The sequence below is a fragment of the Musa acuminata genome, chromosome BXJ3-3, assembly GCF_036884655.1.
Source record: "Musa acuminata AAA Group cultivar baxijiao chromosome BXJ3-3, Cavendish_Baxijiao_AAA, whole genome shotgun sequence".
NCBI lineage: Eukaryota > Viridiplantae > Streptophyta > Magnoliopsida > Zingiberales > Musaceae > Musa > Musa acuminata.
In genome coordinates this window covers 32,619,719-32,761,001 of record NC_088351.1, presented here as the reverse complement: position 1 = coordinate 32,761,001, position 141,283 = coordinate 32,619,719, and the positions used below count along the sequence as shown (strand labels likewise).

General features: G+C 36.3%; 16 protein-coding genes, 3 long non-coding RNA genes and 1 other non-coding gene across 62 annotated transcripts in view; 7 read left to right on the top strand and 13 right to left on the bottom strand.

The window, feature by feature from the left end:
• LOC135632335 (GCN5-related N-acetyltransferase 10, chloroplastic-like) overlaps window positions 1–2,930 on the top strand; it is a 4,618-nt gene extending 1,688 nt beyond the window's left edge. Inside the window, exons 3-4 of the mRNA XM_065140813.1 lie at window positions 932–1,108; window positions 2,401–2,930. Coding sequence (XP_064996885.1) covers window positions 932–1,108; window positions 2,401–2,635 — 412 coding nt within the window. The 3' untranslated portion in view covers window positions 2,636–2,930. The remainder of the gene's footprint in view (window positions 1–931; window positions 1,109–2,400) is intronic.
• A 1,044-nt stretch (window positions 2,931–3,974) lies between these two features.
• Window positions 3,975–13,967, top strand: LOC108952409 (uncharacterized). Of its 31 annotated transcripts, none has more exons than XR_010494811.1 (10): window positions 3,975–4,260; window positions 4,592–4,693; window positions 6,083–6,210; window positions 7,142–7,247; window positions 9,642–10,428; window positions 11,624–11,740; window positions 11,850–12,595; window positions 12,670–12,835; window positions 12,938–13,547; window positions 13,639–13,967. It is a non-coding gene; the product is annotated as an uncharacterized LOC108952409 (long non-coding RNA). The 31 variants fall into 31 exon arrangements; XR_010494810.1 differs by having other exon boundaries at window positions 6,080–6,210; XR_010494818.1 differs by having other exon boundaries at window positions 3,976–4,260; window positions 6,080–6,210; window positions 9,992–10,428.
• Window positions 11,794–17,165, bottom strand: LOC103979156 (PHD finger protein At1g33420). Its single transcript, XM_009395209.3, has 5 exons — window positions 16,506–17,165; window positions 16,070–16,196; window positions 13,673–13,891; window positions 12,913–13,521; window positions 11,794–12,818 (listed from the first exon to the last, which is right to left on the bottom strand). Exons 1-5 carry the CDS (start codon window positions 16,867–16,869, stop codon window positions 11,984–11,986), a joined length of 2,154 nt encoding a protein of 717 aa, XP_009393484.2. The 5' UTR covers window positions 16,870–17,165; the 3' UTR covers window positions 11,794–11,983.
• A 16,240-nt stretch (window positions 17,166–33,405) lies between these two features.
• On the bottom strand, window positions 33,406–38,636 carry LOC135632800 (uncharacterized). Its single transcript, XM_065141584.1, has 6 exons — window positions 38,117–38,636; window positions 37,888–38,020; window positions 37,168–37,303; window positions 36,640–36,676; window positions 34,874–35,150; window positions 33,406–34,612 (listed from the first exon to the last, which is right to left on the bottom strand). Exons 1-6 carry the CDS (start codon window positions 38,294–38,296, stop codon window positions 34,500–34,502), a joined length of 876 nt encoding a protein of 291 aa, XP_064997656.1. The 5' UTR covers window positions 38,297–38,636; the 3' UTR covers window positions 33,406–34,499.
• Window positions 38,637–53,515: 14,879 nt separating this feature from the next.
• LOC135634176 (SUN domain-containing protein 4-like) lies at window positions 53,516–58,558 on the top strand. Of its 3 annotated transcripts, none has more exons than XM_065144455.1 (5): window positions 53,516–53,860; window positions 54,580–54,768; window positions 55,465–56,726; window positions 56,821–56,906; window positions 58,235–58,558. In XM_065144455.1, the coding sequence occupies exons 2-5, from the start codon at window positions 54,603–54,605 to the stop codon at window positions 58,461–58,463; spliced, it is 1,743 nt and encodes a 580-aa protein (XP_065000527.1). In that variant the 5' UTR covers window positions 53,516–53,860; window positions 54,580–54,602; the 3' UTR covers window positions 58,464–58,558. The 3 variants fall into 3 exon arrangements, with proteins under 3 accessions (XP_065000527.1, XP_065000525.1, XP_065000526.1); XM_065144453.1 differs by having other exon boundaries at window positions 55,459–56,726; XM_065144454.1 differs by lacking the exon at window positions 53,516–53,860 and adding an exon at window positions 53,980–54,437 and having other exon boundaries at window positions 55,459–56,726.
• Window positions 58,559–62,746: 4,188 nt separating this feature from the next.
• On the top strand, window positions 62,747–64,193 carry LOC135633410 (F-box protein At3g26010-like). Of its 3 annotated transcripts, none has more exons than XM_065142834.1 (2): window positions 62,747–62,885; window positions 63,082–64,193. In XM_065142834.1, the coding sequence occupies exon 2, from the start codon at window positions 63,095–63,097 to the stop codon at window positions 64,127–64,129; it is 1,035 nt and encodes a 344-aa protein (XP_064998906.1). In that variant the 5' UTR covers window positions 62,747–62,885; window positions 63,082–63,094; the 3' UTR covers window positions 64,130–64,193. The 3 variants fall into 3 exon arrangements, with proteins under 3 accessions (XP_064998906.1, XP_064998905.1, XP_064998904.1); XM_065142833.1 differs by having other exon boundaries at window positions 62,761–62,958; window positions 63,085–64,193; XM_065142832.1 differs by having other exon boundaries at window positions 62,761–62,958.
• Window positions 64,194–64,308: 115 nt separating this feature from the next.
• On the top strand, window positions 64,309–65,798 carry LOC135633409 (putative F-box/kelch-repeat protein At1g15680). The gene has a single exon (XM_065142831.1). It carries the CDS (start codon window positions 64,447–64,449, stop codon window positions 65,644–65,646), a length of 1,200 nt encoding a protein of 399 aa, XP_064998903.1. The 5' UTR covers window positions 64,309–64,446; the 3' UTR covers window positions 65,647–65,798.
• A 302-nt stretch (window positions 65,799–66,100) lies between these two features.
• On the bottom strand, window positions 66,101–75,123 carry LOC135633408 (chloride channel protein CLC-c-like). Of its 3 annotated transcripts, none has more exons than XM_065142828.1 (8): window positions 73,755–75,123; window positions 73,420–73,658; window positions 72,398–72,598; window positions 70,647–70,824; window positions 69,518–69,780; window positions 68,815–69,084; window positions 67,521–68,652; window positions 66,101–66,483 (listed from the first exon to the last, which is right to left on the bottom strand). In XM_065142828.1, the coding sequence occupies exons 2-8, from the start codon at window positions 73,626–73,628 to the stop codon at window positions 66,394–66,396; spliced, it is 2,343 nt and encodes a 780-aa protein (XP_064998900.1). In that variant the 5' UTR covers window positions 73,629–73,658; window positions 73,755–75,123; the 3' UTR covers window positions 66,101–66,393. The 3 variants fall into 3 exon arrangements, with proteins under 3 accessions (XP_064998900.1, XP_064998901.1, XP_064998902.1); XM_065142829.1 differs by having other exon boundaries at window positions 74,809–75,123; XM_065142830.1 differs by having other exon boundaries at window positions 74,885–75,123.
• Window positions 75,124–76,381: 1,258 nt separating this feature from the next.
• Window positions 76,382–77,902, bottom strand: LOC135632541 (exopolygalacturonase-like). The gene is made up of 5 exons (XM_065141153.1): window positions 77,834–77,902; window positions 77,521–77,640; window positions 77,335–77,420; window positions 76,715–77,219; window positions 76,382–76,618 (listed from the first exon to the last, which is right to left on the bottom strand). The coding sequence occupies exons 1-5, from the start codon at window positions 77,900–77,902 to the stop codon at window positions 76,382–76,384; spliced, it is 1,017 nt and encodes a 338-aa protein (XP_064997225.1).
• A 5,422-nt stretch (window positions 77,903–83,324) lies between these two features.
• On the bottom strand, window positions 83,325–84,845 carry LOC135632540 (exopolygalacturonase-like). Its single transcript, XM_065141152.1, has 5 exons — window positions 84,777–84,845; window positions 84,464–84,583; window positions 84,278–84,363; window positions 83,658–84,162; window positions 83,325–83,561 (listed from the first exon to the last, which is right to left on the bottom strand). Exons 1-5 carry the CDS (start codon window positions 84,843–84,845, stop codon window positions 83,325–83,327), a joined length of 1,017 nt encoding a protein of 338 aa, XP_064997224.1.
• A 5,422-nt stretch (window positions 84,846–90,267) lies between these two features.
• LOC135632539 (exopolygalacturonase-like) lies at window positions 90,268–93,331 on the bottom strand. Its single transcript, XM_065141151.1, has 5 exons — window positions 93,161–93,331; window positions 91,407–91,526; window positions 91,221–91,306; window positions 90,601–91,105; window positions 90,268–90,504 (listed from the first exon to the last, which is right to left on the bottom strand). The coding sequence occupies exons 1-5, from the start codon at window positions 93,329–93,331 to the stop codon at window positions 90,268–90,270; spliced, it is 1,119 nt and encodes a 372-aa protein (XP_064997223.1).
• A 4,690-nt stretch (window positions 93,332–98,021) lies between these two features.
• Window positions 98,022–98,933, bottom strand: LOC135633038 (uncharacterized). Its single transcript, XM_065142088.1, has one exon. It carries the CDS (start codon window positions 98,918–98,920, stop codon window positions 98,228–98,230), a length of 693 nt encoding a protein of 230 aa, XP_064998160.1. The 5' UTR covers window positions 98,921–98,933; the 3' UTR covers window positions 98,022–98,227.
• A 1,045-nt stretch (window positions 98,934–99,978) lies between these two features.
• LOC135633732 (uncharacterized protein At5g08430-like) lies at window positions 99,979–114,226 on the bottom strand. 4 transcript variants are annotated; one of them, XR_010495106.1, is made up of 11 exons: window positions 113,775–114,223; window positions 110,425–110,504; window positions 109,746–109,936; window positions 108,572–109,454; window positions 108,161–108,282; window positions 107,867–107,926; window positions 106,514–106,564; window positions 106,162–106,232; window positions 105,885–106,024; window positions 100,373–100,997; window positions 99,979–100,282 (listed from the first exon to the last, which is right to left on the bottom strand). XR_010495106.1 is itself a non-coding variant. In XM_065143586.1 (11 exons), exons 2-11 carry the CDS (start codon window positions 113,867–113,869, stop codon window positions 100,687–100,689), a joined length of 2,004 nt encoding a protein of 667 aa, XP_064999658.1. In that variant the 5' UTR covers window positions 113,870–114,026; window positions 114,101–114,219; the 3' UTR covers window positions 100,352–100,686. The 4 variants fall into 4 exon arrangements, 3 of the variants coding, with proteins under 3 accessions (XP_064999658.1, XP_064999657.1, XP_064999659.1); XM_065143586.1 differs by lacking the exon at window positions 99,979–100,282 and having other exon boundaries at window positions 100,352–100,997; window positions 113,775–114,026; window positions 114,101–114,219; XM_065143585.1 differs by lacking the exon at window positions 99,979–100,282 and having other exon boundaries at window positions 100,352–100,997.
• A 301-nt stretch (window positions 114,227–114,527) lies between these two features.
• On the bottom strand, window positions 114,528–114,609 carry TRNAS-AGA (transfer RNA serine (anticodon AGA)). The gene has a single exon. It is a non-coding gene; the product is annotated as a tRNA-Ser (tRNA).
• Window positions 114,610–116,762: 2,153 nt separating this feature from the next.
• Window positions 116,763–117,322, bottom strand: LOC135634119 (ethylene-responsive transcription factor ERF019-like). The gene has a single exon (XM_065144346.1). It carries the CDS (start codon window positions 117,303–117,305, stop codon window positions 116,847–116,849), a length of 459 nt encoding a protein of 152 aa, XP_065000418.1. The 5' UTR covers window positions 117,306–117,322; the 3' UTR covers window positions 116,763–116,846.
• Window positions 117,323–121,709: 4,387 nt separating this feature from the next.
• On the bottom strand, window positions 121,710–123,472 carry LOC135634118 (putative ribosome biogenesis protein C8F11.04). The gene has a single exon (XM_065144345.1). The coding sequence runs from the start codon at window positions 123,398–123,400 to the stop codon at window positions 122,021–122,023; it is 1,380 nt and encodes a 459-aa protein (XP_065000417.1). The 5' UTR covers window positions 123,401–123,472; the 3' UTR covers window positions 121,710–122,020.
• Window positions 123,473–123,937: 465 nt separating this feature from the next.
• Window positions 123,938–129,182, top strand: LOC135633317 (uncharacterized). Of its 4 annotated transcripts, none has more exons than XR_010494961.1 (7): window positions 123,938–124,391; window positions 125,064–125,149; window positions 125,937–126,083; window positions 127,286–127,404; window positions 128,043–128,146; window positions 128,409–128,551; window positions 128,684–129,182. It is a non-coding gene; the product is annotated as an uncharacterized LOC135633317 (long non-coding RNA). The 4 variants fall into 4 exon arrangements; XR_010494959.1 differs by adding an exon at window positions 127,100–127,196 and having other exon boundaries at window positions 123,938–125,149; XR_010494960.1 differs by adding an exon at window positions 127,097–127,196 and having other exon boundaries at window positions 123,938–125,149.
• A 1,177-nt stretch (window positions 129,183–130,359) lies between these two features.
• LOC135633277 (glycine-rich cell wall structural protein 1-like) lies at window positions 130,360–132,618 on the bottom strand. The gene is made up of 3 exons (XM_065142576.1): window positions 132,397–132,618; window positions 131,395–131,569; window positions 130,360–130,693 (listed from the first exon to the last, which is right to left on the bottom strand). The coding sequence occupies exons 1-3, from the start codon at window positions 132,545–132,547 to the stop codon at window positions 130,603–130,605; spliced, it is 417 nt and encodes a 138-aa protein (XP_064998648.1). The 5' UTR covers window positions 132,548–132,618; the 3' UTR covers window positions 130,360–130,602.
• A 608-nt stretch (window positions 132,619–133,226) lies between these two features.
• On the top strand, window positions 133,227–134,764 carry LOC135633662 (fructokinase-2-like). The gene is made up of 5 exons (XM_065143407.1): window positions 133,227–133,471; window positions 133,585–133,995; window positions 134,060–134,194; window positions 134,315–134,431; window positions 134,521–134,764. Exons 1-5 carry the CDS (start codon window positions 133,283–133,285, stop codon window positions 134,650–134,652), a joined length of 984 nt encoding a protein of 327 aa, XP_064999479.1. The 5' UTR covers window positions 133,227–133,282; the 3' UTR covers window positions 134,653–134,764.
• Window positions 134,765–135,127: 363 nt separating this feature from the next.
• LOC135633663 (uncharacterized) lies at window positions 135,128–139,375 on the bottom strand. Its single transcript, XR_010495088.1, has 4 exons — window positions 136,757–139,375; window positions 136,535–136,651; window positions 135,401–135,562; window positions 135,128–135,318 (listed from the first exon to the last, which is right to left on the bottom strand). It is a non-coding gene; the product is annotated as an uncharacterized LOC135633663 (long non-coding RNA).
• Between the last annotated feature and the right edge of the window lie 1,908 nt (window positions 139,376–141,283).

Genomic DNA, 141,283 nt, shown 5'->3' with positions numbered 1-141,283 from the left:
TTCCTTTCATTTCAGGTTACAAGAAGCTGGAAAGGCATAGATGAAAGCTTAAATGCAAAAGTTATCTTCAAATAATGAAAATAATTGGATACTAAATCAAATTTGTCGCAGAATGGTGTTAACCTACTGCACATTCGATCATTATGCATCTGTATTTCATTAGTCCTTGGTTCCAAGGTTATTAGAATAACCTGTGCACGTATTAGTCGATTCTTATGCATATTGAAAAAACTATATTAGAATGTCATGTCATAGACAATAGTTGGAATCTGGCAAATAGCTACAGAAGACACTCTTTAAGATATGCTATTTTAATGAGCTATGGCTTGATCTATTGCTATTTTTGACTCTAGATAGCATTGATCTTAACACACACAGTTTACAGGAAAAGTTATTTTCTTGTTATTAATTTATTACTGCAGGGCAAACCGGATTGTACTAAAATAACAACCATGTGTTAGGTAAAGATAGAAAGCAAACATTGAGTATCATAAGTTTAGTTTCTTTGTGCTCAGTGAGACATCTTATTGAGGATACATTATCGCTCGTCATATGGAAAAAAGAATCAGCTCCTTATTCTTAGTTTTGAAAAGTGTAGGACATCCAATTAATGCATTTGCAGTTTAACATTTAACTAATTCTATGATTATCTTGTCCGAGCAGATATATTATTTTCTCTTTTTATCCAGTTTGTTATGCTGTAGCATTATTTTAATTAAGTAGCTATAGGCTTCTCTAGTCTCATTATTTTGGCTCCTAGTATTCAAATTGACATAATGTTCATTTTCATCTGGATTCATTCTTAAGGAATTAAATTCAGAAGCATTTTACTAAAACATCCAAGTATGTAATGTGCAATGGCAATGGAAAATGCCTCAGTTTATCGATCATGAAGTATTATAAAGATTTTAATTTTTCTTGAACTGTGCAGGTATGCTTGTTTGGTCGCAGAGTCTGCTAGTGCACATAATTCACTTTGGGAACCACTGAAGGAGATTGTGGGGGTTGTTGATGTCACAGTTCAGAGAGATGAAGATGTTCTTTGCCATATCCAAGGTGAACAAGAGTATCTCTATATTTCAGGAATAGCAGTTCTAACGAAGTTTAGGTAAATGAAAATCTCATTGTCTTCTAAGTTTATTATTGCTCAATTGAATTTTTCTTTTTATGATAGCTTGACATGTATCCTGGTGTTTGAAGGTAGTAGCTGAAATGTTACTTTGCCTGCCTGATATGATGCTACAATTTTGTCATTCTAAAACATAACGGCATTTAGAATAACATGCATAGTAATATAAGCTACATGAGAAACTGAACCGACATATTAATTTTAAAAACAAACATAATTTAGCATTCATTTAAAATCTTTAATATTTCTTATATTAGGTACATATAAAATCTTTAGATCCATCGATTTAATTGAACATTAATATTACTGGAAGTCTCATGGTCCTACCTTCTTTTCATGTTGCAGCAGGTTGAATACTGTATCTACAATGTTCAGTATTATTGGACCAAAAACTAACTGTGAGATATGCTAACATGCTGCATCATGATGCTCCAAAGAATGATTCATTCATAACAAAGGATATATTTGTGGGAGTTATTTAGCATCACACTAATTGCCATTAGTAGTTTGACATGTACATTTATGACAGTTTTTTATGAATATATCACTATAAAATGCTCATAGCTCATCTTTTCTTTTATTCTGTTTCTTCCTATCTTCCCTTTCTAAGAAGTTCATGGCTTCTGACATTCACTTTAAAGAGCATTGTGAAAGCACAATATTTTTCGGTTTATGACTAGTTGTTGTATCCTTTTGGCATTGTAATTAAAAGAGCAAATATCTCAGCCTGAGTATTATGATGATTACAACATCAATATCTGTTTCCAGATACAAACTTCATTTTATTTCCTTGTAGTGCCATACAAGAAATTTGATGTCTGGCAATAAATTTAGGTGTCGAAAGCAAGAACATCTTGTTGCCTGCAAAACTGTAGCATAAAAGATGCTGCAGGGACTAAAAGCTTTTAGTCAAGGGATTTTTTATGAACTTTCGAGCCTGTACACTGGAAGGACTTTGACATTACAGTATGGAAGATTATTTCTATCCTATGTAGTTCTCAATGAGTTGGCAAATTGAGAGTCGATCCATGCTAAGATGAATAGAAATACAAATGACAAGTAGAATTTTCCCATTTTGGATGATCTTACATTCTTTTACCCCTACCCTCACAGTTTTTAATCTAAAACATGCAAGCCAATGGCACTTTTACTCTTTAATGTAATCCATTTGGTACCTTTTAAAACAACATGTAACCCCAAGTTCTCTTGTCATTTTGATTTATTTGTTTCAATACAATGACATGTGTGGTTAATCTCAATCAACATCGCAGGAGGCAAAAAATAGCAACTGTACTGCTGAAAGCCTGCGATGTGCTATCGGCTTTGTGGGGGTTCAGCTACTTGGCATTGAGAGCTCATGAAGATGATTTTGGAGCTCAAAGGTTGTACTCGAATGCAGGCTACAAAGTGGTGTCAAGAGATCCAATCTGGATTACCTGGATTGGAAAGAAGCAGCGTGTTCTTATGGTCAAGCCATCACCCTTTTACAAGACTGACTTCATATGAATACATAATGTCAAGAATTTGCACCTCTGATATTTTCCAAGATTACAGTGGTATAAAAAGCAAATCCTCAAAGCAGTGTCAACTTGTGATGCCCTCTTAAATCTTGAACCAGTTGTTGTCAGCAAGTACAAGCCATTTTATTACAATGTTCTGAACATGTAGATGTTTGAGATCATTCTTGTCTGTAAGTTAGAGACTGTAGCAACAGATTCAAACTCAAAACAGCACAATGCCAGTTTAAGATCAAGCTTGTGCTCTTTCAAGATATAATCTCAAAGAAATTTTGAGGAGTGAATTATCTTACTAAAATAAGATGATATTGAGAAACCATAAGCTGTTCCTTGTGTAAAAGGGTGATCAAATCTGTCTTGTTATTTATGTACAGGGAAAGCAAAAGGTATCTGTATCAAGCTATCTTATTCTTTTGCCAAACAGCACCTCAAGTTGATTGACTCAACCATTAGGTTTCAGCATACTGCTTCTATACTCATAAATGTGCAAACAACAGATGTATAAGTATATATATATATATATATATATATATATATATATATATATTCTCGTAAACATGTTATTGTTGAGACTAAGTTATTCTGCCGGTTGAGTGTAAAAAGGAGAATACTCAGAACAATTTAAATATTTTATTTTTTATATTAAGTTAATGGGAAGAACATATGTGGAGGATCTTAACATTTGAAGATATATATATATATATATATATATATATATATATATACATATGTATACATACATACTATATTAAAGTTTACAAAAATAGATATTCTATTTCCAAACTTTTTAAGATAAGTAAAACCCTAATAAATAAAATATATAAGATTGCATTTTATATTGCAACATGGGAGCATTTCAAACAGCATAATAGGAAAATTAGGTACCATATGAATTGGTATTTTTTATATTTACATTACATATATGTATGTATATGTATACATAAAAACATGATTAGTCGACTATCATAAAAATAATAAGGTTGAAATTCTATTTAATATTAATATCTATAAAAACTTGAACTTTATCCCTCTTAAATTAATATTTTTTTACTTTAGAAACAAGAAATCAAACAATAGATGATAAGTGGTACTTTAAATATTTAAAATTTAGTATATTCTCAAACTTAATGGCCATCATGTTAATAATGATTAACCTGAATTTATGGAACCAACATTAACAACAACAACAACAATATATATATATATATATATATATATATATATATATATATATATATATATATATATATATATATATATATATATATATAAGCAAAAGATAAAAAAACGTAAAAGGAGTCCGTCTATACTCTCAATCGCACCCGCGCGGTGGTTAAAAGGTAAGCGACCCAAGTCGCATCCGTTTCCTCCTCGCCTTCTTCCCCTCTTCTTCTTCCTCTTCTTCTTCTTCATCCTCCCCATTCTATTGTCTATCTTTCTATTGAAGAGCGCACACGAAATCGACCGCCATAGCGAAACCATCTCCGCCGCAGCCGATCCCCCAAGAATTGGATTCCAAGGGATCCCTCGGCGCCCTCTCTGTGGCAATTCTCACAGTTCTCTCGATCCCGTGCATCATCCCGCATCCGCCGATCCCTTTCCCGCCACCATCAGGTCTTTCCTGAGCAGCTCTCGGGTTGTTCTTTCGTCATGAATCTTGATTCGTTGCTCAAGTTTAAGTTGCATGGTTTGGTGATCGGTTGGTTTGGCTATGGATTGGAAGCTGCACCGTTGGTTTTTCTTGCTCTTGACTTGTCTTCTAGGGTTTTCTCCTCCGTTTATTCCTTCTTCTTCTTCTTCTTCTTCTTCTTCTTGATGGATTGTTTGTGAGTTTGGGGAATTCTACGGAATCGATCATCGATTCGTTCGAAATTTTGTCCCTCGTGTGAGTACAATTTTGGGATAAACTTTGATGTTGAGCTATTGATTCGATTTCATTGTTTAGGTATCATTTGAATCTCATATGATGGGGGCAACTTCTGTCGTAACAAGAATTTTTCTTGATGCGATTCTAGAATCTAGGTTATTAATCAGCATATCTTTTCTTGTGAGTACCTGAACTCATAATTGTTCTTTCAATAGTCACTTTTTCTTTTTGATTCAAAGATTTGTCTTAGAATAATTACTTATCTTAACTGCTCACTTAATGATGATTCCGGGTAGAGAAGTTGCGAAACTTTGATGCTTAGACTTCCTTCAGGACCTAATATATGATAGTTTGGTAATTTTTCATGATATGTGGCAAACTACGACCCTATTGGCATGTTTGAAGTTGCAATCATACTATTCATTTTGTTTTTCTTGTTTGAAGAACTTCTTTGACCCTATTGGCTTGGACAAACATACATTCTGCTTGAAGCTTAGACACTAACCAGCAATGACCATTGTTAAAAGTAATCTTTATTTCTTACTCATGCCACTGGAACTTTCCTTTCCTTGGCCTTTAATTTGTGGTTTCTAACATCTTGACCAACTTGCGGCTTAGGTGTTCTTACTTGTTAGAACCATTTGAAAATTGATGATAAAAAGACCTGCATAATTATGATGATGTTAAAATGGTTGTGATTCGTAAATTTAAGCATTATCAATGTATGTGAAGTATCTGCGGTTCAATTTTTGATCAAGCACTTGCACCCAAGTTTTTTCACTTCTGTGGTAAGTGATTCATTTCTCCTTTTCTTAGAAATGTTGTGTTCTGATTTTCTTGTTTCAATTGGCTGCATGTAAGTTAGTTTGTCTTCCACGAAGAGTATGATCTCTTCTTCTTTTTTTCTCCTTTTTCAAGGCAAAAAGAGGCATATGTCTATTAAACTAATCAAGTTATTTTCTCGATTTCCTTTCTTTCTCATTTATTCTAAGTGTCCACATAATAGGACTAGCGGAGGCACAGTTTATTTGATTTTTCACATTGGAATTGCATTACTTCTCCTGTGTGACCCTAGTATTTATACCTTTTTATAGGCATCATAGTGTTCAAGCTTCCTTTTTTTTCTTGCAATTTGTTATTAATCTTATCTCACATAATTATACTGAGGTATGCTGAAGGCGAAACAGGAAATTTCTAGACAGGGCACAATCTCAAAATTCACCTTTCAAAAGCATATTTAGCATCGACTTACACTCCTTGGTAGGGGCTAGAGTGATTTGTTGCAGGTTGGGATAAATTGATAGTCACTCAACCTAAAGCTTATTTGTAAAACTGAAATAAGTATACCAAGCTTGACGATTGGATCTGCAGCATCGAAAAGACTGAACTGGTTGATATGTTAATATTTTGTTTCTTGCTTAAAAAGCGAGGAGTCAGGAGATTGAGCAAACATACTGTTGCCTTCATAAGATGTAACTTAGAAACACAAAGCATTAGACTGAGATAAGCTTACCGGTAACACCTTCTTTTTCTTTCTTTCTTTCTTTCTTTTTCTTCTTTTTCAAGAAGGAGAAGATGCGTATATGGTGAGGAAAATCCACTTATATCAGGACAAGGCAACAGGGTATTATGAATCAGTGATGAAATCAATGCCTCCTGCTGCCAATTTGTTGAAGGAAGATTTGAGTGTAGAAGAGGTGTTGAATATCTTTTCCTTTTCTTCTCCTTACTTTAATGATATTCTCATTTTATTACACCTTTTGTACCTTGTTTTTCCTTTACCAACTGCCGAAATGAGTTGCTTCACTTGGTGAGCTATGTAAAACTAGTACCCTCAGAGTCAAAGCTATGTGAGCTCCTAATTTCAATCATGACTGCATTCTATTTAAAGTGTACCAGACTAAATATGTGTGATCATAATCTAATCATTTCTAAGTGAGCGATCTTTCAGGTGATCTTGCACCATCTTCAGCCCAAAGCTGATTATTACGAACATATTCTGGTGGCTGTTGAGCCCTTTTGGAATTTCTATCCATGATTAGCAGTTGCATTATCACTCAACAGTTTTCTGGTAGAATTATTAATCTGCTTTCTGTGAATTTCTTCCTGTTTAAACTTGATCTGTAATTTTAGTTTAAGAAATTATTAAGTTGGACTTATTTCATCTCAGACTGGTGAGAGATATTACTCTGTGGTTGTAAGGAACTAAAGAAGAACATAAGTGGTCGGTCCTGTAGCAAATCATACTTGTAATAGTAGAGCATCTAAAATTAAAGCATGTAGGCTATTGTAGCTTTTAAATACCACTCCCTTATTTGTCACTGCAAGGGTCATGTGAATTTATGTATTTGGAGCCATTATTCTTTTCTTGAACTGTTAAGTTGATAGCTTTTATGCTCTTCCTTTGCGAATACAATTGAATGTTCTTTTTCATTTAGCTCCTACTTATTCAAGATAACTATTTAGCCAGTCCATTATCTAGCTATTGCTTCTCATATGTTCTTCTTATAGGATGTTGTTTTACTTGTGAACTTTAGGTGCTTTCATGTATTCTTCATTTCCTTTTGAATTAAGTCATTTCTCTTTGTCTACAAGTGTTTTCTGATAATATAGAATTTTCTGTTGCAGTTCCATTCTGTCCTCTACATGACATCTTTTTTATGGAATGGAGGCCACAATTGAGTATCACTTGTAGCCTCGTCATGCAGATGGAGGGATAACAAGTCCAACTGAGGTATCTTTTGTGGTTTGAATTGCTATTCTGGAGATTTTTATGACTTGTACTTTGTTATCATATACTATTTTGATATTGATATGAGCTGTTTAGTTAGATTTTTCCTTTTAACATGATATAATTAGCACATTGCATGTGAAAGTATAGAGACACAGCAGCTTTCACTGGCATCAATTAATTCATATGATGTAGCATTCTGATGGTCTATCAGTTGGATGCTAAATTTATTAACTTGTATTATTCCTTTGATATTTTTGAGAATTAATCATGGATAAATTACATCAAAAACTATCTAGGTAGTTTCAGCAAGGCTACAGTTCGATTATATATATATTAACTTTATTGGAAATATATGATAAACTATCCAAAACCTTCACTTTCATGTCCGTAAGAATCTTTCATGAATTTTGGAATCAAAATAATGAGAAGAGAGCAACAACTTTGTATCTCAAAACAATGGTTCATTTTGGGCCTTGATCTGTGGAAATGTTTGGACTTTGATCAAAGATTGGGTATGTTGAGACTGATGAATCTTTGGAGTTCCCAACACGACCCATCAGAAGTTGCGGGTGGGAAGTAAAACTATAATGCAATCTCCAGAGTTAACACCTTCGTTAATAGATGGTGGAATTAAGGTAATACTACTGACGTGTTGATGCTAGAACAATGTCAAATTCTGCTGTAGAACCATTCAAGGACTTGAATGCTAAAACATATCAAAGATCTTGGAGGATAGTTCATGAAGGAAATTGTTATGATACTTGAGTATTATCCTAAGATTAATTCTGATTGTAGGAATTTGGGAAAAATTAGATAGGCAAATGCCTCTATGGTTATGTTCTTGGTGAGAGTCCATTTGTTCAGGAAATATTAAATTTATGAACGCCAGATGGAGTCTAATTGGTGAAGTCAATTTCTGTATATTAGATTCAATGGTGAAAGTTCATGATAAGAAACTATTTGGCAAACTCTTAATAATGCTGGTGACATGTTTAAATAAGAGATTTATAATCGACGGATGGCAGTTAGGTGTTGTAATTGCAAGGAATGGATCATATAGAGATCAATTATTTTTAGAAATCAGGCAGTGAAAATTGGGTGGAGGTTAAATTTACTGTGAACAAGGGTTGATGATGTATATTATGAGATAAAATTGGTTAATTTATTTAAGAACATTGGATTGATGCCATCTAATCTTTTCAGAAGGTTGTTTCTTCTGTAGAGAATATTGGAATGTTGTCAAATAAGGAGACTGTTCTGCATATTAAAAGTGTCTAAGAAGAAATCTAAATGAAGACAACAATCATGTTAAAATGGTTGAGAATGATGGTTTATTTGATTATATGATTATGATATAGCATAAAGTAGGGACATCTACTTGGAATGATATTTAGAGGTGTAGCAAATAATTTGCTGGCTGTTCAGACTGGCAGTGGACTGAAGAATTGTACTAAAAGTAAGGGACTGATCCAGTTTAGACAAAAGGGATGATTTGTATATTTAGATTTCCAGTAGTTCTATCATCTTCAGAATAGTTAATTGAATTAGGGAAGCTCTTCTACTCAGTCAGGGATTGTTATTTACATGGAACTCAATCAGTCTGCCTATGCTATAGTATTTATACAAAAAAAGTAGGGAAGAGGCAAAAATAAGGGTAGCGGTCAGGTCTGTCTTGGTAGAAAAAAAGAATGTTCATTCAATGCTGGAATGTCAGTGTTCTAAATGATCCCATAAAACAGAGAAGTTGAAAATTGGGGTAAGAACAATTATTTGAAGGTTTAAGAGAACATACTGCTTATTTTAATGTTCTATGGACATATTGTAAGAGAACATACTGCTTATTGTAAGAGAACTACCTCAGATTCTTTAACATTGAACTAAAATTGAGAATCTTTTGCAGCTTATTAATGACATGGAAGATTTCGATTAAGGGTTGCAAGATGTCTTCTGTTGTTCAAAAGTTAAAGCTGCTAAAGAAAAAATATTCTGAAGTACCGATTTTTTGCCAGAATTATTGATTAAAATATAAAGGTTCTCTTTTTACAAAAGAAGCTGCAAAGTAACTAAACTGATAAGAAATTACAGAGCTGAAAAAACCATCTGCTTAATATGACTCTCTAATTAGAATAATGCAAAAGCACAGGGTTGATTAGTTTCAGTCTTTAGATAACAGCCTAATTCTCTTTTACAATTTTAATCAATGCCCAAAGGACCATAACAACTTCAAGTAGATAACAGGATTAGTGATACAGATAAAAGCTGAAGGTCATGTAAGTAGAAGGTCGGTCGATCCAAATAAATTGGAAGTTTTGTCCTGTACTGAGGATGAACAAGCTTTTATTTATTGAAAGTAGAATATCTAATGAAGAACTTAACACAACCATTTTCTCATAGAAAGGGATCAAGCCTGCTGAACCAGATGGATGTATCAAAATTTTATCAGCATTGCTCGAATTCAATTGGTACTGAGGTGAGTGCAGCAATGAAAGAATTCTGCATCAGTGGGAAATATGCTGAAAGCAATTAATGATTCGTCTCTTTCATTAGTTTCTATAGTTAAAGCTCCAAACGTTTTGCAGGATTCTCACCTATTGCCTGTTGCATTGAAATATGTAAATGCATATCTAGGGTATATTCAAATAGAATACAGATGGCGATTAAGAATTTGGTTCAGTTTGCACTATAAGGAATTGAAAATTTGCTAATATTCAATAGACTCAAGAATTGCTTCAAAATTATCACAGGGCTCAAATTCCTTCAAAAGCAACTATCAAGTTAGATTTGCTGGTAGCATACAACTCACTGCTAAGAAGGTATTTGACTTCTTTTCAAAATTCAAATAATTGAAGAACTCTAGGTTTGCAGATGACCTCTTACTCTTTTGTGATGAGAATTTAACTCACTCAGGATTTTGCTATTCAAATCAGAAGCTTTGTGGGTTTGTTGGATTGTCAGAATATAGTTAAAGGATCAATTTATATAGAGTGTTAAAACTATTTTATGCCGGTCTACATGTGTCTTGCTAGTGTTGCTTTGTCAGGGTAAACAGTTGGAGTCATATGGTCTAATTATAAATAAATATTGCCTCTGTTTTGCGTATGTATGTTTCTCTTGCAACAGATGGCTAATCTGACAAACATTCAAGAATGCTGGAATAGGGGTTTGACTGTTCTACAATAAGGTAACTTGTACTGCTGATTGGTTGTTTTGTTGTATGTTCTATTACTTGAAGCTTGATTTTTTTTTTTTTTTTTGGGTAAGTCTTGAAGCTTGATCGATCCTTGGCGTAATAGCAATGTTTGTATCAATGACTTGGATGGTCAAGGCAGTGATTTAAAAAGGCGCTCGGGCGCTCGCCTAGGCGCTCGGGCGAGGTGAGGCGAGGCCCGAGCGCCTCGCTTCACTTCCAAGTGGCGCGCTTCAAAGAGGCGAGCGCTCAACCTAGGCGCTGGGTGCTTCGGGCGATCGCCTAGGTTAAACCAGGTGACCAAACCAGGATTTTAGGTCTGGTTCGGTCTCCGATGCTTTAGTTGGTTCAATCGAACCAACTAAAACCGATATCAGTTGTCGCTACCCAACCCTAACCCTGTTCGTTGCCGCTCCCGCTCCCGCTACTCGCTGTTGTCGCTGCTCGCTACCGCTGCCACTCCCGCTGTCGCTGCTCGTCGCTCCTGCTGTCGCTGTCGTCGCTTGCTGCTCCCGCTACTTGCCGCTGCCGCTGTCGCTTCCTCTTTTCTCAGTCAACACCTCCTTACACTCCTTTTCCTTCTTCTTCTTTTGTATACCGTTAACAGTATACAGTATACTATTAACGGTATACTATATACTATATTATTAACAGTATACTAATAATAGTATTTATATTTATTAGATTAATAATATATTTTTTTTGATTTTATATCTTAGATTTTTTTTAATTTAATAATATATTTTATTTAAAATTTTAAATAATTATATTTATTAATTATATTTTATATTTTTATATTTTAACGTCTCGTTTCATTCGGGCAAGCGCCTAGCGCTTATTAAATCACTAGGTCAAGGTTAGTGTGACTTTTGTGGATACAAAGTACAGCTAAGCTGTATACAAACAACTTTATCTGTTCTTGTATTGATGGGAGTCGTATTCAATTTACCCGATCTGATTTGGCTCTATATTCACTTTGGCTGCCAATCAAGTCACATATTTCACACACCAGAAAATGTTGTCACTGGCCTTGTAGCCCTGTTCTACTTGTTGGAACAGAGTTCTTGTCCATCGGAACTGTCCATTAAACTCTTGAGTGTCCAAGACCTATGTTTATGGTGGTTAAATTTGCATGCACTCTTTGCAACATATAAACATGTTATTGATATCCTTTGAATTGCATGTGCAGGTCCTAGCATTGGAAACAAAAATGAGCTGATAAGTCACATTCGCAGATGACAGCTCCTGCATGTTCTGAAGACAACAAGAAGAATGTAGTAACACGAAGACATGAACACATTGAGGAGTATGATGTGAACAGTTCCAACCATTCCGAGATATAGACAGTACTTGTTGGTATGCACAAATCACACCTCAAGCTTCATTAAGGTTCCATTTCCACTGGTTCTATGCAGGTGAAACAGGAGCGGAAAAGGAAGAAGTTCGACAGCAGATTAAAGATTATTAAACAGGCCAGAACTGATTCCTCATCAGCTCTCAGATCTATACACACATACCTCAGATTATACAAAACACGAATCTACCCCCATTACCCCACTGTTGTCAGCCTACCTACACTCGTCAAGGACGGGCCTATTTCATCCTTGCATCTCCCGTTGGGTCTGTCATTTTTTGGCCGCCCAACTCCTCTACCTCTGTACTTACGAATGCCCACACATTTTTTACAGACAAATTTTGCAGGCACCTCCTCAAAATCATCAACCCCTGCACACCTCGTGTGCTGCCACACTCCACAGGCGTCGCAGGCCATCATCCTCTCTCCATCATCGTCTTTGGCACCGCAGACACAGTCGACGATCCAGTTATCGACTCCCCGTTCCTTCCTGAACAGTCCCAGACTTTGGTCGATCCCAAGGAACCTTCCTCTCAACCGAGCTACCCCGTAGGAGCCGAACAAGGACTTGACGGGAGTCACGTCACTGGCTTCTTCATGGTCGAGTAGCTGCTCAGCTTGAAACCTCTGGAATACCAAGTAGGTCTCTTGGAATGTTTTCGTCACCTGCAGCTTGAGATCGGCGATGGTGGCACCTGCTGATAGAATCAGGAGTTCCGGTGGGGGAGCCGTGTAGTCCTCTGGATGGTCGACCAACTTGACGTGGCACCAAAGAGCCGTCGCAGATGATGGATTTGGAGGTGACAGGTACGATACAGACTCATCGTAATGTCTGATAAATTGCTTACAGTCGAGAAGCTTAACTGCAGAGCTGAGGGCAGATTCCCTCAAGGCACTTGGCTTGTAGGGTTGCATGGAGGCCGGGTTGAGCAGGGCATCGTAAAGGAATTTAAGGTCATGGATGAGATGGTCAGCGGATGGTCTCGGCAAACACTGGGCGGAAGATTGCTGGTTATCAGCTGCTTCAAGACTGAAATTTAAAATATGGTAAGACAGACGATCTCCGGCAAAAAGAAAAAAAATGTTGCATAAAAAACGAAATGCTAAATATTTACTTCACTAACCGGTACTCTATGGCCTTTGTCTCAGCGTTGTAGCGGGCAGTGACTACCATTCCATCGCCCACGGTCTTACCGACCACTCCCCTGAGGCAGCAGTCGAGCAGCTCCCGCGGCTCGATGGCGTAGCATGCGGCCCCTCGAAGAGCGCGCCAGGTCACCCACCGGGACCCACCAACAGCTCGTAGAACCTTGACAATGAGCTCTTCCGCCGGTTGTAAGCCATCCCTTGTCAATGCACACAGCACTCCAGCCACTGGTTTCTTCCCTGCAGGACTTTCAGGCTTAGCCCGCTCCGGGGCTTCGTGGAGTTGATGCAACACACAGCGGAAAAGGTCTCTGACAGTCACCGGTTGCTGATCCGAGAGCGACCTGTACAAGTCGATCGTGTTCTGGAGGGGAGTCCGAGGGTAGCCGCCGCGGGAGAAAAAGATGGAGAGCGGCACCTTGGACAGGGTGTCCACGGCCTTGTGGTAGGACTCGGCGGTGAGGGCAAAGCTACCAGCTCCAAACTTGTACCCCCAATTCCCGTACCAGGGATGGCCTGCAATGACGGCGTGGAGGAGGCGGTAGTCCATTCCGTGTTTCTTGGATATGTCCATGACGCTGACCTTCCTGTCATAAACAGAAACATCCACCTGGTAAGGCCACATGCGGGTAAAACAGTGTGCTTTTAAGTATGTTCAGCAAGCAATTAACTCTCGGGCATTCGAATGTAATGACAACTCGCAGGTCCAACAACCATGCCTGAAACAACTCGACGAACCTGACGCGGAGCATCTGACACAGCCGGTCCCAAAAGCTCATAATATCACATCCTGTCAAGTATTTAGAACCACCCTCTCTGCCGTTTACTCGTAGAAGATGGCCGAATCCGTTGGCATGCACAATTCCATGCAGCAAATTAGTAGAATCCTCCAACTGCAGGTATGCCCGATCCTCAAAAGTGTCATCGGTCGTCATCTCACAATTGCATGAGTAACACCTGCAAAACAAAAGCGTCCCGATCATGTTAGTCATAGGTACATAATAAAAGCTTTGCATTTTTCAGTACATAGAAAGTCTACCAGTAGCATAGTATTCATCAGAGGAAAGATGCCAGATATAATTCTCATGAAACGTAGCCACAATAAATACCAGAGCCAATCCAAACTGGAATGTACTTGCTTCCTAAATCCAGAATTAATCATATTTCTCAAGCTGTAACATTACTATCCTTACAAATATTAACTCTATTTACAAAGCAAAATTTTCATCAAATCAACCTATATGAATAGATTGTTACTTGATGGCTAACATGCCTAGCCACTAACATGCTTTAACAAATGTATTAGTCAGTCAATTTTAATCCTTTTACTTGGAGGAATTGTAGCTCTAGATAATGAAAAAACAAAAGGACCACAGCGCTCAAAGAAATGACTTGCTGGAAAGCAAGTGAGATACTCTCTTGCTGCCACATAAAAAAAGTTATCAAGGAACACAATAGGAATTGCTTCGCTGCAACTTCACCTGATAGGAAAACAACCAAAATGTTTATGCATTACTTATCAACTAAAAATATAAACATAAGTGACATTTGTATATTGAATCATTTGCATATGAAATGCGCCCATAAGAGATGGTGATTGCATCACCCTCACAAGATCCAGATGGCCATTGCCTCAAAGGAATCTTCTAAATCTTAAAGCCAATAATTTTGACAGATAAGCCTTATACACCAAAGAGGACCTTTTGGCTTAAGATAGAAAGGGTTAATCAGGAAGCTTTTTGCAACAATTCATATAAACAGAAAGTCTCGTATATTCACGAGATTCAACCTTTACAACACTAAAGACCACTCCCAAGGAAAATAATGTTTCTCAATCTTCTGAGAAGAATATTTATAATGGTGAGCTCATCTTATATGAATGACATGATATAGGAGACTGGATATGCTAAGCTTCTTTAAAGAACTCTAGATATACACATTAGAGATTAAATACCATATTCTTGACCTTCTTAAAATTCACAATTATCTGACACCACTACCAAAGAAATAGGTTCTTTTTAAGTATTATACTGAATGTGCACTGACAGGTAAGACTGTACAAAGAAACTAATCTTCCAAAGAAACCCACTATAACAATAGAAAAAAGAATCGGTCTTTGTATAGAAATGCAAGAAACTTGTTATGCAAGACAGAAGGAATATCAATCCAAATATGTCATGATGCTGTGTGCAGTAAAACCGTCTTCATGAAGAACATAGAAACAAAGGTAAAAGTCTGATGTTAACACTCACTGAAGTCAGATGTTAACTGAAAGAGTGCAAAATTGGACCACCTCCAAATTCAATGAATGAAAAATGTACCCTTCATAGGTCATGCAATGACTACTACAAGGATGTCATTACAATCGTAAACCAGACAAAGGAATTCATGCAAATTAATGTGTTTTTTTTTCAAATGTATAGAACTAATGCTGTAGTTTTATTGAACATAAGTAGACTGACTTGGCTTATATTATGTCATACATATCCAAAAGTTGCACAGAAAAGGAATAATAAGTGTTCTAAACAAGATTGAAAATCCTTACTAAACAACAATCACAAGAACTGGTAATTTGCTAATCATCCAAGCTCCTCTCACTTGTCCGACAGTTTTACCCATACCAAGTATGTGTGCAATCTATAGCTAGATCATATGACATGTTGAAGATCAAATGTCAAATTAATACCCTGAAAAGTAAAAGGTGATTAAACATATTGAAATAAGGCATCCAATACAGAGACCAAAGATGAAATCATATATCCCAAGTTGTCCTATTCAAAAAGGTACACGTCCTTGTGTTCAATTTGTTTCAACTGATTCATTGGTTGTTCCTTTCAATGTTTCTGCTTTCATGACCAGAAGAGTGGTCACAAGCTATTGCAATCAACAAAAAATCATTTAAACATCTTGTGTACCAATCATTTAAGCCACTGATGATGAAGCACATAGTCATGAAACTGAACCAACATTGGTTTATCCTAATCAGATAAAAAGATGCAATACTATTTGCTTTAACTCAAAACTTGCCAACATAAATAGTTCCTGTCAACTCAAATACAGTCCCACCAGTTATATTTATATAATCATCTGTAGACAAATATTCAAGTAGCAAGCAAACCAAAGAGCAGTTCCCACCTTAAATTAGACAATGACAGCAAGGTCCCACATCTGGTGCAGGTGACACCAGACGTCGACATTGAATTCTTATCATTTCGGATTATGAAATGGTAGCGCTTCCCACAAACCGGGTGATCGCTCCACCCTGCCGATTCACCAATTAAGCTCAGCAGTAGTAATAATAATAATAATAATTATTATTATTATTATTATATATATATATATATATATATATCAGACAGTTGTGACAATCACGAACCAAACGTGACAGCTGTCAGTCCAAACCAGATGGCCAGATCTGATCCGGTCAACCGAAAAATAATAACAGAAAAATATCCATAATTTAAAATATAATTAAAAATAGAAAATATATGGCATATAATATATAAAAATAGAAAACTTAGAGGAGAAGCAATCGAAGGAAAAATGAAATGAAAAATAGGTGAATACTCACCGACGACTCGGCATTGGTCGCAGTATATCGACTTCGATCGCGGCACGTCCTCCTCCACCACGTCGAGCGCCACCTCCGCCGCCTGGCCGTCGCAGTACCCGGCGCAGCCGCCGCCGACCCGGAACGCCACCCGCCACGTCAGCAGACGCGGCCCATCACCGCCCGCGGCCGAGGGGTGGGGGAGGATCGCAGGCGGTGGCGGCGGAGGCGCCGCGGGCCGGCCGTGCCGCGCGAGGAACGCCCGGATGTTCGCTCGGAACGGCCCGTCCAGCCCCGCGCCGTCGTCGGGGAACGTGAGGAAGTCGCAGAGGTCGGCGGTGACCCGCCGCTTCGCCCGCTTTAGCGGCCGCTCGTTCACTACCATGGGGCCGCCGGATCGCGTCGGGACCGTGGCCGTGGCCGGATCTCGTTGGTACGCCGGTTAGGGTCCGGATCGGGCTTGAGGAAGAAGCTAGAGAGAGAAAGAGAAGGGGGAAGCGAGAGGAGCGGATCGATCGGGTAGGGTTTGGGACGCAGGCTTCTAATAGGGGATGGGGAGGAAGAGGAGAGGACGGAGAAGGGGAGCGGGTAACCAGGGTTAAGGGGTCGGGTTAAGATTGGGGTTTCCAAAAAGAGGGCGGGAGAATTGGGGAAAGGAAGGATCGCGCCCTAATTTTGGGGGTCATTTTTCTCTTCCCTTTTAAATAAATAAATAATATTTAGAACGGGGAATAATTCAAGGCGGTGCGGGGACCCGCTCTCGGTTCCGGTGACCTCCGTTAAAGAAAGATAGCTCCCTAAATTTCCTCAATACCCTTGCTTTTGTTATCGGATCGGGTCCGTACGAAGATGGTCCGATATGATAAATCATGGGTCCAACCCATATTGGAGTTGTGAATGTGAGTTAGTATGCTTTATGATGTATGATTAATACAATAAATGTTCCTAAAATCATTTAGTTTGTAGATAAATAGGTGATAGAAATTTAAGTAAATAAATAATAAAAATAAATGTAATCAACTTCTCACAGTCTAAATCCATGTGAGAAATAGGATCCAAGATGAGGTTGCTAAGAGCTCAAATGGATCCAAATAATGTATTTGTAAATGCAGCGCATTCATCAATTTCAAATTTCCTCATATTAAGAAAATGTTTGGTAATTATGTCTCTGTATTTAGGTGTAAATATTTGGTACTATCCTTGTAATAACTCATAAGATAAAGGGAATAATTTTTACAAACCAGATTTATCAAATATTCAGTTGATTTTCTTTATATATTCTCTTTTTTCTTTTTAATTCCCTTAAAGTGAGTAAATACTTCGATTATCGGATCGGGTTATCGGAGTTCAAATCTAGAACCCTTTAATGTCCTACTGTAGTGTAGGGTGCCGGCACAATCGAAAGGCAGGGAAGCCCAAGAAGCAGAGCAGCCGTCTAACTACGAAACTACCCTCTTCAAAACACGAAATTACAACCCATGCCAAGCGTCGTAAATAATACTTTAAAGTGTGAGATTTTAGAATACTTTGAACACTCATGTATTCTTTAAAATCAACACTAATAATACTTTAAAATCAATAAAGATTTATATTATAATATTTTTAATAGACTTATCGTGTCAAAAAAAAAATAAACTTATTCAAAAATATCAATAATCAATAATATTTTATACATGAAGGATTAGAAAAACCTAAAAACAAAATTTTCTCCCCCTTTAAAGTATTAGTGTTGGATATTGGGTCGTGCATCTCAGACTTAAATGCGATGACATATTACATGAGGCTGCTGCCACTATGAGGTCGCATCAGTGTCCTTTACAGATCGGCAATTGTGTGTTCTCATGATTTGAACCTTCGAATCATTATTGGCAAAGCACCATCAAATGAATAGTTGTTGTGGGAAGACCAAAGATAACAATCTTAATGAATGATCAACTGCACAAATAATATTGTATTCACATCTCATCAAACAAATAGATTAGAATTAAAAGTTCCTTTGATCGTCCGAGATGAGAGATAGACGAAGTCACTATCCAAATAATGATTAAATATTAAATAAGATATTCTTTATCGTAGTATTTAAAAGTAGAAAACAAATAATGATTGATGGGAATGTCTTCGGTGAATGAAAAATTAGAAAGTAAATAATGATTGATGAAGTGTGTACCAAATTTGGTTTTTGAAATTAGGAAAATAATTAAAGTGTATTTATTGCATCGACAACTTTGTCATAGTAGAGAGTATATTTTGATCGATATGATGTGGGAAAAAGATGAGTGATGCAAAACGACTGAAAGGTTAATTCCAAACATATTATTTTTACCATAAAATTGAAATATAAATATAAATATGGTATAATAAGATATTTGATTAGACAAGATGAACACACTAGAATAGGGTGAAAGAGAATAGTAACTTTCCAAGAAGAGAAATTTTTTTATTGTATAATGTTATTTACTTTTAGATTTATGGTATTCACAATCCAAACTTTGATATAAATACAATAAGTTAATGACTTTAGAGGAGTGACTTCTACGTGAACACAATGATGAATTACTATTTTTCTTATATGGTTCCACAAGATAGGTATTCCATCATGAACATAGCCAAATACGAAGTACTTATAAAAAAAAAAATTGATCTAAAATAAAATGAAAATCGATGACTATATACTTCATTTATAAGCGAAAGATAAGATTAACAAAAAAAAATATTAGTATCACCAATATTATGGTAATATATAGTTGGAGAATATGATTGAGAAATCTAAAATTTACAAAGTAAAATTTTCACCCAATTAATCTCAACAGTTATAGAGGCAACAATATGTTATTCAACCTCTAGTGATAGTTTTATATTTATTTGAACTCCAATGGATTGAGTTATCTCTAATAAAAAATACGTAAGTTAGGATGTTCGATCATAATGATTCTGTAGAGTCAGAAGACCATATATGAAAGTACCTTTCAAGTTATAGAGATTCCACTTGATTATACTCTAATTACTTCATGATGATTGATATATGAACTAAGATAGTTTGTTAACTATAAATAAAAAAGTATTTGATCGATTGATCCCAAGGGATATAAATACATTCATAATTGTAACTCTAAGCATGAGAATTGATTTTTCAAGGAAGAAAACATCTAAAATGTGCATACATATGGTAATAGACATTCAACTTCTTATATATATTTTAGACCTTACAATGGACTATTAACATGGAACTTTAGTGTTAGGCCCAAGACGATGGTTTCATGTGATTCTACATCTCAATTATTTTTTCAAGTCATTATTACCTATTATAAGTTGGTATGAAAAAATAGATTCTTTGTTTACATGAATCCATTATCTGATGAGAGAGCACAAGAATTTAGAACATCATAACACCTCCCTTACAGATTTCCCAATAATGATCTTAATCATTTTTAGTTCCACACTAAACATCTTAGCTTAATCAGAGTATCTCCAAATTTAGATCTTCATCCTGAATCTTCTTGTTGAAAATTCTTAGCACACAAGGCTTTGACATTTTGGGCTTTAGTAGACAGTCTTATGTTGCCTTGATGTTGAAGCAAAAGTCCCTTTTTACAGTTGTTTACAACTAGAAAAGATGATGAAGAATGAAATTACAGGTTAAGTGCCAAGTTTGAAGACCATCAATGCTCAATGGAGATGAAGATTGAGACCATCATTGCTGCCTAAGCTCTCACCAATTCGGTTTGATACACCTCAGCAAAAGAAAGACATAATAATAATTGTAAGTGTCTACAAATGAACTCTATGTTTGAGATGAGTAAGGTATTTATTACTTGCAAATTGGAATAGACTTGCATCAGATTTAACTTGTATGATGCTTTTAATGCTTCACGCAACAAAGAAGGCATAGGTTTTTTTGCTTAAGCTCTGGTGGTGGTGCTTATATTTGGTAGGTTGCAAAGCCACTGCAATCAAGACATTAGCAATCAAGGAAAACATTATATTATATGGGAAGGAGTCTCCAAACTGAAATAGGAAGGCCACATCTATGACTTATTATAATTTTGTTTGAGAAAAGTTTAAATGTTTGTTGAACTTTTATAATGTAAATATTCACTGCTTGGCTTTAGATGACAAATTTTTTTGGGGATCATGTTTAAAGGATTTAATCTATTTTGTGCTTTGAGGAGGAGGATGATTATCTCAACTGTACTAAGGTTTCAACACAAAGCTTTCTTTCTAAAAGAAGACAAAGTAGCAAAACTAAAGATTAACCATCTAATCCACCTCTCATGTTTCTTTGTTTCTTAGAATTCAAGTGATTACAGTACTCTTTTTTTTTTTTTTGTGCTTTTCGACTAATCCAATTAACTAAATGATCCAACTTTATTTCCTTCCTATTAGACACAATGAGGACTTCTATTTGATAATTATATAAAAAAGAAAAAAATAAGGTTTTATATGGATATTCCTAATGAGATTAGACCCCAAGCTCCTTTTAAACTGTTCTTTTACTTTTTCTTGTGGTGGCTGCCCAAAGATGCTTGGAATCAAATCCACCACATGTTGGCCCTTCAAAGGTGATTTGTGGGACAGTCAATTATTGAGGATTTGAGCTAAAAGAGTCTGACAATTGATTATTACAGCTGATGCCTCTTCATAGTGGTGTGTTCTTAGCTTCAGTAAGATTTGAGGACAGGTTGATAAGAGCAGAATCTAGATATGCATTGCTCCGAACTGATTTGACAAAAAGGTAATCAAATAATATGTCACATCGATTCGATTAAAGCATTATTTGGACTCCTTTCGTACGAGGATGATACTTCGACAGCATGACCCAACGTGATAGGACAATCTATTTGATTAAAATGATAATTGATGGTATCTAATATTATTAACATGAGCTATTAATTACTTCATAATCATAATGACTTACGTGATCGTTTCTGATATTAATCTTTTCTTTGGCTCGATGATCACACTTGTATATTACGAAAGGCTAAAGGTTCATCTATGAAATTGATCGAGAAACTTTAGTTTCTATAAATTTTTAAATCGTCATAATAATCTTATGTTAATTTAAGCGTCAAAGAGATTGTTATCGGATTCATCCCTCACATAATTTTATAGGATTATCTACTAAATCTCTTATCTTTCAAACCTCTTAATGTGCTAGACAATCCTAATTAATTTGACTTAACAAATAGTTGACAAAGTCCTTAAGGTGTCGTTCGAGTTGTTGTTACTAAGCCAACCTCCCATGAAGGCACTTAAGGTGAGGAAGCTTAGGTAGACTGCAACTACTGATCGAAGAACTCGATGAGATCCACAACAGTGAACATCTACGAGATATCTAACATGAGGAATTATAGTGCGATAAAAAAGACAGACGGACATTTGGTTGTCTCTTAAGAAAATATGCAAGAACGCTTATATTGCTTGATGAATGAAGTTCTACATGCTGTATATTTATACATATTTAGAATTGTTGAATCTCGTATTTTGATGATGAAACTACTTGATATATGTTTATGATTTAATCTGCGTTTTGAGTGACGCAGGATGCTTCGATCAAGATGAGACAATTAAAGCAGGAAAATCATGTTGTGCCGAAGGAACATGTCAGAAGATTGGACGTCGGGCCGGTGGATCGGTCGGCGTATCGACAGAAGGCTTCGGGCCGTGGACTCGGGCATCGGGCCAAGAAGAGCGGGTATTGTGCCAAGGATATCGGAGTTGCGGAGTCAACTGGCCGATTGGGCAATAGGCTGCACGAGAGGACGATGCGCCGAAGAATCGGACGAAGCGTCGAGGGACCAATGACATGTCGGACAACTTGGTTAATTGCTTAGGATTAATTGTCTCGATTGAAGTTTTGTTTTGTTGTGCAGGATTAACTATGATAACAATGAAGACATAAAGCGAAACAAAGTGTCGGAGTCAAGCGCGAAGGATTTGTTGCGAGTTCGAGAGTTCGACGGAAGTCCGAAGGTTCGTCGGGAATGCTACCGGAACTAGCCGAGAATGAGTTGGGAGCTTGCCGAAGGCTTTTTCGGAAGCTCGCCGGAAGGTTCGTTGGAAGTTCGCGGAGCTCGCCGAGAAAGATCGGAGCTTGCCGACGAAGCTCGTTGAAACTCGCTAAGATCAAATCGTGAAGTCTAGGAGCTTGCCGGGAGTCCGCAGAATGGTTTCCGAGAATTCATCGGAAGACCGCCGGAAGTTTGCCGGAAGCTCGCTAGAAGAAGTCTTGACTTGTGGACTTTGTAATAGCTTAGAAAATGTCTTTAAATTCATAGTTAGCACGTTAATTAGGGTTAGGATTAGGTGTTAATCCTATAACCCAAGTAGGAGCCAATTAGGCCCAAGTTCGGACTGGTTTGGACCAAGTTTGGAGCCAAACCAAGTGAGCTGGAATAGTGAAAGAGGTGCCACCGCCAGGGTTGGAGGTAGCACCGCCCAGGCTATGTCTTCCAGCGAAGACTGGGCGGTGCAACCGCCCCAGCCAAGAGGTGCAACCGCCCAGGATATGTCTCCCAACGAGACTGGGCGGTGCAACCGCCCCAGCCAAGAGGTGCAACCGCCCAGGGCTCAGTCTCCAAGCGAGACTGGGCGGTGCAACCTCCTCTGTCAAGAGGTAGCACCGCCAGAGCTCAAGTTTCGAGCTCTGCCAAGAGGTGCAACCACCGAGCTCGGTCTTCGAGCTCTGGCAGAGAGGTGCAACCTCTTTGGACAGGAGATGCATCGCTTGAGCTCGGTCTTCGAGCTCTGGCAGAGAGGTGCAACCACCTCTGGCAGAGAGGTGCATCAGCCTGAGCTCAGTTTCGAGCTCTGCCAGGTGATGCAACCACCGAGCTCAAGTTTCGAGCTCTGCCAGGCGGTGCAACCACCGAGCTCAGTCTTCGAGCTCTGGCAGAGTGGTGCAATCGCCTGAGCTCAGTCTTCGAGCTCTGCCAGGCGGTGCCACCTCTCCAGTCAAGAGGTGCAACCGCCTGATCCCAGAATTCTGGGATTTGATCGATTTGATCGTTTTGAGCTCCAAATTTGAATTGGGTTGGGGCATATAAATACCCCACCCATTCAACACTGAAAAGTAACAGATCCACACCGAATTCTTGATCTTTTCAGTGATTCTAAGAGCTCAAATTTGTGTAAAGTCCTAAAGTTCTCCTCCTTCTGTTCTTCAAGTATTGAGTTGTAAAGAGAGAAGAGAAAGGATCTGTAAAGGTTGTCTCCTGAGCCTGTCAAAAGGAGAGAAACTGTAAAAGGGCAGTTAGCCTTCGCCCATTGAAGGAAGGCAGCTAGTTGACGTCGGTGACCTCGTCGGAGGAGGAAGCCAAAAGTGGAGTAGGTCAAGACTTACCGAACCACTCTAAATCTCTGGTTTGCTTTTACCTTGAGCACTTTATCATTACTGCAAACCTCCTACATTGCTACTGCCCTCTGCGCCTTTACGAACGAGTTTCTAAGCTATGATCTTTCAGAATCTGCATTCAAACGTAAATCGTGTTTTCGTACGATCTTCACACTGTAGTTTACGCTTACATTCGGATTCCATTTATAACTGCAAATTGCTTTCTACGTAAAACGCTTTTCAAGGTTCAAAACTGCTTTTAGACGCAAAACTACATTTAGACGTAAAATTACGTTTAGACGTAAAACTGCGTTTAGACGCAAAACTGCGTTTAGACGTAAAACTGCGTTTAGACGCAAAACTGCGTTTAGACGCAAAACTGCGTTTAGACGTAAAACTGCGTTTAGACGTAAAACTGTGTTTTGACGTAAAACTACGTTTGGACGTAAAACTGAGTTTAGACGCAAACTGCGCTTAGACGCAAACTGCGCTTAGACGCAAACTGTGTTTAGACGCAAACTGCGCTTAGACGCAAAACTGCGCTTAGACGTAAACTGCACTGTGATTCTGCTTTTATATCGAAATCATTTTTTATCGGACGAACGCAGCTTTAGCTTTTAAATTGCTGTAAGATTTCCGCTGCACTAATTCACCCCCCCCCCCCCTCTTAGTGCTCTCGATCCTAACAATTGGTATCAGAGCGGGGTATTTCTCATTTCGGATTTACACCTGAGAGAAATGGCTCTTCAAGAGGGCTTTTCGATCTTTCGTCCACCGTTGTTTAACGGATTGGACTACACTTATTGGAAAACTCGAATGAGAGTTTTCTTGATTTCTACAAATTTAGACTTATGGAGTATCATTGAAAACGATTTTCAACTTCCCTCCAAACCGATGAACGAATGGTCGGATTTGGAGAAGAAGAATTTTTCTTTAAACGCAAAGGCTATGAATGCCTTATTTTGCGCATTGGACAAAAATGAGTTCAATCGGATTTCTACGTGTGAAACGGCTTTTGACATTTGGCGAATTCTTGAAATCACGCACGAGGGAACTAGTAGAGTCAAACACTCGAAAGTTCACTTTTTATTGCATGATTTTGAGTTTTTTCAAATGCAACCAAGCGAGACTATAGGCGACATGTACACCCGTTTCACGGATGTCGTCAATAGTTTAAGAGCTCATGGAAAATGTTTTTCGGATTTTGAACTCGTAAACAAGATTTTGCGTTCTCTTTCTAAAAAGTGGGATTCAAAAGTAACTGCAATACAAGAAGCTAAAAATCTAAACAACTTACCACTTGAAGAACTAATTGGTTCATTGATGACATATGAAATGGTGCACAATGCACATGATGAACATGTTGAACACAATCACCTTCCAAAGAACAGGAAGGATTTGGAACTCTGGACAAATGAATGCCACTTGAGCGATGACTCAAGTGATGAGGACAATGATGAACAAACCAACCTTCCAAAGAACAGGAAGGATTTGGGACATAGAACATTTGAAGACCACTCGAGCGTAAGCTCAAGTGATGGTGAACTTAAACTACAAATGAAACGAAAATTAAAAAGCAAAAAGAATGGAACTACTTGCTTTAAACGCAAGAAGAAGAACAAAAATTGGGATGAATCGAGCTCATCTGAAGACGAGAAAGTCAACAAAAGCGAGGCGACAAAATACGCCTTACCACCCTACGACGTTGAGGTAATTAAAATGCCTTTGGTTTATTTTGAAATTACTTGATGCTTTCATGATATATTTTCTTTTTTAGTTTAGAATTAATTTTCTTGAAAATTACATGTTTAAAAATAAAAATACAAAAATTATGATCATGCTGATAATTTCGAAAATAATATTGCATATTTTATGATAAACAAACAAAATGATTTTGATCATGGTTAAGAAGTAATAATGTGTATCATGTTTGATTAACATTGTTGAATGAAATCACGTTTGATTTAAAGTAATGCATAAAGATGTAATATGAAATGGTTATTAACAATTTTATGCATGTGATTTTAAGTTATCCATGATCATGAGCTTGTTTGATCTTCTTGACTTAATTTTAAGATCTATAGCAAAAATCATGTCTGAATATATGAAAGTGTTAATTTCATTTTTGGATTCACTTAACAATTGGTATCCTAACAATCAGATTCTCTCGTACACTTATGAAAAATATTTTTCTAAAATGGATTTGATGAAATGATTCCTGCTTATAAATTCCATCTTGAAATATGAATGATAGTGTTTTTGCTTACAAAGATTTGTTTCACGTTCATATCTCCTATGATTCATGTGCAGAAAAAGAATTTATAAATCATAATACAATGAGATTTCTTATGCAAAAATAAAGTGCTTTTGTGATTCTTTGCTAAAGAGAATAATTATTAAAATCATGATCTTGGTAATTATAACATGGAGCTCTTTATAAATCAAGATCGTTCATTATGCTCCCTACATTTATCAAAAAAGGAGTTCTTCAAATGAAATGCAATTCAATGAAGTGTCATATTGATATCTTGAAACTTGGAATATTTTAAAATGTGATCTTGATAAGAATGTTTCAAGTTGCTCTTTGTACTATATCTTTTCGAATGAATCATGAGCCTTGATATCATATATTTCATAATACAAGATTTCTTTGCCTTATGTCTTGAACTTTAATGCTTATCTTAATTTGGCATATAAAGACTAAGGCATGCTTAGGTGAAAAAGAATCTCTTAAAAAATGCTTTTCCCATCTGATCGAGATTAATGATTTCATGATATTTTGTGAATCTCGAAATTAATTTTAATGACTAGATTATGAATTTCAAATTAATAATTTGATTTGAATAAGTTTTATCTAAATCATAATCTTGATCTTGCAAAATTGAAGTCACAAATAATATCTTGTGGTATTCATGAATTGATACTCACAATATGAAAGCATTGATATTCATGACTTGAATTGGATTGAAACATTGTATGCTTAATTTAATCATTCTCCTATGTTTCAAAAATTCCTTAAATGCCTTATGTGATGATTGAAAACTAATCTGCTTTATGATGAATTACGAATCATGACTTGATCTATGATATAAATGCCTTGAAATGATTGAAATATTTAACACTTTTATGCTCTACCCCCTACTTTCTTCTTGTTTTCAATGATAAAATGGGGAGAAGTTTTGATCATGCATGGTAGGATATAATTTGACAAAATTGATACCATCATGATATGAAACATTAATGTAATTATGAATGGTGATATGATATCATGCATGTAATACTTCAACTTATGATAATGATGCATGCAATGATAAAATATTCATGATGAAAAATTGTCTTGACATTCATAACTTGATTATCCATCATTTGTCATGATTTTGAAATCGTTCTAAAAGGAAAAGAGAACTACAAAACTGTATTCTTTCTTTCATTTTTACAATGACAAAGGGGGAGATAGCTAGCTTGTACTAGTCAAGAAGATGCAAAAACTTGATTGCGAGCTTGCCTATTTTAAGAAGCAAAGATTGCTAACTTGCTTATTTCAAGAAGAAAAATTGTCTTCTTGAACATCACTATCTTGAATATCTCAAGAAGCAAAACTTGCAATTTGCACATTGCAATAGGAAGCAAGAATCATGAGCTTACACAAGAAATTTATCTTGCATTTGCTTTCGAAATTTTTGCTAGCTTATATATTGTGAAACTTGTATATCATAAAAATTGCTAGCTTGTTGGTCTAAAGAGAAGCAAAAAGTTGCTATCTCAAAAGAAGAAAATGTGCTATCTTGTCTATCTCAAGAGGCAAAAATGCTAACTTGCGCATCTAGCAAAATGAGCAAAATTTTCAAGAAGCAAGAGTTGCCTTCTTGAACATCTCTAATTTGCTAGCTTGCATAATATAGAACTTGCTATCTTGAACATTACCAAAAGTGCTATCTTATATGCTATAAAACTTGCATATCTAAAACTTGATAGCATGAATGTTCTAAGCATGATGTAACACTTGCTAAATCTTCTAGCTCCAAGATTGCATGATGATAAAACTTGATATTATGATTTTCATGCAAAGAGTTGAACCAATATCACACACAAACACTTGATTGTGATACTTCTCCTTTTTGTTGATGACAAAGGGGGAGAAGTATGTTGATGAAAGTATGTTGATGACATGACATGTGATGCATAAGTTTATGCATATGTTCATGTTGACGTATTGCAAGTATTCATGATGAATATTGCAATGACTTGAATTCAGTTTGAATTCAAGGTTCTATCAATATGGCATATTGATAGGGGGAGTTTGTTTAAACTCCGGGAGTTAAGTTTAACTCCGTCATCAAGTGGTTGTCATCATCAAAAAGGGGGAGATTGTTGAATCTCGTATTTTGATGATGAAACTACTTGATATATGTTTATGATTTAATCTGCGTTTTGAGTGACGCAGGATGCTTCGATCAGGATGAGACAATTAAAGCAGGAAAATCATGTTGTGCCGAAGGAACATGTCAGAAGATTGGACGTCGGGCCGGTGGATCGGTCGGCGTATCGACAGAAGGCTTCGGGCCGTGGACTCGGGCATCGGGCCAAGAAGAGCGGGTATTGTGCCAAGGATATCGGAGTTGCGGAGTCAACTGGCCGATTGGGCAATAGGCTGCACGAGAGGACGATGCGCCGAAGAATCGGACGAAGCGTCGAGGGACCAATGACATGTCGGACAACTTGGTTAATTGCTTAGGATTAATTGTCTCGATTGAAGTTTTGTTTTGTTGTGCAGGATTAACTATGATAACAATGAAGACATAAAGCGAAACAAAGTGTCGGAGTCAAGCGCGAAGGATTTGTTGCGAGTTCGAGAGTTCGACGGAAGTCCGAAGGTTCGTCGGGAATGCTACCGGAACTAGCCGAGAATGAGTTGGGAGCTTGCCGAAGGCTTTTTCGGAAGCTCGCCGGAAGGTTCGTTGGAAGTTCGCGGAGCTCGCCGAGAAAGATCGGAGCTTGCCGACGAAGCTCGTTGAAACTCGCTAAGATCAAATCGTGAAGTCTAGGAGCTTGCCGGGAGTCCGCAGAATGGTTTCCGAGAATTCATCGGAAGACCGCCGGAAGTTTGCCGGAAGCTCGCCAGAAGAAGTCTTGACTTGCGGACTTTGTAATAGCTTAGAAAATGTCTTTAAATTCATAGTTAGCACGTTAATTAGGGTTAGGATTAGGTGTTAATCCTATAACCCAAGTAGAAGCCAATTAGGCCCAAGTTCGGACTGGTTTGGACTAAGTTTGGAGCCAAACCAAGTGAGCTGGAATAGTGAAAGAGGTGCCACCGCCAGGGTTGGAGGTAGCACCGCCCAGGCTATGTCTTCCAGCGAAGACTGGGCGGTGCAACCGCCCCAGCCAAGAGGTGCAACCGCCCAGGATATGTCTCCCAGCGAGACTGGGCGGTGCAACCGCCCCAGCCAAGAGGTGCAACCGCCCAGGGCTCAGTCTCCAAGCGAGACTGGGCGGTGCAACCTCCTCTGTCAAGAGGTAGCACCGCCAGAGCTCAAGTTTCGAGCTTTGCCAAGAGGTGCAACCACCGAGCTCGGTCTTCGAGCTCTGGCAGAGAGGTGCAACCTCTTTGGACAGGAGATGCATCGCCTGAGCTCGGTCTTCGAGCTCTGGCAGAGAGGTGCAACCACCTCTGGCAGAGAGGTGCAACCACCTCTGGCAGAGAGGTGCATCAGCCTGAGCTCAGTTTCGAGCTCTGCCAGGTGATGCAACCACCGAGCTCAAGTTTCGAGCTCTGCCAGGCGGTGCAACCACCGAGCTCAGTCTTCGAGCTCTGGCAGAGTGGTGCAATCGCCTAAGCTCAGTCTTCGAGCTCTGCCAGGCGGTGCCACCTCTCCAGTCAAGAGGTGCAACCGCCTGATCCCAGAATTCTGGGATTTGATCGATTTGATCGTTTTGAGCTCCAAATTTGAATTGGGTTGGGGCCTATAAATACCCCACCCATTCAGCACTGAAAAGTAACAGATCCACACCAAATTCTTGATCTTTTCAGTGATTCTAAGAGCTCAAATTTGTGTAAAGTCCTAAAGTTCTCCTCCTTCTGTTCTTCAAGTCTTGAGTTGTAAAGAGAGGAGAGAAAGGATCTGTAAAGGTTGTCTCCTGAGCCTGTCAAAAGGAGAGAAACTGTAAAAGGGCAGTTAGCCTTCGCCCATTGAAGGAAGGCAGCTAGTTGACGTCGGTGACCTCGTCGGAGGAGGAAGCCAAAAGTGGAGTAGGTCAAGACTTACCGAACCACTCTAAATCTCTGGTTTGCTTTTACCTTGAGCACTTTATCATTACTGCAAACATCCTACATTGCTACTGCCCTCTGCGCCTTTACGAACGAGTTTCTAAGCTATGATCTTTCAGAATCTGCATTCAAACGTAAATCGTGTTTTCGTACGATCTTCACACTGCAGTTTACGCTTACATTCGGATTCCATTTATAACTGCAAATTGCTTTCTACGTAAAACGCTTTTCAAGGTTCAAAACTGCTTTTAGACGCAAAACTACATTTAGACGTAAAATTACGTTTAGACGTAAAACTGCGTTTAGACGTAAAATTGCGTTTAGACGTAAAACTGCGTTTAGACGCAAAACTGCGTTTAGACGTAAAACTGCGTTTAGACGTAAAATTGTGTTTTGACGTAAAACTACGTTTGGACGTAAAACTGAGTTTAGACGCAAACTGCGCTTAGACGCAAACTGCGCTTAGACGCAAACTGTGTTTAGACGCAAACTGCGCTTAGACGCAAAACTGCGCTTAGACGCAAACTGCACTGTGATTCTGCTTTTATATCGAAATCATTTTTTATCGGACGAACGCAGCTTTAGCTTTTAAATTGCTGTAAGATTTCCGCTGCACTAATTCACCCCCCCCCCCCCCCCCCCCCCCTCTTAGTGCTCTCGATCCTAACAAGAATAACTTAATTGTCCTCCTTATGAATCAAGATGATTGAGCTTGAATCATGGGATGATTAATATGATCGAGATACAAAATGTAAGTGTATCAAGATTATATCCTATTAATTTTTTAATGCATGACCTACGGTGGATGAGGGGATTTTTGAACTTGAGTGATACTTATGGATTTTGTATGCTTGAATGGAGAGGTTATGGTGGTGCGAAGATAAAGAATATGGTGTGATTTAAAAATATGTCATGGTACGCACCAGGCCTGATGTAAATGTTATCCACAGTAAAGACTTGGTTATCTAGACACTTCTTCATGACTTAGGGGAAACATCCTATATCTTGGGAATTCAGATCTATAGAGATAGATCCAAGAGGATGCCTAGCTTGTCCTAGTCCAGGTACATAGAAATCATTGTCAAAAATTTTGGCATAAAAAATTATAAGAGATGTCTCGTACCGATGAGACATAGGATATCGCTTTCTAGGAGTATGTCTCTAAAGACTCCTAAAGAAAGGACGAACATGGATAGGATACCCTATGCCTCGGCGATAGAGTCTATCATATATGTCATGCTATGTACCAGACATTATATAGAGCATGCTTTGAGTGTCATAAGCATGTATCAAGCGGATCTAGGCTTAGAGTACTGTAAAGCAGTCAAGTGTATCCTTAAGTACTTAAGAATGACTAAGGATCTTTTACTAGTATATGGAGGTAGTAGCCCTAGGGTTGAAGGCTACATGGACTCAAGTTTCAGTCCGATATCGATGATAGCAAGTCGAATTCAGGATACATGTACACTTTGAATGAAGGAGCAGTGTGTTGGAAGAGTTCTAAGCAAGATACTACTATTGACTCGACCATAAAGGTAGAGTAAATTACTATAGTAGAGGCAGCAAAGGAGTGAGTCCGGATGAAGAAGTTCATCATAGATTTGGGAGCCGTGCTAAGCAACAAGGAGTCGATTCCCTTATATTACGACAACTACGGGGGATTGCTCAAATAAGGGAACTCAGGTCTCATAAGAAAGTGTTCTGAGGAGGTTCTAACTTATTAGAGAGATCATGACCCGAGGAGATGTAGTAGTGGAAAAAGTTCCATCCGAAGATAACATTGCAGATCTGCTGACAAAGCCGTTGTCTCATATTGTCTTTGAGCGTCACAGGAGTCTGATGGGGATCAGACACATAAGTGATTGACTTTAGCTCAAGTGAAAGATTATTAATCATATGTGTCTGGCAAACCAATCACGTGAGTGATGGCACGTGTGACTTGACGCGCAATTTTTTTGCTTATTATATTTTGACATTTATCACTTTATATTACTTGTATATATATATATATATATATATATATATATATATATATATATATATATGTATATATATATATATATATGTATATATATATATATATGTATATATATATATATATGTATATATATATATGTATATGTATATATATATATGTATATGTATATATATATATGTATATGTATATATATATATATGTATATGTATATATATATATATGTATATGTATATATATATATATGTATATGTATATGTATATATGTATATGTATTTATATGTATATATATATATATATATATATATGTATATGTATGTATATATACATATATATATATATGTATATATACATACATATACATATATATATATATATATATATGTATATATATATATATGTATATATATATATATATGTATATATATATATATATGTATATATATAATATATATGTATATATACATATATACAATAAATACGAGCATATCATATATATACGAGCAGTATGATCATCGAGGCAGAACATTCGATATGGAGAGGAGAACGACGAGCAGTATAATCGTTGAGCTATCCACTGTACAGAATAAATTAAAGACCTATAACTAGAGCAAATAAGGAGAGGATGGTAATAGTCCATTTTCAGTTGTAGATCAAAGTAGCAAGGAAAAGTAAATGTTAGCAACTAAATGTTCTTTCGAAGTAAGCAAAGAACCAGGAATATAACGATGGCCAAAAAGCTCACACCATCCACACCTTCAACTTCCACCGAGAGTTGGAAAGTCTTCAGGGAGACATCCATCTTCTGCAAGCAAACAATTCATTCATCTCCAGTGTCCACTCTTGTGCTGAGACCAATAGAAGCAGCAGCTGATGGTTGGCCATCATGGCCTTTACTACAACATGATTCTGCATCACGCAACTTTGCCATGGCATGGGATGTGGACTGTAATTGGCTGCTATTCTGATGTGGTGTCATCTCGCTCAAAGGCCATGATGCCTTTATGTTGCATGATCAGTGTGTGAATATAAAGAGGCACTTTTGGTAGGCATGCTGTCAAACTAACTGTAGTTTGTGCTCAGTTCAGTTTTCCAGTAAGAGTGAAGCTTTAGATAACACATGTCAATGATTGCATGAGTGGGTCCTTTGTCACTTCATTTCTGGAGAAATAGTTCCTCCCTGTTCTGCAAGTTCTTGCAGTGAGTTCCACCAGTCTTCGTTGATACCCTACACAACAAACAATAACATGTAGAACATGCCTTTAATCACCCATATATGTGAGCTACTGTTGTCATTTTGAGGTCCACCAGCTGCTTTAAATACGAGCAATAGGATGAACCTTAGATCCATGGAATAGTGAGGAGGTTCCCAACCTAACTTCACTGGTATAACATTCCCAAAGAAAAGTACAGGAAAATGAAGAGTTTATATTTAAACTACATTCAAACTTCAGCAATTCTTGTCAAATATGACAGTCCCTGTTTTTACAAAAAGTACATATTAAACCATCAAAGTCTTCCTGGATATCAAAACATGAGAGAGAGAGAGAGAGAGAGAGAGGTGGACCTAACCATGGTGGTGTTGGAGGAGTGACAAGAGGAGTCAGAACCCAAGGGACCAAAAATATCCACCCTTGGGACCATAGGGTGGTAGAGAACTCCAAAGCCTGTGGAGTTCATCTGAACTCATGGACAGGAGGGTAGGGCTAAGTGCCAAAAACAAACATTAGCACTCCTTCAACCTGTCCTACATGAGGCCAAGGCATCAAAGCCATGCCTCATCGAAGTATACAGACTACTGACAGGATAGGAAGGTTAGTGAGATCATCTTGTCCCTGCCTGGATAAGCTGAGTGGTAGATTTCACCATGTGATCTCACATTACAGGATTGTTAGGTAAAGATGGTAGAGAGAAGCAGGTTTTCTTGGGTTGGAGAGGATTCATAAAGGCTAAGACCTGAAGACAAACTAGGGTTTTGCCAGATGCTCAACTTATGTGGAAGATGCTGATGTCAGGTAAATGTTTGACCAAGCTGTTGATTTCGTTTGCTCCACGAGCTAAGTCTAAACTCCAAGGAAAAGCTTCTTTGTACCAGAGCCTCCTTGCTCTCCATTTCCTTCTTTTTAGCTCAAGCCCTCCTTGGACTTTGGGTTAGCAGGGCCCATGCACTTGAGCCATTGAATGCAGTGTTGGCTAATGGAGTCAGTGCTCCCCACCTCTGGGAGCAGACACTGTGAGCCCATCATCCGAGGGCAAAATGCGAGATGAGAGTCCTCCGAATCCCACATTACTAGATGGACCGGAAGCACTCTGGATCTTACTGTTCGGTTCAGCCCGCATGGGACTGAACTTGAATAGATGACTGTGTGCATGACAGAAAGTGATGAGAAAGGATGACGAGTAGGGAAGGACCGACAGAATTGAGATAGAATGGAACCATGGTTAAGCCAAGGGTTGCTCGGGCACGGTCGAGGCGGAGAAGGGGGCGGGAATGAGCCGGTGAGCATAGGTGGCCGGAGATGACAGCGCCGGAGCTGTGAGAGCCATACTCATGCCTGTTTTAAGGGAAAACACACTGTTACCAAAAACAATAAAAAGGCAAAGTTAGCTTCAACATCAAAGTTGTGTGAGACATCTACTGTCAGCATCACTTTACATGACGAGTTCAACATGGATCTACTTTTTGAGGCTCTATAAGAAAGAAAAAGAAATTATCTTGTATTCAGCTATAGATAAATGTATTTTACTTAATATAATCCATAAAATCATTATCATTATTCTGTTTATGCAACAGTAGGTTGATGTAGTAGTAGTACCTGCGTGTGCAGGAGGAGTTGGTGCGATGGACAATGGCCCTCCAAAATGCTGCACGAGCCCTGCCAAACCCGTTGTCGAGGCCACTGCTGAGTAGTGGAGCACCGGTGGATAGGGAACGCTGTAGCCATGTCCGCTCGCCATTGCGGTGGCCGTCCCTCCGCTGCCTTGCCCGAACTGGAAGTAGGGGTAGAAGGCAGTGTTTCCGGTCATTATTCCGGCTGCTGCTCCATAAACTGGATACTGTGCGGTAGCACCTCCATAGACACTGTAATAACCCTGGCCAAGACAAAGGTAAAACTAACATCACTAATATATGTACAAGTCCCTGAAGAAAATGGTTATCAGATGATGAAGTTTCTCAGTCTACCTTATCAATTTGCTCAAGACAATAACTATGAGGCACTTAAACAAAATGATGAACATGAAAGATCTAAAGACAGTGTATCTCATCAGGTCCAGTTAAACATCACAAGCATTGAGATCTACAGATGCCTACTCACACAATAATTCAAGTGAAACATGCAGAAGTGTTTTTAACTCTTGGGTCCACATCTTCTTCCTGTGGTGCTGCAGGTTTTATTTGGAGTGGCAGATGCTGCAGACTTACAGATTGTTTAGGGATAAAAGGGGACCAGACCATGTGCTTCTGCCACTTAAGTGGATGATAAAAGAACAAGAACATGGATGTTAAAATGTTTCTTATGACAGACTCGGGACCATTTCATGTGCAGCAGTACCAGATGACCTAATTTTTTTGAGAGCAGAAAAGCTCCAGTGCAGGTGATCTGTTGTTTTAGCAGATAATTTGGCTTGGACAGTGGGTCCTTCAATTAATGGCTGGTTGGGTTACATCAAGCCTCTCTCCATTAATTCATGCAGGGACATGCATGCATGGCTCCATAATGTCTTGATGAAGATTAGACTTCCTGATTGTTAATATCTCCTAGGATGCATCATTGATTGGGCTATGCCAACCATTATCTGATGGTCACCATCATTTTGCCTCAGAATCTCCATTTGATCCTGTTCAGAAGAAGGCTTCTGCCATCTTCTAGTCCTCAGTGATTGTTTGCATTAGATTTTTCCTGCTTATAATTCTCCTTTTATTTCTTGAATAGGATAAATTTGTCTAGTCTAGGATGTGTTTTGAAGTTCTCCTTCATAGCAATGCTTCTTATAAAAATCCCCAAACTAGGATATTTTAGTTATATGATTCAAAATTGACTATTCTAATAGTGCAATTAATCAACACTTCTTGAATATTCACTATAGTAATTACTCTACTTACAAAATTATCTTATTCTGATTTTAAACTAGAGTATTACCATAAGTTCATAGAAAAAATGGTGATTCATAAACTAAAAGTTCCTCCTAGCTACATCCAAAATGGCATAGTTTTTGAAGCCCTAAGTTCTATACTAGTTATTGACCTTGGTGTGGTCATAGGCAGAAATACATCATTAGTTTCAGTTAGTTTGCTTATATTCCAGATTACTGAAAATGATAATTCTATGATAAAATACAGTAGAATTTTTATGATTTCATACTAAAGTAAATGTCTTACATTTTATGTGATATTGTGCCTTTTACTGGTACATATGTTCAATGGACAATCACATTTCAAGTAAACAAAACAAACTGTATATATTTAGCTTCGTGAAGATTCATAAATGCTTGCATATAGCATAGTGCTCGACTTTAATTGTAACAAAATGAAGACAAAGCATTGTAATCACTAGTAGAGAAGAGGAGGTGTAGAACAAACCGCTGGGTAGCTGTAGTCCGAGGAGAATGGAGAGTACCTGAAATGGTTGGAAAGAAAGAAACAAAAGGAGAGAAAGAAGATTAGAAGCATCTCCAAAACGCAAAAGAAGGTTTGACGATTTTGCATGGACTGTGCATTATGTTTGCTGCATTTCCTTGGATGGCTAAGGGAGAGTATGCATGCAGAAGCTGCTCTTTCCTGCATGCTTTCTGGTAATTCATGCATGGTCTCCGTCACACAAGCACATGCCAGAGAGAGAAAGAGAACTGGCTGAAAGAAAGCACTCAAAGCCCATGATGGACAACTGTGCACATTCATATGACAGCTTTAGCTTTTAATGTGCAAATATCAAAGATCAACTAGAGAGAGAGAGAGAGAGAGAGAGAGAGAGAATGTAGAGTATTGCACCATGCATCACCAGCCATATCCCATGTGAGTTGCTGCAGCATTCAAAGGGAAGCTGTGCCTGTGTGTGTGTGCAATGCATGTGCCTCTTTGCTGATATGATGTAATGAGGTTAAAGCTTACCCATAGAGGAGGCCATATGGGACACCATGTTGGATGGCATAATGAGGGAAGGAGGCAGGAGAAGGAAAAGCTGCACCCATCCCACCTTGGTATCCTGTATGAAAGGATTTCACCACCCTAAAGCTCCTGTTTCCTCCTGAGAGAGAGAGAGAGAGAGAGACAGAGTACAATACAAACAAATGAATGCCAACAAAATTTAAGGAATCTGATCTGAGAATCTTAGAGTTATCCTTGTAAGGTTTGGGGTACTGAAGACCAGTCAAAGAATACAATCCACACTCGATTCTGCAGAAACAAATACTCCTACACTACTGTAACACACACACATATATATATATATATATTTATACATATATATATGTATATATGTATACATATATATATACATATATACATATATACATATATATATGAACTAATTCCTAGGATAATTGACATCTCAGGTTTGTACTTGCTTCACCAAGGCACTTGAAACATCATTATTCTAGAAAAATATCTAGATCAAATCAAGGAAGAACATGTCTTCTGTATCGTTAATCCTCCATGAGTTTTTAGATAGTATTCTGCACTTACGGCGCAATATAATCAATATTGACTAGCGAAAGAATCTGTTCAATTAGATGATCAATTAGCTCAAAGTGGTAGCAGAAGAAACTGTAGTTTAAGAGATGGAAGAACTGATCAAGGAGTAACACAAGATTATAGTCGTGATAACCCTACCATAGGGGGGTGTTGTAGGCCGAGATCTCTGAGCACCCAGTGAAGCAAGATTGCAATTAGCCCTCCGCCCATCGATCACCGGCGAGGGATCGACGCAGGCTCTCGTCGCTGCCGCCGGCTCACGGAACGTCACCTGGAACCAAGGGGAGAGAATGGGATCAAACAATACAAGTAGATCAACAACACATGAAATCATGCATAGACATGCAACCACAAGGAGAAGACTCACGAATCCATAGCCTTTGGATCTTCCAGTGTTCTTGTCGGTGATCACCACAGCCTCCAGGATCTCCCCAAACTGCTCAAAGTGCTGCCTCACTGTGTCGCTCTGGGTCTCCCACGCCAACCCCCCAACAAAGATCTTTGTGTAAGTGGTGTCTCCAAATTGCCCAGCCAAGCTTGGACTCATCGTGATTAATTCCCGGAGCAGCTCTCCTCTTCCCTTTTCCTCCTCTTTAACCCCTCCAAGATCTTTCTGACAGAAGTTGCAGCACAGGATCTTCTGAACCTAAACAAACAAGCCCAGGTATGTAGATATCTATCTAGTTCAGATCTCCCAGATGGCACAGGTGAATTGGCCAAGGTTTGGGATGAAAGGAGGAGGACAGCAGAAGAGAGAGAGAGAGAGAGAGAGAGAGAGAGAAAAGGAAGAAAAGCTAGAGGCAGAGAAAGGGAGACCTAATGGGGCATAGGAGCAAAAAAATAGCATTACATGTACTCTTCTTGCTCATAAATCTAGATGAGTATTGCCACCATTGCACTGCTTCCAACCATATCGATGCAATATGCTACGAACAATACAAGCTTGAAACAACTAACTTGACCGATATGGCCCTGACGTTGCCGTGAACCACGAGAATACCTTGGGCTGTGACGTTAGCTTGTCCTTGTCGTGACGGCCGCCAAAACGGAACGGCGAGATCGCAACGGGCACGGGGGCGGTTTGGTTGGACAAAAGTGCTCATCCAAATCTACTACAAATAAAAAACTGGGAAATCAATGGAACCCAATCTATGTGCTTCTCAAAAGATGTAATATATACATATATAATGATGCTTCATGAATCAAAACTAAGTTGATTAGGTACAATCCAACTCAATTAGAAAGGGCATTTGAAGCTAATAATCCCTAGTAGAGACTAGCTAGTATGATTAGTTGGGACTAAAGATTGATGTGTTTGCATCTTGAGCAGCTTCTGCAGTCAGAACCTTCGTCTTCAACCTGGAGGTGGAAAAAGCGAGACATGGGGGAGAGATTTAATGATGAATGTTCCCACAAGCAAGCAATATGGATGGCATGGCCATGACAAGAGTGGACACTCAAACGAGCTTCTCTTTTGCTTTTACTCGATCGAACTCATTTGTTAACCATTCATGCTTTGTTTCTGTACTGTATTATTTTATTTAGATGGTAAGGAATTGAATCAGCTTAAAGTAAAATGTTCTTCAAAAAATATTTAAGCTAGAGAATCTACTGCCAAACCCTAATCACTTCTATCCAATTTGATAAACAATACTACAAGGTATTTTTCAGTATTTATGCCAAATCATTAGCATACGGTGGGATCAGTTCCAAGTACTAATACATTCTTGTTTTAGTGAACCCAAACTATATAAAATGATTGGATGGTAAAATATGTGAAGCTTATTTAGCAGTATTCTTCTTTATTTATATGAATACAATGAGGTGGTTAGTTCTCTGAAATGAGTGACAGCTCCAAGCATCTGAAAAAGCATTTCTTTGTAAGGAAGAAAAAGACTTATCTGTTGCCTTATTATACTTGGATGACAACACAATCATCAACATCAGCAGAGCATTATCCACCCATGCATGATCGACCAGCCTCTCCTACGCCCTAAGTAGTATCACAACAATAATACTCACCACCAATTTGTTCTATCAAAAGCAATCAGTCCTCGATAAGTTGTCCAACATTTCATTTATCAAAAGATCTTTTCTAACTTAAATAGGTAGAATAAGCATGGATTAAAAAAGAGAGGTTATTTACTAGTCTAAATTAACAACAAAAGAACTGTTCGAATTCGTATAATATTTTGTATTTAATTTAAAATAAAATAAAAAAAATAAATAAATAATTAGAAGAAAATAAACATTGTTTGTGAGGTCGAGTAAGAGTTTTCTTGGGGTTTGATTACCTGGTGGGAGCTGGGATGCCTGCAACATGAGCTTCTTTTGACCAGAGAGAAGAAAGTGAGGGCACTAGCGGCTGCAGGGGAGGAGTCGTGGGCTCAGACTTACCAATCGCACGCTGGGGTCCATCAGCTCTTCTTCTTCTTCCTCACAGAAAAAAGGACGCACCAGAGCCCTCTTCACAACTACTAAAGGGGACACAAGATAGCATTATAATGACCTACTTTTTTCTGTTAATGTCAGATTCAGGGTATAACAATCCTGAACAATGATGTTGCAAAATACTAATCCCAAGCAGAAACTGACAGTATAATTTAGGTACGTACCTGATTGGTCTAAGGATTAAAGCATCTTCCAAGTAAGAGGCATTTTAAGCATAAGCAAAACTTGTAGCATTCCCCAAAGGGTTTGCTGGCTAAAATTGTCAGAATAGCCAACCTCCAAGTTGTTCTTGGACTAAAATGCAGTCATGTAGGCAGGACTCTGTGACAAGCAATCCACGATTGCACACAGTTTTCCTCTACAGCTCAGCCACACAATTATGTTGTTGAGGCATCCAAGATACATACTGGGATCTGCTGGAAAAGTAAGCACCAAGGTAGTAGAAACACAGACGGATATATAGTTTGTGGCTACGTATTATATCTTACTTCTAACCACAACACCAAAGCCAGAGCAAAGAGTCTCCATTTATATCATCATTGTGACCAGTGGACGTTTCATTGTAGGATGTATCCACCTATGGAACGTACTGCAAAGTCTCCTTGTTGCGTGATGACGGGGTTACATGTACAGCTTGCTCAGTCAAATCAGAATTTGTAGCATGAATAAAATACTTCATCATGAATGCTCTAAATTTCAAGACAATATTTAAATACCACTTAATTTCTGTGCCAAAACTCACAGGTATTTCTCTTAGACAAATAAGTGACAAAGTTTCCCTTGTAGAAGCTGTGGAAATATATTTGCCATAACAAGTCCAAGTTATGTAACTCAAAAAGATATTTTCATTGTTCATAAGTTCAATATGGTCCAAAAATTTGTGTTATAGCAGCAGAAGAACAACCATATGTATCCTACCTGATGGAAAAAAAAAAAAGTTGCTATTTTTTTGTTTACAAATTGTTAGATATCCATCAAGAACAAAAGGAAACTGATTTTAAAAATTTGAACTCTAATTTGAACACTAGTAAAAAATGAAACAACTTATATTTCTTCAGGCATTGTCAAGAATTCTCCAATCAGGAGTTGACAAGAATGGGAGGTAATCTTCTCAAGATAGAGACTACATCACTTGGATATATTATACATGTCACTCCTTTAGTTGTAAGAGAGTTGTGAGCCTTGCCACCACAGGAAGCTCCACAGGACAAGGGAATCCAGGATAGGGTCATGAAATTAAGTGGAAACAATCATGTTCCACTAGGTATTAATTAGTCAATAAATGAAAGATATAATTCTCCCTTTTCTCCAAATATGCATCCCTGTTGAAAGGAGTTTCTGAGTATAATTTCTCCCTATCTCTTCTTCACTTAACCCGAGATTTTTGTCACCATCATCTATTGTCTTAAAGGCTCAAAATTAGACAAACTATTTCCAACACAACATCATAATTCAGCCCACCTTTCCAGCTGGTGTCTTTTGCAAAAAAATTTTAAGATTTTTTGTCCAGCACTTTATCAACCATTATAGTTGTATCAGTGTCCACATAAAGAATAGTTACCAGCTTAGCAATTGACTAATTTATGCATGAAACAAAAAAAATCTAACAAAATACATATGTAGTGTAGGCACATATTTATTGTCATAATACACTCTGAATGCACTTCACCTTTTCTCTAGATTCTGTCCTTCAATATACCCTGAGTCTTTGCTTCAACTGAGCTTTTTCACTGTGGACTTACTGATCATATAACTCATGTTATTCACTCCAAAGCAAACAAATTGGGTGAAAAAAATACCCTCTCCTATAGTGAAATGGATTCTGGAGTTGTTGAAGTACAACAATGGATATGGGGAACCAAGTCATAGATTGCAGCAATGAAGAAATTTTTCCTCCAAGTTCACTGTGAGTTCCCCAAAGAAAAAAGTTCAAAGGAAACATGTATGACTAGAAAATAAGAAATATGCATGATTGAGCACAAAGATGATGAAAGCCAGATTATGAAGTTTTTCTTTTATCATATTTCCAGAGACAACATTCAGTAGTTTAGCGCCATACATATATCAGCAGCTGTCAAAAGAAACAGTTTAACTGAGTATTAGAAGTTGACGGTTCCCAAAAAGTTAGCCAAGCAGAAGAATGACATTAAAGAAATAAGAAACAGGAGGTGTCTTTTCAATGACCTACAAAAGATTTACCAAAATTATGGTGCCATCTCCTTCATCTGTATTCACAGTAGATAATGTTTATGTTCTCTCACAAATGGTTTTCATTACCAATAATGAGAAAAGTTGTGGGGTTGAAAGATAATGAGATGGTATATAAATTCATACATTTTTGACATCAGGACTGCAGACTCACAAATTAGCACATCCAGCTTTGAACTTGATGGTCAAATCAAAACACCACAAATCAAAATGTGGAGGTTTTAATTGCTAGAGTACATGGGTGAACAATCCCTGACCTAATCCCCCAACCTGACATGAAATTAAGGAGTCCACATTGGTGTGGACCACAAATGGTTGATATGATTAACCCAATTAGCGACTGAGTTGTCTAAGTTAACAAATTGATTCAACATCCTGAATAGGTATGATAGTAATCAAGTTTAATATGTTATTTTTTTGGATCATATGACTGATCCTTCAAAATGGATATTCTTCAATTTGAAGAGGATAGGCATCCTAAGGAATGCCAAGAGAAAATAACTATTGAACTAGAATTAAATTAACTGAATAATGAGATATCAAGTCCAAGCATTAACTTAAAGCTTAAAATATATCATATATGATTCACTGATGCTTTAAACCCTCAAAATAACTAGCAACTAAAATTAGTCTAAAAATCTTTATTAATAACATGAAGAATATGTTGTGCATAAAAAAATCCCTTAAATATCTCTAATATTGTTTTTTGTTAATTGGAGGTCAACAACATAAAAGTCCTACCATAAATAGCCCTGGTGAAAAGGAGTCCACAGATGCATCTGTATAGAAAATATTGATTGTCCATTTAGGTTATTTGTATGGTCTTTACAGACAATGGGTTTAGGTTCAGAACGAGAACCATTAACCCTCATTTTGGTAAAGTTAAAAACTCCTGAGTTCTTTCCGATCTCATCTGTGTCTCTGCTGGAAATAGAACAGAGAAACCATATTTCTCAATTGATTATATCTCCCTAATCAGGATATCAACAATTTAAATTATCTAAAAACTTCAAACATGCATCTCAAAGGCTCTAAAATTGCTCCCAGATCACATCTTCTAAAGTCAATTGGACCATTTAGGTTGATGCAGGCCAAGTTCTTATCAAGTTTGACATGATTTGTACCATGCTTGTTTTCAAGTCTTCCTATGAAACTTAATCTTCATTACTAGGGTCATTGGATTTTATATGTTAAATTAAGATGACATAAGCATGTCAAATTATGTTGAACTAATCCAAGTCGGCCTATTTTTTAATAATTTGCATGGTACATTTATATTAAATACATCTATTTCTGTCTGAATTTGTACACAATCATTTGAGGTTCTAATTTTTCATAGGGATATATAATTTGGTATGTGCATCTTAATCACAAGAGCTTAAGCCGTTCGAAAAGGACCCAATCTATACTCCAACTCTATAATCGTTTTTGCCAAAATTATGATTTTACGGTTTTACCCTCGGGTTTAATCACAAGAGCTTAAGCTGTCAACCTATTTGTGGTTTTACCCTCGGATTTAATTTATGTCAAAATTATTCACATATTTCTGATTTATAACATTTCAAATATTTACGGTTTTATCAAAATTGAGAAATTTAGTTTATATTCTCAATTATAAATTGATAAATATGATTTATTATAATTATGATTAATTTTAATCATAATTATATTTTTGATTATTTGATTAGATTTAATTTTTGATTTAAAATAATATAAATTATGTTTACTTTATAGTTTTCTCATATGAATTATTGATTATACATATGGTAAATAAAATTAAAATCCAATTATTATTTTTAAAATTTTATTTACTTATTCACATGTATATATATGAAATTATGAAATAATATATACCTTTCACATGCATGATTTATATAAATTATTGATTATACATGTGGTAAATAAAATTAAAATCTAATTATTGTTTTTGAAATTTTATTTACTTATTCACATATATATATATGAAATTATGAAATAATGTATACCTTTCACATGCATGATTTATATAAATTATTGATTTTATATGTGATAAATAAAATTAAAATCTAATTATTGTTTTTGGACTTTTATTTATTTATTCATATGTATATATATATATATATAATTGTGAAATAATATTTACCTTTCACATGAAGGCATGATTTATATGTTATCATGATTATCATATGAGTTTTCTTACTGATTAATATTCAATAATTATTATTGTTATTTATTATTAAATTACTTAGTATTAATGTTCAATAATTATTATTGTTATTTATTATTAAATTACTTAGCATTAATGTTCAATAATTATTATTATTATTTATTATTGAATTGCTTAGCATTAATATTCAATAATTATTATTGTTATTTATTATTGAATTACTTAGTATTAATGTTCAATAATTATTATTGTCATTTATTATTGAATTGCTTAGCATTAATGTTTAATAATTATTATTGTTATTTATTATTAAACTACTTAGTAAAAATTAAAAAAATTGATTAATATTATTTATAATTCATCTCCCTAAGTTTTATCTAACTAGTAGTTGCCAAAGTGACATGGAATGATAGACTTTTGTGATATGAATTACAATAAATTTTTTATCATTTATAGGATATTTTTTTTATTTTATATTATTGCATTAGTCTTGTAGCCACCAAAGTGACCCGGACTAATGAATTATAAAATAATATTAATAAATTAGTCCTAAATAATATTAAGGAAATAATATTCATAATGACACATATAATTAGGAGATTTAGATAATCTCAAAAGAGAATCTAATTTAAATAATTATATGATAGGGTATGATGATATTGTTTTTTTGGATATCCTTGCAGTTTAGGGTTGTATACCCAAAGGTAACAATACTATTCCACAAGGATGGTATCAGTCCTCCATAAATATTCTTGAGTGAACACTAGATATGTGAATATTTTACCCAAAGGTGTAATATAGATGATATCAATAGTTCATCAATTTTCTATAAACTCAAAGCATTAATGTTATTCTATATTTTTTTTACAGTGGTACTTTCGCATATACATTCTTATGCATCTAGTGTCATTGTACTATCTGGATCAAATTATTCAGAATGGTTAGAGCATGTGTAATTCACACTGGGTGTATTAGATCTTGATTTAGAATTACTTATTGAAAAACCTACAGACTTGACTGATGAAGGTACTGTAGAACAAGTAAATGAAATGAAGGCTTGGGAAAGATCTGATAGACTTAGTTTAATGTTCATAAGAATGACAATTGCAAATAACATAAAGACTTCATTACCGACTGCAACTAGCGCAAAAGAATATTTAAAGATTATTGAAGACAGATTTAAATCTGCTGATAAGTCATTGGCTGACACATTAATGAAAGAACTGACTACAGCTCAGTATGATGCTACTCGAGGAATTCAGGATCATATCCTCAATATGACTGACAAAGCTACAAAACTTAAAACATTAGGCATGAATATTGATGAATATTTCCTCGTGCAATTTATTCTCAATTCTCTTCCTTCTCAGTTTGGCCAATTCAAGATTCACTACAACACAAATAAGGATAAGTGAGACTTGAATGAGTTGACTAGCATGTGTGTTCAGGAAGAATTGAGATTAAGGTAGGAAAGTTCACATAATGTCATGACTACTACTCAAGGAGCTGGTAATAAAAAAAGAAAGTTGAAGCATTATCAATCAAAGAAACTTGCTGGGTCTGAAAATGTTAAACGAATTAATGAAAAGAAAACATCTATTGTAAAGTGCTTCTTTTGTGACAAGAAAGGACACGTGAAGAATGATTGCATTAAACGAAAGACTTGGTTCGAAAAGAAAGGTATTAACTTGACATTTGTATGTTTCGAATCAAACATTACAAAAGTTCCTTCTAACACTTGGTGGATTGATTCTAGTGCTTCAACTCATGTTATAAATAACATGCATAGATTTCTTTTAATTCGGAAACCAAAAGAACATGAAAGATTCATCATTATGGGAAATCATCTTAAAGAGAAAGTGATATCAATGGGAACTTATCGTCTATGCTTAGAGACAGGTCACTTCATCCGGCACACCCGCCTGCGATCTAACCACTGCGGCAATAGGAGTCGCCTGTTCGAGCCCACACGCCACCTCGGGTCCCATCGGCCCCACTAGGGGATCGAGTGACGGCAAATCCGAGAAGCCACCCAGAACCCGAGGCATTATCTTCAGATTCAACGGACTCCTTGCAAGCCCAACTATGCTCTGTTAATCAGCGGCTCGACGAAGTACATAAGTTAGGATATTGTCTTTTGGTAGTGGCAAACTCATATGTTTTATGATTCAATAAAAGTTGGTTCTGGAATTTTCTGTAATGGTTTATACGGAATTAATTTGGATCTTGAGTTTGCAAAGACATTAATGACCCTACAATCAAGTGTTGGATTGAAACGTAGTTTCAATATGAAAGATCTTCTATATTGTGGCATAAATAATTAGGGTATATCTCCAAGGAAAGAATTAAAATATTAGTGAAGGATAATATTTTGGAACATTTAGACTTCACTGATTTTGATGTTTGTATAGATTGTATTAAGGGAAAGTAAACTAAACATATAAAGAAAAATGGCACAAGAAGTAAAGAACTCCTTGAGATTATTCATACTGATATTTGCAGACCACTCTATATTCCTTATTTTAGTGGAGAAAAATATTTCATCACATTTATAGATGATCTGTCCAAATATGGCTATGTTTATCTAATAAATGAAAAGTCTCAAGTCATTAATACTCTTGAAGTATACATAAATGAGGTTGAGAGACAATTAGATAGAAAAGTTAAAATTGTTAGATCTGATAGAGGTGGTGAATTTTATGGCAGATATGATGAATTTGGTTAGAATATTGGCCCTTTTGTTGGATTTCTAGAACAACGGGGTATTTGTGCTCAATATGCATTACCAGGTGTGCCACAGCAAAATAGTATTGCTGAAAGACGAAATCGTACTTTGATGGATATGGTTAGGAGCATGATGAATTATTCTTTTGTACTTGAGTCGATGTGGGGTGAAGTTCTTAGGACAACTATGTACATCTTGAACAGGATTCCTAGTAAGTCAATTTCATCGACTCCATTTAAGTTATGGACTGGTAAGAAGCCTAGTCTAAGACATTTACATATTTGAGGGTGTCCTGCAGAGATAAGAGTATTTAATCCACATGAAAAGAAATTAGATCCAAGAACTATTTCAGGATATTTTATTGATTATCTAGGAAAATCCAAGAGATATAGATTTTATTGTCCTAATCATAGTATGAGAATAGTAGAATCTGGTAATACAAAATTCCTAGAAAATGACAAAATCAGTGGGAGTAAAAAATCTCGAAGGATTAATTTTGATATCGAGGAGATTCAGGTTAATTCTCCCATATCATCTCCTATTTAAGAGATTGTTGGTCCTCAAATCAATGAGAGTATTGATGAGGGTGAACAACAAAATAATATCGAAAAACTCTCACATGATGTTGATGTCGCCGCTGATGATCTTGTAAAACAATCACAATTGGTAGATTTGAGAAGATCTCAAAGGAAAAGAAAACATACAATTTCTGATGATTATGTAGTATATCTACAAGAATCGGATTATGATATAGGAATAAAAAGAGACATCTTATCGTTTTCACAAGCCATAGAAAGTAACGATTCTGAAAAATGGTATGATGCAATGAAAGAAGAGTTAAAATCAATGGTCCAGAATGGTGTCTGGGATCTCATTGAATTGTCCAATGATTGTGAAAGAGTCAATTGTAAATGGGTTTTTAAGACAAAACACAACTCAACGGGCAATATCGAACGATATAAAGCTAGACTTATGGTCAAATGTTTTTCTCAGAAGGAAGGCATCGACTATAATGAGACTTTTTCTCCAATTTCAAGAAAGGACTCATTAAGAATTCTCATGATATTGGTAGCTCATTATGATCTTGAGTTGCATCAGATAGATGTGAAAATAGTATTTCTGAATAGGGATCTGGATGAGAAAATATATATGGAACAACATGAAGGATTCATTGAAAAGGGAAAAGAAAATTGAGCTTGTAAACTTAAGAAATCCATTTATGGCCTTAAACATGCTTCCAGACAATGGTATATAAAATTTCATAATACCATTACTTCCTTCGGATTTAAGGAAAATACTATTGATCAGTGTATATATCTGAAGGTAAGTGGGAGCAAGTTTATTATATTGGTCTTATATGTGGATGATATTTTACTTACTAGTAGTGATCTTGGTTTATTGCACGAAACCAAGATATTTCTCAACAAGAACTTTAAGATAGTTGATATGAATGAGGTAACCTATGTTATTAGCATTGAGATATTCAGAGATATATCTCAATGATTATTAGGATTGTCTCAGAAAGGATATATTGATCGTATCTTGGAAAGATTTAACATGCAGCTTTGCTCAACCTATTATCTTGGAAATATTATTCATTTCAAATGAAGAATATTCCTTATGAGTGCATAGTTGGAAGTCTATTATATGCTCAAACCTGTACAAGACCAGATATCAGTTTTGCAGTTGCAATGCTGGAAAGATACCAAAGCAACCCAAGAATGGAATATTGGAAATCTGCAAAGTAAGTAATGAGATATCTACAAGGGACGAAAGATTATATGCTCACATACAGGAGATCAGATCAGCTTGAAGTGATAGGATATTTAGATGCTGATTTTGCAAATTGCCTCGACAGTAGGAAGTCCACTTCAGGATTTGTATTTATGTTAGTTGGTGGGGCAATTTTTTGGAAAAGTGCAAAGCAATCGCTTATTGCATCATCAGCAATGGAAGCTGAATTTGTGGCATGCTTTGAGGCCGCAAAATTTCATCTCGGGACTTGGTGTGGTCGACTCAATTGCTAGGCCGCTGAAGATATTTTGTGATAACACTACAACAGTTTTCTTCTTTAAGAATGACAAGTATTCTAGTGGTTCCAAGAACATTGAGATAAATTACTTGGTGGTTAGAGAAAGAGTCCAGAAACAACAAGTGTCAATTGAGAACTTAAGCATCACTATGATGATTGCTGATCCATCGATAAAAGCCTTATAGTATAAAATATTAAAAGAACATGTTCTTAGAATGAGGCTTATAAGCAAGTCGTAAAGGATATGGTGATGCGTATTTATGTGGATGCTATTATTGACATTATTCTTTCTTAATTAAAGTTATCTGTTTCTACTATCATATTTACATTTATGTTTATGAGTTGAATGTAATAACGAGATTGTCTTGACAAGATAAATTACAGGGGTCATTATGGACTATATTAGGAAAGACTAAAAATGTTGTGGTACATAGAATGGAGTATTACATTGATGAAATACAACCGCTATGACTCGCATTGATAGTTGGACTTAATATAGTATTATTGTATTTATTGGACTTATTGACTTATTTTAAAACATGGCCATATATAAAATGCTTTTCAAATTTTCTTGGAATCCAATTAGGTAAAAAAAAAATTTAAACAAATTTTGTTTTGTTTTGTTTATTTTGATTTTGAACATCTCCCTAAAATCCATCAATCTCAGTGGGTCCTGTGAAAGGATAGGAATCTTAATGGGTCCTGTGAAAGGATAGGAAGAAAGGAGAAAGGATCTACTCCTTGCACTTCTTGTAGACGCCTACAGTAATCTTGAATAAAAAACGGTGCTTACCGGATCAAACGAGATCTCTGAGGAGATGACATTAAAAGATATGCATCGTAATAATTAGATCTATACACTTGATTTCAATCCTAGCATATAAGTTATTTTCGCATTTCAGATATAGCATAATTATAGACTTATGCTTACACCAATAGCATGGGACAAAATATATTAGATGTTTAATTGGAATCAGGTTAGAGTTATTGATGAACAGTAAGGTCACGAGCTTAACTTTCTCATATTATTTTTATTAGCATAAAATCTATAATATGTTGTACGTGTCTCAGTAAAAATATTACATGACCATTACTACTTCACGATCATTAGAGATCATATTTATAACAAATCTAATATTTCTAGCAAGTAGACAATAAAATAGAATATATAGGAATACAGATTGATGAAATATGAATAATTCAAGTATCATAAATAAAAATAATAGTTCTTGTATATTTGATCTCAAGAATCTAGGTGATACTAATTGTTAATATAAAATCTATAATATGTTATATAAAATATAAAAATAAATCTTTTATACTAGAATTGAAATAAAATATAATTAGATCTGATTTTACTATGTGTATATCTGAAAAAGAGATGTATGTGTGATATGCATCAGTTATCCTGTCCCTAAATAAGTTATTATGAGAGTTATCATAACCTAATTAGTTATATTATATATCTTATCTAATTATAAACGATCATAAAATCTAACAATTTTTTGTTAGATCATAAAATCTCATGGATCTTTAAATTCTAAACACTGATTATATAACAATTGGATTAGTTTAATTTAATATTTGGTAGTCTTGTTACTGAAATATAATTATCTATGATTATATAAGAATTGGATTCGTTTTAAATATTTCATATTGTTGATATTATTCCTCATTAATCTTCGATCATGTGGTACTTGCATCATATCATGTGTCTATTGTGGATGGTGGGCATAAGTGCTGGCCACCGAAGACTAGTTCGAGTGTCTTGAGGAGTGTGGCGAGGGGGAAGAATCGATTTTGGTGAGTTGGTCGTTGGACCGGTGGGTGGTCATCTGAGAAGTGGTTTATACTGAGGAAGCGTGCATTACAATAGGTGGTAACTTTAGGCCCCCAAATGCAGTAGTAGAAAAATATGGGCTGCCTAATTAATTGGGTCAAATTTAGGCCCCTAATGTAGTGTTAAAAAAAATATAAGTTATAACTTACATTTTTTATAATTTTCATTTGACAATTTATGGGCAAATTTTTCATTGATATAATTTTTTGGTTGTCTATTGCTCGTGATATTTAAATTTTTAATTATTATTTTTTGATACTTATGTGATTATTAAAATACATGATCACGTGATTAAATTTATGAAATAATATTTATCTTCACATGAAAATATGATTTATAATTTTAATGAGTTTCGTTATGTTGATTAATGTTTTTGTTTAATAATAATAATAATAATAATTATTATTATTATTATTATTATTATTATCATCATTTTAGGCTTATAAGGTATGAATCACAATAAATGATTTGTCATTCATATGATATTTAAAAGTATTATATAATATTGTATTGATCTTGTAATTATAAAAGTGATTTGGATTAATAAATTTATAAAATTATATTAAAAAATAGCATTCATGATATAAATATTTAGGAGATTTAGATAATCTAAAAATATAAATTTTGTGATGGGTAGAATAATATTATTTTATATATCTTTGTATATATATAAAATATCAACACTAATTAAAAGTATAATGGATACTATTTATCCTAGATAATTTCTTATATTTTTTTTTGCATTTGAGCGAACATTAGATATATCAATATTTCACTTAAAAATAAATAAATAATATCAATTATTTATAAAGATCATAAAAATTCAAAGTATTAATATATTTTTATTTTATGATTTCATTGTTTACTCCCTTCTTCCATTCTCATGTATCTTTGTACTCAAATTATTATGTGAAAATTACACTAGTGTGTAAGATCTTGACCTTAAAAGCCTATATATTTAATTTATAAAAGTATTATGAAATAAATAAATGAAAAAATCTAACAAGCTTAGTCTTATATTTATAAGAATAGTAATTATTAATAATATTATGATTTTATTACCATTTATAACTAATGTATTAGAATATTTAAAATAACTAATGGACTAGAATATTTAAAGACTATTAAAAATTATTTTAAATTTATTGACAATTAACATACTAGAATATTTACTGTTTATAATTGACACACTGAAAAAATTAATATTTTTATTTATGTAATAAAAATTATTTATTTATGATAAGAAAGACAAAGAGTGTTATGGTATATAAATAATATTAATGACATATAATCATTATGACTTGATAGTTAGATTTAATATAGTATTTATTATATTTATTGATTTTATTATTTAAAAATTTATGTATTTATATAAAATATATTTAAAAATTTTCAGAAATTAAATTTGATAAGATTATTTTCAAAATAAAATTAGCTTTTTATTATGATTTTGAGCAACCTTTTTGTTTTATATCTTAACTAGTTACTAAGTAAGTGGAAGCATATGATATATGACCTAATAATTTAGGGTAAATATATATTAGAAGTTTAGTTGGATTTTTTTTTATACAAATGGTAAGTAATAATTTATCAAAATCATTATTAGTTGAACTAATCAATACCTTCCTAATTATATTTACTAACTAATATAAAGGAAGAATATCTTATTTTATTGGATTCTCTCGTTTTATTTTTTTCATAAATTCTCCTCTTGCCTATATAATGATAGAATATTTTTAGTAGTCCTATAAAAAATAAAAAAAGTGAGTGTATATTCTTATCTACATAGGCTTCATTCAAGATGTATCAAATTCAATAATCCTATTAATCAATAGATCTATAATGATTTAAAATTAAATCCTACAAAATTATATTTCACATAATAGTATACTTTTATAATGTCATCACATCATACTATTGTTTTATGTTGAGAAAAATTATTGAATGAAATTGGAACCTTCCACCTGACTGAAGTGAGCCTTTATAGGATAAAATTTTGTTTGAGATAAATTAATCATCTCTGATTCTGATCAAACCACACCGTGTCAAATCGTGATCGTCGGATTGGGTCGCCATCACCTTCCGTCATCACATTGGACTCGAACCAGATCGACTCACTCAGATCCAATCTGGTCGCCGTGTCAACGCCTCTTCAAAAGAGAAGCTGTAATCTTAAACCTAATTAAACCCAATAAAGTAACCGTACGTGGGCGGTGGTATCCGTCACCACACCAATCGAATTCCCCCCTTGCTTACGTTGCTTCGCGGTGAGCAAAGCGGCGCTTGGGGTGAGCTGGAATGGGGACAATTGGACGCCAGCGAGGACATCACAGCCGTTAAAAGCGAGGAAGGAAACAATAGTTTAGAGGATCGAGAAGACTGAGGAGGTGAGGAACGTTTCCGCTTCGTACTCCTCGGGCTTATGGGAATCCCTTCCTCTGCTTCCCCAACTCACGGCTTCGGATTCCACCTCGTCCGGCGGAGGACGACGCCGTGAGTCTTGGGGTTACCTCCTCTTCCGATTCGATCGATCCCGGGGGATGAGTTGTGGTAGATCTAGGATCTCCTCATTTCAAATGCGTCGTTTCTGATGCCTTCCTTTTCTGGCTTGTTTGGTTTCGGTTGCTAATCGAGGGTGCATCAACACCTCCGGATCTCGGATCTCGGGTTTTCTGATCGAAATCGGAGGAGCGGCAGTTGCATGCTCTGGTAAAACGATGATCGCTGTTCTTTCTTTGACGTGGCTGGTGTTTTTGTTCTCGGATTTGGATCATGTTTGAGGGCCGTAAAGTGGGCGTCTACATGTTTTTTTTTTCTCATGCAATCTGCTGTTCCCTACACTCTCGGATTGATGAGGAATCCTGGATTAGTTTGTATGGTGGGTGGGCGACATGGTTACTTGGAAGAAGCAGGTGAAAGGGGTGGACAAAAACGCTCTTTTTATTTTGCCTTGTGCGAGTTAACCCAAAGAACCTAGAGGACTCTATTTGGATACTTGGTGAGGGGAGGGAAAAGAAATGTAAGGAAACAAGTACTGTGATACTCGAGTCTCTCCACTTTGGGCGAGAACAAAAGAAGGGGCTCTGAGAGAAATCCAATACGTCTATTTCTTTCTGTTTCTCCCCTTAATTCTGAATTGCCAGAGCTTTCAGTTTCTTATTCCTTCGTGTCATGTTGTCCTGCATGCTTCTACTACTTAGATCTGATAACTTCTGTGTCGGTGTATGAGAAGTGTATTATGCGCCACAACAACAAAGAAAATATACCCATCTATGCATCTGAGCATGTAGGATTTAGATGGGATCATTCGTTACTAGTAACAAATTTGTATTTGTTCTATTGATTCTTTTTGTTTATTTAGTCTTGGAACCAGGGGATTTCTCATTCTCTTTTTGACTTACTTAATCCTGTGCTTTCTGGATTTGCAGATGTACGTTGGATTAATGAGCAAATGCAGAGATCACGAAGAGCTCTTCTACATAGAAGAGCTGCATCAGAGAAGAACCTTTACTACAGGAAAAAGCGCTTTTACAAGGTCTCTGCATCTCTGGTTTTTGTCTTATGGCTTGTCGTCTTCCTCCTCAATTTGTTAATTAGCAAGGGCAATGGTTTTAGAGGTAAATTTCTTTCGTTCTTTCCTGCTTTGATGATACTATCAAGACTGTCGAGAAGCTTGGTTGATCTATTTGCTTGCTTTGTTGCTTTCGTGGATCCTTATTCTGATGTTGTTATTCAGAATTTTCCTCACTTGTATTCTTTTCTCTCTTTCTTGCCCATTTCTTTTCTTTGTTTGTTAATAAAAAAATTTCTCTGATATCTGGATGTCTGTTGATTATTCTACTGATATTTAACACTGTTGCAATGATCTATTGGACCCAAAGGAAATGCTTGTAATGATTGTATTTTGGTAAATTGCGTTTACAAAATTCTGCCATTCTTCTTGTCTTGATGGTTCACCACTGCATTGTGGTTTCTTACCTTGTTCAGATTTTCCTGATTTGATAACTTATGTGGATTTAATTCATTATTCTTATAATTTCTTCACTGATTAGAACTGACCACTATTGCTTATCTGTTTCATTAGTTTCTATTCTGTATTCATTAAAATTAAATTTTCTTGCAATGGATAACTATGATCTTTCAAAAGTCCATAGAAACAAGCTGATAGCATGAAGATTTTGATAACTGTCAATGTCAATGCACATTTATAATAAACATAACAAAATTGCAAAAAAATCATTGACTTTTAAAAGTGAGCAGAGATTAATACTGATAACGATTCCCTATATGTCTCCTTATTATATTAGATGCAGATGAACAGGATGCTGCACTTAGTGAGTTCAGCTTGCATGAAGTTCCATCTTATCCTGATAAGGTAATGATGGATTCTCAAGATCCTTTGCAGTCGTCAGCTACCAGTTCAACTGACAATCAGCAAAAGACCATAGTTTTGAAAGGTGTAGATGTTAGGAGCGATGAAGAGGTTTTGGTCAGTGAAAGCAGCAAGTTGGACACATCTCCAGATCAGAGAGATGATGTCTCTTATATGGGCAATAACTTGGAAAAAGAGACTCCTCCAAGAAGTGATAGATTGTCTCGTATTACACCTCCTGGTCTTGATGAATTCAAAAGCAAGGCCATCTCTTCAAAAGAAAAGGTTGTCTCCAGGGAAACAGGAACTGTCATTCACCGAGTAGAGCCTAATGGTAAAGAGTACAATTATGCTTCCGCTAATAAAGGGGCAAAGGTGCTAGCTTATAACAAGGAAGCTAAGGGTGCTTCCAACATCTTAGATAAGGATAAGGACAAGTATTTACGTAATCCATGCTCAGCTGAGGAGAAATATGTTGTTTTAGAGCTCTCAGAAGAAACATTGGTGGACACGATTGAGATTGCAAATTTTGAACACTACTCCTCCAACTTTAAGTATTTTGATCTGTTTAGCAGTTTAGTTTATCCAACAGACAGTTGGGTTAAATTAGGGAATTTTACTGCTGCAAATGTCAAACATGCACAGCGTTTTTCCCTATCAGAGCCAAAGTGGGCAAGGTACTTGAAGATTAATTTGCTTAGCCATTATGGTTCTGAATTCTTCTGTACTCTTAGCGTGGTGGAAGTTTATGGAGTTGATGCAGTTGAGAGGATGCTAGAGGATTTGATTTCAGTTGAAAACAGTCGGTTAGAACCTGAAGAACAGATTGCTGAACAGTTGAATGAGCACAATGATAAAGAAGACACATTTGAGGAAATTCTTACAGATCTCGATAACCAATCACCTCATGATAATTTGAAATCAAAACGAGATGCTCCTAAGAATACTCTGACTAATCCGTTACTAGATACAAAGCCAACCCAAGTTGGAAGGATGCCTGGAGACACTGTTCTTAAGGTTCTAATGCAGAAGGTTCAAACTCTTGATTTGAACTTTTCTGTGTTGGAACGTTATCTGGAGGAACTGAATAGCAGATATGGACACATCTTCAAGGACTTTGATGATGATATCACCAACAAAGATCTGCTCTTGGAACAGATCAGATTTGAGATTAAGAATCTTCAGAACAGCAAAGAAGTTTTTGTATGTCGTACTCTGAAATTTTGTGCTTTTGTTGTGATTTGTTTCCAACACATATCTGTTTTCTTAAGCTTATATTTGAATTCCTTGACTTCAGGCCAATGACATTGGAGAGCTTCTTTTATGGAAATCAGTTGTTTCCTCACAGCTGGAACAGCTAATCAGAGAGAATGCAAGACTCAGGTATGAAACAAAGTTGTTTTATTTGATGTTTGTTGTCTAATCTCTTGTGATTGGTGTCCTCTTTGCATTTGGCTCTTCCAAATACTAAGCTTTCCGACACTGCATCAGACAAAAAGGTCACAGATCTTGTTTTGCACAAGAGAGATGAATATGATTACATGTCGACACTAGAGCTTCATGATAGAACATATCACTTCTTGAATGCAGAATACAAATGTTTGTCAGCATATTACGACCATTCGTGGCACATTCAGTTGCTTCCCTGATATGTCAGAGAATTTTCTTAAGGATCCTTTTTCCTGTTATGTATGATTATTGAGCCATAATTAAAATAATTTCCACTGATGCATCTTCATGGTTAATCAATTGATGAGGAAGTGTTTTTATCTTGTTTTTTTCTAAATTGTGTGTGATTAACCCTGTCAAGCTGTTCGCATGCACTTCTTTTTTAAGAAGGTTTGGAGGTAGCTCATTGAAGACCTAGTTTGCTAGTTATGAAATCATCCTCTCTAATTTTTACCAGTTTAATTATGGCCAGGGCATATATACAAGACAATCAAATATGCCCCATGCTTCATCGGTCAGGGAATATATACTAATTTTGGCAAATAGTACCTACGTTGTAATTTTGGAAATTGTTATAGGTTGGTTGCATTTTAGTCAACTGACTCATTTATAATGTTCTTGTTGTTGGCTAAGAAGATAAACAACCTTTTTGTTTAATGTTCTTGAGCAAAATTTTATCAGATTCTAAAGCTTGTTCATTGGTCATTGCATTTCATTGGTTCAGCATTCTACTTAATATTTTGTCTTCATGAAGAATAAAATGGTAATCCCTGCTTATTAGTTAGATCATCATCCTGGTATGTAGCTTGATCTTTACTATATACATTCTACTTGATATTATGCTACTCAAACTGTATTACTGTTAGATAATTGGCTTTAGGATGCTGAGATACTTCAAGATCTCTTTGATTCTTTGGTTCTCTGATGATTCTCAGATTCTAATCATCAAGATGCTCATCATATTCTTGCCTATCTTTTCTGCTTTGCCAATTTTTATGAAAAATGATTAATTTTCATGCACCTATGCAAAATCATAATCTTCAGTTAATCTATAATATATCAGAAATCCTTATAATTTTCTTTCCTCATCTCATCTAAAGGTTTAGCTTTATTATTTCTCACATCTTCCGAGAATGTGCTTCCTTGTGCTTTTCAGTTTATCAGTGTATTTCATTTAAATATTTAATTTGCAACATATTAAGAAAAGAGTGAGCGGTTGACATTTGAGTCACTCAATTCTTCTGTTTTGATGTTGTATACAGATCAGAGATCAAAGGGATACAGGAGCATCAAATTGACATGGAGAACAAGGCTCTAGCAGTGATATTTGTAAGTTTTGTATTGGGATGTGTAGCAGCTTCCAAGTTGCTTATAAATATGCTTTTGATCATCTGTAGATTTCAAACAGCTCAAAAGTTATGTCAGACAAGCTCTGGTTGGTTTTTGTTGCTGCTGAGCAGTAGCATTATAGCATCTATTATGGTTTTGTAGTGTAGTTACATGTATTATGTTTCTGTAGTTGAGGCAAAAAACTTCTGCAATGCGATTTTGATTCAGAGTTTCAGCTGGAAACATATTTTGGTTCAGATTGCTATCGTGGCACTGACAAACTGACATGCCTACGTGTTTCTGCAAATGAAAAATGAATGAATCTGTTCAAGAGACAAAAGTTAGCTGGAAAATCTGATAGGGCTCATGATTGTACAATCAGTGTTGGCGTTCAGATTAAAAGATATTAAAGGAAAGGATATGAAGGTCTCGAAACTAAATAAATATCTTGATTTTATAAGAAAAAAGGGAGAAATAGCAGGACTAAATAGATAAAAAATGAAAGCTTCTGTTATCATAATTCATTAACTGACATGCTTCAAACCCTATCAGATCTCACCACTAGACAACCTATGACAGCCTGCAGACCCAATAAAGAAGCAACAATGAGTACCATAGATAGATCAAAACTCAAAATTGACTAAGTTATTGTGATGACTTTAACAATTTATGATGCACTTATTATTTTAAATGGTTTCACAGTCTGCACAAGTTTACATAATGTACATCTTTATTATGGCCAACTAATAGCATGGTAGTCATGCAATTCTTGAAAGTTAAAGTTGGCATGTGTTAAGCATGTGACTAGGCCTCTGATGGTAGTTCATTTTTCCTTGGACTCATCGGTTTTTTTGCTTCTGTATGTTGTGATGTTGCTTGCAAATGACATGGAAACGGATGAGCCAATGCTGAAGTATAAGATAATTCTTACAATCAGAAAGCGAAAGTTGAACTGTGTGTGTCAAGCTTAACCTAATCCTCTAATGGATTGTTTCTGTATATTGTGATGTTTTGCTGGCAAGTGACATGGAAATAGATGAACCACTGCTTTAATATATGGAAGTCTTGCAATCTGGAAAGCTAAAGTTGGATCAAGTTAAGCACCAAGCATAGCCTCTAGTGGTTGTTTCTCTTCGTCTTGAACACACATTGGTTTGTTTCTGTATGGTGTGGTGTTTTGCTTGCAAATGAGATGGAAATATACGAGTCACTGACTGATGAAGTATATCAAAGTCTTGCAATCTGGAAAGCTAATGTTAGATTGACCATAAGCCAAAGTCTATAATGAGAGTTCATCCTTGCTTTGAACATATTGATTTTGCTTATTATGTTCTTATGTTTTACTCGCAAATGACATGGAAATAGATGAGCCACTGCTTTAGCACATGGAAGTCTTGCAATCTGGAACAAACTAAAGATGGATCGTGTTAAGCATGTAGCAATGTTTCCAAGTGCAAGGAAATCTTGCAATTGGGAGAGCTCAAGTTGTGTATTATGTGTGTGTGTGTGTGTGTTAAAACACTTGTCAAAGCCTCTAACGGGAGTTCATGTTTGCCTTCAACATATAGTTTGCTTATTGTATGTTGTGATGTTTTACTTACAAATAGATGAGTCACTGCTCCTAATATATACTAGTCTTGCAACCTGGAAAGCTAAAGTTGGATTGTGTTAGGCATAAAGCAAAGCCTCTCTAATGGCATGTTGTGATGCTTTTGCGTGTAAATGATACAAAAGTTCATGTTTGCCTTCAACATATAGTTTGCTTATTGTATGTTGTGATGTTTTACTTCTGAAGCATATCAATCTTGGATTGTGTTAAGCAGTTCATCTTTGCTTGAACTCATTAATTTGTTTCTCTCTATTGTGATATATTTCACTCATAAAATACAAAGAAATGATGTTTGGGGGCATGAGGAGGTCCACAAGATGTGTAGTATTGGTATCAGAGAAATACTAGTGGTCCTGTTTGTAGGTTCATTTGGTCTGTTCTGAAAAGAAATGTGCTGTTTTCCACCTAAAGGTAACAACAACACTCTTCATGCCAAGGATTGACAATTTAGTCTAAGCATTCTTTATTATAGATATGTAGAATATTTTATTCATAGATATGAAGCATTTCAATAGTTACTAGCCATGTTGTTGGCACTCATTTCCTTACAGATGTGGAAATCCATTGTTTGCCAAATATGGAGTCTTATTCTCAATGTTCTCAATGTTCCGTTCTGTGCTATTAGATCTTTGTTGCTGATACCGAAAACGCATCTAAGACAAAAGACCCCGATGTTTAAAAATAAGAATTTAAATCTTGCTGTTGTTTCAAAGTGGATCTTTGATATTTCTTCTTAATAAATCATATTGAGAAATATTAATCATAATATAATAATGTAATTGCTAGTGCGTCGACATTCATGTGCCCTCTAATATCGCAGTCTCTGACGCTATCTCTACCATGTTGGTGGTGTGAGGAATAGCTTTCTTGGAATGCAGATATCGTTAGTTGGTACCAGCAATTCACGTGGTGGTGTGAGGAATAGCTTTCTTGGAATGCAGGCATACCTAATGATAACGTTAGTTGGTAACAGCAATTCATGTGGTGGGCACACGGATCCCACCTTCATGACTTCCGAGTCACACCTTAGTTCCCACCTGAAGTCACGAGTTCCTGGAGGACATCCTCTGTTAACCTTTCACAAAGCAAAAAAAAAGAGAGTAATTATCCGACAACGATTAAGTCGTTAGTGTTGGGATATTAAATTAAAATTAAACTTTATAATTAAATGAGAGAGTATTAAATTAAGTCGTTATAATTTTATAATTAAATAAAATCGATAATATAATGTATTTAATATTTTTAAAGAGAGAAGAGATACGGGTGGGTTTGAGGATCCAAAGATCAAAGCCTATATATTTCTTCTCCTCTAGTAATAATGCGTTCGTTGTTGAGGACTTAGGACTTAGCACTTGAAAAAAGGGGGACCTAACCAGGGCTACTAAATTTCTCTTCTTGTGCTCTCTAAATTTACCATTTTGGATGCGTTTTTCACCTAAGAGAGCATTCATTATAACTTGTGTTTGTAGGATCCAATCATAAGTGCATCTACTCATTGGAAGAGACCTTTGGTTCAATTGGAAGGATGATAGATACATGATAAAGAAATATTTGATGGATCAAAATCTGATTTGAGTTGCTAATGGTTCAAATTTTGATGGTAGGGATCGTTTAATTAGTAAAGACTTTGACAGATAGAATATATCATAAAATTTTGAACTAAAATTATATCTTCATCATTTACTCTTTGTAAAAAAAATAAATAATAATGATAATAATAATAGAGTTCTCTCGATCGGATCCAATCGAGTTCTCTCACGTTTCTCTCTGCTGTATCTATCGTCTTTAAAAATAGAATTGTTCTTTTTTGCTTAAAAAAGGATGAATTATATATATATATATAAACATTCGAGTTCTGGTCCGATCGCAAAACCTACTTCACATGCAAATTACGTTCACGTTTCTCTCTCTCTCTCTCTTATTTCAAGGAATAAAATGTATCTATCTATCTATCTATCTATCTATCTATCTATCATCTTTAGAAAAAGAGTTGTTTTTTTTGCCGAAAAAAGAAGAATTAGGTTCATTTCACAGTGACGCAAGCAACATAAAAACCTCCTTTGTCGAATCCGAGACGCAAAATAATGCCACCGCGCCACGCCAAGTGGTTGACAAGTGCTCGTCGAGTGCAAGCAAAGATTTCCTGTTGCTGCATTAGAAAATGATGTCAAGTGCTGTGGAATTTTATGTTCCTTTTTTTTTCTTGACTGTATCGATTAGAATAATGTTAGATGGGTGGATTACATCACTGCTGAGATTCCACATTATTGCTAACATCTGCTGCGTGATTCAATTCAACTTATTATTATTATTATTATTATTATTATTATTATTATTATTATTGCATGTTGACATGATATTTATTTTTAGAGGTCAAATCATGTAAATTTTGTGTGTATTATTCGTGGGTTTATAATCTATTGGCCATTGATTATTTTATTACATTCTATGGATCGAAACGTATCTCCAAACCATAGTCACGAATAGTTCCTTAACTATTCTCTCGCCACCGCGCCAACAAAGCTCATCTCGGTTAGATCAATAGAAACCATAGCATCAATCACGTAAACTTGAAACACGCATCAAACGACGGACGCCACGTCAAAAGTATTTTAACGAATCATTGTTGTCATCCAATGCCAACTCGGTAGGTTAATCTCACACAAGCCACTCAACTCAATCAAGCCTAGTCGGCAACATAGCGTGCAATTCAAATCCGACACCCCTCTCTACCGAGAGGCTATTATTGATACACGCCGTGACAAGAAGGTCCGAAGTAGCTTTCCCTTAATTCTCGCCACGGCAATTTTCGTCTCAGAAAGCTATAAATAGCTATGAATACCTTCCTCCCACCCACAACAAACAACTCATTGCCTTCTCTCCTCCTCCCTTTTTATCATTCCTTCAAACCCATTTCTTTTGAGAGTCGACATTGGGTTTCTTTAGGAGGAGGCTTATGAGATTGAATCCGAAAGGTATAGCCTCCTCTCCGATGTATAAGTTAGATGGAGATCGAGAGCAGAGTGGAGGAGCCATAGGACTCTTCAGGTTTTTTCTTCTTTTTTCTTTTTGTATCTAATAAGATTTTTCTTTAATTCTTTTTTAAACTATTATTGATCTGATTCGTAAGACTTCAATATTTGAGTCTCCATTTGATGATGCCAATTACAGCAGTGAAGCCACCATGAGCGACGACGTGTGCTTTGAGATCCTCGCCAGGCTCCCCGTCGAGGCCCTGTTCCGATTTAGCTGCGTCTCCAGGGAATGGCACCGCCTTATCTCCGACGACTACCTCCGGTGGCGGCTTCCCCTTCTCGCCTCCGCTGTCTTCTACCGCTGCGGCGACGGCGAGAGCGAGAAGCCCCGGTTCGCGTGCACGTCCCGCGGCAGCCTCCGTGAATGCAGCCTCGAGTTCTTCCCCTTCCATCGGAGCTCCGCCATCGTCGACTGCTGCCACGGCCTGCTGCTCTCCTACTCGAGCTTCCACTCCATGTTCTACGTCGTCAGCCCCATCACCATGAGATGGGTTGAGCTGCCGCGGCCCCCCAAGAGAGCGCAACTCTCGGTGCTCGCCTTCGACCCCCGGCACTCCTCGGAGTACAAGGTGGTCGCCTTCACCGGCTGGCTCCCGCGGGGCGCCGAGCTCATGGTCTTCGCGTCGGAAACCGGGAGGTGGGCCGAGCGCAGCGTGCAGTGGGGGCTCGACCCCGACGCCATGACCACCACGTTGCGGTACTTCGCGGGGACCCTCTATATCCTGGCCCACCCGAACTACGCCGTGGCGGTCGACCTCGGCGACGACAGCGTGTGCCGTCTGATCGAGCTGCCGGAGGCCATGAAGCATGGGGCGCGTCTCGACATGTCCGCCGGCGGTCTGCAATACGCCTGCAACGACGGCGGTCGGCTCAGGGTGTGGATGCACAACGAGTCGAGCGGTGGTGGGTGGGTGCTGAAGCACAGCGTCAACGTTAATGGAGCAGTAGTGGCGCTGCATCCGGAGAGGGAGGTGGCGTACCTGAGGGCGGACTGGAAGCTCGTATCGTATGATCTGAGGAAGAACAAGGTCGAGGAGGTGTTGGAGATGGAGGAGGAGAGGGAGACGGCATGCTATGTGGTAAACATGTGGTTATTTCCTTTCTCGCGGCACATGTCGGATTGCTTGGCCACAAGGACGGTGGTGGAGACATATCCAAGTGATGCGAAGGAATACAGTGTGTGAATGTGACAAAGTGCAGTTGTTCATCATTATCTTTAGAGGAAAATCCATGACCATACGTTTTCCATCCTTTATATATATATATATATATATAACGTTAAAAGAACATCAACGTTATATTATCATTAAAAAAATCAAATGATTATTTTATAAATATATTATATAGTAGTACCGACGGGGCCGCGATCGTCGCCGTGACAACACGTATCAGCACAGGTGATTCGTGTGTGCCACCTCCCCCGCCGTGTGTTGCCCACCTGTGCCCGTACATTCCCCTTGCTTCCGTTCGATTCGAGAGTTCACTAAGAGTGAACGCCTCAATGTGGGTCTTGGTTTGCGTACAAGCCGAAGCCACACTGTTCCCTCTCCACCCACGCCACTCAGCTTCTTCCCCAAACCAGCACTCCGCGTCTTCTGTTCCTTTCATGCCCTATATATGCTCTTCACCTTCCTCTCTTTCTCTCTCTCTCTCTCTCTCTTTCTCTGTGAAGCCACCCACCATGAGCGACGATGTGTACATGGAGATCCTCGCCAGGCTCCCTTTGAAGCCCTTGTTCAGGTTCAAGTGCGTCTCCAGAGCCTGGCGCCGCCTCATCTCCGACGACTACTTCCTGCGGCGGCTGCCGCTGCTCACCTCCGCCGTGTTCTACCACTGCAACGCCGACGCCAAGGAGGCGAGATTCGCGTGCACCTCCGGCGGTGGCGATCTCCAGGAGTGCGGCCTGGAGTTCTTCCCCTTCCACCGGGACTCCGACATCGTCGACTGCTGCAGCGGCCTTCTGCTCTCCTACTCCAGACTCCGCGCCACGTTCTACGTCGTCAGCCCCATCACCAAGCGGTGGGTGGCGCTGCCGCAGACACTTAAGAGCACCCATCTCGCCGTGCTGGCCTTCGATCCCTGCCACTCCTCGGAGTACAGGGTGATCTCCTTCACCGGCTGGATCGCGCAGGGTTCCGAGCTCGAGGTCTTCTCGTCGGCGACCGGGGACTGGGCACAGCACAGCCTGCACTGGGGGGTCGACTCCGACACCATGACGGCCACGCTACGGTACTTCGCTGGAATCCTCTACGTTGTTGCCTTCCCCAACTACATTGTGGCGATCGACCTCGACGGTATGAGGTGCCGTCGGATCGAGTTGCCGGAGCCCATCAAGCCCGAAGGGAGCATCGACAAGTCCGGCGGTTTTCTCCACTACACCTGCAGCGACGGCGGCCGGCTCAAGGTTTGGATGCTCGAGGACGCCGACGGTGGTGAATGGGTGCTGAAGCACAGCATCGAGGTTGCGACGATCTTGAGACAAGTTCCGGTGAACACGCGTCAGCAGCTGCAACTGTTGGCGCTCCACCCGGAGAGGGAGGTGGTGTACCTGCGGGCGCCGGGGAGGCTCGTGTCGTATGACCTGGAGAAGAAGGAAGCCGAGGTGGTTTGCGAGTTCAGGAAGGAGAAGGAGGGAGTTTACTTGGTGCAGATTTGGCTGTTCCCTTTCTCGGGGCACATGTCGCATTGCTTGGCTCATTGAAGGCAGTAGACATCCAGTAAAAGCTGAAAGAAGAGAATGCAGTAATGTGTCAGTTCATCTCTCACAGATACTTGTAATTTGCTTTGATGATTTCCATTAAAGCTATGCATTCGACAAATTATTTATGAAGAAGGCATGTCCATACTTTTTCACTGCTGCACGTAAAGTTACACAAAATTTATCCCCTGGTCCGACAAAAGACACATTAAAGCCTAAAGCAGTGGTTTAGAGTGAGTACAACAATAAAAAAATATCTTTCCTAAATTGAATGAACATCACAGAGAACAATTGGTACTCGAGAGGAATCCAGATAAGATTGCAAGGCTACCAGCAGCTCATCAATCACAATGGAAAGAAGGAACCATCAAAAGACAGAATCCGGTGTCAAATTGGAGGAAGACACCAGTGTGGGCACGAGATCACATGCGACATGTAGATGCTGGAGTCAACCAAGGAAAAATAAAGAGAAGACCAGATAAATGCCGCATTTCAATGTACTACAGCAGCTTGAAGCGTATTTTGAATGCATTTACTTCTTGAACATATTCTCAAGATGCAGAATGCGGAACACAACGACAATAAGTTTTACATTGAAGTATGAACAGAAAGCAATGTAAACTACTTTCTCCAGTAGCTCGTCACCTATCTCCAACGAAATAATGCAACTAAGATGTTGATGAATCTATAGTGCATCTTACATATCCCAATAATTAACAGAAGGTTGTGGCACATTGATAGTGCCTCGTGCTACCCATGGTGCTTGATACGAGGAAAAAGCCCTAGAATGTGCTCTGGCATGAAATCGTGTCGTGTAAGAATCCCGACAATAGGAGGCCTCTGCAAGCAAAAAACAATCTCTCATGTGAGATAGCTGAAGCTTGTTACAAATTGTTGGAGAAAGCAAACATACAAGAAACAGAAACCAATGTAGGATTCTCAGTTAACAAGCCATATGAATAGACGCATGTAGCACCAACTAAACTAGGTTTTGAGGTGCTCCAAGAGTGCCACATCTTACAACAGAGAACCCATGATACATGAAGTTACATGAACATATTAATAACCAAATAAATTGACAACTAATCATCGCCATATGAACTTCTTAAGCTGGATCATTCAGAACCAGTCAGAGTTAACCATTAGTGGAAGTTGGAAACTACAAACTAGCAGCATAGTTGCATAACAGAAGAAAAGTTTCTATCTGAGCCATTCTGTTCTAAAATCTCTGTCTGTGATTACCAATGCCTATGTAAATTCAACAGGATGCTCATACAAATAAAAAAAGGTGCACCTTTTATTGCCTCATTTTTAGAGGAAAAACAAGGGCATGGTATAGCTGTAATTCACTTCAGAGGCTTTGAATTCCATTGACTTCCATGAAATCAGCATAGTAGTGCTGAATTATGCATCTAGAGTGAACTTGCTAAATTTAAAAGAAATGATTGGTTCATCAATATGCAAGTAATGTGAGTGCGTAAGAAACTTCATTTTAATGTTAAAGAAAGAAAAATACCAGAGAGGATATTCTAATTCTGGTTGGAGAATATCAACATAGTAAAATACTGAATTATGCATCTAGAATGAACATGCTAAATTTAAAAGATATGATTAGTTGATCAATATGCAAGTGATATAAGTGTGTAAGAAACTTCACTTTAATGTTCAAGAAAGAAAATTACCAGAGAGGATATTCTAGTTCTGGTTAAAAGTAGCTCAGTTAACTCATTGAAAAATATCAGCAAAATAAAATACTACAAGAAACTCTTACCAGAGATATAAGCTTGTGGCAATTTGAGGTGCTTAATTATTGCATTCAATTATCTAACTACTGATAATAATATACCTAAAAGTGCACAAGTGGAAGGACTACTCACCCCTGGAGTCTTTGGCACAACACATAGATGCCTCAGTCCGAGCTCTCTGAAAAGAATTGCAGCCTTTGCCAGAGACATGGTCTCCGCCACTGTGTATGGTGATCTATTAGTAATTGGGTGGAGATCAACATACATTTCCATTTCCTCTTCATTGATATCTATTTCCTCCAATTTCACACCCTTACCAGATCCTGCTTTCGCAAAATCATATGCACCAAATCTCTGCAAAACATCTGCTGCCCCGGTTGACACTCTCTCCTTTGTAAATCTCTTTCCCTTGAGCAACACAAGCAGATGTGTCCTTAGTACAAGTCCACACAGTTCTGGTACAACTGAGAAAGGTGGCTCATCAACTACCGGAAATCCATTATGACCTGTCAATCGTATGGCATGAACTATATTTCCCACACTTTCGACCCCAGAGAGGGTAATGAGTGGGCCTGAGACCACATCACTGGCCACCAAGTTTCTCATGTAAGGCTCAGCATGAGCCTCCATGAAAGGGAAACCCTTCATCTTCACCATTTGATCATAAACTCCTTTGTTGAAGCAATCAGCAACAGTTTTGGACACAAGGAGAACAAGCATTACCAAGGGGAGCATCAGAAGATCATTGGTGAGCTCAAGTAGTATGACACAAACTGAGACTGTCATTCTCATAGTTCCTCCAAGAAAGGAAGCTGCGCCAAGGAGGGCAAACAATCCTTTATCTAGTTTAGATAAAGAACCAAGAAAGGTGCCCACTAGACGACCATATGAGGCTCCAGCCAATATGACAGGGATGAAGAGGCCAGAAGGGACGGCAATGCCATAAGTAACAATGCCAAGGCAATAAACTCCAATGAAAAAGATGAAAAGTGTAGAAAGACAGAACTCATTGTCAGTGCCACCACTAAAAAGATTACGAATAGCATCATCATTGGTGTTGAGAAAGAGGGAGGCAAGGTCATTGTACTGGTTTGGAGGACATTGGAAATTCTTATAGTTACCAGAGCGACCAATAGTTGGGCATTGATCATGTGCATCTGGAGGGCATGGGGTGCATTTGGCCAGCCATGGAAGTCCATATGAGCAGCAAGAAGTCAACAGGGAGACAGCAACTGTGAGAAGGATCTTGAATGGAGCTCCTCTCCTGCAATAGGTTAAAGCACCATAATAAATGAAAACTAAAGATTCGGATATTATAGCATTGTGACTATACATGTCAGAAACTATAACGAAATAGAATTTGATATAGCATCCAAACTAGAAACTATAGAAAAGATGAACCAAAAACGAAGAAATCAGAGCATACTCATTGAAGATGCTATATGTGCGAAGTGTCTTGTCAATGAGAAAGTTGTACAGACTTCCAAAAATACCACCAACAATACCAAGAACTATCACTGCGATCAGATCAGGTGTTCCATATGCAGGAACACTGGAGCTGAGGTCAAACATTATCAATCCTCCCTGCCCAAAGAGACCACAGTTTCCACTGCGGCAGAAGTCTATAAAAGTTCTCAATACCACAGCAACTACTGCTGTTGTGAAAAATGTTCTCCAAAGAAGGGCACTTCGCCACCTGAAAACACAAGAACAATGACATTTTTATAATATCATTATAATTTAAGGGATATATTAATCATACTGTAGAATTGCAATACATTATGCCCTTTTCCAAAGTAGAATTTTCTCCAACAGTTAGTGGCAATCTTCCTGCTACACATAACACATATATATAACTGATGCCAAGCTACTATTTTTTGGTATGACTTTTCTGTTAGGATGTGCTCATAAGTTCTACATTGTATTAAGTTACCAATCAAGACATGGGCAAACCATCGAGAGACTTATGACATTGTTTTATTACTTTTTACTATGCCGCTGATATATCATGAACTTCTGCGATTATTAAATAAAAACAATCTCAAATATGAATATCTGAACAACTACCACTTAGCCTTCAACAAATTTTAGTAAAAAATCTTTATATGTGCTTAGAGAAAGAATGATACCAAGATGCTGCTTCTTCAAGGGCAAAGAGGACCCCACCTACTGGGGCTCTAAAGGCAGCTGCCACACCTGCAGCTGCCCCACAGGTTATCAGATCTCGACGATCTCGATCATTCTTGAAGTATCTGAGCCATGTCCATGTTAGACGGTACTTGCGTGATCCACCCTGACCAAGCAGGGAAGCTATGCATGCTCCAGTGTGTACCATAGGCCCCTCCTTACCCAAGACAAATCCAGCAGAAACTCCCCCTATGGAGCCAAATATCTACAGATTAACAAATCAAAATTAATCAGCCATTCTCGGTGAAATAGTGGGGTACTATCAGCTGTTCATTTATTCTTTCTGTAATAAGTTGTTTTAAAACTTTCCAATACAACAGAGATGGTTATTTGTGCTTAAGCATATGAAAATTTCTGAGAAATGACTGCAGCTAGCATTCCTGACAAGCACCTTGATTGGATTTTGATTTAAAATGCAAGACATATAGAGAGCTTGCTGAGGTTTTTACATAGCCTTGATTGCAAAAGATTGAGAAGGATACACATCTATGTAACTGCAGGAAATTCCTAATATAACATGCTTAAGAAATACCAATGACCAGCTACCCATTACTCCTCAAACTTCTCTATATGATTTTTCATGCTGGGTTAGTTAATGATATTAATATTCTTTTATGGTCCATGCAGCCCTCATTCTTAAGATCTTGGTTATTGGAATTTATTTTATAGTCCATGCAGCTCTCTAACTATGCTTAGGATCTTGGTTGCTCTTAATCCAGTCAAAACATCTAAAAGACTGAATTAAAACTCAGATCTATAGTGACCAAATTTTTAGCTCAGTAAATTCGGCCTCAAAGTGAAAAAAATTTGAGCATAGAAGTTATTGTATTAATTTCCCTGGAGATGGTGAGACCAGACTTGATTGGTGATCACAATAATGTGAAAATAATTTACTGAACCTCAAGCCCTACTGTGATTTTCTTCAATAAATCAGGAAGATTGATGGAAGTGATACACATTAGAAAACCTGGATATCAAGTTGCTTCTTGTTGCTATCCAGTTCCATAATTACAGTTGAATGTAGAACAAGAAAAACAAGAAACAGGCCAACAATATCAGGTTAGGTCCTACCTTCACAAAGAGTGTACTAGGAGCCAATATTGAATAAGCATCAACACCATTTAGATAAGCTTTAACTTCAGGAATGCCAGATCCAGCTGCCGCAGGCGCAACATAAGCACATAAGGCAGCAGCTGCTGCTGCCAGAACTAAGTTGCAGCCAGCATATACAACAAATGCTTTGTGATAACTGCACCGAACCAGATAATGATCACTTAAACTTATTCTAGAAAAGTGAGTAGCAGAAAACATCATAGAAGTATTCGGTTTACATTAACATAATAGCTTGGAGCCTTTTTCCTGCAGTATTTTCAGTATGAACTTCTCCTAAATGCAATAATCCAACTGCAGTCTGATTCATCAGAAAATGGTCTACTAACACAAATTCCAAATTCAGTTTTAATCAGAGAAAGATATGCTTAATGAAAGCAATTGCCTCCACAATATATAAACTTGAATTTGTGGAACATTACATAATTTAATTGTTAAATATAGTGAACACTTAAAACCAACTTTCTAATAAGCTATTCTAGGCCTTTTCCCATAATGATCACTCAACATAAACATGGAGCGCATCTTTGTATGTTCTGGAATGATATGCTTTAGACAACTCTTTCTTCAGTGATTTGTAAAAAATTAGCTGATCTCTTCTTCCATAAAATCCTTTTTGGTAATTATTAGAGTAAGGCAAAGCCATTAACAAACGCTAACTCGATACAAGGGAAAGGTAGAAGCCTCCATCATTGTTAATTGCTTTCACTTGTAGGTCCACTAGATCTTCCCAGATTCTAACAATGATAGTAGCCGAACAATTGGTTCAAGCACTGGAGTGATGCATATTTCTATCAAATTATCTCATGTTCATACTAATTACTAGAGCTGTCCATCATCAGCAGTTTCCATAATAGAAAAATTAAAATGACTGCCTATTTGTAAATGTTTGTAATGCACAGCCTAGCTACATTCAATAAAACCATGTCTATTTTAAAACCAGGGTTGATACATGATGTACATAGACAATATCTATATATCCTTGCTAGTTTCTCAATCTTCACATATACTGGCCATGTAACTGAAAAGCATTGCTGCATTCCACTTATGAAAAAGCACAATATCACAAGCAAAATTGTTGCCAAAATATTACTAAGGTGACTAGCAGAGGTGTCCGGGATCCTAGTTTGAAACTATATATATTTCTCTTATCAATACATAATGGTTAGAGTAGTAAAAAAGATGCAATAACTAAACATACTTAATTCAAGTCTTCATTTCTTGATTTACAAAGCAACATGATTAAAAAAAAAAATGCTGCCACCAATTTTGGGGTCTTGCATGTCATTACTTGTTCTGATTTTTTCCAGGTCAAGAATTTGAAATCCTTTTGATATTAAGAATAAAAGACGAGGTGTTTCATGACCAGGAGAATTACTTGGCTAAAATACTTGGGCAGTCATCTTTACAAGCATCCAAACCTAGAACCCACTAAAGTGAAGAGGGGAACCAACCAATCACCCAGGGTCACATTAATTCCTTCTTATGTGATTATGCTTCACAATTTATCCCTCATCATCCTTTCAAACTTTGCATATGCAAGATGGTCAAACTGTCTACTGAAACATAGCTTTCCTATGCTATATGAAACCTCAGGCTGATCTTTCAAAAAAAGTTTACTAATCAGGAACTCAGGTTTCTTACATTTCCTCATCTTTGGATGCATTATAACAATCTGTTGAAGTGGTTTCAATAGATGGTGTAAACGTTACCTATGCTTCAGCATAAGATTACTTGTCAGCAACAACTTAAATCCAGCTATATTCTCCACAGCAAGGTTGTTGAAAAATCCAACTAGCCCAGTGACCAAGCCTATAAGAAGTGCAAGGGTCCACTTAAGAACTACATACTGAAATATCTGAGCTTTTTTCCTTGATCTCCAATCTTCTTTATATAGGTCATTCTCCACAATCCTGCAGAAAGTAGAGAGTTCAAGTATCATTGATAAAATACTCATATACCCTAATTATAATTTGTACAATAAACCAAAATAAACAAAATTCTAACATCTTTTTGAACAATTGTGCAACATTCTAAGATAGACCTGAGATGAATTCAGATCAGTGTGCAACTAGAAGCCTATATTTGGTGAAGAAGCTTTAGTTAAACTCTGAAAGATTTTAACACACTGTGAAATACAATCTGTAGCAACACATTTTTTAATAACACAACAAATGCCATCTTTGTTTAACATCTATCATTTCCTCATGTCAGTAAAGGTTGTTACGTCTCAAACAAGTGAAGGTCTGATCCATAGTAAATTTTCCTTTCTAACTTAGTTGCAGACAAAGAATTTCCTCCAGAAAGTCAATTTATGCTTACAAAGAATTTAAAGCTAGAAAATATATCATACTAAGCATCTATATACAGAGATAGGGAAAGACTGAAATTTTACAGTGTTATATAGCATTTTCCTATCATGTCGTTCAAGGATAGGTTGCCGGGGTGTTCCCCAGGCAACCAGAAGATCAAGTAAGCAAGGTCATAAATGCATAATTCCAAGCGGATAGAGAAACGATATAGATACATCTGCATAGATTTGGTATTGGTCATAAATCCATAATTCCAAGCGGATAGAGAAACAACATAGATAAATCTGCATAGATTTGGTATTAACAGGAAAAATAAAACATTAGACCAACTCTGTTTATCTGATGGTTTAATTCTCAGCCTCAGAATTGCATGCAGCTTAAAGAAATAAAATGCGAGAAGTTACCACAGGGGATGCCCTTACTCATAGTCCAAACTCTCGATGGGGCAGACGTTGGCGCCAACGACGGCAAGCTGCGACGTGGTATTCATGGTGCGCCGCCTGAGGAGGGGCTCCCTCATGCCCGCCTCCTTGTCATCGAAGAAGTTTGACCCATTCCTCTTCATCTCCCTCGGCGCTGCCGCCTCGTCCACGGTACTCTCGATGTCCTCACCGCCCTCGCTGTGATCCATCTCTGCTTAGCTTCGTCAACTTTACATGACCTGCTTCGTAACAACAGATCAGAGAAGGAAACCATCTGAAAACACCGTCCAATAAATAGCTTATCGTCGTTTCATCTGCGAGATCTAATTAATTACAAGGATATCTTCTTAATGCGTGCAATCTTTAACGATAAGAACCGACTGCACTTGTGTTCGACGGTGTTGCTTGCAGTGTGGATGAGCCCACGGAAGCGCGAAAGCTTTTAGTGATCGTCGAGAAATCAGGGCCGTCCAATTGAAAAGATGGACGGCGACGTTGCTCCGTTTCGTTAGCTGCCAAGGCGTTACGTTGGTGCACGCGTCGACAACGGCCCAGGAGTTCGAGGAACAAAATTACCCGCATCTCTGACCTTCCCAGGAAGCGCACCGGTGGTCCCACGTCGGCTGCTCTCTCTCCAATGAGAAGGCTGGTATGAACGAGGATAGCGAGCAGCCACGTAACTATTAATCATTCCTTTAACCTCCTGTAATTAGCCAATAAGTAACGACAGGTGGATAAACCTCATTTAATCCATGAAGAGACCTCCCCAGTAAATATTTTTCCTGCATCAGAGTATCACCTGAGGCGCAATTGGAACAATCGTGATGCTTATCACCCTATAATTACATGTGATTGAGAACAGATACAGTCTATGGTTTATTTTATTTTAGGTGGCCACGTGCAATGATAAAGCTAAGGAAAGGACAATTCAATTGTTGGAAGAGGTTTCAAGGCACAGATATAGTTTCCAATGCCCACCACCGCAACAGCTTGCAGACTTCATTGGACGTTCTACTTAACTAACATTCGAAGCTAATCTTTCCTGTCAACATGCGACAAGCACGACCTTTCATGGTTATGCATTGAAGCCCGAATGCATAGGCCTTCGAATACATCGATTGAACTCCAAGCGAGAATGGGATGCGCAACCGACACCGATTCCAATGCCATGGCGTGTGTGATCGTCACAGCCATGTATACCGTACGAAGACCTTGTACGATTAGGTCCGTCTGTTAACATCCCTAATAGGGATGTTCTCGTACGCATCAATGCCGAATGAGACGGGGAACGAGACAAGTCCAGTCCCGTTGCTTGGCCTGCTCCCAGTCACTATTCTTGGAAAGGGGTAAAAAATTGCTTGGAAAGAAAAGGAGGAGAAGAATCGAAACCTTTTGAGCCGATCGGTCTTGGATGCCGATGATGTAGGTTGGAATCGATAAAGCAGAGGAGCGATGAAGGGATTACCTCGAGGGGAATCAAAAGCGATCAGGAGAGATTTCCGGCTCTCCGCATCGATCGACGAGCACCCAAAAGGAGGAGGAGGAAGGAAGAAGAACGGAATCCAATCAAACCCGTTTTTGGGGCTCCTTTTCCGCGAGGACGGAAGAAGCGGAGCCGGGTCGTGTTCGTGGGAAGGAAAGCGACGGAGAGCGGAGACAGATTTGGGAGTTGGCGAGGAAGAGACGCGGTAAACGAGGAGCGGTCTTCCCCCACTTTATATAGCCGCCTTACGGTTTCGGTCTCGGTTTTTGTGGGGTAAGAAAATAATTATTACATGAAATAGGAACTTAACTGTTGAGATCTGGAATTACCAACCGTGGACGTCTGATCACGATCGAACGGTCTCGATGATAAAGCGACGCTTGGTTGTCATCACTGTATGCTCGCATGACATCGTGTGGGAGAATGCTTGCGGACCGACCAGCTCATTTGGCACGAATCGTTTTGGGCTATAGATGGGCCAATTGTGGTTGTGATTCATGTTGGATTCCACGTGTTGATATATGATTGGATAACTTGTGTTTTGAACTATAAAGTGGGTATTGGATCCTTTTGAACTAATTAGGATCTTCTAACGATACAGATCAATCGGGATTTAGAATAAGATTTTGATACGTAATGGACAAGTCACGTCATGTCTTCTAACTCTTTAATTGATATAGATTAATAGGTGATAGTGAGTTTGATGATATCAGCATGGACCCATTCACTCAACTGACAACTTGCTGCCACCTAAATGATAACGTGGGCAGAAGAACCCATATGTCTCCCCTTTCATAGTGGCGAACGACAGGGTAGCGATCTTCCACCCTTGAATAATTGTAGTTTTCGAAAAAATGGTATAAGTCGATTGTTGGAAGCACTAACCCATAGCGACAAATCATATTTGCTCCCTTCTTTGGTAGCCTAGTGCGTAGGCCATCATCACGCATTTATCTCATGCGTTAGCATTAACAAATGATACTCTTGTAATTGTCCTTCGTTGACGACATAGTGAATAGGCCCATACTTGTCAGTTATCAGTCTCCTTCTATCGACTACCTAGGCATAAAAGTCAATCCCCAAGGCCCGAAGAAGGGAATCAGAGTCAAGACTTCTATTGTTCATACCCCTACTATTCGCACTCGCAGTTATACAATACCATCGGAGATTAGGTCAGATTTTTTTGATGTTGATTGCTTGTGTAGGATAACTATACTTTATTGTTATAATGTCATAAAAATTTACTTTATTATTATAATGTCATAAAAATTTACTTTATATTTTTCAGAAAAATATGAAACTAACTTTAGATATCATTTTTCTATGCATTGGATGCCAATTTGCATGTACTCCAATTTCTTTATTTATTTTTTTCTAATATAAGGTATACACTCAAAGTAACAAAGAGGATGCATAAGAAGGGAAAGGAACTCTTGTGTGCAAAAGTTCAGTTCATCCCTTTTGCCTCAACCCAAGAATTTAGATGCAAGGGTCAGGTTTCACATTCCCATTGGAGCTGCCATAAACATTAACACAAATAGACGTTGCATTTTGGGCTTGCTTGTCTTTTCCGTTGTACTCCAAGCTAATGTCACTGAGCTCCACTCCCTCACATGGTGCGGCCACACTGCACACTAGTTTATAAGCTACTGGTGAGGCAAATGTCCCCGTGATATTTCTATACTTGATATCCGTGATCTTAACCAAAGAAGGATCCTACATAGAGAAAGGAATGATGCACAAATTTCAAGATTGAGTCCATTTAAGAACTCTAATGATATATTTAGTAGTAGTAGGAGCAATAAGGTATACCTTTCCGGGACAATTAGCATTTGGGCAATAGTTCTGATCTATGATGATAGGGTTATAGACATTGTTCATGATGATGTGTTCAAAGAGGAAATCAGTGGCCTTCAAACTAGATGAAGAAGATTGCCATGTCTTGATCCTCAATCCATTTGTTGTACCGGTAAGATTGCATTGCATCACTTTCAGCCCGATGACATCTTTCTCACCAGCATTTTTGCCGAGACTACCGACGCTGATGCCATGGCCAGGACCGCATAACACATTAAAGATGGTCAAATTGGTGCAGCCCGAGCCGATGGAGATGCAATCATCACCAGTGCCGATGACCGAGTTAGCAACCTGGATATTGGTCGAGTCGGCGATGTGGATGCCATCAGTGTTGGGGCTATCTCCCGGAGCACTGATCCTAATGGAATCAAATGTAATATTTCTTGATTTAAGGACATGAACGTGGAAGAACTTGCTGTCGATAAAATTGATGCTGCTGATGGTTGCGTTCGTGACGAAACTAAACACCAAGGTCTATACAGTAGTGTTGCAACAATTGTTAGTGCATTTCAAAGTGAGAACGAAGTAGTGTTAATTTCTGCATGGTTAGAACAAGGAAGACAAGGCTAGCATACCTTCGGTAGGGGTTTGCAATTGAGTATCTTTTTGCATTGGTTATAAGGCCATGCAGAAGCTCCTTGTCCATCGAATCTTCCACCTCCTGAGATAACTAGTCCATTAATGTACTGAAAATCGAGCCAATTTTCTTTGTAAGCTTCGAGATGGGTGGATGCTAGTAGCTGCCCTTTCACTTGCATCACCATTATGCCTTTGCAAGGCCCTCTGAAGATTGTTGGACCAAGCAGGTATGCACCCTCTGGGATCACTATCGTTGTTCTCCCTTCCACCGTGCATGCCGCACTCCATGCTGCTTCAAAAGCCTACCATGTCCATAATTGTTACAACAGTGAGTATGAAGTTGTCGTGATAACCAATACGAAATGTTTCTTATGTTTGTCCTCTATTCCACTCAATCTTGCTATAATTTAAGTTCATGAAGATGTTTAAATTCATGAGAAAGAAGACAAAAACTATTGTTTATAGTAATAACTTATAATAAACATGAAGAGCTACCTTTGTGTTATCAGTTTGGCCATCTCCTGTTGCTCCGTAATCTTTCACATTGTAAACACCGATAGCCATGTCTACCCTCACCCCGCTTAAGACGAGGGATAACAAGCCAATCACAATAATACTTAATTCTACACTCATTATCAAAAGTCTTCTCCGCGATCGATGTATACTCCAAATTAGCACTTTTGTTTGCGTATCAATAATCTGAATGAAGTAATCATTTATATTGAGGGCATGCAAAAGGCTTCTTCTCGTGTAATCAACTTGTAAATATATTTTAAGTAATTTTTGACCACTAAGTTAACGATTACTTACTATTTATATATATGCTTGCGGTTGAGAAAGATATGTATGATTACTAGTTTGCCATTTCACTACTCTATTCTTGGCCTATTTTCAACCAGAAACAACCTCTTCCTTTGTACGGTGTTGTCTCCATAATTTGTAAACTTTGTGAGCAATAACCTCTTTCTTCGTAAGGTACTATCTCCATAATTTGTAAACTTTGTGAGCAATATTGGTGTGATGAATATCCAAAATCTATAACTTTTATGCTATGTAGAAAGTGAAAAAGAATCATGTATAATGTCATTGTATTCAAAATATTTATGTATGTGAAATGAAAGGATGAATTAAAAGAAGAGCTAATAAGTTTTTGTATGATATACATGTAGAGATCGGAGGATGAAATGTGATCTAAATATGTTTAAAATATAAAAAAGGAGGTTTGAGTTAATAAGTTTATGGATTTGATTGGATTAAGATGAATAACAGTAATAGTTAGATATAGACGAACTATCCCATGAGTTTAAAATTTAAACCCTTTCGGACAAAGATAATGGTGGATTGAATTGATGTCCAATGTGATATGTTTTATATTATATCTTAGAAGCTCCAATTCTAGAGAACACAAGACTTGAAGAATTATTTATTATTGTATTAAATTTTATGAAATCATATAACTATTAAAACTAATATTATATTTTTTTAATATATTTGAACGAATACAAGGTTAAAATAACTACTAAAACAAATAATACTATAAACTTAAAATAATTTCATTTCTTAAAATAGCATTGATCCTGATGGAATCAAACGTAGTGTTTCTCGATTCAAAGTTATGAATGTGAAAAAACTTACTGTCAACAAAAGAAATGTTACTAATGGTTGCGTTCAAGGCGAAACTAAACACCAAGTTCTACATAGTAGTGTTGCAGTGAATTTTAGTGCAATTCAAAGTGAGAATGATGTGGTGTTAATTTCTACATGGTTATGGCTAGGAAGACATAGCTACCACACTTTGGGTAGGGGCCTATAATTGTATGTCTTTTCGCATTGGGTATAAGACCATAAAGAAGCTCCTTATCTATTGAAACTTCTGCCTCATGAGATAAATATTTCATTATTATTCTAGAAATCGAGCCTATTTTGATTGTTATACACGAGATGGATGGTTGCCAGTAGTTGTCCTTTCACTTGCATCACCATTATGCCCATGTAAAGCCCTTTGAAGAATGTTAGATCGAGCAGGTCTGCTCCCTCCAAGTTCACTATCGTTGTCATCCTTTCCACCGTGCATGCAGCACTCCTTATCGATTTGAAAGCCTACCATGTCCATAATTGTTATAATTATAAGTATAGAGTTATCACGATAACAAATAAAAAAAGTTTCTTATATTTTTCCTTTGTTCTGTTCAAATTTTTGCAATTTAAGTTCATGAAGATGTTTAAATTCAAAAGAAAGAAGACAATAACTATTGGTTATGGTAATAATCTATTCTAAATATGAAAAGTTACCTTTGTACTATCAGTTTGACTATCTCCTACTTATAAGTCAAATAATCATTCTAACATTAAAATCAATTATCCTTATAAAAATTTTAAATTAAATTATTATTATGCATCATGAAAGTATAACAATCTTAATATCAAATTTTTAAAATATGAATCAAGATTAATTAGAGAAGACTTTACCTCTTCTCGACTTTCCTCTCCTTAGGATCATCTCCTCCGGAAATCATCTTTTCAATTCTCTCATTGTTAGGCTCGATACGAAATAAGGAACGAGGAGCCCCTTTATAACAGTGAAAATGCGATCTCTTCCAAAGATAAATAATAATTTTATTTTATTTTAAATTTATTTATATTTTACTCTTCTGCACAAAGATAAAAATATAATATTCATTTCTTATGGTTCACACACAAAAATAGAATATGGACTATTTACATCCTAAAAATCATATCACTCATTAGGAAATAAATTAATTAATAATTTAATTTTGCTAAACAAATTCACTTATCCACATGATTAAGGAAATTAATTTTAATCATTTCCTTAACCATACCACACAAACAAGTAGGAAAATAATATATATTAAATAATATATTATTTCTAGTAATTAATTTATGGTAAGGGTGAAATTATCGATGATTACAATATGATTTATAATGTGAGGGTCAACATATATGTTACGATGTATGGTCTAGGAGTGAATGTGTATGCTAGGACATGTAGTATGAGAATACACATATATATTATAAAATATGATGCAAAAGTTCATAGATGTATTATGATTTCAACTGTAAGTACTATGATTATCATTGCATAATTGTATTTTGATTTACTTTAAAGTAAAAATTTTATGTCTTTATTAGGTAGTTGTCATACCATTTGTCATGACATGTTTTATGCATTTATAGATATATATGATGTGGAAGTGCATGTAGATGTCATGATGTATGATTAGGAGTTCATAAGTATACTATGATTTTTCATTGTACATACCATGACCTGCACACATGAATTATGATTTACTTTAAATAAGAGTTATATCTTCTTATTATGCATCTATCATGTTACGAGATGGTACGTTGCTAAAGAGGCCATACTTAAATAAATTTACAATGAAATATCTTTTGCAATCATAGATATGTGAGTATGAAATTGTATGTAGATATCGTGAAATGTTATTTCATAATTCATAAATATATTATGTTTCTATTACTTAAATTAGGATATATCCATGCACATATGTATTATGATTTATTTTGACTTAGAGCTTCACCTGTTTACTCTACAGCTATTATTTTATAGGGTTGCAAGTTGGTAAACAAGCCATAAAAATGTGACATTACCATGAAAAGTTTCATGCAAATGAATTAAGTTGTACGTAACATAATACAAGCTCACTTAAATAAAACACAAAAAAGCTTATATTTACTAAGTCATCACTTATTATAGATCCTATTTTATATAAAAGAATATTATTAACCCATCCATATGATATGCAAAGAGGTGAGTAGTTATGGGCCTTTGTCAAAATAGATATAGATAACAACCTCTGAACATATTTTTATGTACATATTTTTTTGGATCAAATATACATATGTGGTTTGAGATTATAGGTTTATAACATATGTACAACTATCAAGCATCACGGTCTATAGGTGAGGTCTTGCATTTAGTTTAGCAATAAAATATTTTTTTTTTCTGCTACCCTATGTTTGATAGTTGTAGTAAACTAAAAAATATCATCTTATCTCAATCATAAATGTATGATATATGTAGAATTTGAAGTAGTACGTTACATGAAATCCTATAACAAGGCTCAGGTGTGTTTCTAAGACTATATCAGACAACTTAAGTATACAATACTTTATCTTCTCAAATCCTCTAAGATTGGAGTCCTTTTACCAGGCATACCCCTAATGTAGTGTTTAGAAGATGCATTGACAACTTGGCACCAAATTTGCGACCTGCTTAGTTCTTAGACTTGGTTAATTTGTGACTCAAGATGTGTGTTATGATTAGAATATTATCATACTAAAAATTGAAACATATATCTCGATTAATTTGACTAATGCTAAGGCATGACGACTAATAATATAGATTTTTCAATGTATTTGAATGAATACAATATTAAAATAAAAACTAAAATCAAATAACATTGTAAAGTTAAAATAATTTCATTTGTTATATGAATCATTATTTATTTTTGGTTACAAACTTACATAAAATGTTTATATTTTTTAAATAATAAAATATTTTTTTAGTCTATTAAATAATTATGTATGATATATACATTTATAATTTGCACACAAATACATTGATTGAAAACATATACCATGCTACTTTATAAGCTGACATGACAAAAAATATCATTTATTTATTTTTTATTATAAATATTCGATAAAAGTTTGTAACTCTCAAACCTCTTTTTCATAGAACAATAAGATAGAATAAACCTATGTGAAAATTTAAAATTCTAATGATAATTAAACACATAACCAACTATCCTTCATATTTTCTATGATTTCTCTTTTTCTATTCTTTATCTTTTCCTACATTACCTTCGATGTAAGTCCATATTTTTTTTAATCTGTAATTAAATTGATTATCTAATATCATGTAACATTTATTAAATATGGAAAGCAAAAATTAATTGATCAAATATCTTAAATGCTTTGTCTAATCTACTTTTCCGAATAATTCATCTATATTTTTGTTTTTCTTTAATCCTTCAATCTCTTTATCATGACAACTTTTTTGTTCTTTTATGAATATTTTTTTGTTCCTTTAATGGTAATTTGAAAATTAGGTAACTATATCAGCATGATTAAATATCAAAATTAATCAATATCTAGTACAATATAGAATTCATTTAAGTAAAAGAACCCAAAATTTTCAAAAATATACCAAGTCAAGTGTTGTTTTAGATTTTATTTAATTTTTTTTATAAAAATGATTCTCCAATAAAATCTTCTCGATACTAAGTATTATTATGACTAACATCATAAATGTATGGTCATGTCTTTTCTTAGATCATTTTCTTGTTATCATATCTTCTAATTATTGTACCTGTATTATTAAAGTAAGTATTTTTTTAACTATCGTCGTATAGGTAAGTTATATTTATATCGATATTCGTGCTTAAGCAATTAAATTTTATATTCACCTTTTGATATTTTATATATTATCATGTGTCACATAATGTGCATAAAAGTTTATATTTATAGTATAAGTTAACGATATTATTTTTATCCTATTTTATGTGATTGAAGTTTTGTTTAAATTTTTATTATCATTTTATTTTTGTTAATTATGATATTTTAGATTTTTATTATATAAAATTTTAAATTATTTATATGTTTTAAAGTATTTTCATAAGTAACATATAGTCTGAATTGTTGGCACAACATTTCAACTAGTGACCGAGGGCATAGTCGAATAACAACTTGATAATATTGATACCTATACTTTATTATTATAATGTCATAAAAAATTACTTTATATTTTTCATAAAAATATGAAACTAACTTTAGACATCTTTTTTCTATGCATTGGATGCCAATTTGCATGTACTCTGATTTCTTTATTTATTTTTTTCTAATATAAGGTATACACTCAAAGTAACAAAGAGGATGCAGAAGAAGGGAAAGGAACTCTTGTGTGCAAAAGTTCAGTTCATCCCTTTTGCCACAACCCAAGAATTTAGATGCAAGGGTCAGGTTTCACATTCCCATTGGAGCTGCCATAAACATTAACACAAATAGACGTTGCATTTTGGGCTTGCTTGTCTTTTCCGTTGTACTCCAAGCTAATGTCACTGAGGTCCACTCCCTCACATGGTGCGGCCACACTGCACACTAGTTTATAAGCTACTGGTGAGGCAAATGTCCCCGTGATATTTCTATACTTGATATCCGTGATCTTAACCAAAGAAGGATCCTACATAGAGAAAGGAATGATGCACAAATGTCAAGATTGAGTCCATTTAAGAACTCTAATGATATATTTAGTAGTAGTAGGAGCAATAAGGTATACCTTTCCGGGACAATTAGCATTTGGGCAATAGTTCTGATCTATGATGATAGGGTTATAGACATTGTTCATGATGATGTGTTCAAAGAGGAAATCAGTGGCCTTCAAACTAGATGAAGAAGATTGCCATGTCTTGATCCTCAATCCATTTGTTGTACCGGTAAGATTGCATTGCATCACTTTCAGCCCGATGACATCTTTCTCACCAGCATTTTTGCCGAGACTACCGACGCTGATGCCATGGCCAGGACCGCATAACACATTAAAGATGGTCAAATTGGTGCAGCCCGAGCCGATGGAGATGCAATCATCACCAGTGCCGATGACCGAGTTAGCAACCTGGATATTGGTCGAGTCGGCGATGTGGATGCCATCAGTGTTGGGGCTATCTCCCGGAGCACTGATCCTAATGGAATCAAATGTAATATTTCTTGATTTAAGGACATGAACGTGGAAGAACTTGCTGTCGATAAAATTGATGCTGCTGATGGTTGCGTTCGTGACGAAACTAAACACCAAGGTCTATACAGTAGTGTTGCAACAATTGTTAGTGCATTTCAAAGTGAGAACGAAGTAGTGTTAATTTCTGCATGGTTAGAACAAGGAAGACAAGGCTAGCATACCTTCGGTAGGGGTTTGCAATTGAGTATCTTTTTGCATTGGTTATAAGGCCATGCAGAAGCTCCTTGTCCATCGAATCTTCCACCTCCTGAGATAACTAGTCCATTAATGTACTGAAAATCGAGCCAATTTTCTTTGTAAGCTTCGAGATGGGTGGATGCTAGTAGCTGCCCTTTCACTTGCATCACCATTATGCCTTTGCAAGGCCCTCTGAAGATTGTTGGACCAAGCAGGTATGCACCCTCTGGGATCACTATCGTTGTTCTCCCTTCCACCGTGCATGCCGCACTCCATGCTGCTTCAAAAGCCTACCATGTCCATAATTGTTACAACAGTGAGTATGAAGTTGTCGTGATAACCAATACAAAATGTTTCTTATGTTTGTCCTCTATTCCACTCAATCTTGCTATAATTTAAGTTCATGAAGATGTTTAAATTCATGAGAAAGAAGACAAAAACTATTGTTTATAGTAATAACTTATAATAAACATGAAGAGCTACCTTTGTGTTATCAGTTTGGCCATCTCCTGTTGCTCCGTAATCTTTCACATTGTAAACACCGATAGCCATGTCTACCCTCACCCCGCTTAAGACGAGGGATAACAAGCCAATCACAATAATACTTAATTCTACACTCATTATCAAAAGTCTTCTCCGCGATCGATGTATACTCCAAATTAGCACTTTTGTTTGCGTATCAATAATCTGAATGAAGTAATCATTTATATTGAGGGCATGCAAAAGGCTTCTTCTCGTGTAATCAACTTGTAAATATATTTTAAGTAATTTTTGACCACTAAGTTAACGATTACTTACTATTTATATATATGCTTGCGGTTGAGAAAGATATGTATGATTACTAGTTTGCCATTTCACTACTCTATTCTTGGCCTATTTTCAACCAGAAACAACCTCTTCCTTTGTACGGTGTTGTCTCCATAATTTGTAAACTTTGTGAGCAATAACCTCTTTCTTCGTAAGGTACTATCTCCATAATTTGTAAACTTTGTGAGCAATATTGGTGTGATGAATATCCAAAATCTATAACTTTTATGCTATGTAGAAAGTGAAAAAGAATCATGTATAATGTCATTGTATTCAAAATATTTATGTATGTGAAATGAAAGGATGAATTAAAAGAAGAGCTAATAAGTTTTTGTATGATATACATGTAGAGATCGGAGGATGAAATGTGATCTAAATATGTTTAAAATATAAAAAAGGAGGTTTGAGTTAATAAGTTTATGGATTTGATTGGATTAAGATGAATAACAGTAATAGTTAGATATAGACGAACTATCCCATGAGTTTAAAATTTAAACCCTTTCGGACAAAGATAATGGTGGATTGAATTGATGTCCAATGTGATATGTTTTATATTATATCTTAGAAGCTCCAATTCTAGAGAACACAAGACTTGAAGAATTATTTATTATTGTATTAAATTTTATGAAATCATATAACTATTAAAACTAATATTATATTTTTTTAATATATTTGAACGAATACAAGGTTAAAATAACTACTAAAACAAATAATACTATAAACTTAAAATAATTTCATTTCTTAAAATAGCATTGATCCTGATGGAATCAAACGTAGTGTTTCTCGATTCAAAGTTATGAATGTGAAAAAACTTACTGTCAACAAAAGAAATGTTACTAATGGTTGCGTTCAAGGCGAAACTAAACACCAAGTTCTACATAGTAGTGTTGCAGTGAATTTTAGTGCAATTCAAAGTGAGAATGATGTGGTGTTAATTTCTACATGGTTATGGCTAGGAAGACATAGCTACCACACTTTGGGTAGGGGCCTATAATTGTATGTCTTTTCGCATTGGGTATAAGACCATAAAGAAGCTCCTTATCTATTGAAACTTCTGCCTCATGAGATAAATATTTCATTATTATTCTAGAAATCGAGCCTATTTTGATTGTTATACACGAGATGGATGGTTGCCAGTAGTTGTCCTTTCACTTGCATCACCATTATGCCCATGTAAAGCCCTTTGAAGAATGTTAGATCGAGCAGGTCTGCTCCCTCCAAGTTCACTATCGTTGTCATCCTTTCCACCGTGCATGCAGCACTCCTTATCGATTTGAAAGCCTACCATGTCCATAATTGTTATAATTATAAGTATAGAGTTATCACGATAACAAATAAAAAAAGTTTCTTATATTTTTCCTTTGTTCTGTTCAAATTTTTGCAATTTAAGTTCATGAAGATGTTTAAATTCAAAAGAAAGAAGACAATAACTATTGGTTATGGTAATAATCTATTCTAAATATGAAAAGTTACCTTTGTACTATCAGTTTGACTATCTCCTACTTATAAGTCAAATAATCATTCTAACATTAAAATCAATTATCCTTATAAAAATTTTAAATTAAATTATTATTATGCATCATGAAAGTATAACAATCTTAATATCAAATTTTTAAAATATGAATCAAGATTAATTAGAGAAGACTTTACCTCTTCTCGACTTTCCTCTCCTTAGGATCATCTCCTCCGGAAATCATCTTTTCAATTCTCTCATTGTTAGGCTCGATACGAAATAAGGAACGAGGAGCCCCTTTATAACAGTGAAAATGCGATCTCTTCCAAAGATAAATAATAATTTTATTTTATTTTAAATTTATTTATATTTTACTCTTCTGCACAAAGATAAAAATATAATATTCATTTCTTATGGTTCACACACAAAAATAGAATATGGACTATTTACATCCTAAAAATCATATCACTCATTAGGAAATAAATTAATTAATAATTTAATTTTGCTAAACAAATTCACTTATCCACATGATTAAGGAAATTAATTTTAATCATTTCCTTAACCATACCACACAAACAAGTAGGAAAATAATATATATTAAATAATATATTATTTCTAGTAATTAATTTATGGTAAGGGTGAAATTATCGATGATTACAATATGATTTATAATGTGAGGGTCAACATATATGTTACGATGTATGGTCTAGGAGTGAATGTGTATGCTAGGACATGTAGTATGAGAATACACATATATATTATAAAATATGATGCAAAAGTTCATAGATGTATTATGATTTCAACTGTAAGTACTATGATTATCATTGCATAATTGTATTTTGATTTACTTTAAAGTAAAAATTTTATGTCTTTATTAGGTAGTTGTCATACCATTTGTCATGACATGTTTTATGCATTTATAGATATATATGATGTGGAAGTGCATGTAGATGTCATGATGTATGATTAGGAGTTCATAAGTATACTATGATTTTTCATTGTACATACCATGACCTGCACACATGAATTATGATTTACTTTAAATAAGAGTTATATCTTCTTATTATGCATCTATCATGTTACGAGATGGTACGTTGCTAAAGAGGCCATACTTAAATAAATTTACAATGAAATATCTTTTGCAATCATAGATATGTGAGTATGAAATTGTATGTAGATATCGTGAAATGTTATTTCATAATTCATAAATATATTATGTTTCTATTACTTAAATTAGGATATATCCATGCACATATGTATTATGATTTATTTTGACTTAGAGCTTCACCTGTTTACTCTACAGCTATTATTTTATAGGGTTGCAAGTTGGTAAACAAGCCATAAAAATGTGACATTACCATGAAAAGTTTCATGCAAATGAATTAAGTTGTACGTAACATAATACAAGCTCACTTAAATAAAACACAAAAAAGCTTATATTTACTAAGTCATCACTTATTATAGATCCTATTTTATATAAAAGAATATTATTAACCCATCCATATGATATGCAAAGAGGTGAGTAGTTATGGGCCTTTGTCAAAATAGATATAGATAACAACCTCTGAACATATTTTTATGTACATATTTTTTTGGATCAAATATACATATGTGGTTTGAGATTATAGGTTTATAACATATGTACAACTATCAAGCATCACGGTCTATAGGTGAGGTCTTGCATTTAGTTTAGCAATAAAATATTTTTTTTTTCTGCTACCCTATGTTTGATAGTTGTAGTAAACTAAAAAATATCATCTTATCTCAATCATAAATGTATGATATATGTAGAATTTGAAGTAGTACGTTACATGAAATCCTATAACAAGGCTCAGGTGTGTTTCTAAGACTATATCAGACAACTTAAGTATACAATACTTTATCTTCTCAAATCCTCTAAGATTGGAGTCCTTTTACCAGGCATACCCCTAATGTAGTGTTTAGAAGATGCATTGACAACTTGGCACCAAATTTGCGACCTGCTTAGTTCTTAGACTTGGTTAATTTGTGACTCAAGATGTGTGTTATGATTAGAATATTATCATACTAAAAATTGAAACATATATCTCGATTAATTTGACTAATGCTAAGGCATGACGACTAATAATATAGATTTTTCAATGTATTTGAATGAATACAATATTAAAATAAAAACTAAAATCAAATAACATTGTAAAGTTAAAATAATTTCATTTGTTATATGAATCATTATTTATTTTTGGTTACAAACTTACATAAAATGTTTATATTTTTTAAATAATAAAATATTTTTTTAGTCTATTAAATAATTATGTATGATATATACATTTATAATTTGCACACAAATACATTGATTGAAAACATATACCATGCTACTTTATAAGCTGACATGACAAAAAATATCATTTATTTATTTTTTATTATAAATATTCGATAAAAGTTTGTAACTCTCAAACCTCTTTTTCATAGAACAATAAGATAGAATAAACCTATGTGAAAATTTAAAATTCTAATGATAATTAAACACATAACCAACTATCCTTCATATTTTCTATGATTTCTCTTTTTCTATTCTTTATCTTTTCCTACATAACCTTCGATGTAAGTCCATATTTTTTTTAATCTGTAATTAAATTGATTATCTAATATCATGTAACATTTATTAAATATGGAAAGCAAAAATTAATTGATCAAATATCTTAAATGCTTTGTCTAATCTACTTTTCCGAATAATTCATCTATATTTTTGTTTTTCTTTAATCCTTCAATCTCTTTATCATGACAACTTTTTTGTTCTTTTATGAATATTTTTTTGTTCCTTTAATGGTAATTTGAAAATTAGGTAACTATATCAGCATGATTAAATATCAAAATTAATCAATATCTAGTACAATATAGAATTCATTTAAGTAAAAGAACCCAAAATTTTCAAAAATATACCAAGTCAAGTGTTGTTTTAGATTTTATTTAATTTTTTTTATAAAAATGATTCTCCAATAAAATCTTCTCGATACTAAGTATTATTATGACTAACATCATAAATGTATGGTCATGTCTTTTCTTAGATCATTTTCTTGTTATCATATCTTCTAATTATTGTACCTGTATTATTAAAGTAAGTATTTTTTTAACTATCGTCGTATAGGTAAGTTATATTTATATCGATATTCGTGCTTAAGCAATTAAATTTTATATTCACCTTTTGATATTTTATATATTATCATGTGTCACATAATGTGCATAAAAGTTTATATTTATAGTATAAGTTAACGATATTATTTTTATCCTATTTTATGTGATTGAAGTTTTGTTTAAATTTTTATTATCATTTTATTTTTGTTAATTATGATATTTTAGATTTTTATTATATAAAATTTTAAATTATTTATATGTTTTAAAGTATTTTCATAAGTAACATATAGTCTGAATTGTTGGCACAACATTTCAACTAGTGACCGAGGGCATAGTCGAATAACAACTTGATAATATTGATAACTATACTTTATTATTATAATGTCATAAAAAATTACTTTATATTTTTCATAAAAATATGAAACTAACTTTAGACATCTTTTTTCTATGCATTGGATGCCAATTTGCATGTACTCTGATTTCTTTATTTATTTTTTTCTAATATAAGGTATACACTCAAAGTAACAAAGAGGATGCATAAGAAGGGAAAGGAACTCTTGTGTGCAAAAGTTCAGTTCATCCCTTTTGCCACAACCCAAGAATTTAGATGCAAGGGTCAGGTTTCACATTCCCATTGGAGCTGCCATAAACATTAACACAAATAGACGTTGCATTTTGGGCTTGCTTGTCTTTTCCGTTGTACTCCAAGCTAATGTCACTGAGGTCCACTCCCTCACATGGTGCGGCCACACTGCACACTAGTTTATAAGCTACTGGTGAGGCAAATGTCCCCGTGATATTTCTATACTTGATATCCGTGATCTTAACCAAAGAAGGATCCTACATAGAGAAAGGAATGATGCACAAATGTCAAGATTGAGTCCATTTAAGAACTCTAATGATATATTTAGTAGTAGTAGGAGCAATAAGGTATACCTTTCCGGGACAATTAGCATTTGGGCAATAGTTCTGATCTATGATGATAGGGTTATAGACATTGTTCATGATGATGTGTTCAAAGAGGAAATCAGTGGCCTTCAAACTAGATGAAGAAGATTGCCATGTCTTGATCCTCAATCCATTTGTTGTACCGGTAAGATTGCATTGCATCACTTTCAGCCCGATGACATCTTTCTCACCAGCATTTTTGCCGAGACTACCGACGCTGATGCCATGGCCAGGACCGCATAACACATTAAAGATGGTCAAATTGGTGCAGCCCGAGCCGATGGAGATGCAATCATCACCAGTGCCGATGACCGAGTTAGCAACCTGGATATTGGTCGAGTCGGCGATGTGGATGCCATCAGTGTTGGGGCTATCTCCCGGAGCACTGATCCTAATGGAATCAAATGTAATATTTCTTGATTTAAGGACATGAACGTGGAAGAACTTGCTGTCGATAAAATTGATGCTGCTGATGGTTGCGTTCGTGACGAAACTAAACACCAAGGTCTATACAGTAGTGTTGCAACAATTGTTAGTGCATTTCAAAGTGAGAACGAAGTAGTGTTAATTTCTGCATGGTTAGAACAAGGAAGACAAGGCTAGCATACCTTCGGTAGGGGTTTGCAATTGAGTATCTTTTTGCATTGGTTATAAGGCCATGCAGAAGCTCCTTGTCCATCGAATCTTCCACCTCCTGAGATAACTAGTCCATTAATGTACTGAAAATCGAGCCAATTTTCTTTGTAAGCTTCGAGATGGGTGGATGCTAGTAGCTGCCCTTTCACTTGCATCACCATTATGCCTTTGCAAGGCCCTCTGAAGATTGTTGGACCAAGCAGGTATGCACCCTCTGGGATCACTATCGTTGTTCTCCCTTCCACCGTGCATGCCGCACTCCATGCTGCTTCAAAAGCCTACCATGTCCATAATTGTTACAACAGTGAGTATGAAGTTGTCGTGATAACCAATACAAAATGTTTCTTATGTTTGTCCTCTATTCCACTCAATCTTGCTATAATTTAAGTTCATGAAGATGTTTAAATTCATGAGAAAGAAGACAAAAACTATTGTTTATAGTAATAACTTATAATAAACATGAAGAGCTACCTTTGTGTTATCAGTTTGGCCATCTCCTGTTGCTCCGTAATCTTTCACATTGTAAACACCGATAGCTATGTCTACCCTCACCCCACTTAAGATGAGGGATAACAAGCCAATCACAATAATACTTAATTCTACACTCATTATCAAAAGTCTTCTCCGCGATCGATGTATACTCCAAATTAGCACTTTTGTTTGCGTATCAATAATCTGAATGAAGTAATCATTTATATTGAGGGCATGCAAAAGGCTTCTTCTCGTGTAATCAACTTGTAAATATATTTTAAGTAATTTTTGACCACTAAGTTAACGATTACTTACTATTTATATATATGCTTGCGGTTGAGAAAGATATGTATGATTACTAGTTTGCCATTTCACTACTCTATTCTTGGCCTATTTTCAACCAGAAACAACCTCTTCCTTTGTACGGTGTTGTCTCCATAATTTGTAAACTTTGTGAGCAATAACCTCTTTCTTCGTAAGGTACTATCTCCATAATTTGTAAACTTTGTGAGCAATATTGGTGTGATGAATATCCAAAATCTATAACTTTTATGCTATGTAGAAAGTGAAAAAGAATCATGTATAATGTCATTGTATTCAAAATATTTATGTATGTGAAATGAAAGGATGAATTAAAAGAAGAGCTAATAAGTTTTTGTATGATATACATGTAGAGATCGGAGGATGAAATGTGATCTAAATATGTTTAAAATATAAAAAAGGAGGTTTGAGTTAATAAGTTTATGGATTTGATTGGATTAAGATGAATAACAGTAATAGTTAGATATAGACGAACTATCCCATGAGTTTAAAATTTAAACCCTTTCGGACAAAGATAATGGTGGATTGAATTGATGTCCAATGTGATATGTTTTATATTATATCTTAGAAGCTCCAATTCTAGAGAACACAAGACTTGAAGAATTATTTATTATTGTATTAAATTTTATGAAATCATATAACTATTAAAACTAATATTATATTTTTTTAATATATTTGAACGAATACAAGGTTAAAATAACTACTAAAACAAATAATACTATAAACTTAAAATAATTTCATTTCTTAAAATAGCATTGATCCTGATGGAATCAAACGTAGTGTTTCTCGATTCAAAGTTATGAATGTGAAAAAACTTACTGTCAACAAAAGAAATGTTACTAATGGTTGCGTTCAAGGCGAAACTAAACACCAAGTTCTACATAGTAGTGTTGCAGTGAATTTTAGTGCAATTCAAAGTGAGAATGATGTGGTGTTAATTTCTACATGGTTATGGCTAGGAAGACATAGCTACCACACTTTGGGTAGGGGCCTATAATTGTATGTCTTTTCGCATTGGGTATAAGACCATAAAGAAGCTCCTTATCTATTGAAACTTCTGCCTCATGAGATAAATATTTCATTATTATTCTAGAAATCGAGCCTATTTTGATTGTTATACACGAGATGGATGGTTGCCAGTAGTTGTCCTTTCACTTGCATCACCATTATGCCCATGTAAAGCCCTTTGAAGAATGTTAGATCGAGCAGGTCTGCTCCCTCCAAGTTCACTATCGTTGTCATCCTTTCCACCGTGCATGCAGCACTCCTTATCGATTTGAAAGCCTACCATGTCCATAATTGTTATAATTATAAGTATAGAGTTATCACGATAACAAATAAAAAAAGTTTCTTATATTTTTCCTTTGTTCTGTTCAAATTTTTGCAATTTAAGTTCATGAAGATGTTTAAATTCAAAAGAAAGAAGACAATAACTATTGGTTATGGTAATAATCTATTCTAAATATGAAAAGTTACCTTTGTACTATCAGTTTGACTATCTCCTACTTATAAGTCAAATAATCATTCTAACATTAAAATCAATTATCCTTATAAAAATTTTAAATTAAATTATTATTATGCATCATGAAAGTATAACAATCTTAATATCAAATTTTTAAAATATGAATCAAGATTAATTAGAGAAGACTTTACCTCTTCTCGACTTTCCTCTCCTTAGGATCATCTCCTCCGGAAATCATCTTTTCAATTCTCTCATTGTTAGGCTCGATACGAAATAAGGAACGAGGAGCCCCTTTATAACAGTGAAAATGCGATCTCTTCCAAAGATAAATAATAATTTTATTTTATTTTAAATTTATTTATATTTTACTCTTCTGCACAAAGATAAAAATATAATATTCATTTCTTATGGTTCACACACAAAAATAGAATATGGACTATTTACATCCTAAAAATCATATCACTCATTAGGAAATAAATTAATTAATAATTTAATTTTGCTAAACAAATTCACTTATCCACATGATTAAGGAAATTAATTTTAATCATTTCCTTAACCATACCACACAAACAAGTAGGAAAATAATATATATTAAATAATATATTATTTCTAGTAATTAATTTATGGTAAGGGTGAAATTATCGATGATTACAATATGATTTATAATGTGAGGGTCAACATATATGTTACGATGTATGGTCTAGGAGTGAATGTGTATGCTAGGACATGTAGTATGAGAATACACATATATATTATAAAATATGATGCAAAAGTTCATAGATGTATTATGATTATCATTGCATAATTGTATTTTGATTTACTTTAAAGTAAAATTTTTATGTCTTTATTAGGTAGTTGTCATACCATTTGTCATGACATGTTTTATGCATTTATAGATATATATGATGTGGAAGTGCATGTAGTGCCATGATGTATGATTAGGAGTTCATAAGTATACTATGATTTTTCATTGTACATACCATGACCTGCACACATGAATTATGATTTACTTTAAATAAGAGTTATATCTTCTTATTATGCATCTATCATGTTACGAGATGGTACGTTGCTAAAGAGGCCATACTTAAATAAATTTACAATGAAATATCTTTTGCAATCATAGATATGTGAGTATGAAATTGTATGTAGATATCGTGAAATGTGATTTCATAATTCATAAATATATTATGTTTCTATTACTTAAATTAGGATCTATCCATGCACATATGTATTATGATTTATTTTGACTTAGAGCTTCACCTGTTTACTCTACAGCTATTATTTTATAGGGTTGCAAGTTGCTAAACAAGCCATAAAAATGTGAGATTACCATGAAAAGTTTCATGCAAATGAATTAAGTTGTACGTAACATAATACAAGCTCACTTAAATAAAACACAAAAAAGCTTATATTTACTAAGTCATCACTTATTATAGATCCTATTTTATATAAAAGAATATTATTAATCCATCCATATGATATGCAAAGAGGTGAGTAGTTATGGGCCTTTCTCAAAATAGATATAGATAACAACCTCTGAACATATTTTTATGTACATAGTTTTTTGGATCAAATATACATATGTGGTTTGAGATTATAAGTTTATAACATATGTATAACTATAAAGCATCACGGTCCATAGGTGAGGTCTTGCATTTTGTTTAGCAATAAAATATTTTTTTTTCGTGCTACACTCTCTTTGAGAGTTGTAGTAAACTAAAAAATATCATCTTATCTCAATCATGAATGTATGATATATGTAGAATTTGAAGTAGTATGTTACATGAAGCCCTATAACAAGGCTCATGTGTATTCCTAAGACTATATCAGACAACTTATGTATACAATACTTTATCTTCTCAAATCCTCTTAGATTGGAGTGCTTTTACCAAGCTTACCCCTAACGTAGTGTTTAGAAGATGCACTGTCAACTTGGCACCAAATTTGCGACCAGCTTAGAGATTGGACTTGGTTAATTTGTGACTCAAGATGTGTGTTATGATTAGAATATTATCATACTAAAAATTGAAACATATATCTCGATTAATTTGACTAATGCTAAGGTATAATGACTAATATGGTAAAACGAATATTAGTCAATCATTTACCAAATGATAATACCAAGGGTTCGAAATTTCATCCTTTATCCTTACTCTTTGATTGAAAACTCGAATGTTATCCGATAAATTATTTAAAGGTTTTAATTCAAACCCTGTATTCACCCCTCGCCAAAATACAAAGGTACATGTGGATATCAACTAGCAAAGCATATAGTTAACCACCTCATTCGACAATGACAACATGTAGCGATTGTTCCAAAAGAACTGCCTCATTTTTCTCTCTTTATATCTTCTACTCTTTGATTGATTAAGCAACAATGCTTTGCGGTCATGTCAATATAAAAACATCAATAATTTTCTAAGTATCATGTGCCTTCATAGTATGAATTATTTATGCTCAAAATTCCATGCTGAATCAATCTTAATGGTTATGATGTATTGTGCCTAAATATTTGAATTATAATTAATTAATTAAACCCCTGAAACTAAAATGCATAGGTTTGGTAACAATTAATTTCTCTTATTTCATTTTCTCCTCCTTATAGTTTCCAAAGAAAAATGGACACCAAGTGAGTTCGTTAAATTTTAAGTTTATATAGGGAGGCTTCTTTCGGATAGGTCTTTTGGGAGTTGATTACATTTTACTCCTTATAGTTAAACCTCTTATAGTTAAACCTCTTTAACATTCCAATCGTTAGACTTCAAAAATATACATTAAAACTCTTATAGTTAAACATTTTTAGCATCCTAGTCCTTAGGCTTAAAAAATTTTACATTAAAATTTCTATAATCATAAAAAAAATATAGCATGTAACAACAAATACATAAATGATATAAAAATAATAAAAAAAAAGATAATTTTATCGATGGTGATAGAGGGTGATGTCATAAATCACTATTATAATGGTGGTCAACGGAAACGATAATATGGTCGACCTTATAAACAATAAGCTAAAAGATAGTTTTGACTCGATCTATATCTTTTGTTAATAAAATCGATAATGTTAGGATAAATAAGATTAAATATTTTACTTTTATAATTATATATATGTTAATATAAAATTGAGCCCAAGGTACATCAAAATAGAATCATTTATAGTCTTTAAAATAGAACAATCAAATCGGTTTTACACCAATTCAATTCAGGTTTAGTTTTGATTTGGTAGATTTTTCAATTCAACCTGAACACCCCAATTAATAATGTTATCAGTGACTGAAACAATTATTATCCCTTCTACTATAAATGTTGTGAACTGCATCCCGAACCAACTCATAGCGTTGGTTTGGTGGGATAGAACATGATTTGCTCTACGTTATTTTCTCTCAATGTGAGAGAAGACCCTTTCATAGAACATCAGATATTCTAATCTTGAGAAATCAAAGCGAAGGTTTTCATGAAAAACCCACACTGGTTTATGTTTAGCTTCATATGTTTACCAAGAGTTGGATCGAGTAGGATGTGTCAAACCTAAACCACAATGACCAGTCATCCTAATTCATTTGTTGAAGGACCAGCACAGTTTTGACAGATTGAACACAACTGGCCATCATTCTCTTTTGATTGGTTTATAATTTGTTGGACAAAGCCACATGATTTTGGAAGACAAATGATGAAGAAGAGTGGTGCTGATAGATACAGACAAGCTCAATAATTAAGTTTGTTGAGCAGCATGAAGAAACCAGTAGAAGTGGGTCATCTTCTGTAACACTCATTGGAATATAGAAGAATTAAAGAATCAAGATTTAAGCTAGAACAGTATTTTCCTGATAAACACATTAACCATATTACTTGGGACTAGGAACTTTTTCTTAACCAACATTATTCTGGGGTTAGGGGTGACCTAACATCATGAGATATAATAAGGATTTAAATCTCAATACAAGTTCAGTAACCATTTGGATTAATATGGAATTGATATATCAAAGCAATGCAACCATCTACAAGCAAAGAGGAAAAGGAGATACAAGAACAAAGAAGTGATGCATAATACAAGATTTGATATGTGTAACTTCATGATTTGCAGCACCAATTTTACAGTAAAAGACCAAACAATTTTGAGATCTAAATGGGTGAAATTCATGTGCATGCATCTTCAATAATCTATGCACTTCAACATTAATAAGAACTATCAGAAGTAGAGTTAAGAGTCATCAAAACACATCACAAGTACCCCACCCAAGAAAATGCTGTTGCCACAAAGCCTTGGACATCAACTGCTTAACAAGATGGAAATAATAGAACCAATTCACAAAGACTAAAATCATTGAGAAAAGCTTTTGCTGACCACCCACCATCAATGACATAAGCAGCAAATTAAAGCACAACCCTTTCCCTGAAGAACACTAAAAGAATGTTGATGGAGATTTGTTCTCACTGACCCAATTAGGAATATGAAATAGAAGCCAAGTTATCAAGAAGAGTCAAAGGAGAGCAAACTTTACTTATTAGATCTAAACTGTTGAGAAATTAGGGTTTGTTATTGAGGAATCGCAAAAGTTTGCAACACTAAAAACGTATCGATGCCAATGAATTTTGGGATCAAAAAGATTTTGGTCTAATTCATAATCTTACAGAAACTTATTCCCTTCAACACACTCACCCCAAAAGATCTTGAACTAACATCCATAAGAGGAGAAGATAACTACCCAAGAAGAAGCAGCAGGCTTACGACACCATGGGCAGGGCGGTGGCGCAGTCGAAGCCGCAGCTGCATCGCGGGCACTCATCGAAGTTGGAGACGGGGAAGGAGGCGGAGAGGGGACCGACGTAGAAGCTGATATCGGAGTCGTTCCTCACCACCTCGTTGATGCCGAACCAGGCGAACAAGACCTTGACGCTCACCCCCTTCAAGTCCGTCAGCGATCCCGACTTTACCTTCCCGGTGATCTTCCGGTCGTACTTGAGTATGTACCCTCCCTCCACCTTGAACTCGCAATTCCCGCTGAGGTACACCTCGAAGCCCCCATCCCCGTTCAATATGTAGCTCTTCACGCCCTCGGGGAGGATTCCCTTGGGGAAATCGAACTTCTCCAGCATCTCGTAGGCGGAGGGAGTCTCGGAAACCGAAGCCTCGAGGGCGAGCGCGGAGATCAGGAGGAGGAAGAGACAAGATCGAATTTGAAGGACCGGCATTGCCGACAGGTGGGATTTGGCGACGGCTAAAGACTGGAATTCTTGTAGAGAAATCGGAGAACAAGGAGTAGATGAGAGTTTGGGCTTCAAAGGAAAGGGGTTTTGATGCCGGAGGAAGGAGGAATTGATTTCAAGAGAAGGAAGAAGAAGCGTGGTTTCATGGAAGACGGGAGAGAGAGAGAGAGAGACAAAAGGGTTGGCAACAGACTGGAGTTTTGGATGCATTGGAGTGGCGTCTAAGAACGCTAAAGACCAAAACATATACGTACTCACAAGAGGCCAAAATCCTTTCCCCAAACCAATCCATCTTAAACTTCATCACCTGGCTAAGACGATCAAAGTTTGTTTTGGATCTTTGCATGCCATCATATGAGAAATAATCGATTTTTTCCTTCCAAGAAAATATTATCTACTGGTCTCTCCATGAATTTCCAAACTCCATATTTTTTTTATTTTTAGATTAATCTTCTTATCATAATAAAATTTTACTTGAATATTAATCAAATGATGATATACGAGACCCACTTATCACGGTTGAAAGCCTGACGTATCTTTTTGTTATACAACCGCCAACATTTTTATGAGTTCCAAAGTGTTGTCACAAATTACTCATCAAAATTTTCCCTGGACAATACGATGGTGATATACTAAACCCACTTATCACAAAGTTCCAAAAGAAGGTGCTAACTAGTCATATCACCACAAAGTTTTAGGATCAAAACTAGTCTCATTTGTATGACTTGCAAGTGGCACGACCTACTCATCAAAATTATACCAGGACACTAATATAATAGTGATATACTAGACTCATCATAAAGTGCTAACTAGCCTGATGGGTAAAAACTTCATATCATCACAAAGCTCTGGGATCAAAACTAGTCTCCATCATTTTCCTTTTGTAAGAAGAAAAAGGTTGGTTATGGAGATGATGTTTGCCATGGTGGATTCCATCTCTTTCTATGAAGAAAATGATTCATCTTGGAAACAAATAATGCTCGACTTGCTAATTCCTGAATACACCATTCTTCTCCTACTACTTACTATGCATGAAGTTGGAAGCAACCCCCTCTAATGATTAACCAAATCAAATTCATAATCTGGCACAAGTTTAGGTAGCAACAAAGATTTCCTGATACATCATCCTAGGTAACAATTTATCTACATAGGTGTTTGGCACATCAGGGATGGAACTCAAGTCTCTCAACTGTTACTAAGAAAAATTTACTACTGCACAATACCAAAAGAAAACTATGGCGGTATCATGTTTTCTTTGACCAGTAGCCTGAAGAAATAAATCCAAATGCATCAAGATAAATGATTTGAGTAATAAAATCACATGAACAGGCTCTTACTTGACACAAGTCAAATCAACAAGAGAATGATGATGAGAAAGTAAACACCGTTCCATCTTCTGTCAAAATTATGACAATCTTCATTTTCATGCTGAAACGCTTGGGAAATTATTCTAGTGAAAACACTTGAAATGAAGAAAATTTTGTGTTAGAAATCTTAACTCCACGTGTGAGATTCTTGTAAACATCATCACCTCTGCTACCAGATGGCCTTCCACATTTTACTGGAGCTTTTCTGCAAACAGTTGCTTAGACTGCAATGAAGCACTCATCTACAAAACCAATATTAGGATGCAATGAATCATTCGATAAAGTTGAATCTCACCTGATTAATCTTTAAGTTCAAATTCTGACTGCTAATCCATTAACTCATGACTTGGAAAGAACTGCAATCTAAAAGGATGACCTATGCATACTGCAGTGACTCAAAAGCAACAGCAGCTGCAAGCTGCAAAATCTACTTCTTTCAGTAAACACAAGTGCCTTTAATAAATTGGTCTAAACACATGTGCAGCTTTCTATCTCCACCTGCCTTTCACAAATGTAGTTGGGTATAGATGTAGAAATCTATAAAACAATTGGGCCAAGCAGAGTCTCCATCTTCCTTTAATAAATTGCACATAGAGAAATTTGGAGATACTATTGATATAGACGGAGTGCATCTGTCAACAAAATGGCATCTTCTCTTGACTGGCCTGTTTTCCAGACCTTAAAATCTTCATCGAAAAAGCCTTCTCTCATCCAATACCTTAGAGATACCATGTCAAATGGTCCTTGTTCATTGCCAGAAGGGTCAACATAATGCCACGTCTTGTCTTCATCATCGACGTGGTCGCCTATTCGCATATTGCCAGTTATCTTAGAATCTTGAACTCCATGGTCTTCTTTGATTTCAATTACATGACCACTGCCAGAATTATTGACATCAGCAGCTTTTGGCAGTTGGCACTCTGCAACAAAGACCAGGTCAATAGAAGAAAGATTATATTCTCATGTAAAGAGTGGAAAACAATGAGTAACAGCTTCATTGTGCAACATATAAATGAACCAGAGTGCTTTTATTGTAGAGCTGTGTTATAAGGACAGCATATGGCAGGAAAAACATAATTTGAGAAATCAGAATAAGAGGTGAGAAATCAGAAAGTTCAAAATGTTCATAAAAGGCAGCAGGTGAAGATGGTTTTCGACCAAAGATGATCGACCCAGCTGAAGTCCAAGTTCGGCCACAGCCCAAAGATTCAGGCCCTGGCTCAAGTTCGGTCAAGCAGCATCAGATCCAATTCAATCCCTCCTGGATCACTAGGAGTTGCACTCGAATTGAAAAGGCTTCACTGATTATGAGTCTAGAGTCCCCTGCATGGGACTAAGAGTTGGACTCCAATTGAGAATCCTTCTCTAGTAAGAGTCGTCCCCCTCTACAATTATAAATAAAATGGTTTGGCAGCCCCATAGGAGCATCGAATTGAGAGAGAGGTGACAGCAAGAGAGAACCATTTAGAAGTCCGAGATATTGCTCAAGAAGTCGAAGCTTGTTACTTAGGAAGTCTTTTTGTAATTACATGATCAGATATTCTTTTTTCAAGAAGCAATCAAGATCATTTTTCCCTTTTAGTTTTCTCTTCTTCCACCATCTCTATCAATCCTCTCACAAAGTGTAAATCCGCTCGGAGGAAGGATCAAGATCCCCAAATCCTTCCCCTAAACAGAATAAGTGGTATCAGAGAGTCGATCCTCAATTGTGCATGGTTACCACGAATATAAAATTCAAGTGAACTTCAGGATTTGGAGATTCAACACCAATCGTCGACGAAAAGAGATGACAATGCGATGCAATAAAGTACTCCAACAGCATCGCCAAATCTTGTTGCCCAAGTCACATAGCTCATGCAAAAGATGAAGGATATGATGTGTCGGATCCAATCCCAAGCCGACAAGACAACAAAAGAAGCCAACAAGACAACAAAACGCGATGCAGATAAGTGTGTCGCAGCAAAGACACTCTGTCAGTATAGCCTTGTTATTTATCTTTTGTCTCGTTGTTAACTCTTATTGTTAATAGTTACTTATTGTTAATAACAATGATATTAACTATTCGTTAACTCTTGTTAATAATGGTTAATGGTTGTGTTCTTTAACAATGGTTACACAAAACACGAGTTCTTTAATACTTTTATAGATGGTTAATCTTATGTAATTTGTTGTTTTGGTGGCAATCTTTTGAATAAAAAATTATATGAAACTCATATATTACGTAATTTCTATTTAACGATTGCTTTTATCCTTAATTGTATTTTTTTATAATTGTTATATTGGTGAGCGCCTTGCTTTGCTCCACCGAGCACCTTGGGTGTTTTTCAAACCTAGGCACTTTTTAGTGCCTTTGACAACACTACCTCTTCATGTCAAGAGGGAAATTACTGCTAACATACTAAGGTAACTACCACTACCTTAGGTAGTTTTCCTCTTGACATGATGTAGTGGTTTAGTTAAGACCTCATGATCCTTGTAGTGTAACAATGATGAGTCAGTTCCTATAACTAATAGAGTCTAAGTTCATGGGCAAGATAAATAAGTATTAGGTACTATAAATAGTATCTAGCACTGGAAACATGAAACAAGCATTGAGGATTTGTTCTAAGTTTTATTTATTGCTTCAGTAATACTAGTGTTCTTGTTTAGTAGCATCTCTTTCAAACACTTGCAATATTTTGTTTTGTGTTTCCTTGTTCTTCTAACCCTATTATTTATGGTATGAGAGTCAAGTTCAAGCTGAACAGGACAATTAGGAAATTATCATGACATCTAATAGAAAACCTATAAGCATTTCTCAAGCTCTTATCCACACCTTGGGAAAATGCTATGAGTTTTGGTGTATTAAGATAAAAACTCTATTCAACTCTTAAATTTCAAGTCTCAAAATCGTTGGGAGTTAGTAGAGAACAGAAACGTTGTTCCATGTAAAAAATCTAATAAGCTATTTTTCTTCATTTAATAGTTTGTTCACCTACTACTCAAGGCAAGTTTAGTTGATACTTCAAAATGAAATTCAAGATTCATCGAAGGTTATTACAGTAAAATTTCAAACCCTTCATCGTGATATTTAAATTTGTTCATGAAAAATAATAAATTGGTTCAAGATTTTCCATCACGAGTGACTTCAATTGTTAGAAAAATGAAATCTTACAATGAACATCATCATGATCATCTTGTTGTTGCAAAAGTTTTGAGAAACTTGACTCTGAAATTTGATCATATTGTTGCCAAAAAAAAAACCACTTCTTCATTTGAACTAATGGGTTTGTTGCAAGGTTACTTGAAAAAAAATGAGGAAAAGACATTTCAGGTCAAGGGCAGGCTTCCACTTCAAAAGATCAGGATTTTGTGCACAGGAAATGGAAGAGGAAGAGGTTACTTTGACGGATATGATGAACAAAAGTAATCAAAAGTAGTCAAAGTTTGCATAGCTTTCAGCATTAGTTGTGAACATTTTGTTGCAGCAGTCATGTGAAATGTTCTTCATGTTATGTAAAGGAACTCTGGACAGTTTGATTGGTTTGTTGCTTATGATGTCTCTTTTCATTTGACAGATATTCATATGTTCCTATCCAATTTAAGTCAAAGTTTTCTTATTTCCAAGGAAAGATGGACTTCAGAGATACTGAAACGTATGAGTTTTTGTTCAAGGATTATTAGGAAATTATAAGAGTGAAATTCAACGTTACTATTGCACAAAGTTTAGTCACATAAAGGCATATTATTGGAAAAGATAAAACATACGTGAAAGAAAATAAAGAATATAGCAAGTTGTTCATGACTCACTTGCAAGTTAATAATGTCACAAATAATATTTGATTTTTGAATAATGGATATTCTAATCATTTGTTAGGCATTGTTTAGAGTAGAGAGTTAGACTTTGTGATAATGAGCAAATCCAAGTCAAAGAGAAAAAAATAGTTGAGGTGAAAACTAGTCAAGGTAAGGTAAAGCATCTTGGCAATGTTTTCTTTGTTTCTAACTTGTCACGTAACTTGTGGCTATGCCAAGTGTGCGACAATTAAGGAATGATGGATATGCAGTTACATTTGACAACGATTCATACACTATCAAACAAAAAAAAAAAAATATTTGGTTTAATTATAATAAATGTTTGTATGACTCAAAACAAGATTTTTTGCTTGATGTTTCAAATGTTGAAAATAGCATGTGCAAGTCAAAAAAAATGAGTCTAATTTATGTCATTTAAGATATAGACTTGGGCTAAAAGTTTTCAGGTCAAAAAAAAATTATTTTTGCCTTTTTAGATTGCCTAAAATTAATGTACATGATGTATGACAAATAAACAAAGAAATCATTTCCTATTGAAAAAGCACAACTCATTGTCTCGAATTAGTTCATGTTGAGCTATGTGGACCTATGAACATAAAATCTTTTGGCAAAAGTTGATATTTTCTATTATTTAATTATTATTATAATCACATGAGTTGGTATATTTTCTAAAATACAAATTTGAAACCTTTGATAATTTAAGAAAATTCAAGGAATTTGTGAAATGTCAAAGTGGTAGTTGCAGAAAGACATTTCAAATAGCCAAAGATGATGAATTTTTATCTAATGAATTTAATGCTTTCTGAGAAGAAAATGACATTTTAAGGAATTGATAGAAACATATACATAGAAGCAAAATGGTGTCGCCAAATACAAGAATCAAATGGCTGTTGAAATGACAAGAAACTTGCTTAACAGCATGTAACTTCCAAATCAATTTTGGGCTTACAAGTTGTTTACTTGTTGTACATTCAACATTTTACCCATATGGGCTATTCTAAATTAAACTCCTTGTGAAGCTTTGTATGATATGAAGTCAAGGGTAAACCATTTAAAATTTTTTTAATGTATTATTTATGCTTTGGTAGATTCACAAAATCGTTATAAACTCGATAAAAAACCTGAAAAATACAAAATAATTGGTTATTCTTTGTAATCTAAAACATATCGGTTATATAATACCCTTAATGATAAATTTATTATTAACAAAAATTTCAAGTTGGAATTAGGAGAATAGTGAAGGTGAAAACACATTCAAATTCCAGATCCAACAAATTCATCATCTGCCAACAAATTCACCATCAGCCTCTGATAATTCCGTAGATGAAACTCCATCAAAAAAATAAAATAGATCTTTAGTAAAAATTTATGATTAACATTTACTTTGTTCATTTCAGATCCAACAAACTTTGAAGAAACACTTGAAAATGATGAATCAAAAGAAATGAAACCTAGGAGTTAATAAACCTGCCTAAACAAAAAAGGTTATAGGACTGTAATGGTTGCTCAAGATAAAGTATAATACAGACGAAAGTTTTTAGAAGCAAAAGGCAACTATTATAACTCTCAACAGATATGCCACCACCAAACTGCCACCCATACTATATGGGTATTATACGTATTATAACTATTATAACTCTCAACAGATATTGTAAATTGTACCACCAATTTACAATAATAACATGCAAGGTTCGCAATACCGTACCGTACCGGTATTTCGACCTGGGCTCGGTACCGGTACGGTACGGTATACCGAGCAGTACACCCAAGTGTACCGCTCGGTACACCTGGGTGTATCGAGTACTGTAGTACTGCTGTAGTGCTACAGTAAACTGCTACAGTGCTACAGTCGGTCTGCGTATCGAAACCCTGTTGGACCGGTACATACCGCCCATACCAGGCGGTACGGCTCGGTACGACAGACCCTGATAATATGCATAATTTAACCAGAAGAAGATGCATATACTTTGCTTAAATAATGTGTAACTTAAGCCCATGTGAAAGCAGCCAACCTGAAGAAATAGGTGGACCATTGGTATTCTTCACCTTAGTTTGAGATATATCAGCAACCACTGTTGGAATCTCTTGAAGAAGCCGCTTTCGCTCTTCAGATGTACGAAGTTTTTCTCTTTCATCAATATAAGCAAAAAGTGTAGAAGCCAGAAAAGGTCAAGGGTTAAATAATGTCAAATGAAGTTTTCTAGTTATTAAAAAGAAAATAATTGAATGCATGTTATGTTATACATGGTAAGCATGCATCCATGTTTTTTATCCTAAATCTAAGGATATTCTCTGCGCCATCCTTTCTCATTAGCTCGATCTATCAGTTTTTGTAACTTCAAAACTTCCTTATCAATCCACTGTAAAATGAAATATTTAATCAGCCTCATAAGAATAAAATAAAAGATAATTAGCAGATTAGGCAAGAAATGAACTAGAGATCTTGTGATATGTAAATATTTCCTACATCTGTTCCCTTGCATAAAAGAACTATGGTGGTATCAAATAGTAACATGCAATGGGCCAAGAGCCAATCCCATTTTATCTATTGCCAGCATCACTTATTTATTCAACAAGAAATAATAGGAACCAAAAATTACAAATTTGACTATTGTATTTTACACAATACAGATATACATACATGATTCATTATGTCAGCATGAACACTTCTGATCTTCTTTTCAAGCTCTGCCTGCGAAAACAACAAATTTTAGCATATAACAACATAATTACAACAATATACACTTTTGAGCTCTCTGAAGACAGACAGGAATAAGATAAAAACTACTTTATGAGCAAAACAAATATAAATTTTCAAGGAAAAGAAAATAATGATATATGGGAATAACAAATATAAATTTTCAACACACTGTTGCTCTGTGAAAAAAGGAAGAATCACTTGTATTAAACTTAAGATCTATGAAAACCTCAGAGATATTTTGTCAGGAACCACTGAATCAGAATGCATTTCGATTCATGAAGGCTATATACATGCACAAGAAATGTGGGTCAAGCAAATTATTCTACACCTTGCTCAACTAATCCATATTCCATTCAAATATTGTCCTTTCCTGACTCGTACATGAGAATGCAAAACACAAGATGTTTTCTTATAAAAGAATGCAACTTTGGTTTCATTCTTTTCTTAATATCTTAAACAAGGAAGAACATGACATGAAACTATATCCATATCAAGTGCCATGAACTCTCTATACTCTGATCTGCATGCAAACCGCCCAGTTCCATGCATGGTCAAAATTTCACAGTTTCAACCAGTTTGATTACAAACCAATCAGTCTCGACTAAAACCAGTTGAAACATCCCAAAAAGGCCCTTGACATACCAAATTGAACAAATTTTCCTCTACCTGACTATCTCTCCATATCCCCTCTTCAGCTCACCTTCTACACCCAAAATTTTGTCCAATTCGGCCAGTGTTTCAACTTTCAAGTGCTCAACAAAGAGTGTTCCTCAAGGCTCTGACACCAGATGGGAAGGGGAACTAAGAAATCTTTTTTTTTTCCCTTTTGTGCTGACACAATACCAGTCAAACCAGTGACTAGCACAGAAATGGTATTTGCAAAGGCAATCCTTCATTTTATTTTGTGAACAAGAGAAATGGCATCTCCTATTCTCCCGCCATGTTCACTTTTGCGACAATATAACCGACAATGGTCAACCCATATGTTAGCCAATCTCTTGCCCTATTGTTCACAAGCTTTTCATACACATGTAAGTTTCGTTCGCCACAAAAAATGTGACCTTCATATCTCCAAATTTCCATCAACAGCTTACGAAATTTACAATAAAACATTTGAAATTATTCAAGGAAATGAAATTATGAAATTCTTCAAAAAAACGACCCATAGTTGGAGTTGACGGCACCTATTTATTGTAACAAACAATAATTATCAGAAAGATAGGAACAAAATAGAAAAATCTAGGCTCAAAGGTTTTCTATCACAACAAAAATAATTTAGGAAAGAAAACTTACAACAGTGGGTCTTTTGAAAAGGCCTTTATTGGCCAACTGGAGAAGATCTTCACACTCATCCTACAATCGTAGATATGGAAAGTTTCACTGGACTTGCATAGATACCCATAAGTGTAGTTTAATATAAGAATATGAATTTTGAAACTAGCATCCTAGCAAACTTTATAAAAATAAAACATTCTATCTATAGGCAAATGTCATTCTTCTTTTAACAAATAAATATCCAGGTTACAAAAACCAAAAAGTGAAACAACATTTCTTGCACAATACGTGTTCAACGACCACAGAGCATACCTCATCAAAGTCATCATCGGATAGAAAAAATAATTGAACATCCGCATGATAATTGGAAACATGTAGAACCACATCTGTGGACATTGTGCCTACCTTGTATGTCTGTAAAGCCTTCTTAACACCTGTTAAAAAGTAATTGAATGATAAGTTTTCCAGAGAAACATCAATACTGTCCTTTATTAGGTTTGGAAACTAAAGCCAAGATGGCCTAGTGGCAATACTATTGATATATATGCCTTTTTTAGGTCCAAACACCACAGACGAAACAATCATCTATTCTTTTTAAGGAAGCAAATCACATCTTGATTGCTGCAACATGCCATTTTCAAGGTCATGAGAAGTGACCCTTTCTCAAACTGGATGTAAATTTGATTAAAAATTTTGTGAACACATGCAAGAGCACTATCAAACCTGTGACCTGCCCTAGCTTGTACCTCTTTTCTGGAACAAAGTAGAAATCTTCAGGATCTACCTTCACCCTCACAAAGCAGCCAGTAACTTTTTCTTCAAAAGTATCAGGACTTTTAAGAAATTCCATAATTAAAGATCTCTTCAAGTACACCGAATTTATGTTTTTCCTAACTATGGAGGCATAACAACTTTTAGGTGCTGCAGAAATATCTTCCTTATATTCCTTTGGCTGTAATTTATGTTCATCATATCCTGTGTTTTGCTTCTTTCGTCTTCCAAATGTGTCACCATCTTCTGAGCTAAAAGAAATTTCTTCATCTGAATCATCATTTGTGGCAAAGTGACTCTCCAACAAACTCTCTATCTTATGAAACTTTACTTTCCTTTTTCTGAATAAAGCATACAGTCTCTCATCACATATTACATTTTTTTTCTTTTTACTATCTGGATCATGAAGGTTGTTTCTATCAATGTAGTCCTTTATTATTTCACATGCATCCAACAGTGTAAGTGGTTCATTTGTGTCTCTACCAACAGATATAAGGAAGTTTATCAGCTCCACTGAACCCCAACTAATAAACACTTTTTTCTTTGACCTGGACCTCTTAATTGGTTTCTTCATTCTACCACATCGCCCTTTCAAATCCTCAAGAAATGACAACCCATCGTCAGAATTTATTTCCAAATCATCACCTTCAGATTCGACATCCTCTTCCTCAAGTTTGTCAGAATCTGATCCACCCTTGTAATTTTCACCTCTTTTAAGAAGAGCATTCGCTGCCTGAAGATCAATCAATGTCAGTCCTTCCTGATCCTTTATTATTTCCCAATAATCCTTGAACAAAAACTCATATGTCTCAGTATCTCTGAAGTCCACCTTTCCCTGGAAATAAGAAAAATTCGACTTCAATTGGATAGGAACATAGGAAAATCTGTCAAATGAAAAGAGACATATACTACAAATCAATCAAACTGTCCAGAGTTCCTTTACATAACATGAAAGATTTCACTTGAGTGCTGCAATAAAATGTTCACAACTAATGCTGAAAGCTATACAAATTTTAAAAGTTGCTAACATTGAAGATCATCCCAGAAATCAATTAAGGGTGCAGAAGCATAAAGTTTAATGCCAAAGGAATCTGTAATAATTAATGAAGATTTATGCAGAGGATACCCCATCTGAATCAACATCTATATTCTCTTCTATTAAAATTGCTAGCTTTAAGCAATTGTTGCAGAAGCCCTTTGTTCTTTTCTTGACTTGCACAAACTCAGCTTCCTTTATGCATGAGTAGCACACAGAGTTCGGGCAGCAGTAACATTGGAGAGCTGATGCCTTTTGGCAGATAAAGCAAGAATGCCAACCTGTCAGGTACATCAGGTCAACAAATCATGTCAAACCAAAGAGAAAGAATGGCATGGAATCACCATATCACAATCTTCATTCAGAGTAACTCCGAAAAACAGATCTTATTGCTGGTTTATCAAAGGCTTGCTACCAAAGCTTGGTTAGAGAGAGTCCAGAATACAGCATTAAATGATCTATCAAGGAAAATTTTCTTTCTATCAAACTTAACATGAAACCTACAGTTTTCCCTATTCTACACAATCAGTCACACAATATGGAGACTGGGGACTACTCATCAGCTAGAAGGTTTCATAGGCTTATTCACTGCTAAATTATATTCTGGAATACTTTCACAATGTAACAACTGCTGAAGAATTATACCATATGCTGTTTGCCACAACCAGAAATTAAATGGAGTAAACATGTTACACCAAACAGCAGAAAAAACAATGATACTGCAATTTAACCAAAAGATGTAGGAAAGAACTGAGTTCAAGGCATTTACCACAGGTCCAACGTTCATCACTCTCCATGAATGAGGGATCCTTACCCACACATTGAGGATGGTAAGCTTTAAGACAATTCCTAGAAGGAAAATTGCATGATTTAGCATTGTGTATTCCAGCATAAATCTCCTGAACCTACTCCTTTCACATTTTCGAGAACACAACCACTAGATCAAATGAATATTACAATGGTCCAAACATCAACCAAAGTTCAACAAAAAAGGTAGATCATGCAGGTGCCTGTAGTGCCAGAGAAACATTGATATACAATTATACAGATAGATAGAGGATGCTGATCTGACATAATACACTTTATTGGTTAGGTTCCAGTACCAGTTATCTCGATAACAAGCCTCAACAGCAAAATGTATGACTCAAGAGGATCTTAAATAGTGTCACTAGGACCAACCAATGCCAATTAATCAGTCCATAATTGAAAAAGATATCATTCAGATACATAATTAGACAAAAGAGCATACTCGGAGTAACTTGTTGGGGGTTGTTAATTTTGGACAGTGAATCTACATAAAGAAATGGAAGAATACACCAAACAAAAAGCATTAGTAATTGATGCTGACATGACAGCTGAAGTAAATCATATAAGTTATAGGAGACAAATATAGGTACCACTAAGCACTAACACATACAGACATCAAATATATACGAGACATATAGGTTCCATGGGACAAAGCATTTGTGAAAAACATTTAGACAATCCTAAACAAATCTACCTGAAAAGATCTAAAGAGGCAGTATAAGACTTGTTATAATAATTGAGTGCATCAAACATGGTATTTAAAGCAGATAATGTTATGTTTGAGTGGACAGCAGATGATCAATATGGCTTGGTGACAAAGAAATATCAATAAAACATCCCTTAATATAGGTTTCAGGTTTGAACTCCCCTAATCTGACAACAGTATCAAGCTATCAAGGGCATGAACAATCTGATGAATAAGCATTTGCTCACATGATGCAAGCATCCAATCAATGTAACATAACCAGTCCACTTCAAGAGGATGGCAATGGTCAAATAACTGACCCTGATTATGGAGCTTCAAGGTTCCGTGCTTCAATTTATATGCACCAAACCAACAACATTTTCAACAAGTATCTTTTATCATAAACTTCAACTATTAACATTCGTATGTTCTACAAAAAGGAAATACAGTAAGATAAATCTATTTGATGACTGAATGCCAATACTGACATTAATTATCATAAAAATGCAATATCTACTGTTAACAAAGTTTTTCAAGATGAAGAAATAATGTAACTGCATGATTTTATCAATAAGTACCAATGACCAACCAAAGAAGTTTGATAAGAAAGCTATCAACTAAATAAACCACAATATTGAAGCAGCATGAGATTTATGTATTAGGATATAAACAAATGGCCAATGTAAAAAATGTGGCCACTAAGATTATACTGTCGGGAGTCAGACTCATGCACTCTACAAAAGAAGTATGGTATTGAATGGTCTTAGTTTACATGGATTTCAGATTACCTGTTTCCACATTGCAGGTTTTGGATTGTCCTACCATCTCTTCAGTATGGTCTCAAAAGAAAAAAAAATTCCAGTGAGCCTAAGAAAGTATTGCTTTTAGACTTTTTCCGTATGTCTTCTCCAAGATTTTTTATAAAATCGCAAATACAATCTGTCATTCAATTATGTGTTTAGAAGAAAGTGACTTATCTAATGCATATTTATTTTAATGTAGTAATTAGACTTGCTTAATGTGATATTAACCATCCCCGATATACAGATTTTTCTTTTAACATGTATCTATGAACAATCCAAAACTTAGCTAACTGTTGCAAGTAAACCTTGCTGAATTGATGATCTTCATCCTTCAAAGCTAAATTCTTTAGTATAGAATTTGTTTAGTATATGAATGACCCAAAACAGAATTGTCATCACCTGCTTCCAATCTTCATGGTTGCCAAGTCAGACAACTAGTATATGTCAAATGTCTAAACTACGCGGAGTGACACACATGCAGCTACACAACATAGACTAATTAGAACCTTGAATTTTGCTTATTTATGACTGAAAAGAAAATAAATCTAGGTCGTGACAATTAATCCCTCTGTCGAGAGATGACTAATTAACAGTTTGTACTTGTAGAACCAACAGATAGAGACATTATTTACTACCACATGCCCAACAACTGGTTCACTTACTAGACTTGAGCATGTATTTGGTGTGTTATTCTTTGTGTTAGCCATTTTTTACGATGTCGGTTTTAGATTAAAGATGTATTAGTAAATGAGAGTACTACCATGCACTTTTTGTACATATATGGAAGGATATTATAATCAAAATACCATCTTCATGTGATTATGCAACAATGAGAACATAATGGGGTTAGCCCTGCAATACTCACAGTGCCCTCCTGCTGAACTAAAGTCCTTTCTCTTCCACTGATCAATTTAAATTTGGATAATATAAAATCTAAGCTCCAAATTAACAACATTTTGACTCAATGGAAACATCAACATGCTAGATATATGTCACACAACAAATTGAAACAAGACTGTGAAGCAACCAAGAAAAAGCTATAAACAGAGTAGTAATAAAACTTTAGCAATTGACCAAGCTGAAGAATTACCTTCAATTTTAATGCCCATTCAATTATAGACAAGTATTCAATAGGTTAATTTTTAAGGGTACAACTCAATGTCATAATTAAGTTGCACCTTTGTAACCAAGGTAACTAAGGTGAGTCATGGAAATAGTTACAGGAGACCCTCCCAAACACCTTATTGGTGGTAGCCTCCTGCACCAAGCAACTCTTTTATTAAAGGGATCATGTTGAAAATGACCGTCCATAGTTCGTAACATATAAATTTCTGTGATACTTACAGATGAGTATTTATCCAGAATTTATTATTAAAAAAATTAAAAATTGAATAGAAAAAGCTTCAGATATTTCATTAGCAGTTGATCTCTCGTGAACAACAAGGATAAAGCAGCACAAGCCCTTATAGAAACCAATTTGATAATGGTAAAGATCTGTTTAAAATTTCACTGTGCATTGGTGCAAGTCATCAATTTAGCACCATATGGACGGGACCTATCGAACAAGGGCTAATAAATAACGAACAGGCTGCCGAGTTTAGTATAATACTCGATCAAGCAAATATATGGATCACATAGGAGAATATATGGAGAAGAGATAATTATGCTATCAATGAAACGTTGACACCTGAAATACCACAACGAGAGTCAAAAAGGGAAAAATAAGAATGAAATCCCCACAACAAGTTGACATACAGCAATAAAATAAGCCACCATTGATGAGTGTGAAAGTAGGAAAAAGAAGAGAAACGAGATCGAGCTCACTTGAAATCGCAGACCCGCAGGTGCCCTCCATCCTTGCATGTGAAGCAGTAGTCCTCCGCTATCTCCTCCTTGTTCAACTTATTCTTCTTCATCATTCACCCTCCTTTATCCAGATACCGACTAAAGAAAAACTCTATATCTCCTTGACTCCTCTGCTCTAAGAACCCCAAAGACCTCCACAAAACCAGGACTATTTCCCCCACTCTCGTATTGCATGAAACAATCGATCGGAGACGCAGAAATCCATCATTCCTCGCCAAAGTCAAAACAAAATCCAAATTGAGTCCACGATCCAATCGGACTCCCGAGATCAGGGAAGAGCTCACCGAAACCTTTAGGGCGGGTTGGGCGAAGGCGAGAACCCCACGCGGAGAATCCACCGAACGAGAGGGGGCAGTCTCGAGGCTCTTGCACGAACCTCATCTTTTTCCCTGTATTCTTTCTGTAATGTGTTAATGGAGAATCGCATTTCTCAAATGACTCTTATGTCCTCAGGATGAGAGTGTCACCCACGAGGCGAGCAGTGAAGCAGGCCCGTCCGATGGATAATCGGCGGTCGAGATGGGGAGAGCGATGAGGTCGGTGGGGAAAAAGTGTGTGGGCGATTGGGTGGAGGAGGAGGGTTTAAACTTTGAACCGGGTTTGGTTATCTTTAATCGGGTCCAACTCGAGTAAATAAATGATGTCCCAGCTGGCCGTCCGATGGAAAATGGGCGGACAAGATGGGAGTACTGAGGTCGCGTTAAAAACACTCGTGGTCGGCAGGATTCGAACCTGCGCGGGCAGAGCCCACATGATTTCTAGTCATGCCCGATAACCACTCCGGCACGACCACATGTTGATTAGATTGTTAATCTACACTTATATAATAACATGAATATTCATGTGATTAATATTACATATCGGTGGTTTTTTCTATGTTTTAATATTATGTATAGCTAATTATGATTAATATATGTTTTTATTGTCGGTTAATATAATAATTATTTTTATATTTAGCGAAATATGTATATACAATGGATTTGAACTGAATTGGTAATTTCCAAATAAGATAAACGCCACAACCACTTTTGGTTTTCTATGGTAATATTCGTCTTAAAATACTATACTGCTTGTAATTTTGACTTTGGAGACTTGAGCAATGGGGTCTTTACCTCTCAATATGACAAAAATGTACTATCACTTTACAAACATCTTATCGAATCGGCTGATAATTTGGATAAATATTACAGAAATATCTGAATAGACGGCATCATTTCGGAAATATCCAAAATACCAAAAAATCGCCCTATAGTTTTCTATATAATATTTCTAGAGGAAGTGTGATTTAAGTACAAAAGTTTATGATCATCCGTCAAAATTTTTACTAATTAAGTCAATTGATATCTTTCTTAAATATACTAGAAGCTAGTTAATATTGCTATTATAGATTTGTCTTTAATAAACTTTATCTATTAAGTTTATAATTTATATTTTTTAACGAATAAATGACGAAGACAATATTCGAGCTCAAGACATTACGATAAACTATTAAAGTCTTTACTAGCTAAATTAATTTATTTATAAAAGATAAATGATAGATGTAAGATTTGAGCATGAGACTTTACGATAAACTATCAAAATTTTTACTAACCAAGTTAATTAAGACACTCAAACTGTACTACAAATTAGGAGGAAGAAACTTATGAGAGTGGTGGGGAGATAGTCAGGAGAGGATGGAGTAGGAAGAAGGGAACATATTTGTGATCAATTTATTACTTTAATGTTTTAAAGAAAAGTATTCTTCTTCATATATGCAATATTTGGATTTATCTTGAACTAATCATTATAATTAATATTCAAATTATTTGGCAAAGCTTTGACATATCATTTTTTTTTATGTGCATCTCAAGTATTATTATTTACTCCATCAAAATGCATGTTTAGATAATTTTGACATGATGTGTTTGGTAATGCATCTGTGCTGGTTTGTATATGCTTTGTTATCCATATGAGAGTGATTTGATTCTAATTTTCAAATGTTATACTGATTTAACCTAAATTTAAGCTAATATTAGCTAAGGAAAACTCAGAAATAGGGTTAACTCAATATAGTGTAATATACTCTCTTTTTTTGTAGATAAAAATATATGATTGAAGAATGTTGATTATTTCTCATAAATGGGCCAAATTATGTCATTATTCGATTAATCCAATCCAACTGTATCATCTTTAAAAGAATTCAGTATGATATCTTTGATAAATAGGTTTGAATCTCTTACGTTACCTATTTGACTTGTGTGTGTTGAGAATAAGACTCGAGTTGGGTCAAATCGTGTCATTATTTGGTTAATCATATCACGTCAATACTTCAAAATCATATTAAACCAATCTAACTGTATCATCTTTAAAATAATTCGGTCTGATATCTTTCATAAATAGGTTTGAGTCTGTGATAGCCGTAAATCCAGTGTTGATAGTCATAAATATACGATGTGAAGAATGGTGATCGAGAGAAGACCTTTCATGGGTTGAGAATGTGACAGATTGACTGTTCCAAGTGAATTGGACTAATGGTTTGCATAGATGCTTAGAATTGCATTTTGAACAGGTCAAGAAAAAAACCCTAGGATTCCTTTTTGATCGTTTGACCAAAACAAGTTAGTCTTCCCCATCCTCTCTCTCTCTAAAGCAACAAGAACTCACCGACCGCGTTGCAGAGAAACGAGTTGACTTGGAAAAGGTTTGCAAGTATCCAACATGAATGAACTGACGGCTGGACCAAACTGGGAGATGACCTCAACCCAGTCAGTACTAAACCTTCCTTCCTCTATCACCTTTCTATTCCGTTTACTTTTCATGATTCAGATAACACGCAATAACTACTGCCCTCAAACTGGACCTCCTACTTCTCAAGTCTTCTTGCCATCAGACCACCAATCGTCATCCCTTCTCCAGTGGACAGAAAGAAGAGAGAGAACAGTAAGGCATGAAAGAAGTAAACAGGGATGAATCAGTCAATGATTTGCTCGATTCGTGAAGGAGGACACTCATTGACATGATCGGTCTCTTCCTTCAGCTAATGCATGAATATTACACCCATATCTCCATATCATCCACGCTTATATCTCCGTACAACTCACTCCCCATGGACACGTCACTGTCTCCCGCCTCTCTCCGGCTGACCCTCTCACAGCTGACATCCGACGATGGCGGATGCCGCCGCTCCTCGCGCCAGGCGGCTTCCTGCATCCTCGCGTCGACCGCCATCCCCGACTCGGACGCGGCGCGTTGCACCGACGGCGGCGACAAGCAGGCCCACGTCAGCACCATGGCGCGGTCGGGGAAGTTGAGGCGGCCGGCATGGCTCGGGCCTCTGAGGAAGAAGACGGCGGTGTCGTGGGCCACCGCCGCGGCCTCCGGGGTGGCGTAGGAGCCGAGCCACAGGCGGTCGCCCGTCCCCGGCACGCGGATCTCCGACACCCACTTGCCCCATCTCCGGCGGCGCACGCCCTTGTACTTCGTCTCGCCTCCTTCCTGGCCGTGACTCATGGGACGGGTCGATCGGAGACGGCAAGCTGCGGTGTTCGTCGAAGCACGGGGGGTTTATAGAGGTGAAGTCGATCGAGTTGACGTGAGCCGTGGTCAACGTGGACTTTTTGGAAGCCTGGAGAGGTTGACGGGCGTAAATCTGGAACACAGATTAACCACAAGGGTTGGCCGTTGGAAAAGGACAGTCAACATTTTCAAGGTCAAACACTTTCGTACGGTCGCCGTTGATGCAGTTGGAGGAAAACATTGCATACTAATGCGAAAAAATGTTCCATATGTTTGACCGATGATTGATGATTTAATCTTCGTGACGTAATGTGATTACTATGGAATTATCTATTTGTTGGAAATCCCCAAAGGCTTATTATATTTATGAGATTATGAAACATAGGCAGAAATTAATCAGCATTAGGGAAAATTAAAGGGAAAAAAAAAGTTACATACATCCCTCCAATTGTCACATCACTGATCTAGTAATATTTCAAAGGTATTGACTATGACCGAGGAACCAAACCAAAGGATTGTTCCACACATGCGGAATTGACTTGGGCAATAGTAAACCATGTCGGCACCTCCGGCTGATGGATGACATGTGGGTCCCAACCAGAAGAATTTAACCTGTGGTGGTAAATTAACTGGGATGAGAAAATCTAGGGATGTTTTTATGGTGCATTAATCACCTCTTCTTTGTCATTATGTTTATTATATGATATGATATGATATGATGAGAAACTCTAGTAAATACTAGAAAGAATAAATTACATGTTTAATACTAGTTAATATACACTCGTAAATAACATCCATATAATCTTTTTGTTGATCGTATTCATGTCGAAACTCATTTAAAATCAAGGATCGTTATATTATCATCGTTGGTATGGATGGACTATGACATGCTTATATATATTATATCTTGATATGTTAGTATTTATCAATTTTAAAAAATAATTAAATTTTTTTAAAATTTTTAAATTTTTTTATCCAGATTTAATGATAGTTTATTATGTTTAATTAATAATATATATATGTATATATGATTAATCTTAATTAATCATAGAATAGATTAACATTATATATATATATATATATATGTTTAATAATAGAATATATAACCTTAATTACTAATATTAACACAATAATATTAATATATATGTTTAATAATATTAACACAATAACCTTATATATAATAATAGAATATATATGTTTAATTAATAATAGAATAGATCAACCTTAATTACTGTTAATTTGGACATAAATATAAGATAATCGATCAAATTGGGACTAACACAAAAGAATAATTTTAATTAAGATTAATCTTCGTAAATATACATTAATATGCCTTCTGGTCATATAACATAATAAATAAAACTTAGAAAAAAGTTAGTTAAATAACTTTAAATTTCTGGGAAATTTCACTATATCTCGAGTTCCAATCCTAAACCAATAGCTTGATTACCACTAATCACTAGTTAAGAATTTTAATAACAAAAAAGAGTGTGAAGGATAATGAATGAAATTGAGAGTGAGTGATAGAAGGGAATGAAGGAATTTAAAGCTCGAAACAGGCCCTAATAATTAATTTGATTATAGTGGTCAAACTTGACTTGATTTGGATCGATATAAGTCAAATATCAATTAATACTTACACAAATCAAATCAAGCCATCTATACTTAATGGATCAAAAATACTACATTTCAGTTTGGCTTCTTCGAATCATCCTAATGTTATCAACACTAATTGGATTGTTATATATATTGCCAACAGATTCTATGGAGAACTAACGTACCAATTTAGTATAATTATATGTGAATCAACTATAGTTAAGGTGTATAATACATTATATATAATAAGCTGTGGATTAATCTGATAAGGTGTATCATATACATTATTTATAATACACATCTAATCACTTTCTTGTTACACACTGAAAATTGATTTTTCTGCATGAGTGTATAGGTTTTTCCACCCTATACACATCTAATCATTTTCTGCATGAGTGAAAATTGATCTTAGAATGAGTGTATAGGTTTTTCCATCATTTAAAAAAAAAAATAACTATAATATCCTGACCTACCTAGACATCCAGTTCAGTCGACAGAAAACTCTAGACATTAGATTAAGACATTAGATTATTGTGACAACATGTGATACATATTTGTTCTCTTTGACAAAATAAACTATAATTATGATCCTAAAAGGTCAAAATAGTGGGCTAAATATAACTTCATTGAACATCTTCAATGATGATGTCCCGTTTGACAAGAAACAATGGACTGCATTACCAAGTCATAAAGACTTATTATTGCCTTCGGATGTTAATCCAGAAGTTAATAGGAAGACCAGCTCTTTTTCGTTTTCTTTCTTTTGGGATACAACAAGAAGAAGAAGACCAGCTGTTTGACGAGAGACTGCAAGTTTCTCCCTCATCTCATAATGCCACTGCCTTGTCTGTGGTCCTGCCAAAGCCGAAAGCTAAATGAACTGCCAACTAAAAAGCTCAAACAGTCAATGAAGACTACTTCAGACGACAATTAGATCCCATCAATAAAGGGGAGAGGAGGACATGCATGAAGTTGACCCCACTCCGCAAATAAGGGTAATATCTTTTCTTCATCTGTCCCTTCTGCTGTCTCTTTAAACCTTTTGGGTATTTTCTTGGCACAGTGCAATGGAAGTTTCAGTATACGCAAGAAGGGTTACAATTTTATGTGCGATACAAACATAGAAGCAACAACACGTTCTGATCATTCAATATGTTTACAAGGAGTCACTAGTATTGAACTGGGCAGTACAATGTTGTCAGCCCCTGGTTCTTGTTGTGGTTTAGGAAGAACATCTGAAAGTATTATGTGCCTTGGTAATCATTACTTCTTGTACAAAGGAGATTTAGTTGTTGACTTTATACATCAGTAGAGTTGAGTCTAATGTTGGATATTCCACATGGATGCATTGAAGAGTATATATAACATTGAATCTCATTTGGTACAAAAGAATATATTGAAAACAGATTGCTGATACAAAGAAGGTATGGAGGACAGATTAGATGTCCAATGATCAATTATGATAACATCTATTCTCTTAAAAGCACACCAACAGTGATAGAAGATCAAAAAAACCTTAAAGAGTGCCATTCATGCAACTTCATATTCTCATACCTCCTGCTAAGGATTTAACCAAAACTTCAACAATCAGCATATAATAAATAAACAACATGAACAATTAACATTCAGAAGTTACTAAAAGCAGCTGGAAAACAATTTTAAGTGGAAATAGTTAACCCCCTTTTTTTTGGTCAGAAGTAAGAAGACTTGCCAAGCAGAAAACCAAAAAACATGGTAAAATGCCAAGAAGGTAATATTCCATATTATAACTTGGAACAGATCAGCTTCTACTACTCAAGACTTGAATGAAATACTACCTATCTCCATGAATCCATGTATTCTTTAGACAACAATATTTTTTTGCTTCTCCTCATGGCAACAGATCCAATTCAATAACCTATACTTCAACAGCTTCGAATAAGAAGCAAAAAACTGTGGTCGCCAAGTGAATTCTCCAAATGAGAATACACTTGGGGAATACTTGCGGTAAAGAATACTTTCGACAAGTAAATTCTACAGAAATTCAATATTATATATATTTCTCTGAATGAGAAATCACAAGAGGCATGCTTGGTAAAGAGCAAACTACTTTGAAGTATTCTCATTGATAAGGCGACCATTACATTTCATTCTGCTGCCGCTTCTATCAACTAAGGTGACAAAAAAATAAAAAAAGAAGCATAAACAAAGAGAAGCACGAGTGCCAAAAGGATGGCAACAGATGAATTAAAACATCAGTAAATTAACAAGGCATGATATATCATGATTGCTATGTGATGAATTATAGCATCAGTAAATTGCTATGTGAATACAAACTTTGTCTGAAAAATTCATGTGCAAAAACTGTTGAATCCATGAGTGAACATCAGTCTGAAAAGTTCGAGTGCCCAAATAATAAATCCATGATAATAAACATACACCAAAAGCAATTAGTAAATTCAATATGGATTTTTTCCTCAAAATTCTGATTCCTTTAGAGTCTATAATAAGACATAAAACAAATGTATTAACAAGAAACAAAATGAACAAGCAGACCATTAGAGGTTACTATCTGCATTAGTAATTCTACCAGCACAGCACAGCAGTTCCATCACAAATGACTGAAATTAATCACCATCTGAGTGTTTCTATTACAACTTAAAGATTGTATGAACTTGTGTCACTAACTACAAACTAATGGATATCCAATCCAAAGCAACTATCACAAAGTTTTTTGAGTCCTAAAACAAAAAATTGACACATGTTAACCTATGATTTGGCAAATCAAAACTGTCAATCAATCGTTTGCATTGCAATTGAAAATACTAAAATGTGAATGCCACATTAAGATAGAGTAAACATGGTACTGGCAGTCGCAACATATGACATATGCATACTTTGACAAAACAATTAACTTGCATAAGAAAATATGCTAACATTAATCTCATCAGTAACAAAACAGATAGAGCACATCTATGGAAATAGAATTATCTTAAGATATGACAGACCAAAACCATGTAGGACTTGTTTTTGTAACATCTGGGCGTTATCATTGCCTAAACCATCAAAATCAGGAGAATGGAATCAACTTTTTAACTCATTCAAACAATCTCCAGCTGCTTTGTTCACCGCAATCATGATTGCCTCACCTTACTCTTCTTAATTTTCTTCACCTTCTCCAAATTCTTTGTCTTCTTGATCTTCTTTTTTGTTCCATCAGCTTTGGCAGTTTCTTCAAGTTTCTCTCCATCATTTTCCTCCTCCACTTGCTTATCCACTTTCCCCTTCTTCTTCCTCTTCATCTTGTTATCTAACGATACACCTGCACTCGATTTATCACCTTCTCCTTCGATACCATCACCATGGTCATCCTGTTCTCCATCATCACAAAGCTCTTTGTTATCCTTCTCGCCTTTCTTCTTGATACTCTCTTTCCTTTTTTCCGTCCCTTGCTTCTTCCTCTTTTTCTTCGTAGCACTCTTCTCAACTTCCTTATCATTGCCTTCTTCACCATTCTCATTTTCCTGCACACCATTATCATTATCCTCTTCTCCTTCATCCATTTCCATGTATCTTGTAATCACTTCGTGGATACGTCCCTTCTTATTCTTCCTCTGTTTGTCCTTCTTCTGGCCAGAGAGCTGCTCATCCACTTCTCCAACATCGACAACCTCGCCCTCACCATCATGCTCCAGATCTTTCTCCTTATCCACATCCATAGATGCTGGCACGTTGATCTTGAGGCCCATCTGTGGGACGGCCTGGTAGACCGGTAGGGCGACTGAGCCAGCGGCCTTGATGAGGACGGAGCGCACGTTTCCCCACCCCTTAGGCACGTGCTCCACAGCCCCTTCAACGATCGCGTTCACGTTGTCTGCGACCTCCTCCGGAGTCATCGAGGCCCGCCCAACCTTGACGACGGTGCAGGTGCCTTTCGATGGTGGATAGAAGAAGGCGGAGTTGAGGCAGCGGCGAAGCTGGAGGGGCCAGCCGGGGCGGGAGAGGTCGAGCGGGAGCGGGGCCTTCCTCTTGCGGAAGAACTCCTTGCCGATGAGGCGAGGGAGAAGGGGGATGATGCGGCGGTCGGCGAAAAAGAGGTTGTGCGAGTCGCAGAGGCGGCGGCGGGCCTCGTAGGGGCGGTAGTCGGAGCGGAGCGATGAGAGGCCGATGGCAGCGTCCACGGAGAGGGAGAGTTCGCGGGCTCGGTCGAGGAGGGCAGAGGCGGAGGCGGAGGGGGAGCGGTCGTCGAAGAAGAGGCAGAGGGAGGAGGAGTGGTCGGAGAAGAGTGGGTGGGGGAGGGGGAGGAGCTGAGGGTTGACGCGGGCGGATTTAGTGTTAGAGGGGAATCGGTGGAGGGAAAGCTGAAGGTAGAGGAACTCATCGTCCTCGAAGAGCTGCGCCTTGCTGTCGCGGGAGCGGAGCCACTGGAAGAGCGCGTCCGCTGCTTTCGTTACCGCCTCGCGGTTGATGCGAGACGAGCCACTATTGACAGGTGCCGCCGCCCCCGCCGCCATTACTCTTCACAGGGAGAGGAGAGGAGAAGGCGCGGGTGTGGAGACGAGACGAAAGAAAACAGGAGCAACGAGGGGAAGCCGGCCGCGTACTAAAAACCCTAGGTCATCAAATCGGGTTATCGGATTCGGATCCTTACCGGGCACGAAAGATGCACTGTGGACATCACTTTAATCAATATAAATATTTTCATAAATAAATAAATATATCATCTTAATTAATAGCCTTAAAATTATTTCTTTCTACTTAAGTTTAGAAAACGAGATAGATAGATAATCGATGAATATGATAAAATATAATTGAAATATTCAAAAAAATTCACATCAGATCCATCAGAATCTAATTAAGGGATTTAAGAGGTTTGTATATGTATATGTTTCTGAATACTCTTCACAATCCATTCAAATTTGATTTAAACATATCAAATATACACAACTAAATACATACTAACTCTGATCACCGAAAGGCACGCAATCACATCATCTCGTAAAAGGAAGGGTTGAGATGCGCAGTCTCACCCAAGTCTTCTGTGAGTCAAGAGAAGACCACCAGACACAGAATCTATTGCCATGGATTCCCATATGTATGTGCACAGTGCGTATGGCAATCTGAGCTCTATACATACTGCCACCAAAAGAGAATCCAAATCTCCCTCTCTCTCTCTGTCTCTCTCTCTCTCTCTGGTTGCACCACCAGCAGCAGTGACGAGGAGAGCGAGTAGAAATAGATCTTCTTTCTACACTGCTATCTCTCTTCACTGGTTCTTGCCAGTCAGTGGCTTTCTCTCTCCTTTTGCCTCCCTTTCTTGGTCTCAATCCGTAGCCAAAAAGCCCCATGGATGAAAGGATCCCCACCTGCTGTTTACTTCCAGTATTCCCCTTCTGGTGTTCACTCATCTCCCTCCCCTCACCACTCCATGAGGTCTCCAGCCACCTCAGACAGAAAAATATCTGCCTCCTCCTTGCCTCTTTTTCTCGTGTGATGTGATGTGGGGTTTGTGATTCTTGATCTTCTTTGTGGTTGAGAATGCGATTAATTGGTTCATTATCTGTTCTGGATTGGTTTCTGATTTCGTTTGATCTTGGTTTGTTTATGATTGCTAGAATTTCTTGGGGGTTCAGTATCCAGTCGACCTGTTCATGTTAAATGTTGAATTTTTAGCTACTTAAATATGTTCAGTCACAAAAATTGTTGCTTGTCATGGTGATATCTTGTGGAGGCTCACAATTGGATGCACCTGTTTGTGCTGGTTTTGTCTTAATTACTATGCTGCATCATATACTGAGGAAAAGGAACCTATTTTGGTGCAGATTGTGTGACTTCTGAATCTACTTATAATAGTAATTAGCTAATGGTTACAGGGCACCTTTTGCATCACTTTGAGTTGGTGACTATTGCTAAATTGGTTTGGTCTTGCATTGGATGTTTACCAAATACATAAGCCATTGTGGATTCCAGAATAATTATGATTTGTGCTGTCATTGTGATGTATGCCCCAATATAGACTCTCTCCATTAATGAGCAGTGGTTTAATAGTTTGGTCAAAACTGTATTAGCATTGAGAAGCAAAATTCTTGTTGTCATTATAGAGTACTTAGAGGCCTAATGTTTTTTTTGCATTGCTCGGTACTTGCCATTTTGAAAGCTGTGGAGCTATTTTCGCAGGTATTTGGCTGGACTGTTGGCTGAGAGGCAAAAGTTGGGACCATTTCCGCAAGTATTTCCATTTTTCTGTAGGCTTCTAAACCAAGGTATGCTTTCCTATGTTGCTGGACTGGCTGTTGTAACATCCAATTTTCCAATTTGGTTGATGTCTTGGCTTCTGATATGCATTTTCTCATTTTCCACGATCAGGCAATGTTGGAAAATTCATTTTGGTGAATTTACTTGTTGAATGAATTGTGTTTATTTTGGAATTAGGAGTTCTTTGATTTTAGCAATCTGCCAATTGAATTATTCATAGTGACACTAGAATTGCACTATACTATCTCTTACCAAGTTGAATATTTATAGATCACACTGACATCTACATTTTTTCCCCCCTGAATCCTGCATTGCCAGAAGCTTTGTGCGCTGGACCACCCCTCATCTGTTTAAAAAGTTGGATTTCTTTTCTTTCTTTTCTTTTCAAAAGGGCCAATCGTGTTAGCTTGCACTCTTTGCTTTATTTTCCAGTTCAGGTACACAAATAATTTTTTAGCTTTTGATATTCAGAGATACATATGGCCTTCTTGGTTTCCAGCTATGTTCTTGGATGGTCTTCTGGTTTACTATCACTATTTTCTGTGAGTTAATAATTTCCTGCACATAGTTTTTCATTATTTATACACCCCTATCTTGATCTGATAAACTATGCTCATTGTATAATTAAGTAAACTTAGCTCAAGTGCAGGAAAATTATATCAGATTCTTCCATATCATCTGCTTCATTCATAAATTTGAAACGAAATTCTGCTCGCATGAGGCTTCTGCCACAAGAACTTCTTTTTCCTTCTAATCAACTCCATCTTCGGTATTGAGATATCAATGTTGCTGCAGAAATTGTGCGGGCTTCCGGTTTAGCACCTAACCAAACTTTTGTGGAACATGAGAGAATTGAGCATGTCACTCCATTATGATTAATTGGGCACCCATCCAATGGTGGACTGATGGATCTGGAGGGGCGGTCGGGAAATGCACACAGAGGTAATGCTGTTATACTGTTTGTTGAGAACCATATTTATGTATATAATTATATGTTCGACCCTCTCTCTATATATATCATATACATGTATGCATATATTTATATGTATGTACGTACCAATCTGTGTATGTTTGTGCATGTGCATATGCAATTGCGAGCCCCTTTTGTCTTCCTCTAGGAATCATTGATTTCTTTACTATCCAAGTGTAGAATGCTAGAACTTGAGCTACTTCTAAATATTGGGAAAAAGAAGCCTGATACTGTAAGTCGATTGATAAAACAAATGCTAAAAGTTTTCTAAGCCTAAACAGGTTGAATTTAGAGCTATATCATGTTCCTAAAATGGAGTTGCAGTCATGGAGAAAATTACATGAAATGTTTTCAGAGATCTGCCGACTTATATAAGATAATTTTCTAATCTAGAAGAAATTCTTAAGATGCACTTTGGGTGATTGAGTTTTCAGTTATATTGTTTCATTTCATAAAATTACATGCTGCTGAAATGTTTGAGTTGCAAATATGGCCGTGAGTCACTTTTAGTTTTTCCAACACTATGAAATATTTGATATCAGCTCAGCCTGGAAACAATAGGAAGACAATGAGGTAGTTGTAGTTTTTACCTTGGAGCAGATATCATCCATAATCAAGATTTTTGTACTTGATGCCGAGAAAATCACTTCAGTTTGACCTTTTTTTTCCTTTTCTTTTTGAGTGTCTGTTTACTTCTGATTGACCCACCCAATCAACTTGTGCTTGACTCCTAAGGCAGACACTTCCACCCAAGATTAGGTTTGCATCCTGATGTTAATGGTCAACCATGGAGCGCTCTAATTAAAAATCTACTACCGCTTACTTTGGAAGAAATTAGTAACTTGCATTTATGTCATATTAATTGTCCTTCATCTTTTTAATAAATATAGAATTGCTCTTGGTTTTGAAGCTGATATCGATTAGATGTGGTGTTGAAACTTTCAGCAGGGTCTAAAAGTTACTTTTGTTCATTGTTGAATGGCAGCAGTCAGATTCAGTCTTGTCTGGGTTTGCATTAGGAGGATAGTTTTTATCACTCATGTGATTTAACTTTGAAGGTTTGATATAGTAGGAAGTATGAATAGGTGAAGCTCCAAATGTAATATAATATTTTTTTTTTAAAATCATGATGGTTATCAGTCTCATAATTGTGGACAATTCTTGCTATTGTTAGGCTCAGTGATCGGGAAGAGGAGATTGTGTCCAAGTCGATGAAACTCGTACATTTCAAATATGCATCTGCCTGTAGCTTCACCAAGAGGGGTGTGCAACTGCAATCTACCACTGTTTGTGGTAAATCATGGAATTCCCTCCCTCTCTCATTTCATTACCAACTTCTTGTTATAAGACTGCCATTGTGTCCTCTTGTTTTCACCAACTTAAACCTAACTTTTCCTTAAGTACCCAATGATTATCCTGAAAGAGGCTCGAAAAAAGGAAGGAGGTCGAGGAACACTTGGTAGGTGTCAGAATTTCCATTCGAAAATTCATGCCGACACCCACAAACACAGTCAATAAATGACCAAATCTTGCAGGATCATTGTTGAATTGATTAAAAATTGAATTTTCATTATCCTTCATTTCCTTGCATGTAAATATTTATGAATGTGCTTGGGTTGGGGTGGTAACATCGGCAATGTTGATCATGGAATCCATTGCCATGCTTCCTGTTTGAAAATATTTGGTTGAGAATCAATAAACTAAAAGATCAAAATGTTATTAATGCCGATTTAGGTGCCACGAGGTCCAACTAGTCTATTAGATTTCTGATAACTTCTACTTTGATGTCATTCAAATTTAGAAGAGCTAATATAAGATATTTTGCTCAATATAGTATTTTTTTCAATATTCTTGTTACCTGGGGTTATCTGCAATGTGAGAATTTGTTTTGTGTTTGAAGTATTATCACCAATGGTTACTTTTCCATTCAGGAAAATGAATACTTTCACAGAACAGGGATCCTTCAAGCATCAGCTCCAGGTTGGAATGGAACTGCTGGAGTTAATACGAGCCCTATCACAAAGAAAGTCATCAGGTTAGATATTCCGTTGACAAGTATCTTAACGCATGCGGAAATTTTCTAACTTTGATTCTTTGTGATGTCTCTTCTCTCTACCTAAATAATGAACTCTAAACAATGCTTTTAAGTAATATTTGTCATATGACCATTTCCTTCTTGAATATATTTCTAGGATGTTTAATCTAAAATTTATTTTTGTTCTCTAACAAACCATCGAGTTTTACAGAAGCAATATAACTACTTGTCTATTAACTACTCAATTTGTGTATGTGACCAGGAAGAAAAGCTAAGGGATAACCGTGAAACTAGCACCTAAATGAGCCACTGCATGTACTTGTGGAGGCAGAGTTTACAGCAGACATAGTTGACCTTTGTTTAAATCAAGCTGTGACCATATTGGAAGATCTTTTGAAGCCCATGGTACATATAATCTCTCTCGGAATCTGTCTTCATCGGTGTTCATGCTCATGCTTTCTTGTACCGTGCACTTCTGATGCCAAATTTCGCATGCAAGCACAATTGATTGAGACTGCTCAACTCTTCATCTTTCAGGTTGAGTCCATGGATTACTACAAGAATCAACAACTGAGGGAGTTGGCTATACTGAATGGTACTTTGAGAGAGAAAACCCTCATATGAGCCCCAGCGCATCTCCCTTCAACAGCACAGGAATGGAACAGGCGATGATCTGAGTTTCTAGTAGATCAACCCAATCTCGATTACCAAATCCAGGTTTTGTTACCTTATCAGAGAATTTTTCTGATACACATGGCTGCTAATTGATGGTGCTGAGATCAGTAATGGTGCTGGGATCAGTAGCAGAGCTTTGGACACCAATAAGTTGATTTCTAGGCAGTTCTTTGGATTGGTCATATCCTGCGATACAAAAATTTTCTGCATGATAATTGCCTTTAACTTCTGCGCGTGAACGCAGCTCTTGAATTTGTTTAATTACTTATTCTTTATTGTATGTTTGCTATTGTAATAAGTTCAAATCAGAATGGATTCAATGACATATGATTATAATAGATCTTTGTATCTTTGGTTTGCCTATGTGCTACATATCTTTCTTTACTCCGAAATTATCTTCATGAATTCATCAACATCACTGTAATGGTGCCTTCTTACCCTGCAACATCTATTTGTTATGATGCATTCTTCTGGTTTACATTTCCGTTGGACCCAACTGTGACCATAATCTGAGCATCTGCTCACACTCTTTGGTTATTCCACATGACATCGAAAATGCATCTACTTGAAGCATTTTGGATATATACTCTATTTTTGTTTATAATATTTTGTTTTTTGTTCAGTGTATTGTGTGTCAAACATAATTTTGTCACAGAAAAAATGATGTGAAAGTCAACCTCCATGAAGACTTGATAAGTGCAAAATTGTCTATCATGTAGAGACTTCACATGTAGACATGATGAATTCATCACGTCAACACCAATTGTTCTCTCCTTTCTACTTCTAATTTAATCATCAGATGAATGCATGAAGGCTTTCGAATGCGTAATTCAACTTCCTTCCTCAATCACCCTTCGAGATTTATGCCAAGGGCGATTGATGTCTTTGCGGTAGCCATGGACTCAAAACCTAAGTCGGTTATCGGCATAATTCAGATTGACAACGACTAGTCTTGGGCTTGGAATCATCAGATCGGGCTGTCTCTGGAACAACAGTCCACTTCTGGATTTAACAAGACTACTCAGGATTGAAATGCTTCTCTGCAAAGAGAGTGGGTTTTTAACACATTGACAGTGATTTGGCTGATGATACTAAAATTCAATGTGGAAGATAGAGCACCACAAATCATTTGCTTGGTTGATGCATCATGGTGAACTTTGAACTGTGATAGGTCAAGATGATCTTAAGAGTGTTGTTACCAAACAAAGGAAACTATCTGCTTACAATCTGGCATATGTCAGCTGAGAAAAATACACTCTCCCGTTCTAGTGATTTAACAATCTTCATAACATAATGTAGATAATAAAAAGAACAGATATTAAAAAGTTGTCAAGATCGTTTCCTAAACTCCACCGAATCAGACTCACTTGATTCGGCATCACACAGAAGAAGACTTTATAACAGCCTGTTAAGTACCTCAAGGATTGGAAGAGAAACCGAAAGCGACCAGATGAACTTACTCAGAAGGAGCTTCTGAATGCCACGATGAAAATTTCACATTTGTATCAGCTGAGCCCAACATCATGACAATTTAACAATGAGTGAAAACACATCCTGCCCATTCATCATAATAAAGACAAACCATTTTTGGTGTTATGTTTCTCGATCGCCCTAGAAGCATTTCATCCATGGAATGACATGTGACAGATAACAGATATTAAGTTGCAAACATTAGTGCCCAAGGATAATGCTTAGCAAGTGATGTGAGTCAAGATTGCAAAGTTTTGGATAGTTTTACATGCATTTACACAGAATTATTTGAAGGTAGGCTAGGGTGCAGTTTATCTCCATTTCTCGATCTCTTTTGAGGTTGCTTTTATCAGCTTTCTTGTACTCTCCATAAGTTCATCAAACAGGATTTCAATCTGATTCCTGAAGAAAAAAAAAAAAACAAGGAATGATAAACATTAAAGATTTATGCTTGGCATTAAAGTTAAAAGCCAACAATTAACAGATGGCGGCAGCAAATATAACTTTTCATCGTGAGGACGACATCAAGAGCGAACTTAATGATTAGCCAAGAACTACAATTTAATGGCTAAAACTAATATGCTTGGTAATGTAGTCAATATCAAGAGTTTTAGACCTTGGTTAACCTTCACTGGGTGGAAAAGGTGGAAGATCCAAAAGAATGAATCTGGATAATGGAGCACTAAGACATGGAAATTGTCTGTAAGCTCATCAACCAGGAAGTTGAGCTAAAACAAATTCACTGAAGCACAATGGTCTTTGGACATCCGTAGAACAAAACATGATAATTGCTCAAGATAAAAACTAATAGCTATTAACATGATTTAGTGTCTTCGACTGCCTTTATTAGTCTTAGCAAATATCAATGATCTGTGTAAGCAACACCATTATGATGACTTCGTGCTTATTTTGTCAGCTAAATTGTATTCAATACTTATCATCAATTTGATTGTGTTGGTTTTAGAAAATCAAATACATGTTCCTCTCAATGTTCAGATGAGTACCAAAATCGGACACAAAGTTAATGCTTAAGAAACAGGATGTCATTCATGATACTTAGTCATGTTAGACTTGGTTCAAAAACAAAAAGAAGGATTACTTACTCAGATGAACCATTTCGCACTTTATGGAACAACTTTCCCACATTTGTATATCTTCGGTTCTCATCATATGCAACTCCTCTCCCAACACCGTAACCAAAACCTAACCCTATTCCACATCCAGCTCCAAATCCAAATCCAAGCTGCAAACCAGGGAATCCAGCCCCTATTCCTACACCTGTTTAATGAGATGGAAAGTACAGACATTCATATACATCAGTCAATTCACAAGCCATATGTAGAGGCACAATCTTAGGTAGGCTTATAGTTCATATGGCGTATGTACTGCCTAAAGAAAAACCTTTACCACTTTAAAGTTTCAAAATATGATTTATCATTGGATGACAATAAAATCATTATTATGCACATAGATGATTCACATAATATTATGCACGACAAGAAATCAAATCTATATATATTGGCCTTCTCTTATTCGTCGGAGACAGCAGCAACCTGTGGCGGCAATTGCTAATTTGCATAACATATTCTTGGTTGCATATCATGATTCAAAGAACATAAAGATAGCAGGCGCTCATTACAAATCAAAATGCTTATTTTAGTTCTCCCAATCGAGTCCATATCTACTTCACAAACATCTATTGATGAATTTTGTGTCAAAGATCCGTGCTTGCCAACTAACGGTGGATAGGCACGAGAAGTTTTCCTTCAATATAAAAGAACATTCGACCAAGGCTAGGCATACCGCTTATGTTCTAAATCCCGCCATGAGATGGGGGAAAAGGCTATTTCTAGCTCAACCTCCTCTGAACTGGTAAATCGTGTCACTTGATGTGCAATACATCCTCGAAGCAAAGTTCAAAGATATAGCAACCGAACCTATCAAGAGTCAAGCCTGTCCAAACACTAAGGGTTTTGGAGACTCAGAGGAACCGAAACTCCCAGAGCTTTCTAGGATCAACCAAAACAAGGGCAGAGAGGAAGGGAGAATTAGTAGAGAAAAGGATACATGTACGAGTACGAGGAGATGGATATAGTGGCCACCACCTCCGACGAGACCGACGCCGAAGCCGACGCCGCAACCGGCACCGAAACCGATGCCGGGCCCAACCTTCCCCAGATCCTTCGCCTTCAGCACCGGGAGCCGCCACAGCAATCCCTTCTCTTCCCCGCCGCCGCCGCCGCCGTTCCAATCCATGGCGCTCCAAACAGCCCGCTCTCTCTATCCGTCCCGACGCCGCTCACTCCCGATATCTACCCGCGGCTACCAAAAATATCTCTTGCTGAGTTGGGGTAAAAAAGCCACGGTGGGATCCACCGTCACAAAATCGTGCCACTAGAAATCGCGTTCCCTGCCTCCGGCGAGACAGCTGATGGGTGCGAATCGAAGAGACGCGGGTATCCTCAAACGATCCGATCCAATTCAAATTTCATCTAATCCGAATCCGATTTGAACGAACGAAATAAATCCGAATCCGATTTCAACGAACGAAATAAATCCAAATCATAGTAAGTAAGCAATTAACCCATAAAACTTGGATTATTTGCAACGCAACGCATAAATAATCAAAATAAACATACGAGGAGAGAAAATTGGTGGAGACTTGGCACGTTAGACCCAATTTTGGCGGGATTCGCGCCAAATCCAACAGAATCCGAACGGAATAGAGTTCTTACGTGTAGACCGTTACGGAAAACAAGAATCACCAACGGAATGGAAGCAAGACAGAGAAAGCAAACATGATCCGGAATTAGGAAGGATAATAGAGAATAATTCATCTCAACCTGGTAAACACCTAATCCTAACTCTCCTATTTTAATCAGATCCCCCCATTCAAACTCTCGTATTTAAACCCACTGCAACGCCATTTTCCAGTCATTATTCTCTTCAATTCCCCTTTCATAGATTGGGTTAGAGAGAGAGCGAGGAAGCATGTCGAGTGGAGGTGCGACGGCGGAGTTGGTGGTGTCGTTCGGGGAAATGCTGATCGACTTCGTGCCGGACGTGGCAGGCGTGTCCCTTGCGGAGTCGGGGGGGTTCATCAAGGCGCCCGGAGGGGCCCCCGCTAATGTCGCCGTAGCCATCACCAAGCTCGGTGGCCGCTCCGCGTTCGTCGGCAAGGTCTCTGCTCGCCCCCATCCATTTTGCCATTGGGAGAGGATCGATCGATGGATCTCGGTCTCCTCCTCCCGTTCTCGTTCCACGAGATATTCAATCTTGTAATTCTGGTGCAGTTTGGAGATGACGAGTTTGGTCACATGCTGGCGGACATACTGAAGAAGAACGGGGTCGAGGCCGAAGGGGTTCGGTTCGACCCCAATGCGCGAACGGCCCTCGCCTTCGTCACCTTGAAGAGCAATGGCGAGCGAGAGTTCATGTTCTACCGTAACCCCAGCGCGGACATGCTCCTCACCGAGTCAGAGCTCAACCTTTCCCTCATCAAACGCGCCAAGATATTCCACTACGGCTCCATCAGCCTCATCTCCGAGCCCTGCCGGACCGCCCACCTCGCCGCCATGCGCGCTGCCAAGCAAGCTGGTATACTCCTCTCCTACGACCCCAACGTGAGGCTTCCTTTATGGCCGTCCGAGGAAGCTGCTCGAACCGGCATCAAGAGCATTTGGAAGGAGGCAGACTTCATCAAGGTGGCATTTTTATCCCATCTCTGCGGGCAATGCGCCAAACTTAATCGGGTTTGAGTTTCCGCAGGTTAGCGATGATGAGGTTGCTTTCCTGACGCAAGGAGATCCATGCAAAGAGGAAACTGTGAAGACGCTGTGGTACGATGGATTGAAGCTGTTGGTGGTCACAGACGGTGAAAAGGGTTGCAGATACTTCACAAAGGTGCCTTCTTTTTAATATTGTAACCTTGTGCAAGCGTCGGATACACTTCTTTGCTAGAAGAAAGGCATCTAATCATATTCATTTGCTGTGTTTTTTTCGGATTTGGCATGCAATTTCTAGGATTTTAAAGGACAGATACCAGGATATGCAGTGAAAACTATTGATACCACTGGAGCCGGAGATGCATTTGTTGGTGCCCTTCTGGTTTCAATTGCCAAGGACAACTCCCTCGTCAAGGTTCTTCTTCTTTTCTTCTTTAGCACTCCCTATTCGTTGTCCTCTTTTCTTAATTCTGATCTGCTTAAACACATCATTCATGCTTTTAGTATGAAGAGAAGCTGAAGCAGGCACTTACGTTTGCGAATGCTTGCGGAGCAATTTGCACGACAAAGAAGGGAGCAATTCCGGCTCTTCCAACTGCATCGATGGCAATGGAATTGGTTGCCAAGGCGAAATGAGTTATCCATGTCCCATATGCTTGCTTATCTCATGCGCTTTTCTTGATTATTTATGAACCGAGAAACTTCATCTTGTCTCAATAAAAATTATTCCTAATGGTATCCATGTATTTATCTTGTATTTTATCAAAACCGTGACCCCTTATGTTATCAAAACATAATTCCTCGTTTTGTTTATGCTATTTAATATGATGTGCCTACATTAGCCATTGTTTAGGAACAGTGACCCACCCCTTATCCTACATCAGGCTTTTAATGGCTTAATCACCAACACTCAACGTGTTTCCCTTTCCAAGCCTTTTAGGGCTCTACACATCAAAATGAGATGCTTTGGGACAAATCATTCATTCATGTAAAACATGGTAGGCTAACTTACGAGAACGTTTAATGGCCACTTAAGCATAGGCAAACTAATCCTTGACATTTGTAAAATACTAATGCAGTAGCAAAGCGAAACTAGCAATAACAAGATTGATAGAGAAATAGAAAGATTGGCAAATGGGCACTCTTATAGCAGCAAGTATTTGTGACAAAACTGGGATGGTGGTAGCAAAGTTTACAGTATCATTACCGAATGTAGTCAAAAGTGAGCATTTCCAGGAGGTCTGTCTCCAGGTAAGAACTCTGTCGACAAGGTTGGCATCATCATATCTGCATGTGTTCACCCTGTAAAACAGTTCATTATTTTCAGCACTTTTGCCCCTCGCTTCAGTATATGAGCAGATAAGACCACAGAAAGCATAAATACCCCAAAAGAAAGAAGCAGAAAAGAAGGGGTGTATGAATCATTAGATGATTACGTATCCACCACTGTCAAAACTACCAGTCCAAAACAGACATCCAGGAGGTCTGCCTCGAGGTAAGAACTCTGTCGACAAGGTTGGCATCATCATATCTGCATGTGTTCACCCTGTAAAACAGTTCATTATTTTCAGCACTTTTTTCTGGCCCCTCGCTTCGGTATATGAGCAGATAATACCACAGAAAGCATAAATACCCCAAAGAAAAAAGCGGAAAAGAAGGGCAGTGTATGCATCACTAGATAATTACATATCCACCACTGTCAAACTACCAGTCCAAAAAAGACATCAATTTTGCTTCCAACCCCATTTGTACACAGGATATGGTAATTAAGCATATGCCATTTGCAAGTAGAAGTTTAATAAAACACTACAAGTCAATACAGAAAGGAAAAAAAGTTTACAAGTTGCCATGTCTTGTATCAAATATTACACAAGTTTATAATGAACATTTGCTTATAAGTTTATAATGCTGTAACCCTTTATGAGAAAATATGATTCTATCATTTGACTGAAACAATAATGCACATAAGATCCTGATAGTTTATTGCCCTGCACCACATGAATCTTCAATATTGTGAAATGTAAACTAGTTAGTTTAACATATGAAATCATTTTATACTTCTACATATCTAACACCAATAAACAGTTAAAAACATTTAACAGTGAGGAATAACAAACTGCACCTGTTAGTTGTACCATAAAAATGTCCCTATCTGCCCCAATCGATTGAACAACAGAAACTCTTACATCAATCAGATACAACTCAATGATAACAGCATTTTTATCCATCATATTATCTGAACAAAAGGATAGGCCTACAGTTATTTCTTTCAGATTGCTGTTTATGACAAAATTTAGAATATTTGGATAAGAATCACAATCTTAATCAGTAGTGATCAGGAATAATTTGGTGGAATCTGTGGGTAAGTTCAAATAAACCAATAAAATATCTCAAAATAAATATAAAACAAGAAATAAGTGTGAAAGCCATACAGTAGTAGCTTTAATATCATACATGATAGTTTTTAAATCATTAATTAGAAAAAAAAAAGATTGAAAACTTGAGAATTTTGTACTACCTCAATGGCTGGTCCCAAGTAGCCACAAGGAAGCACCTCTTTGTCTTGTGCAACCACCTAGATAACCTTTGGCATAAAGATGGAGTCTGATGCTCACCACAATGAATTTTCATAATGCTGTCATAGACCAAACACAAATCTGAAATGAATATGGATCGCAGAGTAATTGATCTCATTCTTATGACAAGTCTCTTTTTCTTTCTGTGATTTGCATAGAAGTACCTTCTCTATTGTAGATCCATGGAGAAGAATCTTCTCTTTCTCCGAATCATGTAAGAGAATATTTTTGCTTGTGATGCCATTAAAGTGAGTTTTTCCAGTACTTTATATCTGCAACACTCATTGGAAATAATTGACAGAATGTAGTGAAAGATTACATTAATGGCTGATGACAACTTAATTTTCATTCATTAAGAGATCATACATTCACTTCATTTCAAACAATAAGTAGACAAGGACTTGGTTGTATTTCTAATCACTACTTATCCAAAGACTGACTACCACTGAAATACAGAACTGGTGAGAAACAATGTGAACAATCTAGTGAAAGCAAACATGTCTGATGACAACTTTATTTTGATTCATAAAGAGATCATACATTCACTTCATTTCAAACAACTACTTAAGTAAACAAGGACATGGCTGTATTTCCAATCACTACTTATCCCAAGACTACCACTTAAATACAGAAGAACTAACTAAAACATCAAATAATGAAAAAAACCATAAGAGTTACTGTTCATACAACAACAACGCAAATTAATAACACTCGAAAGCAATTCCATTTCTTATTCAAGTCTGGACTAATCTCAATTGCTAGTAAAGCAACTATAAAACATTCCCATAGACCATTCTAAATAAGAAACTATCCTAAATAAATTTATGTCGACATGCATACATACCCACAAAATCGACAAAAAAAATATACCAAACACCCCAAAAGCAAGCAACAAGAAGTCTTAAGGTTCTCTTTTTTTTTTTAGTTTACCTCCCCGACTTTCCAGTGGCTGCTGCAGGCAGAAGCTATAATTAGTTGGCTGCTATCGTTGCCATCATCTCCTATTCCTCATCATCTTGTGTTCTTCTTATGAAGGATATGCCTCAGTTGAAACCAATGTTTACAGCCTTGGCCCAATCCAGATTAGCTGGGACTTATCATGTCAGACTCATACAGTGAACCATTTTAAGATTTATGACAAATAAGAAACTCAAGTTCAATATCAGACAGAAATCTTTGAATTTAAGCTGCTTCCAATGAAGGTAATATAATTATTTATGCATATATATTCTTTTTTTCTGCTTGATGATGAAGTAATCTCTAGGAACAACTTAAATACTTCCTTTGGTACTGAAAATACCTAATTGCAGAAGTGTAAAGTGGTTATCGCTTGAATTGCAAGACAAAAAACTTTACTTAGAAAATAGACATTCAACATAAGATGTTAGAGGCATATAATCATTTTTTTTAATAAGAGTGTTTTTAATCCAGACATACACAACCGAGATTATCGATTGCCACTGCTATTGAATTTTCAGGAGCCAATGAACAAGTCACCAATCACTTGAAATGGTCTTCACTTCTTTAAAAACATATCTCTGAATTCATCATTTGATTTTGGCTTTTTATTATCTTGATCAGGTTTTGCTTTTTTAGTCTATCCAAGAAGTCTTACAAATGCTCTTGGTGTAGCAAAAGTAACACTCCGGGTGAACTTCTCATTGCTACCATGCTTATCCACAACAGTGATTAGAGAACCATCTTCTATCCTGCGACCATTGCCTCTTGTAAACCTTCTACCTGCATAAGATTGAATCAGGAAGAAGTTTTTATATGGACAGTGATGCTAAAAAGTTGCAAAAATCCAAAATCAGCTTGTAGGGGAATTCAATCCAGAAGTAGTAAAATTGATTGGGGACAGAAGTGAGAGCAGATCAACAGGCCTTAATTTATCTGGTAAATTCCTTGTTATGATATTAACATGACGGTTTTCCAAATTCTACTAGATAGTCTAAAGGATTGTTGAAATGAGGTGATCTTCTTGGCAGAAAGGCGAAAATCGAAATGATCAAAATTAATATAAACAGGATTATCAAACAAAGTGAATTGCTGAGCAAGCATGGGGAGCAGCGTCCTATGAAACGAGTGTGAATCCATAAATGAATAAGAACAGTACTCTTACCCGAGTCAAATGGAAACGGAGGCAGATCCGACATCAAAAGAAAGGGAAAACCCACATCCAATAATGGGTGAATTAAAATACGTGAATACTGTGTTCTCCAACAATATTGCCTTAATGAAGGAAAACAAATCAGATAACAAATTGTCTCAATTTAATATGGTCAAATTTAATAGTTTGAGTTATATTGAGATGATACGAATAGCACATCCATCAGCAATTACTTAGATATAGTAATACATATCCAGATTTTTTTAGGAATACAATAAATAATCATGTTAATCCTAGATCTTCATCCAACAAATCTGTAAAATTTACCAATATTATTCTTTTTCTTCGTGAAATAATTTGATCTATGGATAGCGTTATAGAAAAATCATAAATTTCTCACAGATCACAGAGTTTGTATGAAGGTCCTGAATGCCAGTATGTTCCATAGAAGAAACTACTAATCTGGAGAGTACAAAAGCACACAGAAGATTATGCTTTTCAATTGTGTATTCTGCCTATAAACAAGAAAATATGTTGTAGTTCCTTGACAAAGTGTGCTTCCTGCAAATTAGTGATAATTTCCTGTTACATGAAATAAATGAGAATGACCAATTGAAGTAGCATTAAGTCGAAAAAAAAAAAAAAAGAATAAATGACTTCTGTGGACTGTGGATCTAACTGTAATGATATTTAAGAAACTTTCAATCAGCTAGCAGGGACTTTTGGTTTCATAAATTTGATGAATTTAATAACTAAACTAGCAAAACATCAGGAAAATATGAACTTGATATCTAGAAAAAATTAGGAAAATATGAATTTAATAACTAAATAATTGGTTTTACATCTACATGTGGAAGACTGATTACTGGGAGCAACATAAGAAAAGCTTAGATGGCTCGTTCACAATTTTCAGGTTTTCCTGAGAATGATACCACAAAGCTGGGATAAAGATTACTCTGCAAGAAGTGATCGAACAAAGTCTTAAGATAAGAACAACTTAGAGTTGCAAAAATGCGATTGATCATATAAATAAGCATTTCAAGGTGACAAACAACTGAAAAAGTCACCTTAGCAAGGGTATAAAAAAATCATTGCCTTGGAACTAAAGATTATAATTCACATAACAGGGAACATATATTGTTATGCATAATGCAAGAACTTTCTTACAGGAGCAAGACTTTTCTTGAAGGATATTTCTTACTTATATGTCTTTGTATATATTATCAGGCATCTTTGGACTAAAACTAGATAACCTTCAGACACAAGAGATGTGCGTGTATCCACAAAAAAAGGGAACAAATTGCATTATTTTGTCAAAAGTCCATATAAAAGCTGAACTTTCTTGTACAAAACATTATTAATGGGCTTATGGCATATGATAGAATTACTTGCTTAGGTTTTGGCACATGAACACTCATATTCAAGAATACAAGTGCATACCAAAGGAGTTTGAAGGTGTCTTCCATCCGTACTTGTAACTTTATCAAATCGAACAATTATTTCTGAAAAGGTTGGTCTCACTATAGGCTCAGGATTCCTACATTCTTCAATCAATATGCAAAAAAAAAAAAAAAACATACTCTAGACACGATTTGTTTGTCATCAGAAGCAAATGATTTGGTGAATGTCTGTTTAACCACTGAAAATGACAAAGACATGGAGAAACATTTTATAATGATTGATTCCATCATCAAATTCAGTGGCTAGTGTAGAACATCACAGTTTGAATGAACATTATACTCAATTCATAGTAGGTATCAGCCAAAACATGAAGTTTGATTGGTGGAGTGTTGTTATGTTAGATAAGAATTCCTCAAGGCCCTATAAATGGCATCACTAGCTTTGGCACATTCTTACATTTTTCAAATTCAAATTTCAGTACAGAGTTAATGGTTTCCTAACCATCCTTACAGAAAATAATTATAGGGAGCTCCTATTTGCTTTGGACAATCTTTTGAAAGTAGGTAGTTACATGCCTGGCAATTTCAAGAGCAATCTAAGAACTTAATAAGGCTGCAGAAGTCCCTGAGTTTTAACAGCGAAGAAAATCAAAACATAATATGTAAGGAACTGAGATGAATATCGTAAGGCTAAAGATAAGATGGCCATGAAAGTTTTCAATAGAAAAGCAAGAAAGACGCATTACTTATATATCATAAGGCAGTAAATGTTGTATACTTCCACGTTGCCTTAGCACTTGGCATCTGCAGCAGCCTACCAAGCAGTGAACAGGCTGTGAACAATCTAATTTGTATCAGTTGATTCTTGTTCTTTAACTTGACATTTAATGAACATGTGGAAGTAAAAAGGAAACTACATGCAGCAGAAATATGAGATTTTTACCTTGCTACCCCACCGATTTCTGGCATCAACATTGGCTTTCCAGCAAAGCAAAGGTTCAAGACATCAACGTGTCCCTCACATGCCGCTATATGTAGAACCGTCCTACCGTCCAGATCAGTGCTGCTCACGTCGACGCCGTCCTTCAGCAGCACCTCCACCCTCTTTTCATCCCCATGGCAAGCCAAGAACGTGAGCTGTATGGCGGAGTCAAGGTTCTCCGGCACCGTGATCTCCTCCC

Bases quoted from the DNA above. Each gene is read 5' to 3' on its own strand.
- LOC135632800 (XM_065141584.1), bottom strand. From the start codon at position 38,296: ATGAGTCCAAGCTTGGCTGGGCAATTTGGAGACACCACTTACACAAAG. The intron at 37,304-37,887 runs GTAGGGTTATCA...TCTCTCTCTCAG, and splicing joins GCCTACAACACCCCCCTATG to GAGGAAACAGGAGCTTTAGG. The intron at 35,151-36,639 runs GTTTGTTCTACA...TGTCTTGGCCAG, and splicing joins CGGACTACAGCTACCCAGCG to GGTTATTACAGTGTCTATGG.
- LOC135633277 (XM_065142576.1), bottom strand. From the start codon at position 132,547: ATGGATTGGAACGGCGGCGGCGGCGGCGGGGAAGAGAAGGGATTGCTG. The intron at 131,570-132,396 runs GTGGTGGCCACT...CTCATTAAACAG, and splicing joins CGGCGTCGGTCTCGTCGGAG to GTGTAGGAATAGGGGCTGGA. The intron at 130,694-131,394 runs GTAAGTAATCCT...TTTTTTCTTCAG, and splicing joins GTGCGAAATGGTTCATCTGA to GAATCAGATTGAAATCCTGT.
- LOC135632540 (XM_065141152.1), bottom strand. From the start codon at position 84,845: ATGGCTATCGGTGTTTACAATGTGAAAGATTACGGAGCAACAGGAGAT. The intron at 84,163-84,277 runs GTATGCTAGCCT...CTTGGTGTTTAG, and splicing joins ATTGCAAACCCCTACCGAAG to TTTCGTCACGAACGCAACCA. The intron at 83,562-83,657 runs GTATACCTTATT...TTCTCTATGTAG, and splicing joins ATGCTAATTGTCCCGGAAAG to GATCCTTCTTTGGTTAAGAT.
- LOC135632541 (XM_065141153.1), bottom strand. From the start codon at position 77,902: ATGGCTATCGGTGTTTACAATGTGAAAGATTACGGAGCAACAGGAGAT. The intron at 77,641-77,833 runs GTAGCTCTTCAT...TGGACATGGTAG, and splicing joins GCCAAACTGATAACACAAAG to GCTTTTGAAGCAGCATGGAG. The intron at 76,619-76,714 runs GTATACCTTATT...TTCTCTATGTAG, and splicing joins ATGCTAATTGTCCCGGAAAG to GATCCTTCTTTGGTTAAGAT.
- LOC135633038 (XM_065142088.1), bottom strand. From the start codon at position 98,920: ATGCATCCAAAACTCCAGTCTGTTGCCAACCCTTTTGTCTCTCTCTCT.
- LOC135634119 (XM_065144346.1), bottom strand. From the start codon at position 117,305: ATGAGTCACGGCCAGGAAGGAGGCGAGACGAAGTACAAGGGCGTGCGC.
- LOC135634118 (XM_065144345.1), bottom strand. From the start codon at position 123,400: ATGGCGGCGGGGGCGGCGGCACCTGTCAATAGTGGCTCGTCTCGCATC.
- LOC135632539 (XM_065141151.1), bottom strand. From the start codon at position 93,331: ATGGTAGGCTTTCAAATCGATAAGGAGTGCTGCATGCACGGTGGAAAG. The intron at 91,106-91,220 runs GTATGCTAGCCT...CTTGGTGTTTAG, and splicing joins ATTGCAAACCCCTACCGAAG to TTTCGTCACGAACGCAACCA. The intron at 90,505-90,600 runs GTATACCTTATT...TTCTCTATGTAG, and splicing joins ATGCTAATTGTCCCGGAAAG to GATCCTTCTTTGGTTAAGAT.
- LOC103979156 (XM_009395209.3), bottom strand. From the start codon at position 16,869: ATGGTAGTGAACGAGCGGCCGCTAAAGCGGGCGAAGCGGCGGGTCACC. The intron at 13,892-16,069 runs GTGGGAACTGCT...TTTGTTTTGCAG, and splicing joins CTGTCATTGTCTAATTTAAG to GTGTTACTCATGCAATTGTG. The intron at 12,819-12,912 runs GTTAGTGAAGTA...TTTAAATTTCAG, and splicing joins ACAAAGGCCATAGAGTACCG to TCTTGAAGCAGCTGATAACC.
- LOC135634176 (XM_065144453.1), top strand. From the start codon at position 54,603: ATGCAGAGATCACGAAGAGCTCTTCTACATAGAAGAGCTGCATCAGAG. The intron at 56,727-56,820 runs GTATGTCGTACT...CCTTGACTTCAG, and splicing joins AGAACAGCAAAGAAGTTTTT to GCCAATGACATTGGAGAGCT. The intron at 56,907-58,234 runs GTATGAAACAAA...TGTTGTATACAG, and splicing joins AGAGAGAATGCAAGACTCAG to ATCAGAGATCAAAGGGATAC.
- LOC135633662 (XM_065143407.1), top strand. From the start codon at position 133,283: ATGTCGAGTGGAGGTGCGACGGCGGAGTTGGTGGTGTCGTTCGGGGAA. The intron at 133,472-133,584 runs GTCTCTGCTCGC...ATTCTGGTGCAG, and splicing joins GCTCCGCGTTCGTCGGCAAG to TTTGGAGATGACGAGTTTGG. The intron at 134,195-134,314 runs GTGCCTTCTTTT...TGCAATTTCTAG, and splicing joins GTTGCAGATACTTCACAAAG to GATTTTAAAGGACAGATACC.
- LOC135633409 (XM_065142831.1), top strand. From the start codon at position 64,447: ATGTGGGTCTTGGTTTGCGTACAAGCCGAAGCCACACTGTTCCCTCTC.
- LOC135633408 (XM_065142828.1), bottom strand. From the start codon at position 73,628: ATGGATCACAGCGAGGGCGGTGAGGACATCGAGAGTACCGTGGACGAG. The intron at 70,825-72,397 runs GTAACGTTTACA...GGTTCGGTGCAG, and splicing joins AATCTTATGCTGAAGCATAG to TTATCACAAAGCATTTGTTG. The intron at 66,484-67,520 runs GTGAGTAGTCCT...TTTTGCTTGCAG, and splicing joins TTGTGCCAAAGACTCCAGGG to AGGCCTCCTATTGTCGGGAT.
- LOC135633732 (XM_065143585.1), bottom strand. From the start codon at position 113,869: ATGATGAAGAAGAATAAGTTGAACAAGGAGGAGATAGCGGAGGACTAC. The intron at 106,233-106,513 runs GTATGTATATCT...TTCATTTTACAG, and splicing joins ATGCTGACATAATGAATCAT to TGGATTGATAAGGAAGTTTT. The intron at 100,998-105,884 runs GTTGGCTGCTTT...TCTTTGTTGCAG, and splicing joins TGGTCCACCTATTTCTTCAG to AGTGCCAACTGCCAAAAGCT.
- LOC135633410 (XM_065142832.1), top strand. From the start codon at position 62,867: ATGAGATTGAATCCGAAAGGTATAGCCTCCTCTCCGATGTATAAGTTA. The intron at 62,959-63,081 runs GTTTTTTCTTCT...TGCCAATTACAG, and splicing joins GGAGCCATAGGACTCTTCAG to CAGTGAAGCCACCATGAGCG.